This window comes from Plasmodium vinckei (assembly GCF_900681995.1).
Source record: "Plasmodium vinckei vinckei genome assembly, chromosome: PVVCY_07".
Lineage (NCBI taxonomy): Eukaryota > Apicomplexa > Aconoidasida > Haemosporida > Plasmodiidae > Plasmodium > Plasmodium vinckei.
Genome location: NC_051299.1, coordinates 307,022 through 451,200, shown reverse-complemented (window position 1 = coordinate 451,200; position 144,179 = coordinate 307,022). Strand labels below are relative to the sequence as shown.

At 22.8% G+C, this 144,179-nt stretch overlaps 40 protein-coding genes across 40 annotated transcripts in view; 22 read left to right on the top strand and 18 right to left on the bottom strand.

The window, feature by feature from the left end:
- Nucleotides 1-1,097, top strand: part of PVVCY_0701310 (protein kinase c inhibitor-like protein, putative) — a gene marked incomplete at both ends in the record, with an annotated part of 1,302 nt that extends 205 nt beyond the window's left edge. The window contains 5 exons of the mRNA XM_008627917.2: nt 1-94; nt 336-430; nt 528-580; nt 670-804; nt 960-1,097. The exon at nt 1-94 is cut by the window's left edge and continues 45 nt beyond it. Of these exons, the coding sequence (XP_008626139.2) occupies nt 1-94; nt 336-430; nt 528-580; nt 670-804; nt 960-1,097 (515 nt within the window). The remainder of the gene's footprint in view (nt 95-335; nt 431-527; nt 581-669; nt 805-959) is intronic.
- Nucleotides 1,098-1,433: 336 nt separating this feature from the next.
- On the bottom strand, nt 1,434-4,477 carry PVVCY_0701300 (conserved Plasmodium protein, unknown function; the record flags this gene model as incomplete). Its single annotated transcript, XM_037634177.1, has 2 exons — nt 1,434-4,153; nt 4,369-4,477. The coding sequence occupies 2 exons, from the start codon at nt 4,475-4,477 to the stop codon at nt 1,434-1,436; spliced, it is 2,829 nt and encodes a 942-aa protein (XP_037490319.1).
- Nucleotides 4,478-5,893: 1,416 nt separating this feature from the next.
- PVVCY_0701290 (rhoptry neck protein 5, putative) lies at nt 5,894-12,967 on the bottom strand (the record flags this gene model as incomplete). The annotated part of the gene is made up of 31 exons (XM_037634176.1): nt 5,894-6,006; nt 6,164-6,265; nt 6,358-6,420; nt 6,597-6,668; nt 6,757-6,831; nt 6,981-7,046; nt 7,178-7,222; nt 7,320-7,376; nt 7,488-7,520; nt 7,664-7,693; nt 7,805-7,837; nt 7,967-8,005; nt 8,093-8,167; nt 8,253-8,471; nt 8,591-8,959; nt 9,075-9,449; nt 9,573-9,942; nt 10,036-10,226; nt 10,317-10,439; nt 10,580-10,660; nt 10,756-10,878; nt 10,975-11,055; nt 11,149-11,214; nt 11,315-11,386; nt 11,482-11,541; nt 11,668-11,856; nt 11,970-11,996; nt 12,161-12,193; nt 12,286-12,399; nt 12,483-12,575; nt 12,907-12,967. The coding sequence occupies 31 exons, from the start codon at nt 12,965-12,967 to the stop codon at nt 5,894-5,896; spliced, it is 3,450 nt and encodes a 1,149-aa protein (XP_037490318.1).
- A 1,585-nt stretch (nt 12,968-14,552) lies between these two features.
- Nucleotides 14,553-14,834, top strand: PVVCY_0701280 (conserved Plasmodium protein, unknown function; the record flags this gene model as incomplete). Its single annotated transcript, XM_037634175.1, has 2 exons — nt 14,553-14,696; nt 14,814-14,834. The coding sequence occupies 2 exons, from the start codon at nt 14,553-14,555 to the stop codon at nt 14,832-14,834; spliced, it is 165 nt and encodes a 54-aa protein (XP_037490317.1).
- Nucleotides 14,835-15,787: 953 nt separating this feature from the next.
- PVVCY_0701270 (high mobility group protein B2, putative) lies at nt 15,788-16,084 on the bottom strand (the record flags this gene model as incomplete). Its single annotated transcript, XM_008627920.1, has 1 exon — nt 15,788-16,084. One exon carries the CDS (start codon nt 16,082-16,084, stop codon nt 15,788-15,790), a length of 297 nt encoding a protein of 98 aa, XP_008626142.1.
- Nucleotides 16,085-19,983: 3,899 nt separating this feature from the next.
- On the top strand, nt 19,984-20,991 carry PVVCY_0701260 (conserved protein, unknown function; the record flags this gene model as incomplete). The annotated part of the gene is made up of 1 exon (XM_008627921.1): nt 19,984-20,991. One exon carries the CDS (start codon nt 19,984-19,986, stop codon nt 20,989-20,991), a length of 1,008 nt encoding a protein of 335 aa, XP_008626143.1.
- A 1,682-nt stretch (nt 20,992-22,673) lies between these two features.
- PVVCY_0701250 (zinc finger protein, putative) lies at nt 22,674-24,578 on the top strand (the record flags this gene model as incomplete). The annotated part of the gene is made up of 2 exons (XM_008627922.2): nt 22,674-24,305; nt 24,501-24,578. The coding sequence occupies 2 exons, from the start codon at nt 22,674-22,676 to the stop codon at nt 24,576-24,578; spliced, it is 1,710 nt and encodes a 569-aa protein (XP_008626144.2).
- A 2,646-nt stretch (nt 24,579-27,224) lies between these two features.
- Nucleotides 27,225-28,587, top strand: PVVCY_0701240 (14-3-3 protein, putative; the record flags this gene model as incomplete). Its single annotated transcript, XM_008627923.1, has 4 exons — nt 27,225-27,309; nt 27,640-27,725; nt 27,876-28,464; nt 28,559-28,587. The coding sequence occupies 4 exons, from the start codon at nt 27,225-27,227 to the stop codon at nt 28,585-28,587; spliced, it is 789 nt and encodes a 262-aa protein (XP_008626145.1).
- A 1,239-nt stretch (nt 28,588-29,826) lies between these two features.
- PVVCY_0701230 (dynactin subunit 6, putative) lies at nt 29,827-32,008 on the top strand (the record flags this gene model as incomplete). The annotated part of the gene is made up of 4 exons (XM_008627924.2): nt 29,827-30,508; nt 30,769-31,473; nt 31,736-31,872; nt 31,955-32,008. The coding sequence occupies 4 exons, from the start codon at nt 29,827-29,829 to the stop codon at nt 32,006-32,008; spliced, it is 1,578 nt and encodes a 525-aa protein (XP_008626146.2).
- A 346-nt stretch (nt 32,009-32,354) lies between these two features.
- PVVCY_0701220 (rRNA-processing protein FCF1, putative) lies at nt 32,355-33,120 on the bottom strand (the record flags this gene model as incomplete). The annotated part of the gene is made up of 2 exons (XM_037634174.1): nt 32,355-32,933; nt 33,118-33,120. 2 exons carry the CDS (start codon nt 33,118-33,120, stop codon nt 32,355-32,357), a joined length of 582 nt encoding a protein of 193 aa, XP_037490316.1.
- Nucleotides 33,121-37,007: 3,887 nt separating this feature from the next.
- Nucleotides 37,008-37,862, top strand: PVVCY_0701210 (zinc finger protein, putative; the record flags this gene model as incomplete). The annotated part of the gene is made up of 2 exons (XM_008627926.1): nt 37,008-37,034; nt 37,206-37,862. The coding sequence occupies 2 exons, from the start codon at nt 37,008-37,010 to the stop codon at nt 37,860-37,862; spliced, it is 684 nt and encodes a 227-aa protein (XP_008626148.1).
- A 1,736-nt stretch (nt 37,863-39,598) lies between these two features.
- On the bottom strand, nt 39,599-41,610 carry PVVCY_0701200 (BEM46-like protein, putative; the record flags this gene model as incomplete). Its single annotated transcript, XM_037634173.1, has 11 exons — nt 39,599-39,736; nt 39,823-39,864; nt 39,981-40,157; nt 40,246-40,297; nt 40,400-40,510; nt 40,620-40,698; nt 40,845-40,912; nt 41,005-41,059; nt 41,156-41,185; nt 41,373-41,417; nt 41,544-41,610. 11 exons carry the CDS (start codon nt 41,608-41,610, stop codon nt 39,599-39,601), a joined length of 864 nt encoding a protein of 287 aa, XP_037490315.1.
- A 530-nt stretch (nt 41,611-42,140) lies between these two features.
- Nucleotides 42,141-45,832, bottom strand: PVVCY_0701190 (DNA helicase, putative; the record flags this gene model as incomplete). The annotated part of the gene is made up of 5 exons (XM_008627928.1): nt 42,141-42,170; nt 42,547-42,621; nt 42,709-42,776; nt 42,895-42,946; nt 43,073-45,832. 5 exons carry the CDS (start codon nt 45,830-45,832, stop codon nt 42,141-42,143), a joined length of 2,985 nt encoding a protein of 994 aa, XP_008626150.1.
- Nucleotides 45,833-47,782: 1,950 nt separating this feature from the next.
- PVVCY_0701180 (U3 small nucleolar ribonucleoprotein protein IMP4, putative) lies at nt 47,783-48,820 on the bottom strand (the record flags this gene model as incomplete). The annotated part of the gene is made up of 1 exon (XM_008627929.1): nt 47,783-48,820. The coding sequence occupies one exon, from the start codon at nt 48,818-48,820 to the stop codon at nt 47,783-47,785; it is 1,038 nt and encodes a 345-aa protein (XP_008626151.1).
- Nucleotides 48,821-51,736: 2,916 nt separating this feature from the next.
- PVVCY_0701170 (heat shock protein 70, putative) lies at nt 51,737-53,482 on the top strand (the record flags this gene model as incomplete). Its single annotated transcript, XM_008627930.2, has 1 exon — nt 51,737-53,482. One exon carries the CDS (start codon nt 51,737-51,739, stop codon nt 53,480-53,482), a length of 1,746 nt encoding a protein of 581 aa, XP_008626152.2.
- A 698-nt stretch (nt 53,483-54,180) lies between these two features.
- Nucleotides 54,181-58,186, bottom strand: PVVCY_0701160 (conserved Plasmodium protein, unknown function; the record flags this gene model as incomplete). The annotated part of the gene is made up of 5 exons (XM_037634172.1): nt 54,181-54,805; nt 54,957-56,810; nt 56,907-56,994; nt 57,097-57,719; nt 57,834-58,186. The coding sequence occupies 5 exons, from the start codon at nt 58,184-58,186 to the stop codon at nt 54,181-54,183; spliced, it is 3,543 nt and encodes a 1,180-aa protein (XP_037490314.1).
- Nucleotides 58,187-59,286: 1,100 nt separating this feature from the next.
- Nucleotides 59,287-60,318, top strand: PVVCY_0701150 (BRIX domain, putative; the record flags this gene model as incomplete). The annotated part of the gene is made up of 2 exons (XM_037634171.1): nt 59,287-60,136; nt 60,290-60,318. 2 exons carry the CDS (start codon nt 59,287-59,289, stop codon nt 60,316-60,318), a joined length of 879 nt encoding a protein of 292 aa, XP_037490313.1.
- Nucleotides 60,319-61,305: 987 nt separating this feature from the next.
- On the top strand, nt 61,306-63,351 carry PVVCY_0701140 (perforin-like protein 5, putative; the record flags this gene model as incomplete). The annotated part of the gene is made up of 1 exon (XM_008627934.1): nt 61,306-63,351. The coding sequence occupies one exon, from the start codon at nt 61,306-61,308 to the stop codon at nt 63,349-63,351; it is 2,046 nt and encodes a 681-aa protein (XP_008626156.1).
- Nucleotides 63,352-64,267: 916 nt separating this feature from the next.
- Nucleotides 64,268-67,126, top strand: PVVCY_0701130 (conserved Plasmodium protein, unknown function; the record flags this gene model as incomplete). The annotated part of the gene is made up of 1 exon (XM_008627935.1): nt 64,268-67,126. The coding sequence occupies one exon, from the start codon at nt 64,268-64,270 to the stop codon at nt 67,124-67,126; it is 2,859 nt and encodes a 952-aa protein (XP_008626157.1).
- A 784-nt stretch (nt 67,127-67,910) lies between these two features.
- Nucleotides 67,911-69,938, top strand: PVVCY_0701120 (perforin-like protein 4; the record flags this gene model as incomplete). Its single annotated transcript, XM_008627936.1, has 1 exon — nt 67,911-69,938. The coding sequence occupies one exon, from the start codon at nt 67,911-67,913 to the stop codon at nt 69,936-69,938; it is 2,028 nt and encodes a 675-aa protein (XP_008626158.1).
- Nucleotides 69,939-70,994: 1,056 nt separating this feature from the next.
- On the top strand, nt 70,995-73,587 carry PVVCY_0701110 (conserved protein, unknown function; the record flags this gene model as incomplete). Its single annotated transcript, XM_037634170.1, has 13 exons — nt 70,995-71,093; nt 71,193-71,255; nt 71,401-71,433; nt 71,551-71,604; nt 71,692-71,745; nt 71,839-71,897; nt 72,024-72,141; nt 72,295-72,516; nt 72,630-72,696; nt 72,826-72,945; nt 73,028-73,121; nt 73,333-73,387; nt 73,483-73,587. 13 exons carry the CDS (start codon nt 70,995-70,997, stop codon nt 73,585-73,587), a joined length of 1,143 nt encoding a protein of 380 aa, XP_037490312.1.
- Nucleotides 73,588-74,292: 705 nt separating this feature from the next.
- Nucleotides 74,293-75,472, bottom strand: PVVCY_0701100 (conserved Plasmodium protein, unknown function; the record flags this gene model as incomplete). Its single annotated transcript, XM_008627938.1, has 2 exons — nt 74,293-74,896; nt 75,033-75,472. The coding sequence occupies 2 exons, from the start codon at nt 75,470-75,472 to the stop codon at nt 74,293-74,295; spliced, it is 1,044 nt and encodes a 347-aa protein (XP_008626160.1).
- A 1,985-nt stretch (nt 75,473-77,457) lies between these two features.
- On the bottom strand, nt 77,458-79,095 carry PVVCY_0701090 (conserved Plasmodium protein, unknown function; the record flags this gene model as incomplete). The annotated part of the gene is made up of 1 exon (XM_008627939.1): nt 77,458-79,095. The coding sequence occupies one exon, from the start codon at nt 79,093-79,095 to the stop codon at nt 77,458-77,460; it is 1,638 nt and encodes a 545-aa protein (XP_008626161.1).
- A 978-nt stretch (nt 79,096-80,073) lies between these two features.
- PVVCY_0701080 (conserved Plasmodium protein, unknown function) lies at nt 80,074-85,900 on the bottom strand (the record flags this gene model as incomplete). The annotated part of the gene is made up of 17 exons (XM_037634169.1): nt 80,074-80,238; nt 80,377-80,792; nt 80,957-81,854; nt 81,993-83,150; nt 83,246-83,411; nt 83,543-83,666; nt 83,757-83,915; nt 84,014-84,082; nt 84,224-84,314; nt 84,425-84,492; nt 84,572-84,617; nt 84,704-84,775; nt 84,859-84,938; nt 85,064-85,396; nt 85,487-85,579; nt 85,678-85,732; nt 85,853-85,900. The coding sequence occupies 17 exons, from the start codon at nt 85,898-85,900 to the stop codon at nt 80,074-80,076; spliced, it is 4,041 nt and encodes a 1,346-aa protein (XP_037490311.1).
- A 516-nt stretch (nt 85,901-86,416) lies between these two features.
- Nucleotides 86,417-87,192, bottom strand: PVVCY_0701070 (U6 snRNA-associated Sm-like protein LSm3, putative; the record flags this gene model as incomplete). Its single annotated transcript, XM_008627941.1, has 4 exons — nt 86,417-86,491; nt 86,665-86,754; nt 86,902-86,987; nt 87,168-87,192. 4 exons carry the CDS (start codon nt 87,190-87,192, stop codon nt 86,417-86,419), a joined length of 276 nt encoding a protein of 91 aa, XP_008626163.1.
- Nucleotides 87,193-88,176: 984 nt separating this feature from the next.
- Nucleotides 88,177-93,913, bottom strand: PVVCY_0701060 (Snf2-related CBP activator, putative; the record flags this gene model as incomplete). Its single annotated transcript, XM_008627942.1, has 5 exons — nt 88,177-88,410; nt 88,532-93,304; nt 93,394-93,469; nt 93,575-93,607; nt 93,765-93,913. 5 exons carry the CDS (start codon nt 93,911-93,913, stop codon nt 88,177-88,179), a joined length of 5,265 nt encoding a protein of 1,754 aa, XP_008626164.1.
- Nucleotides 93,914-95,200: 1,287 nt separating this feature from the next.
- Nucleotides 95,201-96,750, bottom strand: PVVCY_0701050 (conserved Plasmodium protein, unknown function; the record flags this gene model as incomplete). Its single annotated transcript, XM_008627943.2, has 4 exons — nt 95,201-95,327; nt 95,497-95,578; nt 95,738-95,902; nt 96,057-96,750. 4 exons carry the CDS (start codon nt 96,748-96,750, stop codon nt 95,201-95,203), a joined length of 1,068 nt encoding a protein of 355 aa, XP_008626165.2.
- Nucleotides 96,751-97,693: 943 nt separating this feature from the next.
- On the bottom strand, nt 97,694-99,559 carry PVVCY_0701040 (phosphatidylglycerophosphate synthase, putative; the record flags this gene model as incomplete). The annotated part of the gene is made up of 1 exon (XM_008627944.1): nt 97,694-99,559. The coding sequence occupies one exon, from the start codon at nt 99,557-99,559 to the stop codon at nt 97,694-97,696; it is 1,866 nt and encodes a 621-aa protein (XP_008626166.1).
- A 3,061-nt stretch (nt 99,560-102,620) lies between these two features.
- PVVCY_0701030 (conserved Plasmodium protein, unknown function) lies at nt 102,621-104,402 on the top strand (the record flags this gene model as incomplete). The annotated part of the gene is made up of 1 exon (XM_008627945.1): nt 102,621-104,402. One exon carries the CDS (start codon nt 102,621-102,623, stop codon nt 104,400-104,402), a length of 1,782 nt encoding a protein of 593 aa, XP_008626167.1.
- A 1,853-nt stretch (nt 104,403-106,255) lies between these two features.
- On the top strand, nt 106,256-107,813 carry PVVCY_0701020 (conserved Plasmodium protein, unknown function; the record flags this gene model as incomplete). Its single annotated transcript, XM_008627946.1, has 2 exons — nt 106,256-107,511; nt 107,633-107,813. 2 exons carry the CDS (start codon nt 106,256-106,258, stop codon nt 107,811-107,813), a joined length of 1,437 nt encoding a protein of 478 aa, XP_008626168.1.
- A 1,345-nt stretch (nt 107,814-109,158) lies between these two features.
- Nucleotides 109,159-111,291, top strand: PVVCY_0701010 (conserved Plasmodium protein, unknown function; the record flags this gene model as incomplete). Its single annotated transcript, XM_008627947.1, has 1 exon — nt 109,159-111,291. One exon carries the CDS (start codon nt 109,159-109,161, stop codon nt 111,289-111,291), a length of 2,133 nt encoding a protein of 710 aa, XP_008626169.1.
- A 923-nt stretch (nt 111,292-112,214) lies between these two features.
- Nucleotides 112,215-113,827, top strand: PVVCY_0701000 (conserved Plasmodium protein, unknown function; the record flags this gene model as incomplete). Its single annotated transcript, XM_008627948.2, has 3 exons — nt 112,215-112,704; nt 112,791-113,205; nt 113,347-113,827. The coding sequence occupies 3 exons, from the start codon at nt 112,215-112,217 to the stop codon at nt 113,825-113,827; spliced, it is 1,386 nt and encodes a 461-aa protein (XP_008626170.2).
- A 1,134-nt stretch (nt 113,828-114,961) lies between these two features.
- On the top strand, nt 114,962-118,204 carry PVVCY_0700990 (2-oxoglutarate dehydrogenase E1 component, putative; the record flags this gene model as incomplete). The annotated part of the gene is made up of 2 exons (XM_008627949.1): nt 114,962-115,125; nt 115,252-118,204. 2 exons carry the CDS (start codon nt 114,962-114,964, stop codon nt 118,202-118,204), a joined length of 3,117 nt encoding a protein of 1,038 aa, XP_008626171.1.
- A 554-nt stretch (nt 118,205-118,758) lies between these two features.
- On the bottom strand, nt 118,759-120,903 carry PVVCY_0700980 (conserved Plasmodium protein, unknown function; the record flags this gene model as incomplete). Its single annotated transcript, XM_008627950.1, has 1 exon — nt 118,759-120,903. One exon carries the CDS (start codon nt 120,901-120,903, stop codon nt 118,759-118,761), a length of 2,145 nt encoding a protein of 714 aa, XP_008626172.1.
- Nucleotides 120,904-121,253: 350 nt separating this feature from the next.
- On the bottom strand, nt 121,254-125,045 carry PVVCY_0700970 (conserved Plasmodium protein, unknown function; the record flags this gene model as incomplete). Its single annotated transcript, XM_037634168.1, has 3 exons — nt 121,254-122,347; nt 122,442-124,409; nt 124,493-125,045. 3 exons carry the CDS (start codon nt 125,043-125,045, stop codon nt 121,254-121,256), a joined length of 3,615 nt encoding a protein of 1,204 aa, XP_037490310.1.
- Nucleotides 125,046-128,020: 2,975 nt separating this feature from the next.
- On the top strand, nt 128,021-130,059 carry PVVCY_0700960 (conserved Plasmodium protein, unknown function; the record flags this gene model as incomplete). The annotated part of the gene is made up of 5 exons (XM_008627952.2): nt 128,021-129,176; nt 129,301-129,403; nt 129,522-129,592; nt 129,730-129,854; nt 129,979-130,059. 5 exons carry the CDS (start codon nt 128,021-128,023, stop codon nt 130,057-130,059), a joined length of 1,536 nt encoding a protein of 511 aa, XP_008626174.2.
- Nucleotides 130,060-132,947: 2,888 nt separating this feature from the next.
- Nucleotides 132,948-135,455, top strand: PVVCY_0700950 (protein kinase 1, putative; the record flags this gene model as incomplete). The annotated part of the gene is made up of 2 exons (XM_008627953.1): nt 132,948-134,802; nt 134,914-135,455. 2 exons carry the CDS (start codon nt 132,948-132,950, stop codon nt 135,453-135,455), a joined length of 2,397 nt encoding a protein of 798 aa, XP_008626175.1.
- Nucleotides 135,456-137,210: 1,755 nt separating this feature from the next.
- PVVCY_0700940 (conserved Plasmodium protein, unknown function) lies at nt 137,211-137,837 on the top strand (the record flags this gene model as incomplete). Its single annotated transcript, XM_008627954.1, has 1 exon — nt 137,211-137,837. One exon carries the CDS (start codon nt 137,211-137,213, stop codon nt 137,835-137,837), a length of 627 nt encoding a protein of 208 aa, XP_008626176.1.
- A 184-nt stretch (nt 137,838-138,021) lies between these two features.
- PVVCY_0700930 (ATP-dependent RNA helicase DHX36, putative) lies at nt 138,022-140,711 on the bottom strand (the record flags this gene model as incomplete). The annotated part of the gene is made up of 3 exons (XM_008627955.1): nt 138,022-138,942; nt 139,045-139,338; nt 139,524-140,711. 3 exons carry the CDS (start codon nt 140,709-140,711, stop codon nt 138,022-138,024), a joined length of 2,403 nt encoding a protein of 800 aa, XP_008626177.1.
- A 3,231-nt stretch (nt 140,712-143,942) lies between these two features.
- PVVCY_0700920 (conserved Plasmodium protein, unknown function) overlaps nt 143,943-144,179 on the top strand; it is a gene marked incomplete at both ends in the record, with an annotated part of 752 nt that continues 515 nt past the window's right edge. Inside the window, one exon of the mRNA XM_037634167.1 lies at nt 143,943-143,951. Coding sequence (XP_037490309.1) covers nt 143,943-143,951 — 9 coding nt within the window. The remainder of the gene's footprint in view (nt 143,952-144,179) is intronic.

The following is a 144,179-nucleotide window of genomic DNA, read 5'->3' as shown; positions in this document are numbered from 1 at the left end:
TAATGAAACCTGGTTTTGGATTCATTGGGGATAATATAAAAAACGCTGTATTTAATTGTGCAACTAAGATTGTTTATAAAAACAAATTTCTTACGTAATACTTAAAATAAAAAAATACTTATAGTGTTATACTTTCAGAATATCATGATTTGTTTGCATATATTTTTGGTTTATTTCTATCCATTTTAAATACAACTTTTTTCGAAAAATCAACACAATTTCTTTTACACACATTTTAAGTTATAAAAAAAAATGAGTCTATACTATTTAGGAAATTCATATTTATACTGTGCATATATACACTTAATGTAAAAATTATTTTTTTGGATTTATAGAAGCGTGGCTAACAAAAGGCTTATGAGAATGGCTGATGAAGAAGAAAGAGCAATTGAAGCTGCAGGGAAAGATGAAAATGGAGACTCAATTTTTGGTACGGTTTACATTACACATAATATATACACAATATATATATATATGTCTTTACAGGGTCTTTATTATACATATATCCTCCATTTCTTTCTTTTCAGGAAAAATTGTAAGAAAGGAGATAAAAGCAGATATCGTATACGAAGATGATAAGGTAAGTCAACAAACTTCATATATATATTATACAAAAAATGAAAATATTTATTTCACAATTAAAACATTGGTGTACATTCATTTTTATAGGTTCTCGCTTTTAACGATATCAACCCTCAAGCACCTGTACACATATTAGTCATTCCAAAAGTGAGAGACGGGTTAACAAGACTTAGTAAAGCCGAAGAAAAACACAAAGAAATACTTGGTCACCTAATGTGGGCAGTATGTTTTTTTTTTTTTTTTTAACCCCATTTATTTGGCTAGTTTTGTTTACATATTATGAACAGTTCATATTATTTTCCCGATATACAAATGTGCACACAATTTTTTCAATAAAAAAAATATATTCATTCCTTTTTTTATATTATTTTTCAAAGGTTTCAGAAATAGTAAGAAGAAATAATTTAGGAGATTTCCGTCTGGTTGTAAACAATGGACCTGAAGCTTGCCAATCTGTTTATTATCTCCATTTACATATTTTAGCAAAACGACAAATGAAATGGCCTCCTGGATAAAATATAAAAAAAAAAATGCAATAAAATGCCATTGAAATTATGAAATCATTTTACCAATATTAAATGGGGACTAAAAATCTAGACCAAAAATGTAGACCCACAAGATATATAGTTTTATCTATTTTATTAATCTTATTTTTTCATTTTTATTACTTTTTTATTTTTTATTTATTTACAAAGTAAAATAGTTAATGCTCATGCCAATTGATTTATGATAGTTAAAATTAAAAAAGTGAACTAATAAAATACAAATTAACAATTATGTAACTATTAAAAAGAAAAAAATAAAGTGCATAAAAAACTTTGTGTGTTTACGATTCCGTATTTATATGGGGTTTAACCCCCCTTTAATAATAATGGGACCTTCGCCTTTACTCGAGCCTTTACATATTTTGGCACATACTTATTTGTCGAGTTATATGTTTCTGTAGGCGTAGAATTTGTAGTTTCTCCTTTCTTATTCATAATGTCAGGACTCTTTTGAAATGTTTTCCCCGTTTGAGGTACTTTCTCGGTATTATCAAAAAAATGACTTAAATTTTTTGGAACCAAAGAAACTTGACCCTTTATAAATAAAGGAACATTATTTAAAACCAAACCATTATTTTTTTTTCCATCATAATCATTCAAAGAATTGTAATTACGATTTTCATCATTTTCATTTAGTATATGCTCTTGCAATATTTCAAAATTATGTATATTATCCCAATTTGGTGGTAACCTTAATGAATTATTTACTTCAGCTAAATCGTTGTCTAACATATCAAGAATACAATGTTGTTCTTCAATTACTTTTTCTAAATCTCGACATAAAAAAAGCATATTAATTATATCATCCTTATCACTATCATCAACTTTAGAAAAATTTAAAGATAAATCAAATAAATTTTCATGTTTTTTTGGAGGAGGTAAAAATAAATGAGTTATATCATCTAGCCGTTTCTCATTCTCTTTCTTACCCTTTACAATATTTTTCAAATTCGATTTTTTTAAACTTCTATTTCCTATATTTGAATGTTTACCATCTTTTACAACCACATCATTATCACTATCACTTTTTTCACATTCCTTTTTTTTTTTAAGATACTCATTTGCCCATTTTAATTTATCATTTAAATATTCGATTTTATAATTTTTATATAAATCATCAAAATTAAAATCATATTCATCTTCTAAAAACTTATTCGAACTTTTTTTTTTACTACTACTTCTCCTTTTTGAACGTTTATAACATTTTTTATCTTCATCACTACTTGATTTGGTACATGTATCATTTTTTGTCTCACCTTCTAAATATGTTTTTTCATAACTTGATGAAAATCCATCTTCACCATTACTATATTTCGTATCACTTTCACTACTTATATTTACAGTTGTATCACTATTTTTTTTTTTTTTTTTTTTTTTGGAACTTTTATTATTATCATTTTCTATTACACCTCTACAATTATTTAATTTATGTTCTATATCATACCATTTGGAATCACCAATATATCGTTCTTTTGTTTTTTCTTTTTCTTTTTTTTTACTTTTTCTTTCTATTCCTTCATAAATAGCTATATCACTATTTAACAATTTCTCATCTTCACTACTCCATTCCGCTCCATTTCGAAATTGCAAAGGTTTTAAATGTCCCCCTGCTATCATTGCTTTATCTTTATTTTTATTAGAATTATTTTTTCTTTCTTTATCTTCATTTTGATGATCTAATATATCTTCCTTTTTATTATTACTTAAATTGTTATGCCCCTCATCCGTCATAGGAATGTATGAACAAATGCCATCACCAAATACAGGTGAATAACAACCAAGTCCTGGATAAAAAATAAATGGAACATTCATCGGATTTGTATTATTCCAATTTATGTTATTTGGATCGAGAAAAATGGGAAAGTTTGAGGCATATAATTGGTTGTTTATAAAACGATTATTATTGTTAGAAGCTTCATAAATATTATTTGCTTGATTATATTCACATTTTAAATCATTTTCATTTTGTGGAATTTTATCAGACATAGACAAAGGGGTAACAGGTGGACCAGTGACCTTACCAACATAATTTCCATCAATTCTAGAAAATGCATTCATATAATTATTATTTTTAAGTAATTCACTTTCTGTGTATGTTGTTAAAGGCCCAACTTGTTTTGATTTATTTTTTACACTACCCAATGCATTATTATTATTACTATTACTACCATTGTTGTTAATATGTACTTTGCCAGATTCAGCGTGATCTGTGCCAATAGATTCATTTTTTTTTTGATCATCCATTTCTTTACTCAAATTATTATTAAAACTAGCCTTCTTTCCTTTAAACATCATTTTAATTCCCTTTTTTAATATAAAATTTTTTCCTACTTTTTCTGTAGCATAACTTTTCTTACTATCTTCAATAGGATTTTCTGTTTTATCCTTTGAAAAGGAACGTGAATATTTTTTTAAAACTGAATTATTTGTTTCTTCATTATTTTCATCAGTTACTAATTGCTTATTACTTTCAATGCTTTTCGTTTTTGATAAACCCAAATTTTTATTTTTTATTGAATTTAATAAATTCACATTATTGTAATATTTATTTTGTCTAAAATTTTCTCTATCATTCAGAGTTTTATTTTCTTCTTCCCTTGGTGGATGACTTTGCCCCACATTTTTTTTGATTAAACCTTTTAACATTGGTTTTAAAGATTTTTCAAATTTAGGGAATTTAGTAACTTTCACAAAATTTGAGGATTTGGGTTCTTCTGCTTCCTTTGGTGTATCATCATCATTTTCTTTCATTTCAATAGATTTAATTAATGGTACAGATTTTTTTAATTTAGTTTCTGTTTCTTTTGGGTCCATTAATTTAGGTTTTGTTTTCAATCTTTTTATCATAGGGGACAGATTTTTAGATTTAGAATTTATTGGTTTAAATTTTAAATCGGGAATCTTTAACTTTGGTTTCATGGCTTTAGACTTCAATTCATCTGAATCTGTTTTTAGGGACTCTTCAATGTTGTCATTACTGTTTTTACTATTAACATTTTCCATAGTTTTACTTTTTCGTGCATCATCTAAGCAAAGGTAGAAAAAAAAATGAATAATGTATAGATGAATTTATTCGCTATATATATATACAATTAGGGTGATATGATTAGCAAATTTGATAGCTATTTTACCTATCACTTTACACACAAAAATATAAATCCAAAAAAATAAGTGCAATAGACATATATATACATCAAATTGGTGAAACTAAAAAATGTACATATTTTTTGCGATACATTACCTGAAAATTTTCCTTTAATTTTAAATAACATAGATTTTTTAAAAGGCTTCACTAGCTTTGGGAATCCACCATTTTTTTTTCCCAATGGTACAGGCGGTTTTGAACTCATTTTTTTTCCGTCATAAACATTTCAAAATAAAATAAAAAAAAAAGACAAAAAAAATAAGTAAAACCACAACTAAATGAAATAATTTAAAAGCGTTAGTTGTGTCTATAAAAGTTATTTTTAAAACATTTAAAAAAAACAAAAAATTAATTCTATTTCTATATATTGCCAAAAATTAACGTTAATCTATATAATTAATAAAACATGATATATATATAATATTGTATATTTGGATAACACAAATAAATTGCAACCTTTTTTACACCTAGACGTTTTTTTATGTGTATAAAAAATTTATTAACCTCTCTTTTGCGTTTTCCCCTTTAAATATTCTTCATGCTTTTATGTGCACTTAAAAAAAAAATAAAAATAAATAATAATAATAAATATTATATAATATTGTATGTACATATGTAATATTATGTACATAAAATTCTGAATTGTTCATATAAAAAGTAAAAAAAAATAGCTGTATGCGAAAAAATTATTCGCATTTTATTTTTTATATAAATTTAATATAGGAAAAAGTTGTTTTAGCTAACTATTTTTTTTTTTTCCCCTTCATAATAATTTGTGTAAATTTTTCTCCATCCATATAGTTCTACATTTTCAAATTTGTAAGTTAAATTTAAATAAGAAATTAGACATATTTCAACATATACATATATTGTATATATTTCTCTTTTTATAGTCAAATGAGATAATGTTGTCTTATTCTATATACATACATATATATGTTTTTTTATTTGTTCAAACAAATATATACAAAAAAAAAACAGACTATGAAACTTCCATTTTTATAATTTTTGGTCAGTAAAAAAATACTTAAAAACATTGAAATAAAAACACGAAAAGAAAATAATAATGAAAAATACTTAAAAAGATTAAAAAAAAAAAAAAGAATAAAATTTATATACATAATATATATTGTAAAACTTAGGGTAGCACATATGATAAAAAAAAAAACTATTTTAAAATGCTAAAGGGGGAAATATTCCCTTAAATTTTAAAAACTAAAAATTAAAAATCACAAAAAGAAAATAAATATAAATAAGTATATATCGATATGAGTGTGCAAAGAAAATTAAAAAAAGAAAAAAAATAATACAACTGTTATACACACACAACCACATACGCATATGTTTGCTTATTTTTATATCTTGAGATAAATTAATTATTAAAAAAAATGATCAAAATATAACGAATATCATTTTAATATAAATACTAGTTCATTCATTCTATATATATACAAGATCTTCTATACATATAATACATTTGTATAAAAGTTATTTTTTTGTTTTCAATTATATTTGTTATTATTTTGGGAAACGTAAGGATAACCATAAAAATTAATTATCGTATTTGTCTTTTAATGTCAAATAAAATTTTATCAATTAAAAAAGTAAATCTCTTTCAATTTTATGGTATTCTTGTATGAACAATAATTTCGTTGCCATTTCCCTTTTCAGCCTTTATAACAAAATTTAATATTCCACCAAGTGTAAAGGTTGCGTTTTTCAAATTTACAATGGCTGCAAAAAAATAAAAATAAAATTAATGATATACATAGAAATATTAACAACTTTTATGCCAACCCACGGGTTGATGAAATGCCGACAATGTATTGTATCAACCAAATAAATAAAAATAACACTTCATGAATAAACATAATCATTTATTTATTCTTACGCATTGTATTCTTTAATATTGCTCTTCCATCTTTATTCAATATAGTAAAGCTGATATCCTTTGCTAATAAATTTCCGTTTACATTTTTTGGCAAGAAGTCCCCTATAAATAAAAAATATTAGTAAATACGGACAATATATATACATTATTTATATTATTTATCCATGAATATTCTTATTGTTTTAATTTATAACCTAATATATTTTTGATAGACAACTTATCAAGAAGTATCCATGCTGATCCATCAAATATTGGAACTGTAAAAAAGAAGAAACAAAATAATATTTGTTTTCCATTATGTTTACTTTTTTAATAGTTATATTACTAATATGATATTATATTATTTTATGATTTCTTTATATTTTTTTAAATTAAAATTGAAATTTCTTTAATTTGAATATGTCTGCTTAATCTTTCATAAATGTATATTTACTTGGACGATCAGAAATATTTCCTAGAGCGAATTCTGCAGTCCAACCTACATTATTTCCGGCCCATACAATTCCTAAAAACAAACAAATAAATAGTATTGAATTATATATTATAATCAATATATAGCATAGTTAAAGGCTGTGACTGATTTAGTAACATACTTTCGGCTTCAAGTCCAATTTCACGAAGAGCATAAGAAGAAATATAGTTATTTCCGTCGAAAATTATGATATTAGCTGATAAATAAAAGAATAAAATATATATATCAAATTATATTCCCAATATCCATATGTGCGTAGCATATACAAAGATATATAACTTTATATCCACCCAAAACCGTAGACATAAAAATCTACATATTTATATAATTGACATATAAATTTACCATTTGGATTTTCTTTGGCATATTCAAATTCAGATATTTTTTCTCCGTTTGCAAGAACATATAATCCTATAATAATGAAACAATATAAATTATTTGAAAAAATTATCGAAAAAAATAAATAAAATACCAATATTAATAAAATAGACTTAAAAATAATTTTCCTTATGAATTATATTCAAACATATAATTGCTATTACTTTCGTTATCCTCGTCTAGTCCCTTCATTATAATATCTTTGATTCCTAAAAAAGAGAATTAGTAATAACAGCAAATAAGTAATAACTCTCCAAATGCTAATTTTTTAAATAAATGGTTTTTAAGCATATACATTTTTATTACCATCTTCTTTTAATAATTCTAATTCATCCATAAACTGAGATCCATTATATACTTTTCCTATAGGTAAAAAAATGACATACACATTTTGTTAATAAAAAAAAAAAACTAGCCATATGAAAAAAAAAAATGTAAAATAGCTAGCTAAGCAGGTTGTGAAAAAAAAATTACTTGATTTGGATAATCCAATATGTAAGGCATTTTCTGCAAAAAAATAAAATAAAGATAAATAGATATATAAGAAATGTCCATTTATAAATATATTAATTTTTTTTCATATATATGCAAAATGGTGTGTTTCCTTTTCTCTTTTTAAAAGACGAAAAAATATTTTATGTTGTCCATACGTTCAATATCATTAACGTTCAAGTGATATCCTATAAATGGAAAAAATAAATTGGAGAAATAAATTGGAGAAATAAATGAAAAGGTGGTATAAGCAAAAAAATAATGTTACAATATCAACAAACAAATGTGAATATATTTACCTCCAACAAATAGACTTCCATTAAATTTACGGCCTAAACAAAAAGAAAAAAAACAATAAATAATGTGTGAAAATGTGTGAAAGAATAATTTAAAAATATATATATGTTGTTATTCTTTTAATTTATAATAATTTATATAATTCAATTTTGTTCTATTATTACCTCCAACTTTTACAGTAACAACACTGTCTGATTTCAATCCTGTATATAAAAAAAAATGTAAATAAAAAAAGTTGTAAAATTATTTAACTAATATGTTTTCTTATTGTATAAGAATATTAAAATTACCTTCTTTAATGTTAATATTTTTGCTGAATACGTTATGTATTTTTCCCTTAATTATATTGGAAATTCCCACATTTTCTGTTAAAAAAAATATTGCAATATTAATGAATTTGTTTTTGTATATTTTTTTTTATGAACGTTAAGAAATATATTTTTTTATTACTCAAAACAAAGGAAATAATTTGTGTGCGTTCTAAATCTCTGATATTCTTGTCAGTTCCTTGCATAAAAGGACAAAGGACAGTAAAAGTGCTATCTGGGTCTCTATGATTTCTCATTTTTAAATATTGCACACTGTCTAATGTTTGTTCTATAATATGTGGAGCTTCACTAAAGTCTTTAAGTCTGGATACTCGTCTTATTGATTTTTGTACTAATTTTTCTGCGAAAAAAATAAAATAAAAAACATATTTATTACAATAAAAATAGATATACATTATTTAATACAATGATAAATATTTCCTAAAAATACGTAAAAAAGTTTTATAAAAAAAAACATACTTGTAACAACAGCACATGTGTGTCGAAGAGATAATTCTGATTTTACAAATAGATCATAATTTTCTTTATGTTTCTTTTTCGAATTTGGAGAAGCAGCATTATAATATTTACATCTTGTAGCTAAATCAACAGCTATCTTTAAAATATCAAGTGGATCAGATAATGTAGTCATAAGAACCTTCAAAGTTTTACGTATACTTCTTTTATTAATAGGTACAACAGTTGGTTTACATTTTCTGGTAAAAAGTCCTAATATTTTTGTTTTCTCCTTTCCTCCATAATCATGTATACATCCTAAAACTATTTTTTTTGTTTTTTTCTGACAATTTTCACATATTATTTCAGTTGCCTTTTCAACAATTCCAGATTCTAATAAGAATTAAAACAAATTAAAAATAAAATTGTATAATAAATTGGAAAGAATAATGCCATATCGCCAAGCAAAGTAATAGTCAAACATGTACGGATTGATAAAAAAACTTACTGTGAACTAAAAATGATAGGAAAAATAATTTTTTAAATCTCGAAATATTTGGATTGCTCATTGAAATATCTTTTTCTCCTTCAAATACCCATAAAGATAAAAATAGTGAAACATATTGGGCAAATAATTTAGGAGTAAATTCAGCAGAATAAAACTTTTTCTTTAAAACTTTAACTGTCTGATTTATTATTCTTTGAACACCATCAAATTTTTGGGTTCGTAATAAATAATCTGTCTCTGAAAAATTAATTAAATCACTATAATTTTTAGGATTAGATCCACTTTTACCCAATGTAAATATTTTTCTTAGAGCAGACGAAAAATTTCCTAAAAAGCTGGACTCATATTGCTCTATCATTGTATTTATAAAAAATGCTAAAAAGGGTGAAAAAAAAAAGTGAAAAAAAAATGGAAAAAAATGATCAAAATACATAATTGCATATCCACAAATTTTCACATTGCTTATGCATAATTTATATGCCCTTTTTCGTGACTCACTTAATTGCAAACTGAGGGATACTAAGGGAGAGTAGTTTTTAACTAAAAAGTTTGAATTAGTCGATGATACGTCATTACTGTTAAGCCATTTAAAAAGAAATCCGACATTTCTAATTTTTGATGAAATAAAAGTTTGTGCTTTAATCTTTTTAGAAGGAACAAATCCATAAGATGCAGAATAAAGACTTTGAATTTCATCCCATAATCCTTTTGTTTTTTCATATAAAGAATTATAATTTTTAAACTTTTTAGATAAAGAACATATTTTCATAACATCACCAATTGCAAATATTGGTGCTGTATATGATTTGTCTTGTGGATCTCGGAAAAATTTGTAAGGTGCAATTTTAAATAAATCATGTTTAGATTTCTAAATATAAAAAAAAAGAGAAAGTAAAAAAATGTCAAAAATGAATGAATAAAAGGGAAATACAAATTACATTATCCTATAAGTACTAATTACCTTATCGTCTTCACCAGCTAAAATCATCAGATTTTTTTTATTTGTTGTTTGAGCTATATCTAAATCTATATGTCCAGCCTCAATTGTTTTTGCAGAGGAACTTAAATGGAGAAGCATAATTAAAGTAATATCCGCAGTGGCTTCGATATTGTTTATTGTGTCTTTGTAATAGTAAAGTATCATTCTTGTTACTAAAAAAGAAGGAAAGAAAATTAAATTATAAATTAGTTGATCTAAAATAAGTAGATAAAAATTAAAGTATAAACATGTTTATATATTACAATCTCCTCTTCTTTGTTTAGTATTTTGAGGATTAAGTACAAGGTCATAATTATTTATTTTGTATTTTTCTTCTATGGTTTCATCAAAACATTTTTTCGAACACATGTCTGTAAATCCAACTTCTGAAAAAATAAAAAGCAAATATTAAGCATGCATATAATGTTTTAATGCTATATATTTAATTATGGTTGAAAAGGAATTGAAATTTTTTATAATCCTTGTTTATTTGTTAATATAAACTAAATATTTTATGTTTTTTTACTTTTATTCATAAGATTTGAAACTTTATTTTTAAATTTATCCAAAGAATGTTCAAACATTCGGTCTAGTAATATTATATCCCCTAAAAAAGTAACAAAAATAAAAATATAACCAATTGCATGAATGATAATGTAAGTATAAATGAGTTTGAAAAAATAAAAAAAAATAAATAAGTACCATCTTCAACCATCTTAGTTATTTTTGTTGTTAATTTTGGAACATATTTTTTGAAAAACTCTAAACTGTTGTTTACAGTATGTTTATAGGTGCCTTCAAATACGTAACTTAAAAGTGGGTGACCTAAAAAGGTTTTAAAACAAATTGATATATAAGTTTACTTTTATATATAAATAAAAATTAATTATTAAACAGTAAATTGTTTGCATATTTACTAACCTAATTGACCACACACATCAGTATACCAAGGTGCCATATATTTATTGCTATTATCTTCATATTTTTTTAACAACATTGATGCTAAAAAAAAAATTATTAGCCATATTAATAAATATCATCAAAATATATGTAATTTATTTTGACTTGTTTTTTGAAAAATTAATCTAATAATACCATTGGCATTGTCCATAATAAAACGTTGGAGTAATAAATCGGTTTCAAGCTGTTTAATATTTTCATCTATTCAAAAAAAAAAATATAAAAATAATATGTATAAATGTAAAAGACAATATATTTTTAAAATTATCTGAACAAGCACGGTAAAAAATTTTCAACTTACTTATTTTTTTTTCATTAACGTTTTTTTTTTTATCTGAAGTTTTAAACAATCTATCAATGACACTTTGTAAATCTAAGGTAGAAAAAAATAATTATTAAATTGGATATATAATCCATCCTATTTCGAGTATATATAATTATGTTATATTTTTTTTGTATTTCTCTCACGTTTGGCAGCTTCATATTTTTCTTTCATCGTGGCAGTAGCATACCAGTCAGAGTTATATTCTGTAATAATTGTAAAGGAAGAACATATCATTATGGTTGTAATATATACTATGGCATGTTACGACGTGTACATTCCAAAAGGATGAAGCAATATGAAAACATTGTGTATGCACATTTTATAATTACTTGAAAAGTTTATAATATTAGCATTTTTTAGAGAATCAAGAGAATACATAGTTGCAAGAGACTCTTTCATTATAGAGGTCAATCTGTTATGTCCTTCCAATGCAGTATATTTTTCATTTTGTAATGCAGAATTCATTTCCTTTGCCAATACTAACATTTGATTATTCATATTTTCAACAAATCTTAGTGCTATAAATAAATAAAAAAGAAAAAAATTGAGGCATTCGAAAATAGCAAAAATTGTATAAAACAATAATGATAGTAAGATTAATAATAGTAATGACCCCTTCGCCTTTTTTTACCTGTCTCATATTTTCCCATTTCAACATCTGCTCATAGTGATAAATACAAATTTTGGATAGTTGCACAAAAAAAATAAATAAAAAAATAATAGTAAATTAGTAAAATACACACATAATACTATTTTTAAAACATTTTATGAGCATATTTTTTAAGTCTTTTTTTTCCTATTTAAATTGGACTTAGATTATACCTGATTGATCGACAGTATTTTGAGCAAACCCTCCTGTAAATAAAAGAAAAAAATAACAATAATTCAGTTGCATCTATACTATAACAACTTTATTGACATGCTTTATCTTGCCTCTTTAAACTAACCTACAATATGTTGTTTGCGCATCCTTGAAGGCACAACCTTTTTCATCCTTGGGTCAAACATTACATTAATAGAACTTGAGTCACTAAGCATTTTTTTTTCATAATTATCAAAGCCTACCCAAAAAAAATAAATAAATAAATCAAACACTCTGAAATGGTAAAAGTGTACGATAAAATAATGTCCATATTTTTATTACTGTTTTTATTATTATTCTTCAATTTGCCATTATTTTTGCGAAAATTCTTAATGAATGGAAGGGTTTTTGAAATCAAAAGATCGTGCAATTTTCCTAAAATAAAACAAAGTAAAATGAAATGATTATGCTCATGTCTGCCGATTTTGTAAGGGAAAAATTTCAAGAGGAGAGTCTAAATATGTTTGTTCTATATCACAAAACTTATATCTATTTATTTTGTTTTTCACTTTTATTCCCATTTTATCCACCCCCCATTAATATAATTCTACGAATCCCCACACTTTATCAAATAACCAATCACATAAAAATAGTATCGTCAAAATTTTTATAGGGGCACACAAAGCATCATTGAAGGGGGGTGCACTTTGGGTATGCATTAGTTTGTACTTTTTTCTCCTCTTTTTATTTTATTCATTTTGTTTACCATCTATTCCCGAGACATAACACGATACCACCAGTAAAAATAGTGTGCTTAACTTTATCATTTTGGAATACAAAAAAATATATTAAAAAAATAAAGTCAAGCTAAAACATCAAATAAAATCGTATAAATCTAAAATATTGTTAAATCATAAATATTAAAAAATAAAAACAAAAATAAAAAACAAAATAAAAAACAAAAATACACACATAAATAAATGATAATGCCTTTCTATAAATCGTCTAAAAAAAAAAAAGACAACTTTTTTATTTTTAGTAATAATAAATTATTTTTGGTATATCACCATTTTATGAAGGCTAAAAATGGTTGTCACTTTTTTTTTTAATTACATAATTTTATAAAATAAATATTTCCTGTTCTATGTATTTACTACTATATTAATAATTTATGTTAATTTTTCTTTCAAATTATTGACAGACCAAATATATATATAAAACCTTTAGGAATATATGCATATAATGTTGTAAAAAAATAAATAAATGTTAATTTAGTTTGACTAAAAAAAAAAAGGAAAAATATTGTATGCACATATAACTTTCTGCATACCAAATAATAGTGTTTTATTTTACTAACCCAATTATAAAAATGTGTAACATTAAATAATGTAAATATTGTTATGGTATTTTTTTTCATTTTTTTTGTTTATTATTTATTTTTTTTTAAATAGAACATACACAATAGTTATATATGCACTTTTAGGCAGAAATTATAATTCTTTCACTTTTTATTTTTTTTAAATTTCATACACATAATTTGACAACTATAAAATTTACAAACAAATTATACAACACATTTTCAAAGTTAATTATATTTTATATATATATACGAATATAAAAAAAACTATACAGTTATTTTTCCTAATGTATTAGTTATATATGTCTACCCAAAAATATGTCAACAACTATTTTTATTAAAACCATATTCTAAATTTAAATCTTCCCTTTTTAATGACTATTAACCTATTATGTCCTCTGCTAGCCAATTTTACCAGCATTTACAAAAAAAAAAAAAAAAAAAAAAAAAAATAATTGTTGGCTATTTCAAAGGAATTCACAATTTTAATGAGATTTTTAATTATTACTACCTTGTAATTAGAAATACTAATTATGTGATATTATTATTTCCCTATTGTTAAGACTTTACATTTCTTATATCTTTATTATAAGTTAAAAAAAAAAAGTAAAAAAAGTTAAGGGGAAATAAAAAGTATGTACATGTGCATGTAGTATTGATGAATTTTCCTGAAAAAAAAAAATAACACATCATATCTCATTTAGCATAAACATACATAATTAAATAAATACAAAATAATTATGTAAAATTACAAAATATCAGAAACGAAAATGCTTCGAAAAATTAATATTTTCAAATTATTTAATTAGTATAATTTGGTTTAAATTAAATGGCATTTTTTTCACTGTAATAATCATATATTATTTTTTTTTCTCGATAAAGGCTATTTTTTTATTTTGCAGTATATACATTTAATAAATATTTCCCGTTTAATGTAATAAAATATATATATTCCTTTATTATATATTTTAAATAATACCTAAATTTCTCTCTCTCTATCTATCTATATATATAATTATTATAGTCATTTTTTTAAAAACACATCATATTTCAAAATGTCATATGGGTGTGGGACTGTTTGCATGCCAGTTATTCGAAGGGCTCTCCTTTTTTTTATGGGAGTAGAAGCCACATATTGTACTTATGAATTATTTTTAAAACCTGGAACCATTTATGCTTATTATCGTCTCAATGATATTGTAAGTTTTAATTCCGAAATATATGCTATATCAAACCTGTTCACCCGTGTGTATATGTAACTAGCCATATTGGGACATGTACATATTTTATATCCTACTTTTTTTTCTCTTTTTTAGCTTTCTATTGAAAAGAAATAAATGCAAAGGATGGACATCCATGCTGAGCACAGTTATTTTAAATCTTTAGGCACATTTCCAAAGGAGCCAACCAAATAAATAAGGGAAAAAATAAGTCAATAAATAGTCTATATTCTTGGGTGGCCCGATAAAACATCCCATCCTTTCCCCCTAACAAATACCTATCCAGTAATTCATCACAATGCTTTTGAAAGAGAAATAGAAAAAAGCATACCCACACAATAGTCCACTTTTTTGTTTTTTAAACCATATACAAGTGAATGTAAAACATGCAATAGTCAGTCCCCTTTCTCTTCTTTTCACTATGCTTTGTCACAAACCAAGCAAAGAGAAGTTATGACAATTGCAAATATATACATCACACTAATTTATAGTAAACTTTTTAGACATTCCAAAATGTATACTTAAAAAATCTGTTTTTTAAATAACTTAATTCTTTCTTTTTTTCGTTTTTTGGTTGTTTTTTAATGTTTATGCAAATTAAAAAAACAAAAACTGAAATGAAAAAAACTTTGAGAGCGTATGCACAATTTAGTAATAATAAAAGAAAACAATAACAATAATATATAAAACAATAGTTAAATAATATCTAAATATAATGAAAGCAATATAAGTATGTGTTGCGTGCATATATATATACTCATCCAAATAAGTACATTGTCCATATTTGTATGAATATATATATTTGTTGTGCATATGGAGACATAAACTTTTAATTTATATAACATATTTTTTATTCTTGAATTATAATAATAAAAAAACAAAATTCACATACAAAAGACTTTGTATATATTCTTATGCATTTTAAATCTATATATAATTTTTTGTATAAAAATGAAAAAACATAATAATCTCTAAATTATATTTAAACACATATTTTTTTTTATGTAAATGAATAAACATATATATATATATATATAGGCAAATAATGATATAATAAAAGTGATACAAATTTATTCCTTAGTTTTTTTATATTCTTCTATTTCTTTTGAATAACGAATTTTATCTAATTCTGCTTTTTTTTCATATGGAGCTTTTTGAGCTGGAGTTAATTGTCCCCATGCTTCTCCAATTAATTTTCCTACTTGTGCAACTTCTTTAGCTAGCTCTGGTTTTTCTTGAATGATTTCTAATCTTTTATCCTTGACATAAAACATATAAGCAGACAAAGCTCTCTTTGGAGCTAATGGGTCTTTTTTCTTCTTTTTGTTTTGCTTCTTCATAACTTTCTTTTGTGTTTTAGTTGCCATTTTGCCTACCCTACAAATTGAAAAATTATACAATATGTAGTATATATATACCCACTACCAATGCAACAAACTCATAAAATATGTAGAAGACATATACAACCACGCTGCCAATAATATAATATACATATACTGGGACAATGAGTAAGATTGTATAGAAAAATATGCACTACATATGGAATATGGCTATAACCCTATTCATATGCAGAACATATATACTAAATAAGCATATGCTCTCGCATTATATAGTCAAACAATCTTCTACATTATACCAAGAAATAACAAAACATTGTACATATATATTAATACATATTTATAGCTATATTAAAGCAGTATATATATTTTCAAGCATGCTGTGGTTTTATAAGTACATAGTGTTGTATGTATGTTGCTACATGCATAAATATTTATAATAACAAAAATATAAAATAAATATAGTCATATATTAATATAGAAGATAATATAATGTAATATAAAATATTCCTTTTTGATATTTACCTTTTTGTTTTTTTTTTATTTTAAATAATAAAGTATCCAAATTAAAGATTGAAAAGATTAAGTTGTATATATTATATAATAATATTAATTATAGAGTAATATTATAATATATTTTTTTTAGTTATTTCAAAAATAATTATATATAAGAAACAAAAATTTTAACATATAATTTAATTATATTACATATTATGATTATTATATATTTATTTTGTATATAACATTATTTTTATATATTATTTTTGCTCATATTTTATATAATAATAATTATACTATATAAATATAAAAAATTAACTGCATATTTTTTATATAAATACGTAATAATATAATTAATATATATTATAATTATATATATAATATATATATATATATTATTATTATATATATTTTTTATATGCTATATTATTGTATATACAATAGTTATATACTATATATATATTTTTTATGCATACAAATATAATATAGTATGGCTATTAAAAAAAAAAATATTATGCATATTTTTTTTATTAAAAGGCTATATATACCTAAATTGTATATACACTTAAAATATAATACCTTTTTATACCCATTAATTATGCCTTAAATTTTTATTATACTATAATTAACTCATAATATTATGTACATACAATATGCATTATATATTATATATGTATTGTACATATTTTTACGCGTTTTTATATGCACGAGCAATATTTTTTTATAGGCCGTATAAATACTGTATATAATTTTTTATGCTTTAAAAAATGCAGGCAAATACATATTATTAATACCGTTATATACTATAGCAAATGCATTTAATAATATATTAAAGCAATTTTTAACTGGCAAATTATTATATATATTTTTTTTCGCGTTTTTTTTATGCATGTATTTTTTAGCAATTTTAAATCCGCAAAAATTAATCCTCTTTTATATATTTTGTCATATATATTATTATGCGTATTAAAATAGTACAGCATATATAATAATATTCATATTGCATAATTATATATATCAAACATTTTCAATAATATTATTATGAATAAACTTGGTCCCCATAAAATTTATTTATAAAAATAACGGTTTCTTTTTCTATAAACTTGATATCTTTTATTTGATTATTTTTTTTTTTCAAGGCTTGGATAAAGCAATTTATATCTTTAAGTATATATTTGCCTTTTTTTGTAGCTATATATATGCATATTTTTTTTACGTATAATAATATAGCTTGATTACTAAATCTTATTTTTCCAAACCAATAATCTTCATCCAGCTATTGGCATAGCTCCAAAAAGATAAAATATATCTTGACTATAGGCTCTATGCATACATATATATATATATACTCTTCGCGCAGGACCACTGTATATGAAAATTATATTGATAACATCATATACCTCATTTTATAATATACAGCTAGCATACATCAGTTTAAATGTCCCTGACCACGATTTGTAACAATATATATATCACGCATAAGCGCTGCATATTTATTTGTTGCCTTTTTTTTTTCTCTTGTTCATAATGATTAAAAATAAAAACAATGTTCTTATGATAGACCTATTTATTATTAGTTACAAAAATTGATAATCTCATTTTAATATATAGTAAAACTATATGCCATTTTATTTATCTACAATTTTTTTTTTTACGCTTTCCCCCTCCTCTTCCAACTATTACATATAAAATAAATTTCCCATTTTCAAATGTAAAAAATGTATTATTAAAATAGGTTAAGGCACATTAATTAATTAAATAAACAAAAAAATACACATAAATATGTTTTATATATTTTTCATATACTTGTGCAAATAAAATAATTTACATATTTGTAACTATCTGAACATATCTATATAAATAAGAAGATTAAAATTGTTTGTATAAATTTAAAAAAAATATATATTGTAAAATATGGATAATATTAATTTGTTTCTAATATAAGAAAGAAATACATTTTTAAAACAAACATATAATTTTTTTTTGAAATTTATTTAATGAAATGTTTAAAATAATTCAAGTTTTAAAAAATGTCAACAATACAATCAAGTCATTATAATGCACTTTTAAAATATAGGTGCTTAAAAAAGATTAAAATATTTCTTTATATTTTATTATTTTTATTTGAAAGAAAAAAATAAAAAGAAAAAAATACGACAATTATATAATAATACTATCGTCCTATACTTATTTTCTTCTGTGCATTCGACATAAACCAACATGTGCATAATGCACAATAATGATGTGGTATTTATAATACTACCATATTTTTTTAACCGTCTTTTTTTTCCTTTTCTTTTTTATTACCCAATTGACAGCTATATATATATTTTGGGGGGGGGCAAGGAACTTACATTATTTCTTCACAGTTAAATTTAAAAAAAAGTGTATATGGTTCATACTTAACTATAACATTATAATTTTTTTTTTGACCTATGTGTACATAAATATATTCAAAAAAAATGAAAATAAAATAAAATAAAATAAAGACATAAATTTATTTATAATATGCTAAAAAATTGTATGTATTGTGTGTTTATATATAATACCCGATTTTTATTTTTTTTTTTTTGAAAAAAATATACAACATTAGTATAATAAAATAACTAATAGCTATTGGTACTGGGTTAAAAAAAAATATATGTAAGAATAACTTTGATACTAAAAACCATTTAGAAAAGGAAATATATAAAGAACAATTTAGAATATAAATTATTTTTATCTGATCCTATACATATTTGCTGATGTTATTCTCTCTAAATAATTTTGAAAAAAAAATATACTATTTGCATAGATTTTTGCACTACTTTAAAAAATTTAAAACATTTTTCTATTCATTTTTTTTCTCATAATATGGCTGCAATGTATTTTTTTCCTAGTCTAACAACATTGATATTTTAAAATTATATATAATTATTTTTACATATACAAGTATTATCACTATGTTTGTATAAAAATATGCATTAATATAAAATATAATTTTTATAATTTTTTTTTTTCATCATATAAATAAAATATTGTAAAGATTATAAAAGGGGAATTTCAGTACATCCATATAATTATGATACATTTTTTTTGTTAATAATCATTCGAATTTTTTGGCTGATTTTTCATTTTTATAAATAATAATAAAATTGTTATGACTAAAATATTTTATGTACAATTCAGAATTTTTTTAATTTATATTCAGGACATTTATAAGTCTGCTATTAAGCTGTACATATAAACATACAATCGTTATATTTAGATAATAAATAAGTATATGTATATATCGATCTTTGTTATATAAAGAGGTTGTCATCGTAAAACATCTGATATATTTACAAACAATATTTGCAAAAAATAGCTTAAAGTTGAAGAAAAAAAAAAAGAATAAAATAAAAGCAATTAAATTATGAACAGGCAAGGTAAAATGTCCAATAAATTTAATAATGTTTAATGCATTGTTTTCAAGTAAAAAAAAAACATCTGAACAAGATCAATCAATTGAAAAAAATGAAGAAATAATAAAAGATGAAAAATCTAAAACATTAAAAAGAGATTTAGATGAATCAAAAAGTAACACTGATTATAATGAAGATGAAAATGATTTAAAAGATAAAAGAAAAAATGAACAGACAAATAAACATGCAAGCATCTCGGGAAGCAGAAGTATAAGCAGAAGTCGAAGCCGAAGTAGAGACAAATATGACCATAGAAATAAAGATAGGCACAAACATAGAAAACGATCAAGAAGTAGAGACCGAAGGAAGGACAAACACAAGCATAGACACAGATACCGGGATGATACCATAAGTCGGAGTAGAAGTAGAAGTAGAGATCGAAAAAAAAGGCACAGGAGTAGAGACCGAAGTAGAGATAGAAGCAGAGAAAGAAGAAGGGACAGAAGTAGAGAAAGAAGAAGGGACAGAAGTAGAGAAAGAAGAAGAGACAGAAGTAGAGAAAGAAGAAGAGACAGAAGCAGAGAAAGAAGAAGAGATCGAAGTAGAGACAGAAGTAGAGAAAGAAAAAGAGACCGAAGCCGAGAAAAGAGAAGAAGAATGGATTCAAACGATTCATATGATGAATATAGAAATATAAAAAGAGATAGCATAACTAGCTATAACAGTAATGATAATAATACAGAAAATAAAATGAATAGTATTTCAAGAAGCCATAGTGAAAATTATGATGACATTAATAAAAATGAAAATTCGCAAAAAAGTCAAAGTCAAAATAGTTATAAAAAAACTGAAAATAATAATTCATCAGATAATGAAGAATTATCAGAAAGTGAAATGCTTAAAAAATTAATGGGAATTACTGAATTTGCAACAACCGATAATAAATGTCACAATGAAACAGATATATCAGGTGTTAATAAAAGAACAAAAAGAAAATATAGACAATATATGAATAGGCGAGGAGGGTTTAATCGTCCTCTATCCCCTGCCTTTTAGCCATCTATACACCTCCCACACATTTTTTTACTTTGTTTTGATAACCCATATAGCTTAATAATATTATTATTATTATGCAATATTAATATTTATTTGATTACTTTCTTTTTTTTTCACCCCTTTTTTTGTTTGTTTATATTCAAATTTAATATGACCCATACGCATTATATGCGAATGTGTGTTAAAATTTTTATGGCATTTTTCAATAACAACTAAAAATAAATTTATATTATTTTTAAATAAAATTAAAATTGTGTAGAAATAAAATAAATTCATTAAAACCAAATAAACAATTAATTTTTTCGAAATAATTTACTCATTTTTTATACTATGAAAAAAAAATATAATTTAACATTCATTAGAATATTTTATTTCCCTTTTCTACAAATAATTCCCATTTTTACAATATACTTTGTTGGTGTTATAAAAATATATTTTTTTATTTTTTGTCATAGCATGTTAAGAATTTATTCTATTGTAATGTGCCCCATAAAAATAGGATGACAAATTTGATAAAGTTGGTAAATTTTTAAATAAACGTATATTTAATTTTCCATGCCCTATTTGATTGACGTAAATAATTTTAATTTTTTCAAACAAAAAAAAGTGGTGGAAATTTTTTGTAAAATCCAACAGATTTAATCTTATGCAAGTTGAAAAAAAAATAAATTTACATTTTTTGAAAATGGTGTAAATAACTATATCTTTATTTTTTCACACATTTATTTATGACATTTTTTTTACATGTTTTGCAATTTTCAAACTTATTAAAGTCCTAGAACTTGGGTTGCAGGTGTGTAACTTTTTTTTTTTTTTTGAAAGACTTGCAAAATTACAATACATTAAATAAATGGATAATTATTTAAAAAATGTAAATATTTTATGTGCTTAAAAATAATAAAAAAATTATTAAAATGTTTAAGCTTATAAAAAAAAATTACTTTCATATTATGTAGAGAATTTATATATATCTCTCTCTCTATAAACTTTTTAAATTGAAAAAAATAAAACATATTACATAATTTTGTTTTATATATTAACACAATTTTCCAAGTACCACTTAAAAATTTTATATATTAATTTGTTTGCTAATTTGTGTGTTAATTTTGTTTGCTAATTTGTGTACTAATTTGCGTGTTAATTTGTGTGTTAATTTTTTTGAACTGCTTTCCTTTTTAATTACTCCTCATGTTTATCATTACTATTATTCATTTATTGTAGTATTACTTTGTTCATTTTAAATGTTTTTTCGATTTTTTTTACACACCCATATTTTTATTTTTCACTCTTTATGTCAAAGTAAAATATGGAAAAGGTGTTATAATGGATTAGGCTACAGCCAAATTGGCGTTGCATAAATGTTGTAAAATTGTTTTAATTTTATTTTTTTCTATACTAAAAAATTTTCAACTTTTTTTTTATTTGTTCCTTATAATTTGATTTAATTAAATTTTTTATATTAATATATATAACAAAATTAAAGTAGTAACTTGTTAATTTTTTTTTTTATCACAGCACATAATTGAAATGCTTATTATGTACAAATTAATTGATGGTTGTGCAAAAGTCGTGTCTCTTTTTATGCCAAATATTTATGTGTAATAATTAAGTAATTTTTTATTTTACATTTTTTTTTTTTTACATTTTTGGAAATTTCAAATTAAATTTCTTCTCATATCAAAATGGCGTGCACACCATTACTTAGTGAAAACGATTTATATTTATTCAGAACAAAACAATGCTTAAGATTAGCTAAGGGAGGTTGTGAATTTGGACTTGATCGATGCCAATATAGTCATAACACACAATGGATAAGACGATGCCCATATTATATTTCCCTTCCTTCTTACCTTCGATATATTCCAGTTGCTTGTCCATATTTCATCAAGAACAAAGACATAAATGAAAATAAAAATGAAGAAGAAAATAATAAAGATATAGAACGTGAAAAAGAAATATTACAAAACTGTTTATCTCTAACTAATCCAGATGGTAGTGTTAATAATGAATTTTATAAATATATCGAAGAAAATAATATCAATAAATGCCCAGCAGGTGTTGAATGTCCATTGGCTCATAGTATTGAAGAAATATATTATCATCCTCTTGTTTATAAAACTAAAAAATGTGAAAATTATAAACATGGTAATTGTAATAAATATTATTGTCCAGATTTTCATAAATTAGCTGAACAAAGAAAAGTAAAAGAATATTTTATTCCATTTTCTTACAAAATTGATATACCACCATACCCTAATGTTACTATTATTGATAAAATTAAATATGGGTCATTCAAAGGACAATCACAAATTAATAGTAGTAAAAAAAAAACATTACATCAAAATGTTAATAACACAATTTATAGTTATCAAAATAAAAACAACAAATACATTTCTTCAGTACCAAAATGTGTAAACAATATTAATTATAATAAGAAAGAGAAATTCACTAAAATAAATTATGACACTAATAAAATTCACAACAATCAAATAGACAAAAATACCTACTTAAAATATAATTCAGCTAATTTACCATATATTAATGAAAATGTGCCATATTTGAACAATACAAAATATAATACTATAAGCTATCCTAATAATTCAATCACATTTGAAAATTCTTTAAAAAATAAAAAACAAAATTCCATTTTTAGCTACCTAAACAATTGTGATGATAAAGTTACCTTATATGTACATATTTTACAAAAATTCCCACATTTATTTGATTTAAATATATCAAATGTTAATTCGAATACCCCAATTGCATTAATTAATGCATTAAATATTTCAGATAAAAATATACAAAATGTTAATAAAATCGAAATAGAGAACTCAGAAAATCAAAACACTACAAGTTGCTATGCTCATACTGATGTGGACAAAAAAAATTATGACTATGCTAATCCGAATACTGCAAATGTGAATATTGCAAATGCTAATATTAACAACATGGATAACCAATTTGAATCAAACACAGAAAACAATTCAAAAAGTAACACATATTATAATATACTAAATCAAATATTTAAAAAAAATTTGCAAATTACAAAAAATAAAATAGAATATTTAAATGACCAACCTAGCCCAATAACAAATACGTATGAACGCATTTTTAAATATGATCCAAAATATGATGGAAATATAGATTCTTTTACTAATTTTACACATAAAAATGTGATAGTTAATGGAAACTGTGGGGATAGTTATGAAGATTTTATAAATATGCTAAGTCACATTCTATGTTTACTTTATTTCACTACTAATTCAAAAACACACCCATCTTTTGATGAGTATGCCCATCAGCTAGCCAAAAATGTAAAAAAAAAAAAAAAATCATAAAATTGCATGTACATACATATGAACTTATTTTTATACACACATATTTGTCATTACACATGTGCAACATATAAAATAAGGGAAACATCTCGACACTTTTCCTATTGCCTAAAATATGCTCTTAATTTATTTTATCTCTTATATATATTTTTTTTTTTTTCTTCTTCGCTTTAGATACACAATGAAAGCATAAAAATGAGGGATGCGTCCATGGAAAAAATCGTAAGCAAGCCCATAGAAGGATCTATTTAAGTAAATTCAAAAATAAAAGCACTGTTGAAATTAAAAAAAAAATAGCTAGCCAAATCTATAATTAAATAATTTCCCATATATACGCATATTGCAAATGTTTTATTATGTATATATAATAATTAGTGAGCTATAGAAATGCAGCGACACAGCATTCTATAAGCAAAGTATAATATATTCTTTTTATTTTCATTATATATTTATACCAATAATTAAATAATGTGCATTTATTTATACGTATGTGAATTAATTTTATCCGTTTTCTTTTTTATTTTTATCACAAACCTAATTAAAATAGTTTCCTTTTTTAAAATGCATTTACACATAAAATACAAAATTTGTGTATATATGCGTATATTTTATAAATTCAATTTTTTTTATTATGATTAAATCTATATCATTTCATATTAATTAACTTCTAATATGTTTTAGTAATTACATGAACTTAATAAAGAACTTTAATAATTAAAAGCTTAATTATATAATAATATTATTTAAAATTTAAGGCCAATAATTTGTGCACACAAAAATTAGTCTACATTTATTCGCATTACTTGTTCATATTATATTTTTCAAATAAAAAAATTATGAATAATATAGCCATTTGTATGACACATTTTTTTTTTAACATTAAATAGGAGTAGTCTTTTTATTAAGGTATAAATGTGCACACACTTATGAACACAATTTTAACCCTTATATGTTAAGATATTCCAAAATTTGAAAAACGTTACCTCATTTTTTTCATGCTAAAATGGAAATATAACATTATGAAAAAAAAAATATGTACAGCTAATTTGTTGTTCATAAAAAATACCAAACTAAGAACTGCTCATATATAAACCTAAAACTTTATTATACGAGCATACACATGTGTGTATCTAAACAAATACAAAGAAAAACCCTAAAATATATAAAGAACTATTAATACACTTGTGTACATAATTCTTATTTAATCTATAAAATATTTTGTATCTTATTAATTAAAAAAAATACTAGCTAAAATACACTACATATTTTAGCTAGATTTTATGATGGTTATATAACTTAAATTAGCTACCAATCAGCTAAAAAATAAATATTCAAGGGTTGCTCTTATAGAGTTGCCAAAGATTTATACATTGCTAATTTAGGATATTGGTATTATTTTTTTAAGCGGTTTAAATATATTTAAGTTGATATATTTTGTTTAGTATTCACCATAGTACCATTAAATAAATTTATAAGCACCTTTTTCTTTTATACTAAGTAAAATATTATATACATTGTTATACACCTATCTATATATATAGTAATTTAAGAAATACCTACTAATTTATATATTATAGAAATAAAACCTAAATATATCCAAAACCCTCACCAATGTGTTAAGCATATTATTTATATATGCACTTGTGTAGTGTTCTCTTTTTTTTGTGCCTTCCTTTCAAATTTTCATTTATGTATGAACAAAATAAAATAAGAATATATACATAAATAATATGTATGAGCATGGTAAATTTATTTTTCAAAGTACTAACACATTTTATGCACAAATCATATTACATATAATACCCAAAAAAATGGAAATAGAAATTATATTAATAATTTAAAAACCTTATACATATGAATATAATAAAATTATAAAAGCATAATTATAATATATTATCTCATTAAAAAAAGTGTACATGTAAAACTTTAGGAGTGTTATGTGCACATACATAATATATATATTGGATAATTTTATATGAACAAAAAAAAAAGCTAGATAGAAAGAGCACAAAAAAATAGGAAGATACTTCCAATATTGAAAAAATATAAAAAAAAGAAAAAACACGACTATATATATATATAAGTAAAAAAAATTCATATGAAAAAATAAGTGTATATTTTAGGAAAAAAAGTAAAAATGATTTTAAGATCGATTGCTTAAATTTAAAAAAAAAAAAAACATTAAACTTATTTATTTCTACCTATTATTTTATTGTTTTTAATAAATAAGGCCTTTTTTTTGGGGGGGGGTTATAAAAATAATTAATACATAAAATAGTAATTTATATACGTAAATTATATCCGTACGCGTAGTACCAATAAAACTTGCACATGAATTTTAAATCGGAAGAACTTATTCTGGAGAGAACGTTTTATTTTTTATATTAAAAAAAAATAAACGGTAATACATAATTAAATTATTATACTATATATACATATAATCAATATATGCAAAATAAATATATATAAAGTTTTTTTTACACTGGAATATAATAAAAAAAATAAAATAGTGCATGGACTTATTTATCATGTATCTTTTTTTATATACTTACTTATATATATTATTATATTAATATATATTAAAATAACGCTTTTTTTTTCTTCTTATTTTATTACTATATATATATTTATTAAATTTATGTTTTATTATATTTTACATAGACTACATATAATAATATCGTAAAAAAATTCATATATTGATATAATTTTTTATTTTTCCAAAAAAAAAAGTAATTAATATATCCATAAATATAATATATATATGTATATATATCTATATTATTGGTATATATATATTATTATATTTATATTAAAAGGATCGTAATTATATATAAAGTAAAATATAAAAATATAAAACTGTATATCATATATACACACATATAATAATTTACATATACAATGGCAACACCTGAAGAATTAAAACAATTAAGATCTGATTGTACCTACCGTTCAAAATTGGCTGAACAAGCCGAAAGATATGATGGTAAGAATTCCATATAATAACTTCAAAAAAAAAAAAAAAAAAAATGAGGAACTTAGTAAAAATATGTACTATTTTGCCTATTATTTGTTATATATTCATTAAAAATAAAAATGGATATAATAACATATATATATATACACACACATGCAGTGTTTGTATTTTATACATACTTATTATTTATTCTTTGTACTCACAAAAATATACATATGATATTTCATTATTACTATATATATATATACTTTTTGGAATCATTTCTTTTGCATTAAAACCAATGCAATACCTATATATCGGGTTGTTATTATTTATTTCCATTTCTTCTTATATTTTTAGAAATGGCTGATGCTATGAGAACATTGGTTGAACAATGTGTTAATAATGATAAAGACGAATTAACCGTTGAAGAAAGAAATTTATTGGTATAGCTTAAATTAGAAAAATACATTGCACACTCATTTATTATTATTATTTATTACAATTTTGGGGTGGGCTTGTGAATATCTCTCTTTCTTTATACATGCTCTAATTCATATATTCCCCTTTTTTCCTTTTTATCTTCCCTATTACAGTCTGTGGCTTATAAAAATGCCGTAGGTGCCCGAAGAGCCTCATGGAGAATCATATCAAGTGTTGAGCAAAAAGAAATGAGCAAGGCTAATGTTCATAACAAGAATGTAGCTGCTACTTATAGGAAGAAAGTTGAAGAAGAATTAAACAGTATATGCCAAGATATTTTAAATCTTCTTACGAAAAAGTTAATACCAAATACTTCAGAAAGTGAGAGTAAAGTATTTTATTATAAGATGAAAGGTGACTACTATCGTTATATTAGTGAATTTTCATGTGATGAAGGAAAAAAAGAAGCATCAAATTTTGCTCAAGAAGCATACCAAAAAGCTACTGATATTGCAGAAAATGAACTTCCTTCAACTCACCCAATACGTTTAGGATTAGCATTAAACTATTCAGTTTTCTTTTATGAAATATTAAATCAACCACACCAAGCTTGTGAAATGGCAAAAAGAGCTTTTGATGATGCCATTACTGAATTTGATAATGTTAGTGAAGATTCATACAAAGATTCTACTTTGATTATGCAATTATTAAGAGATAACTTGACCTTATGGACATCCGATTTACAAGGAGATCAAACAGAAGGTAATTAAAAAATCCAATTATAATCGTTGCTTTTACGACATACTTTGCATTATACATATATATTTTTTTTATTGTTTTTATTTCACCCTTGCAGAAAAATCAAAGGATGAAGGATTAGAATAAAAGCAGTTCATTACATTTGAAACTCATGTACTAAATATATTTAATATATATTTATATGTGCATAATTATGTAATATGCGTATTTATGTATTAAAATTTATTGTAAAATCTATCATTTTTTGAGAACAGGAAAGCTATCAACTGTTTGATTTTTCATAGATTAAAAAAATTAAAACAAGCAAATGTGTATAAATATATTTATCCATAAGAAAAATAAACAAATAAAAAGTAAAAAAAATAAATAACACGTGTATATATGTACACATACATACGTATATATAATAATATCCATGTTTCATTTTTTTTTTTTTTCATTATTTTTATTTATTGAATCGTGTAATAAAATAACTTATGTGAGCTAATAGTGAAATTACATATATTAAGTTAAAAAGGCAAATGAAACAAAAAAAACGATATTTTAAATATTGATTAAAAAATTTCGCATTTTAAGTTTCAATTATACCCTTATAATTATTTTATTTTATTTAACCATATATCTACTAAATTAGTTCATACAATCAATAAGTAGCTAAAAAAAAATAAAACTGTCCAAAATATTATGAACAGCAATAATTATTTAAACAAAATATAGCTACATGATAAAAAAAATACCCTTGTAATAGCTGTTTATAGATATTTCTATTTTTTATTGTATGACTATTACAGCCATTTTACCTTAAGGGTAATAAAAAAAAAATTAATAAGACATGTATGTTAAGAATATTTTCCTATACATTGTCACACACACTAATTTTTATATTGTCTTGGGTATTGGTAAAAATTAAGTCTAATTCTGTTAAAATATGATAGGAATATAATAAAATTACAAAATGAGGAAATAATCCTCATTATATGCATGTGTGTGTGGTTGTCAAATTTATTCGAACCTTTTAATTATAAGTAAAATAAAATAAAACAGCATTTTCCATTTCACCTGATATAATAATTCTTCTTCTTTTTCTTCTTCATTATTTAACTTGTTGGCACATACATATATTATGATTTATTTTGGTATGTGAATTTTTTATTTTTTATGTTTCTACTATCATAAAACCAATTGAATGAAAATGTTAATAAATAATTATTTCAAATCAGTAGCGAATATACTAATGAAATTGTAGAAAAATAATATATGCTATCTATATACATATTTTTTTATAAGCTAAAATTTATTATTTTGGAATACTTTGCTGTTTTATTCCTAGTTTTCTTGTCCTTATAATTACTTTTAATTGAAAAAATGAATAATACCAAATTTATAAAACTGCTATCATTAAACCTAGACAAAAATATAGATAACAATTTCGAACGAAAAAATGACTTTTTTTATGGATCCGATTTATCACATATATCAAGTCATGATGAAATAAAATCAAGCAGTTTGTTAGGTTTAATTTCTATTAATAGTTTTACTAATGATTCAAAAAATTCAATTAAAAGTGAAAATTTAAATCCTTTTAAACGTGTGCATTCTTTAAATGAACACACATTGAACTATAAAACATTATGGTCAGAAAAAAGTAATGCACTATTATTTAATAATATGTTTACAAAATTTAATACAAACCATAATCAAATATATACTTTCAATTCTTGTGAAAATTCAAATACAATTTTATCTTATAAATCCAAATCAAGTGAAATAACTTTTGATAGTGAGCCCAATGATATATATAAAAAACATTCTTCTAATTTTAAGTCTAACTCTTCTAATAATGATATAGACAATTTTATTTATATCGACACATTTAATTCAGACGTAAATAAACAAATCAAAAATCGTATTACAAATAATGAATCTCCATTATCTTTCTATTTAAATCAAATTCAAAATTATGATATAAACAAATTTAATCAAGACAAAAATAATTCGATAAAATCCTCACAATTTATCAAAATTAATAAGGAAATAAATCAAACAGGTATAAAATAAAGACAAAATTGAAACTTCAAAATGAGAGTGTAAACAAATTATTAGCTTATAAAATTTATAAGATAAAACAACACACTTTTTTTATTATGCTTGATATCTCTTAATTATTTCCATTACTATATTAATTACCACATAAATATGAAGTTCATTCATATTGAAAACCATCTATGATCACCGACCTATACATTAGCATAACATAGTATATGCATATTTTTTTTTCTTTTTTTTTTTTATTATCCATTCCATAAGACTTTTTTAAAGATATCAAAGAAGTTCCTACAGCCAAAAAAATGACACCGAATTACCCTTTCAAAAAAAATGCAACTAATTATGTTTTAAAGTACATTAGAAGATATAACAAAAATATAAATGGAATTAAACTCCAAAATTATAGAGTAATAAAAAAAATGCTTCGAAAAAGCAGAAAAGCTTGCCGAAGTATTATGCTAAGAAATTTCCATAATAAAAAAAATATAATAAACCTTCTAATGTATATGGAAAAAGACAAAAATAAAAAATATTTTTTACAGCTGTTTTATTATTATGTTATTTCATTTTATTTAAAAAAAATTCCAAAAAAAAAAAAAAAATTATGCTACATAGACAAATATATAGCAAAAATTTTATTTCAAAATGCGTATAAGTATAAAGAAATAAATACAAAAACGTTGCCAAATAATAAAACAAATTCTAATGATTATAAGTTTTATGTTCTTGGTAAACTAAATCAAAATGTAATATTAGGGAAAGGGAATTCTATATTTCCTGGCTCAACTATTTTAGCAACAACAGCAAAAATATATATAGGAGATCATAATTTATTTGAAGACAATGTTACTATAATAAATACCACAAATAAAAATATGTACATTGGCAATTATAATATTTTTCGATCCGGTACACACATAATTAATTCTCTCAAAATTGGAAGTAATAATTATTTTGATTATAAAAGTAAGTATTATAGAATATTTTTTTTTTTACCAAACCAAGGTGTACATACACACAATATTATACATATACGTATTAAATAATAATTTATGTGTGCAATATTTATCCTCTACTTTTTTGCAATACCATTTCTATGTATGATAAAAATAATACAATGTCATTTATATTAATCTAAGTATCCCTTTTTTTATATTGAGATCGTATTTAGTGTGCATATTTATTATTAGGGCTATATATATATTTTTTTTTTTTCCCTCATATTTAGGCACATTATATAATTGCACTATAAATGTGTGTGCATTTGTAAAGGCAAATATACTTATGAGTATGAAAGAAACCGAAAAAACAAATCCCTACTTTGCCAATAACACTATAACAAATATTCATCCGATATTTATTAAAGTATAAAAAATAATGACAGTAAAAATCAAAATAAAAAAAAACAAAAAAATTAAAATATATAATTAAAATTACCATTTTTTAGGAACATGTCAATGAAATAAAACTTAGATATAATCACATGAACAGTTCAGAATAAAATGTATACATATTATTTTGGCTATTTTATGTCTTACTTTTTTATAACAAAAAAGCAACAATTTTAAGGACATAAATTAATATTACCAAAAAAAAAAAAATCGTACAAAATTAAGCCAATTTTACTTTAATTAAATGCTTATAATATAAAAATAGTTTCATTTTATTTACAAACAGAATAGTATGGAAATATAATAAAGGAATATTAAAAAGTAAAAAATAAAAAAAAATATTAAAATTAACGAAAAAAAATGAAACAAAAAAAATATAGCACACATGTGAGAATACAAGACGTACTACATTTTATGGATCGATTGCGATCTTTATAATTTTTTTTGGCAATTTTTTTATATCATAATATTGTCTGGAAGTCTTTCAATTTTATATTTGAAATTTTTTGCATATAAGATTGGAACTCCTGGGATTTTTCTTAATCGTATTTTTAAATCTCTATCATTAGTTGCAATTATATAACATCGACTTTCAGTAACCCGATTGACTATACAATCATCAGCATATGTCCCTTTGTGTGTGCATGTTAGTCTATTATATCTCGGATCTTTGAGTAGTTTTAAAGCAAGGGAATAACGTTGTCCTAACTTTTCCATTTCTGCAACAACACAATCTGTTACATAAATATTACATTTTGCTAATAATAATTCTGAACATCCTTTAATTATATCAATTTTATATTGTATACTTGAATTTATAAAATTTGTATCTAATATTATATTATATGGTGGACATAAATTCTCGTTATAATTAAAAAATAAATTACTATCAATCGGAACTATTTGTTTAACTTTTCCTTCATTTTTTTTATCATTTTTTTTTATTACTTTATCATTTGTTTTTTTTAATCTATTATCATTTGGGTTTATCACCCTTTTTAATTTTAAAATTTTTTGTGTTTTTTTAAACTTCCCCTGAAATGGACAAAAACAAAAATAAAAATAAAATACGTGAATATATGCATATAATATGGGGATGCTTCAAAAAGTTGTAGCATAATGGGTAGAACAGACTTTGCTATAAATAATAGCATAGTTCTAAGTAAAAATATGTACAAGCAAAATATGCATACTGGGCAAAGTTTACAAATTTTCCTACCATTTATAAAATTCTATTTCCTTCATATCAAAAGAGTCTTAAAAAGTATGCCAACTATTACTACTATTTTTTTTTTTTACTTCCCTTTTTTTTTGTATTTGTTTCTATGATATTTCCTTGTATAATCAATATGCCATTAATTTGTGTTTTTTTTAAATTAAATTAATATAAGTAAATATAATTCATAAAATATAAAATAAATATTTAAACATAATAAATCAAAATAATTAAAATTAAAAAAGTTACGAAAAAAAATATACTATTATGTAAAACATAGTAAATATATAGAGGCGTTGAGAAAAAATTAAAAGATATAATAAAATACCAGAATATATGTAATAGTTACATTTTTCACCACTGTAAAAAAAATTAGAGGTCGTAATATTTTTTTTTACATTTTTAAGTTCCTTTTCTTTTTATAAAAACTTTTCATATATACATGATAATTTTATTTTTTGTATATTTATTGTATAACATGTAATAGATCAAGAGAAAATGTCTACTCAAAATGTTCATATCAATTAATAGGCTGAGAAAATGCCCTCATAATTTTATATACATAATATATTTTTTATCACGACCATTTTTAAGTATTATCCCATTATGCAAACAATTTTGAAAAGGTTTGAAAATGTTGAAAAATGCAAAGATAACTTTTTGTAAAAAATCAAATTCTCGTTAAAAAAAAAATAAATTCATTTCCTTATAGAATAATTCATACATACGTATTGTGTTGATATAAAGAACAATATGTATTAAATATATTTGAGAATAAAATAATGGACATAATTAAACAATTAAGTGATAGATTTATAGACAATCATAGACTATTTTTTTACTTTTTCTTTAAATTTTTATTATTACAATAAATACATTTAATTCCGTACATTAAGACATTGTAACTAATAAATATTTTCAATTCATTTTATATGAAAAAAATAATGAAATAGTTAGCAAATGACTATATACTTATTTGCCCTAAGAATAAACTTAAATATGATTCCTCACCTGCTTGAGAAAATGTTAATCATAACTCTCTATATATGTATAGTGATAATTTTTTTCATTTTTAAAATACTGATTGTGATAATAAACCATTATAAGCATATGATAAATACATTTAAAATTTTCACCTTAATTTTAATATTTATTATAGATTAGTGGCAATTAAAATGGCTAAGCTAATGCCAAATGCTATAAATTACAAATATAATTGCACATTTTTATTAGTCTTAAAAATATTATATAAATTTGCATCCTTTTACATTATAAACATTTGTAATAATATACACACAAAAAATATATCACCCTATATATATAAGCATATTTAATCATATTCCATAAAGAGTTTATTTCATATTTTTGAAAAAGGTTTGAAATAGTTATTTCATAAATTATCCATTACTCTCTATGAGTTTAAAATACATTGTCGCTCTCAGGTATTCCCCTAAACATTTGGAATAACTTAAGCGGTTGGTTTATTTGTTAATTTATCTAATTATGTAAAGTAAAATCATATCAAGCATTTATATTATCACTTTTCTTGTCAATGCAATGCTCATTTTTTTTTCTTTGCTTTCACAACCTTCTATTAGTATAACATAATAATTTTAAATATATATATACTTATAAGCCGTAAGCTTTGGGTTGTTTTTAAAAAAAAAATTAAATAATGCAAAAATGGTGTGAGCCAACCGAGGGGTTAAAAGTTATAGGATAAGCACCTCCCCAAAAAAAAAACTAGTAAGAATGTGATGATAATGTGTAATCATTAAAAAATGGAAACATCATTTATAGCATTTAAAATTTTTTGAAAACTGCTTAAAAAAATGACATAAAAAAAGTTAGCAGTAATAAATTATATAAAACAATTTTACATATAAATGTAAAATCCTCTAAGCCTCTTTTATTTATACATTCATTATATTTTATATAATTTTGTTTTATGTATATAATTAATATATTATTGTACATACTATATATTAATTTAAAAGCAAAAAAAAAATGAAATGGAAAGACAAAATATAAATATTATTATAATATTATAATAATATTATTTATAATGCCATTTTTTCTCTTTTTTCTTGGTCGATTATTTTTATAAAAATGATGTTTAAAAGGAAATTATATATATAATATATTTGTTTATGAAAATTAAAAAAAAAATAATAAAATTTATAAAATTATAGCGCATATAGTAAATGACACCATTTTTTATGGGGAGTTTTATTTTATGATAAAAAAAAGTTACTGTTATTTTATTTATTATTTTATATAAAAACTATATAAAATATATCATATAATATAATTTATACATCACTAATTATTATATATATTTTATACCTCCTGTTTTATTTAATTTTTTTTAAATATAATATTGAATAAATTCAGTTTTAATAAAATGTTGAATTGCGAGTAATATTATAAATAACAATAATTATATATATATACATTTTATGCATGGATTTACACTAACTTTTATATTTTACCTTTATTATTTAATTAATTAATAATCATATTTTGAATTATTTATTTAATGGTATTTTAATTTTTAGGCCAATTTTTCATTGCCTTCATTTACATATTATTTTATATTCTTCATTCCTTCATATAGCCATGTTTTTTTTTATTTATGCATTTTATTATTAACATCAAAAAAAAAAAAACAGCTAAAAAGTTTTCGAAATTAACAATACATATTTTTTAATATTCATATTTTTGTTTGTTTGATTTTTTTTTTAATACAATCACGATTATAATTACATAAGTTCATTATTGCATTGTTATATTCGTATATATGTGGTTGTATGCATATAGTATATTCATATTTATCTACTATGTGGATACCTGTGTGTAGCAATATTTAATACATGATATCACGACTGTGTTCTTTGCCCATTTTAACACTTGGAAAATTGTATATTACAAAAAATAACATACACTATTATCGCATATATATGTAAAAACGGGAAATCCGCGTTATTAAAAAAAAAACAGCGACAAATTGATTTATACTATATATTGAACTATTTCCGTGTATAATATATATATTATTTATGAACGTTCATACAAATAGCGAAAATTACGGAAAAAAAAATATAATAGTCATAAAAAAAAACTCACGCACATTTTTTTTTATTAACAAATCATATAATTAAATATATGCATAAACTATATATATACATACTTTATATATATATATAGTGAGTGTGCATATTTATTAATAAAATATGCATACTTATGTATGTGTATGTTTGAATTTCGTTCTACAGTAAAAGTACACATTATTTATGTGTGTTTTTTTATTTATACTAATTTACAAATAAATTAATAAACAATTGAGTGATAATAAATAAGACAAATTTTTATTAATACGACAGAATTAAAAAAACAAGCCAAAAAATATAAAAAAATAAAAGAGTGCATATTATATATACATACTACAAAAATTTGCATAACCGAATTTTTAAAGTGCAAGTTGAAAAATTTTATCATTTTTGAAGTGTATACAAATATATTAATAAATTTTAACTAATCAAGAAAAGGGAAACCGAAAAAAATATTTAGTTGAAGTGCGAATTTGATGAAGTAAACACAGTTGAAAAAATATATATTAATATATTTACACATACATATATATATATGTGTGTGAATATATATGATATTGATAAATTATTCTATCACGGGGAAATAATAATTATTTACAATTTCTATAATTTATGCGCATTATAATTTATATTTATTTTTTACTATTTTTCAAATAAAACATCAGTGTTTTTTATTTTTTAATCTTTAAATGAGCATGTAAAAAAAAAAATTATTATTCCAATTTTATACTTTTTTTTATTATCATTATAATTTATCCTATTTTTAAAAATATATTTGAAACAATGAGTTCAGAAAAAAACGCAACAACGGTAAGAGAAAAATATATTATGCATGACTGTGTTTTTCTACATTTTATATATGTGCATGTATATTTTCTATTTACTTTCTACTCGAGAAATAGACAATAGTTCCAATCTACATCACTACTATTATTATATTGTGCCATTTTTTCATTTTTTTCATTTTTTTACCTTATTCAGCCACCGCCTATTTTGTGTGAAAACAACTGTGGATTTTATGGAAACCGAGCAAATAACAATTTATGCTCAAAATGTTATAGAGAATTTTTAGAGAAACAAAAAAAAGAAATGTCTAACATTGAAAAAATAAAAGATAAAAGTATGTCCGATACAATGCATAATTACAATAAAATAAATGATATAATTGATCCATCTTTTGTAAAAGGAAAAGATAACGATGAAAAAAGTGAAGTGAATGACCAAAAAAATAGTGAAATAAATATAGAAGAAAAAAAATATACCAATAATAATAATACTAGTACAAATACTGTCGATATAAAAACCGACAATAAAAATATTAACAATGATAATATAAAAAATGATAATAATAATAATGAACAAAATAATAAAATACCTGTTAGTAGTGATAATAATGATGAAAAAAAGGTCTATGAAAAAACAGAAAGTTCAATAGATGGTCAAGATAAAAGCAAATGTTATTCATGTTCAAAAAATATTGGATTATTAGGTATAAAATGTCGATGCAATCATTATTTTTGCTCACTTCATAGATATGCTGATGCACACAATTGTACCTTTGATTATAAAAGTTATCATAAACAACAGCTAATCAAAAATAATGTTAAAGTTGTAGCAGATAAAATTAACAAAATTTAACTCTTCAAATTATACCTATTTTATTATATACTTATAAGAAAAAAAAAAATGCAGATTTACCACACATTGTAATAAAAAAAAAATTATAAATTATTTTAAATTTAAATATTTTATACATATGCGTATGTATGTGTATATATATTTACTTATTTGTATACATTTTTTATATACGTATAATAACTATACGTATTTTCTTATCCTTTTCTTTTTCCCAATTTTTACAATATTTTTATATTAAGAATGTGCATGCTTGGTATGGTGTTACATATATGAAAATATATGTATTATTTATATTATGATTTGTTTTTTATAGTTTTATTTTTCTATATATATATTGCATGTACAATTATAACCTTTAGAGGCGGTTTAATTCATTACATGCTTATTATTATTGCTTCTAATTATTTTATTAAATTTACATGCTCTCAGATATATATATATATATATATATATCCTCATATTTTCCTTCTCGATTTTCTGTTTATATAATTATTATTTTTATTTTTTGCCTTTTACCATTTCACTCAATACACAAAATATATACATCCTATGCACATATTAATTATATAAGCATAAGTCAGTACATATATTTACATCTTTATGTGCTTCTATAAATCTTATCATTTATGCAAGCATGTATGTACATACCTGCCAATGTATATTCATAAGTATACTCATATTATGTATATGCGTAAATGTGAATACACAACTTAAAATTTTTGATAAAATAATTCATTTTTGAAGTTGAACACGAATAAACAAAAAACAAAAAATAAAAAATATAAAATTTTCTAGCTTTAGCAATGGAAAGGACAACCTACATATTCAACCTCGAATATAATACGGGTTGTCTTTTTTAGTAACATTTTTACATATGACCATGCAGGTAAAATAATGAAATTGGGATGGTATAGATAAGCGGCATAGCTCAAACCAAACCATATGTATATTTACAAACTTTTCGATAAACAATTTATAAATTAATTATAATTACCGTTATACTACCCAAATAGGTCATTTAATTTATTCCTCTTTTTGAAGAAGAGTAATATCCAATATAATTATAAAAGGGATTAATTTATTTTTTTCCGTTTATATTCTTAACTTTATATTTAATTCAATGTTATTAAATTCACGTATATATATGTTTAGCTTATATATTATTTTTGATGAATAAAATATTTAGCCAAAAACATAATACAAAATAGTATTAAAAAAACAAAATCGAATTAGCATTAACTGTTAATATAAATAAAAATCGATACAATTATATAACACAAAATTAATTATGAAAAATAAATGATTATTATTAATAGAAAACAATTTACAACTTGAATTTCGAAAATAATTATGAATGAAAATTAATTTTTTGTTTATATTATTGTATAAGTATATAATATTTTTGTATGTCCAACTTAGATAGACAAATAAAACTTATAGAACTTGAATTATAAAAAGTAATAATGTTTTAAAATGTCTTTCTTCAATATTTATGTCATTATTGGATTTCTGTATTCTTTAGGAAAATAACACATACATTGAATTAAGGGAACAATCTTTAATAAATAATACAAAATAAATAAAAAATGTCTTTGCAAAATTGTTATATTAAAATATATACTTTCAATGTTGGTTAATTGGCTAGTTGGTTAATTGGCTAGTTGGTTAATTGGCTAACTGGTTAATTGCACACGCATACACAGATTGACCTAATTCTTCGCCATTTGTGTTAGCGATTATTTCTTGGCTTGTTGGGAAATAACTGTTTCAATAAATATTTTTATTGATCGATGGTAAGACCCGTCATCATTTACGAAGATGTCAGCGTGCTCTCCATCTTTTGCGGTGTAAATAAATTTCTGGCTTGGGCATAGCTAGGAAAGTGAAAAAGTGAAAAAATGAAAAAGTGAGCGACAAAAATGGGACGAACTAGGAATAAACACATCATATGTAAACCTACCTCGTATAGTCTCATTCCATGACTTGGAGGAACAATTTTATCCTAAAAAATATTTAACAAAATGAGGAAACGAGTGTGTATATATGTCAAATTGCTTTACGAATAAACATGTGCACGCTTATGTTTTCTCTCCATTTGTACATGTTATTTTTTCCTACCTTTTCAGAAATATTAAACAAAGCTGGAACACGGTTTTCCTTTATTTTTTCTTCATTGTTCATTTTTGTTCTTATCATTAAATCATAAGAAAAAAGGAAAAAAAATAAAAAGGGTTGGGCCAGCTTTGCCATTTTTTTCATACTTAAAAATGAGTTTTGGACAATTAAACCCGATACCTGCAAAAAAAAAAATAAAGTATAAAACTCTATAATTTTATCTACTATTTAAACTATTTATATTTATTATTAAATCAAATGGACTTACATGCTCATAATTATTCTTAACGGTTTCAATAGCAACGGCACCTCCCATAGAGCTAAATTAAAAAAAAAATTGAAAAAAATTATATATTTGCAAACAGTGTGTAATCATCATGTTGCATATACGCTAAGCAGTGAGAAAGATTTATTTTTATTACGTTCCAAACACAAATATATATTTCATATTTCTGCTCCTAAGATAATCTAAGTATGTTTGAGCGTCTTGGTAATATAGAGCTTCGGATGCGTAGAGATCATTATCTCCGGTACTGTAAGCAAAAAAAAAAAATATATAAATGCGGGCAAAATATATAAGTGTGAGCAAATATAAGCGATGTATATTTCTTAATTTATTGTTTTAAAAATTTATGTACATACCCTCTATTTGAACATGAGAAAACACTCACGTCTACTCTCTCAACCATCATATCGTATACTTTAGCACTTTTTTCAAGATCTATAAATGGATTGATATTAAAAAAAAAATTAATTGGCAACGTCGTCAATTTTTATGTATACACATTATAAATAAACTCAGTTTGTGTGTTTTTTTATCCATGCATATAAGCATTTTTTGTATAATTAAAAATTTATAATCCTTACAACCACCATTTCCAAGGAAATGTAGAATAACTGGCTTGTTTTGGTAATTGTCCGTCTTTACAAACCAACTATAGGGAAACAAAATAAAAGGGAGTAACAGGATAGAAGATAAAGTGATAGATTGACTATATAATGTAGTCCGCATTTTTTAATTATTTACCATCTTAGTTTTTGATTATCTTTGGTTGGCATCATAATTTCCTCATAATTGGGTGCTAAATTTTGAATAAAATAAAATAATATATATTATGGCTTGATAAATGAAAAATATAAGGTTTACAAATTTTATTAAAATTTTTTTTTTGTACTACCTAATGGTTTTATATCTTGGGGATCGGCCTCTAAAGGGGTAACAAACAGGTTGAATTAAATTAAAAAGAAAAATGAAAATGTATATATAACTATTGTATGAAGACAAAAGATGGATGGTTATATTTAGTGGAATGTCATATGATCAATAAACTGTTTAATACATAAAACATTTTCGATTTATTTAGTTTGTCTTTATAATTTGTTATTGATTATTACTTCCTCTCGCGTAAATAAAGCTATCCTGGGTAAAGTATATGGTCACTTAAAAGGGAAGAAATAAAAAAATACATGTCGCATATAATTATCGGTATAGGTCTATATTCTTAATGTTTATTAAAAATTATATATTTGAATTTAATTTTCTTAAAATGGTATATTTATTCTTACTGTTTAATATAACTAAGAATGCTATGATAGCAACTACGACGGATATTATCACCTTCTTAAGTACCATTTTTTATAACTTAATAATTTGTAAAAATGTGATAAGGTATAATGCCAAGTTATTTTTTATAATTTATATTTTTTTTTAACAATTTATGCATAAACAAGTATACTTTTTTTTTTAGATAATTATCATGTTATGAAGAAATACAAAGTAAATAAAAAAAAGTATATATTTATATTTGTCATAAAATATGCGTAATTTTACTATGTATATGTCATTACATTTTTTGCTTAAATTATTTTATTTTACAAGTTTACAAATCGGGGGTCCCCTTATTATTTATGGGTTATTGAAAATATTTTAATAGTTTTTATAAAAATAACAAAAAAATGAGAGTAAAAAAATAATACATAAATTATATAAAATAATATATTTTTCAAAAAAATGGTAAAATATATAGATGGACTGTATAATTGTATCATATATAAAACCCGTACATACATATGCGCTATTTTTTTTTTTTTATTTTAAGCCACATTTTATTTATATATATATTATAAAACAATATAGAGTGAATATAAATAAAAAAAATGTTTTTACTTCATTTCCACTACATTTAAGGCATCCTAAAAAGTGAACAAAATGAAAAATATGAAAAATGCGAAAAAAAAAAAATTATATTTAATTATAATACTCAAGCGAATATGTACAGCCATATCTAGCCATGCATGTATACATGCACAACATTCACACACGCATATACAAAAAATAACTGGCAATAAAAGGGGCTTAACATGTATATATATGCATATACATACATATATAATATATATACTATATACATATCTTAATGTGAACATAAAAAAGGGCAAAATATTTGCTACATAATAGTACACTAAGCAATGTTTCCATATAGCCAAACTTGCGTGTGCATATATTTATATAATTAAATATGATAACTCAAAAAAAAAAAAAAAAAAAAAAAAAAAAAAAATAGCTTACTTTTATAAAAGCTGTTTGTAATAAATCGCTATTTCCTCCAAAAGCTTGATCAAGGTGTAATTTAGCTTTGCAACACTACAATGAAAAAATATAAGACATATAAGGTTAATATTTATATGAAAAATATGAGAAAAAAACATTTTTTTTTATTCCTATTCCCACCTTAAGAACTGTCTCCTCTATTGTATTTTTACAACATAGTCGATAAATGTATACCTCTTTTTTTTGTCCTAAAAAAAATAACATAATTATTAGTAAAAACGGAAGTCCTAAAATCGGCGGTTAATTTTGTGTATGCTAAGTAGTCTCTTTTTTGTCGTTTTTTTATTTTTTCGTTAACTGGCTTACCCAATCTATGTACTCGGTCTTCGGCTTGTCTATCGTTGTGGGGGTTCCAGTCCTGCGCAAAAAGGGAAAGGGAAATGGGTAGGGAAATGCTCGAATGCATGTAAGGTTGAAGAGGAGGATATGTCTATTTTTCTGGAAAAATTCCTGACAATTTTTCTGACAATTTTTGTGTCTTTACCTGATCCATGAGAATGACATGGTTAGCTGCGATTAAGTTCAAGCCAACGCCGCCAGCTTTTGTTGAAAGTAAAAAAATAAAAACATTATCATTTTCTGAAAACTCTTTTATAATTTGTTGCCTTTCAATGGTATTTGTCGATCCATCTAATCGAACATAGATATTATTTTGTGTTTTTTTTTCGGATAATTGTGAAGAAGTAGACATTGCTGAGGGGGATCGCATATAAGTATCATCATCTTTGTTAAAGCTAGTACGTTTTGGACTTTTTCCATTTTGCTTATCATTATTCTGTTCATTTTCAATTGAATTATTTAGTTTACTAACACTTTGAGTTTTATCAACAAAACTAGAATGCTCAGCATAATCATGTTCATCATAAATAAATTCATATAATAGTGATTCTTCAATAATATCTAAAAATGTAGTATATTGAGAAAAAATTAAAACTTTTTCTTTTTTTTCTTTTATATTTTTAATAAGATTTAGCATATGATGTATTTTTGTACTATTTAATATATGTTTTTTATCGATCAAATATTTATTTAAATTATTATCTCCTTGAGATATTAAATGTTTAATTGATAAATGTATATCAAAATCTGAGATTTTCATAAATTCATTTTCAACTGTTTTTAAATCTAAATCTAAATATTGATCAGTGTTATTATAAAAATATTTTGATATCTTTTTTATATCATCAACAGAATAATAATATTTATGTAACAATGGATGATTACATATTCTCCTTAAAATAAAGATAGAAGCATTAATCATTTTACCTCTTTCTTCTTTTGTAGTACCATTACTATTTTGTGATGAGGTAGAAGTAACTTGGCTAATTTTTACTACTTCTTCATCCTCTCTTTTGTTTATTATAATTTTTGCTTTATTTTCTTCTTCATTCTCTTCTTCTTTTTCTATATTTATTGTCTCTTCATCTATCTTATCATCATCTTCATCATAATTATCACTACTGCCTTTCATCTCTTCAAAGTTTTTAGTATCCGTTGTACTGTTTGATTCATTAGTTTGTAAATTTTTTGATTCTTTTTCTGTTTTTCCTTCTAGTATTGATTTTAGTTTTTCCATTTCTTCTTTACTTGAATTAGTTTGTAAAAATTCTAAATGTTTATGTGTGTGTTGTAATTTTGATAATATCTCGTCTTTATATAAATCAAGCTGTGTATTGTTTAGAGGCAGTTTAATTATTATACTATGTTTTTTAGGCATATCTATAAAAACATGCTTTTTAGATCGTCGAAGAATATATGGTTCAATAATTAATTGTAATAAAATAATTTCTTTATTTTTAATCTCAATATTTTTTTCATGATGTTTGATTGTTTCATCAAGATAATTTTTTATAATAGTTCGAGTATTTTCACACATATCTCCTTCATTTTTTTCGTCGTCTGAATTATTTTCATTTTCATCATCTTCATAACTATTACTTACACAATATACATCATCGTCTTTGTTTGTTTTTATTTTATTTTTTTTATCTTCATCTGATTCAGATTCTATTTCATAAATGTCCATAATGTTGTAGTTACGCGATTGATTATTTATTTCTAACTGGGTGTCATCTATTTGTTCTTTTTTCTCGACTACTTCTTGGTACAACTTTAAAAAGGCATCCATAGCAGCATTTATATTTTGCTCTGTAAATATATGTGGCATTAAAAATAAAAGGAGATTAGTTAGTTCTTGTGTTTTGTTTTGAATAGGAGAACCAGTAAGTAATATCTTATTACTAAATACTATTTTTTTTTGTAACTTTTTATAGATTAATGAATTTTTATTTTTTAAAAAATGAGCCTCATCAAAAATTAGATAATCATATTTACGAATTTGTCTAAAATATGCAGCATCATTTTTTCCTGTTAACATATTAATACTAGTAATAATTAAATGTATCGTATTATTATTATTGTTATTTTTTTTATTTGTAAATATATCATATGCTAAATATTTTCTTTCATTTTGATTTCCATAATAAATAATTTTATGATTTTTGAGATATGGACACCACATATCAATTTCGTTATCCCAATTTTTTAATAAACTTGTTGGTGCTACTATAATAGTTTTATTTTGTAATTTATTTGTTTTATACATATAATCTAAAAATACACAAGTTTGAGCAGTTTTTCCTAATCCCATCTCATCTGCTAAAATTCCATTTTTTTTTTCTTTATATAAAATATATAACCAATAAACCCCACATTTTTGATATTTTTTTAATTTATGAAATGTATCTACATTTTTTTCAAAATCTTCAAAATCTGCATCATAGTTATTAATTCGGAATGACCCTTTTACAAATTCTTTTATTATATCTTGTCTTTTTTCTTTTACATTTTGTGTAAAATATTTTATAATTTTATTTTTAACTTTTATTGAACCTAGTAAGCAATTATATAATTTTTTTAAATTTCTTTCATATTCTTTTCTTTCTTCAATTTCATTATCATTTGTCATACTATCTTCATAACTTTTACACAATAACTCATCATCATTTTTTTTTTTTTCATCACATTCGTTGTTGTATTCTTTTTTAATATTTTCTTTATCACTACTATCACTATCCAATACTCTTCTTAACTTTTTTTTTTTTTTTTTTTTTATAACATATTCATTACTTTGTTGTTCTTCACATTTATCACTTTTTTCTTTATATATATATTTGTCGAAATCAATTAAATTATTTGTTATTTTTCTTTTCCTTATTGGATCAACAAATTCGCATACATCCATTTTGTTTAAAAGCAACACCGAATAATTTTGAGAACTATTTTGAAAAACAAACTCTCACACTTCTTCTTGTCTTGGCTTCTCAACTATTCAACGAGTTTATCGTAAAGTGTTTACAAAACAGTGGATCACGAATTGGAGTGGCGAAAAAAAAATTATTATCATCCATAAAACTTGATAATGTGTGAAAAAAAAAATTAAAAATAGCGGAGTATGTTAAGGGTTTGAAAATTTTATTTGTAACTATTGTAAGTGACTATAACGAAGTAAAATTATTTAAAAAGCTAAGAAAAGGGAAATATGCACATAGTAAAGACGAGAAAAAAAAAAAAGGAGTATTAAAAAGTGGCTTTCACAAGCAATATTTAATAAAAACAAAATTGTATTTTCATTTAAAAGGGAATATTTTAAAGTACATAAATTAATAATAATAAAAAAAAAAAGTTAAAAAAAATTAAATAAGTGGTACGAAAAATAGTTTGAAAGATTTATTATATTCTAAGAAATATATAACTTGTATTATTTTTAATAAATTCACAAGATCGTATAATCCTTCCTTATACTATAAATAATGTATACGTAAAAATATTATACATATGCTAAGGTGAAATGGTAGTATTGAAAAATGGCATATAATTGAAAAATAGTATATATTGAAATATGGTATATATGTGCAAAAAAAAGTTAAAAATAATTAAACATATTTATCGAAATAAAAAAAGAAAAATATTAAAAAGGATGAATATAATATATTGGTCTTTTTTTTTAAGAATATATGGAAATATAATAATTTTATAAATTGTAAATATCGAGAGTAAAATATGTATTACATAAAATATATTAAAGAATGTATAATAATATTATATTTTCCATTTTATATATTTAAGAAAATTATACATTTTTATTCTTTAATTTATTTTAAAATATTATTATAAATGTAATTTTTATATCTTCCACTAGTACACTAATTATTTTTATTATTATGTTGTATACTTAGTTTGTTCTCTATTTATTTAAAAATAAGAAAGTCTACATAATTTTATATTTAATAATATATTGCAAAATAATTGTGTAATTTATATAATCCAATATTTATAATAATACTTTTTTTTTACTAATTTTTAAGACGTATTTTAGCAAATAAATTGGAGTTACATAATTTAAACATAAAAAAGGTATATGGCTAAATAGACTTTATTTTTAAATTGACTATAATTAAAAAGTAGGTATATATTTATTAATAATGTAAAAGGGAGAAATATGGGATTAAATAAAATAATTGGGGCTACTGGTCTGGCTTTATTTAAAAAAAACAATTTTAGGGAATTATCACTGCATATGTGTATGTTTACCATTGCGTAATTCTTTCTGCTTTAAAATATGGCAGTAAAAATATCGGTAATAAATTGCGGTAAAAAATAATAGTAAAATATGTCGGCAAAAGACATGCACACACAATTGTAGAGAAGAAAAGCAGCCTGACTTGGTCATAATATAGAATGTTGACACTTTGCGTAATTATTATATTTATTTAAAAATAAAATTTAAGGATATATTACTCTTTTAAATACATTTTAATAAAAGACAGTGCCTTAAATTAACAAGGCTTACCTATTTATTTGGTAAAATTTCGTTAATAATGCATATGTAGTACTAATTTTTATTAATTAATTTATTGCTTATTTATTAGTCTTATTTAAATGATAAAACAAATGAGGGTAAAAATATGAACAAAAAAAAAAAATAAATAAAACATATATGGAAATGCACACAGCTATTCGTAAAATGGCTAGCTACCCATTAGTATTATATGTGTGTGCATTTAATATATGTAAAAGGAAAATATAAAAAATAAACTTAAAATGGTAATTAAAAACAAATTTATATATTTTTGAAAATTATTGTAGCATTGCTTTTTTTAAAATTATTATAGGATTGCTTTTTTAAAAATTATTATAGCATTGCTTTTTTTGAATTTATAAATGGATGGTATACATATTCATAATCTTCATTAAGGGAATCGAGAGCTTCTTTATTTATTCTATAAACAAGGAAGCTAAATCTTGGTCCTACCTCATTTAATATAATTTCATTTTTTTCATTTGTTTCCCAATTATAATGACGAAAATAAATTATATCATTTTTATTATAAAATGTAAGTACTCTATTATTTTCAAATTTTTCGAGATTATAATATTCCGAATTTTTAATAGATATTTGAATTGAGTTGTCATTTGCTTCTTCATCTTCTTCTCCTTCTTCATTATGATTAATAGCGTTAGCTAAATTTTGATTACCCATATTATTTGAAATAAGAATTTTATTTTTATTTTTTGAAAATCGTCTTTTATTTATTCTCATTTTAACTGGAGGAAATAAATATTTAAAAATGTTCATAATTCTTTTACCTAAATCGGAATTAAAATTATGAAATATTAAGTGGGGGTTACAAGTAGATATATTATTTATTTGATCTAAAAATTCATGTCTCATTTTACAATCCTTAATTGTACAAAATAAAGTTGGCCCAAATGGTAAATGACATATTATTAAATTTCTTGGTACTCCTTTATATTCATGTATTATAATAACATCAGTGATATTATTTTTTCTTGCAAAACTTATTATGTCTTTAATAAAATAACTTCCTCTATTTATTTTTTCACTATTTGGAATTAAAAGTTTAAGTTCTTTTGCAAAATTTTCCAATTGAGCTGATGGATTTCTTGATGTTGTTATTAAAACTTGTGGATTTTCAATTCCCGAAAAAAAATATTCATCATCAAAATTTTTATTCAAAGACTTTTCATCATATAAGTTCATTTTTTTTCTTAGCTCATTTTCTTCATCTTTTAAATCACCTTTGATTTTTTTATTTTCATCATAGCTTTTTTTTATACTTTTTATTTTTTCGGCATATTTCTTTTTTTCTTCTTCAACCTTTTTTAAGTATAAATACTCTTTTCTTAATCTTATGTTTCTCCTCAGCATTTTTAGAAATTTATTTTATTCAAACCAATTCCGTTTTATTATGCTTTCTTATCCTTTATTATGGTTTATTATGTTTTATTGCTATAACTCTATTCATCAAATACTATTTATAGTATACATTTTTAAAATATATACTTTATTTAAAAAAAAATAGCTTTAATAATATTTTTTTTTACATGACTTGTTAATAATATTTTAAAACATGTTCATATTTTTTTTAAAGAAAAAAAAAGTATAAAAAAAATTATTTACCAAAATATTTTGCTATTTTATTTAATAGAAATATATAACGTGCAAACTAGGTATGCATAAAATGTTGTATGCTTTTTCGTTTCCTAGCAATACTATTTTGTTGTAAGTTTAAATATGTACAAAATAAATAAATATTTATTATTATAACGATTGCAAATTTATATGTGAGTATGCAATTTTTTATTTGCAACACTGAAAAAATATAGGCAAAACTTGATGTTATAAATTTTAAAAAAATGTGGAAAAAATAGAATAAATTATTTGTTAAAACCTATAATGACTGGATATAAGTTCCATCCGTTTTTTGAGTTTTACATGTTTTCGTTGTTAATCATGTTAATATGTACATTTTCATATGAATATGTACGTTTTCATATGAGTATTTATTTTATCAGTCATTTTTTTAATCCAAAATTGGAATAGTATGAAATATATTACTTAAATATTGTTATAACCCAACAACATAGTTATTATTTTCTATAAAAGTATTATTCAAAAGTTGTTCCTTTTTCTCCCTTTGTATATATACATATGTATATTATTCCCTACCTTTCAAATACCAATTTGCTACCAAAGACCAAATTATTATAAAAGAAAAAAAAAGATTGACGAAAAGACTGATGAAATATATATAAAATGGGGTAAAGTTCAAAAATATCATAATAAACAAATTAGTTGAATTTAAATTGTGGGAAAAATGGTCTATCATAATCTTAGTATTTTTTCAAAAAATGTATACATGATTTTTTTTTAATTTAGTGTAATGCTCTTTAAATTTTCCAAACAAATTTTAATATAATTATCATATTAAAAAAATTGTCATAATATTTAACCATATAATGCTAATGTTATTTTTGCTTTTTTTTCATTTATAATTAAAAAGGTGTATTTTAATGTATATAAAAAAGTGGAAATTTTTATATATAGGAATAATGCCTTTATTTAAATCTTTGTTTTTTTATTTTCCTTTTTTTAATTTGCCTTTTGAGGGCCAAATAAAATATATGCTTGACCCAGAATATTATGCATGGTCATGTAGAATAATATGTATATAATATATAGTACTATTTTAAGGGAAGATATTATATATTTTATTGGCATACTTATACAAAATTTTTACTAAGAAAATATAGTATATTATATATGGAACCATAGAAAAGTTCATTGAATTGGGTATTTTATATATTATTTTTTTTGTACAAAAAATTACGGAATTGTGCATAATATACCTTTCAAATATAATATGAAAAAATTATATGGCTTTAATTGCGATCAGCAAAAAGGGTGCTGTACCCTAGTAATAATATGCATAATACTATTTTTACATACTTATATATTATTACTACATAATATTTAGCTATTACTAGTGTACTTACCCCACTTTTGCGTGGGCAATGGTTTGCGTACTTTTTTTATTCCTATCTTGCAAATAATTGCACTTTCAGAAATTGGAAAAAATATAAGCCCATAAATAAAGGGTGAAATAATAAAGCATTTCTTGCATTTTCGAGGCATATAAAAAATGTTATATATTTTATGCATACTATTATATTTTTTATGTCCGTCCCCTTAACAATAAAAAAAAAAATATATTTATATAAATGGGAAAACCCAATAGGTATAGGTACATATATAGCTACTTTAATCAAGGGGCCAATAAATGGCCCCGTATTTTGCTTTTTTTATAGCCGATAATAAAAATAAAAAAATAAAAAGTTACGAACTTTAGTCCCATAAATTAAAAAGTATATATACTTATAAAAAGGATATCAAATAAATTAATATTAATTCATATAAATTAATTCTCATGCAAAAAAAAAATATTAAAAAAGAATATATATATATTAAGAATAATTATAAATATTAATACCCCCTTTTGATATTATATATATTTTTTTATAGAGAAAAAATAGTGTATTTCCTATATATCGTAATTAAAATTAATTTTAATTATACACTACACTTTTATGTAATAAAAAATTTATATAAAACATATTTATAATTAATTTTTTTTATATGCCATATATGTATATATATTTTAATTATATATTTATTTTCCCTTTTTAATAAAAATAATTTATCCAATTGTTATAGAACATATTTTTTTTTATATAATATAACATTAAAAAAAATTAACATATTTTTTATGCAATTTTTATTTTTTTAAATTTTTAATACTCAAATTAAAGAAATATATAGATATATATTTATTGCTTAAATTATAAGTATATATTTTTTTAAAAAAATTAAAACCAAGTATATTTTATTGTATACATTTTTGCCATAAGTGTATTAAATATATATATTTACTTATAGCAAGTTAATTAAAATAATTACTTAAAATTATTTCACTAAATTAATAATATTTAAAAGATGGCAAACGCAAAAGCATCAAAGCCAAACTTACCAGAGTCAAACATAGCTATAGGTATCGATTTAGGTACCACTTACTCCTGTGTTGGTGTATGGAGAAATGAAAATGTTGATATAATTGCCAACGACCAAGGTAACAGAACAACCCCATCCTATGTTGCTTTCACTGATACAGAAAGATTAATTGGTGATGCAGCTAAAAACCAAGTTGCAAGAAACCCAGAAAATACAGTCTTCGATGCAAAAAGATTAATTGGTAGGAAATTTACAGAATCTTCTGTACAAAGTGATATGAAGCATTGGCCATTTACAGTTAAATCAGGTATTGAAGAAAAGCCTATGATTGAAGTTGTTTATCAAGGTGAAAAAAAATTATTTCACCCTGAAGAAATTTCTTCTATGGTTTTACAAAAAATGAAAGAAAATGCAGAAGCCTTTTTAGGAAAATCTATAAAAAATGCAGTTATTACAGTACCTGCATATTTTAATGACTCTCAAAGACAAGCAACAAAAGATGCTGGTACAATTGCAGGATTAAATGTTATGAGAATTATAAACGAACCAACTGCAGCAGCTATTGCATATGGTTTACATAAAAAAGGAAAGGGAGAAAAAAATATATTAATCTTCGATTTAGGAGGTGGTACTTTTGATGTTTCATTACTTACTATTGAAGATGGTATATTTGAAGTTAAGGCAACAGCAGGAGATACCCATTTAGGTGGTGAAGATTTTGATAACCGTTTAGTTAACTTTTGTGTTGAAGATTTTAAAAGAAAAAATAGAGGAAAAGATTTATCAAAAAATAGTAGAGCTTTAAGAAGATTAAGAACACAATGTGAAAGAGCAAAACGTACATTATCTTCTTCAACTCAAGCCACAATTGAAATTGATTCTCTTTTTGAAGGTATTGATTATAGTGTAACAGTTAGTAGAGCTAGATTCGAAGAATTATGTATCGACTATTTTAGAGATACATTAATACCAGTTGAAAAAGTTTTAAAAGATGCCATGATGGATAAAAAGAGTGTCCATGAAGTTGTCTTAGTTGGTGGATCTACAAGAATTCCAAAAATTCAAACATTAATAAAAGAATTTTTTAATGGAAAAGAAGCATGCAGATCAATAAATCCTGATGAAGCTGTTGCTTATGGTGCTGCTGTTCAAGCTGCCATTTTATCAGGTGATCAATCCAATGCAGTACAAGATTTATTATTATTAGATGTCTGTTCCTTATCTTTAGGATTAGAAACTGCAGGAGGTGTTATGACAAAATTAATTGAAAGAAATACAACAATTCCAGCAAAAAAAAGTCAAATCTTTACTACCTATGCTGATAATCAACCAGGTGTATTAATACAAGTATATGAAGGAGAAAGAGCTCTAACTAAAGACAACAACTTATTAGGTAAATTTCATTTAGATGGTATTCCACCTGCTCCTAGAAAAGTACCACAAATTGAAGTTACATTCGATATTGATGCAAATGGTATTTTAAATGTCACAGCTGTTGAAAAAAGTACTGGTAAACAAAATCATATCACAATTACTAATGACAAAGGTAGATTATCTCCTGAAGAAATTGATAGAATGGTTAATGATGCTGAAAAATATAAAGCAGAAGATGAAGAAAATAAAAAAAGAATTGAAGCAAGAAACAGTCTTGAAAACTATTGCTATGGTGTTAAAAGTTCATTAGAAGATCAAAAAATTAAAGAAAAATTACAACCAGCTGAAATTGAAACTTGCATGAAATCTGTTACTTCTATTCTTGAATGGTTAGAGAAAAACCAATTAGCTGGAAAAGATGAATATGAAGCTAAACAAAAAGAAGCTGAATCTGTATGCGCACCAATAATGTCTAAAATATATCAAGATGCTGGAGCAGCTGCTGGCGGAATGCCAGGTGGAATGCCAGGTGGAATGCCAGGAGGTATGCCAGGAGGTATGAACTTCCCAGGTGGAATGCCCGGAGGTATGGGAGCACCAGGAGGAGCACCAGCTGGAAGCGGACCAACTGTTGAAGAAGTTGATTAAACAAATTAAGTTTTTCTTATATATATATATTGTTGTAATACATATACACCGATTGTGTTCTGTCCCTTCTTTTGTGAATAGTATATTTTTACATTTGCGCTGTTAATTTATAAATTTAAAAAAAAATGTGGAACCCCACGAACATATTTTTTTCGAACAAAAAATATATATCTTTGTGTTGACATAAATTTTTGTACCTCCTTTTTGTTGTATGCATGAAAAAGGAAAAAAAAATAATGGGGTCGAGGTACTCAGATCCTACAAACTTTATATATCCCACTTTCTAATACTGAATGTTATTGTTATTATAGAGCATAGAAAAATAATAGCACCTTTGTCTGTGCACGTTTGGTTTTGTTTCACATCTTATGCATAATACAATACTTTATGAATGTTCATTTTTTATTGTATAAACGGTTTAAAATAGAATAATATAATTAGTATTATCAAAAAATTAGATGGCTTTTTCATCTTTATCTTAGGTTAAAAATGGTCAGGAAGTTTTATCAAGCTTCTATACATTTTGCTACATTAGCTCTAAATGTATAAAAGTTGGCATTTGTTAGGTTACGAAAAAAAGGAGGCTTGTTAGGGCAAGCACATTATTGTAAAGGTGAAAATATAAAGTAAAAGATATAAAATATAAGATAAAAAATATAAAGTAAAAAATATAAGATAAAAAACAAGGTTGTAGTTAGCTATATGGACATGTTGTTATGAAGGTCCTTCAAAACATTCCTCAGAAAGTAGAAGGAAGGGTCTAACGAGCTTTCAATTTTCCAAGTTACATTATTGCGATTGTTTGATTGTTGGTTTATATTTATAAGTGATTCCTTTTTTATACTTGCTTTTCCATCAAGTATGATTTGATTTTCATTAACAAAATTAAGACAAACATTAGGAAAATTATTTATACTCGTTAATAAATTTTTAATACTAACATCACCAATATATAATTCTCCTTTTAATTTTTGTTCTTGATTTATTTCATTTTGTAAATATGAATCTTCATCTTGTGATGATAAACTCGATATGTCCTCACTATTTTCATCACTTTGATTTTCAGTTTGATCATCATCAATATAATAATTTAAAAATGTTGTATCTTCTTTATCTTTTTTCTTTTTTTCATCATTTTCATCTACATTATCATTATTTTTTTCTTCGTCGACTTTATTTTCATCGGCTTTATTTTGAATAACCTTTGAAGATATACCAACTTCCTCTATCTCTCCCTTTTCTTGAGGTAGAGAAAGTGTATATTCAGATCCCTTGTACTCATTCCAAAAGGTGCTATGCTCATTTATAAATTGTTTTCGTCGCCTGAAATAAAAGGAAAAGGAAAATGAAAAAAAAAAATAAGATGGAATAATATGCATATGGCACGTGCCATATTTTACGTCCGCCATTCAGTATTATTTTACAACCTTTTTTACAATTTTTTTAACAATTTTTTCAACTTTTTTTGTCTTACTGGTTGGATGGTAGGTTGGGGTCCCTCTCCTTGGTATCGCCAAAACTAACCTTGGCTTTAAAAATATGGAAGTTCGTAATATCTGGAGTCATAGAATTAATAAGAGTATAAATATTTTTTATATAAACATTTTCATATTGTACATTTAGAGGTATCATGACTGAATCTATAGATAAAGCGTTTCTAAAAAAAAAACGGTCGTATAATATATCCTTCATATTTTCTTTTATAGTATTAAAATAATTTGGAGAATAAAATGTATGTACTTTTGTACAATTTTTTATCGAAGAATAAAATAACATTTCAAAATTTAGTGAACTATATGAATCACATGATGGTAATAAAACAAAATGTTTTGGATTAAGTTGAAATAAAATAGTTTTTAATGTATTTTGATTAATAATATATTCTATATCAAATATTTTTATTTTACAATTTATTTGAATAGAAACTTTTTCTTCCTTTGAAATTGTAGGAATTATTTTAAAATATTTTAATAATTTATTTTTCCATGAATTTTTCTTATATCCCATTGAAGAATTATTTATGTCATCATATTGATTGTCTTCATTTTTATCTGATAAATTTGTATATATCAAATTTTTTGTTTTTTCTGTTTCTTCCTTTTTTATTAACATTTTATTTTGTATTTCCTTTTCATTATTATATTTTATAAATCTATTTTTCCATTTTGTTTCATCTTCTTGAAAGTTACTACTCACATCAGAGTCACTTTTTTCAATTTTTATTTTTACTCCGTTTCTTGTTTTTTTTTTATTTAACGAAAATTTATCTTGATTGTTCAGATTTTCATCGTAGTTATTTAATTCTCTTTTTATACGAATCTCACTTTTATTTTGTTTATAGGAATAAAAGTTTTCTCCAAATTTTACATTTTTATTTGTTCCTTTCATTTCTTCATATTTTAGGTCGCTGCCCAAAAGGTTTTCATCTTCGTCTTCTTCTTCCTCATCCTCATCCTCTTCCTCTTCCTCTTCCTCTTCTTCTTCTTCATCTTCTTCATCTTCCTCTTCTTCCTCCTCATCTTCTTCATCTTCATTTTCTTCCTCTTCATGACCCTCGTCTTCCGGTTCGCTGTTTGAGCTACTCTCAGTAGGGTCACTATTCACATTTTCTTGTTTGTCTTTTTTTTTTTTTTTTTTAAAAAAATCGAAAAAACTTTCTTCCTTAACATTTTCATCTTTAAGGAATATGTCCTTTGATTGATCGGGTTGAACATTATCATCATTATTTTCTAATTGGTGTGTATATTTTTGTTGTGGTTGTTTATTTTTTGTTTTTTTTATATAAATCATTTCTTCATTAGATTCGAATATAAAATTTTTATTTTTTTGTTTTTTTTCTTCATTATTATCTTGTATTTCTTTTTTTTTTTTTTTTTTTTTATTTTCATTTATAGTTTTCAAAATATAATTTTCAATGTTATCTTTTTCTTTTAAATAAATTTCATATAAAGCATCATCATCTATTTTTACATTTTTTGTATATGAAAAATTAAAGTTTTCTTTATTTTCTTTTTTTTTATTTTTATAATAATTATTACATATATCAGAACAAATATTATCTGTTTTATTTTTTTTTGTTAATATTAAGACATTCTTTTTATTTTTAAGGAAAGATGATAGAATCCTTTTTGATGTGTCATTATTTATATTGGAAGGGAAAGAAAATAAAATATAATAACCATCTTCGTATTTTTTAAAATCATTGTAATCCTTCAAACATATTAAATTCTTTATCTTGAATAAGTTTACTCGATTTTTATGAAAATTATTTTTTATGTAGCTATTCATATAGGACATCGATGCGCATAGAAGTCGGACCAAGTTTTCTCTACACAATATAAAATGAAGCATAAATAATATATGCGATGAAATAATAAGTGTAAGCATATGAAGTTTATTTTTTTTATCGTATTTTCAAAATTACGCGTAAGGGCACAGGAACAGGATGGCATATCGTTGCGAGTTTAACTCCATCAACGCATTTATGTGAAAAAGGAGGTCTAAAAATATGCCTAAAACAGGGGAATTAAAAAAAGATATGTATATATATTTATGAAATAAATTGTTTAAACCTTTTTTAGCTTGATTATTTTATTTTCCTTTTTTTATATTACTGTCAATGTCCACAGGGAAAAAGACACAACCCAAATTATTTATAGTTCGATTAACTATATTTATTATGTTTCTTATTTCAACCATCTTGTTATAATTTTTATTTGTATACATAAAATTTCCAATAAAAGTAAAGATATTTGACTGATTTATAATGTTCGACTTTTCAATAAAAGAATAATCAATTATGTTAGTATTTATAGAATATAAAATTTTATAATTAAAAAGTTTTATAATAATTCCTGACGAGCCTATATTATCACCATTATTCACAAAATATATTGGCAATATAAAAATACAGTTTTTTTTTTTATATTCTTTTTCATATACTATATTTTTTTTATAAGTATAATATTCTTTATATTCTAATTCCAACATATTTTGATATAAATCATTAATTAAATTTATATATTTATTTTCATTATATGTTTTAAAAAATTCACAATTATTTATACATTTTATATAACTTAATAAAATGTATTTACTATATGACTTTGTATATTCATGACATATTATAGGAACTTTTCTGTTTAACTTTAAAAACTCTTGATATATAATTGGCAAACATCCAATATAATTCAATCCATGATTTGTTATAAGTACAATATCTACATATTCACAAACTCTGCAAAAAGAAATAACAATAAAACGTATGAACAGACATGTAAAAATGTGCAAACTTCCAATTTTACCTGACCATGCAATATTTTTAACTATATAAAAAGTAAAATATACTTACTTTATAACATTTTTAATATCATCAAGGCAAAAGTTATCATCCCATCCACAATTTATTAAAATATAAATATTTTCATTTTTTTTATCAACATAAAAATTGTTTTTGTTATTTATATAATTGTAATTATAAGATTTGGTGTAATTATTTCCTCTTTCATTATTATTATATTCGGTATTTAAAAAGTTTTCATCTTTTATTTTGTCCGCTTCAACTATATTTCCTTCCTCATCCCCAATTGGGGTTTTGCTAACATTGTCAACTTCATGTTTCTCATCCAAATCAAAAATATTTTTTATTATTAACAAGGTACTATAAAAATTGTAACTATACAAAGGTACGATTTCTAATATCATTTTATTAAGAGGTTTATTAGGAAGTTAATTATTTTTTTAATCTTGATTTTATTAAATTTAGCAAGTGTAAATATGTGAATACTATTTTTTCTCCTTCCTTTTAACCCTTATTTTTTTTTTTATACTTATTTTTGTACCTACTATCTTCCCTTTTTTATATTGAATTAACAAAAAGGAAAGAAAAAATTAAATAGTGTCAAAATTGTATCATCGATATGTGGTAGATATGCCTTCATTAGTTAGTCAGATTGTCTATCAGTTCCCCTTAATTAATTATATATAATAATCTGTATACTAACCCATAAACATTTTTGTGTATATATTATATGTATAAATGCATTTTTTTCTTCTTAAGTTTGTTTTTTGGCATTTAGGGATTATTCATTTTTTCCTTTCTTAATATTTTTCAATTTGTAAAAAAAAAATTAAAAAAAAAAATTTTATTTTATATATACCATTTTAACCATCATAAGGTTTATTGTAAATATTTTTTTTCTTCGGGATATTTGCAATTAATATATTATTGTGGTGCCTTTAAAATACTGGGAATTTGTAGATTGCTCTATATTTTGCATATATTATTATTATATTTTTGTTTTTTATTAAACATATTTAAAATTAAATGAAAAATTGTAAAATATAAAAAATAATGTTTTATCAATTCCCCATCATTTTATTATATTTTCATTATTTATCATTTTTTTTTTGTGGGTTTGGCTTGAAAATTAATTTATATATTTTTTTTATGAACAAAAAATAGTGAGTTGTTTCATTTTAATTACATGAACATATAAAGGAATATTATTATTGTCAAGAAAGTATAGCAACATAAAAATTGGCTGTGATATTTATTTAGGAATATGCTAAGTAATTCTCTGTAATATATTTATATATATTATGGCCATATGTCTAGAGTTGGATATGAGAAAACGGTTATAGCTAATGTTATGAAAAATAAATATACAGAGATAATTGTCATATTTATTCACATAATATATGCATACATATAACATATATATACAGATAATTTATAATTATATATCTCTAATTATTTAACTATAAGAGGGTATGATATTATTTTGTAAAATTTTGATGATAAAATGGCAACTAAGAAAAAAAGCAGGATAAATGGAAAATTAAAAAAAATTGATAATAAAAATAAAAAAATAGATAAATATAAAAATGTAGACGAAATTGCAAAGGAAGCCATAAAAAAAACAAATGTAATATTAATTAAAAAAAAAGGAATGAGTCCAGAAATCAAAACTCTTTGTCGAGACATAACAGATATGTTTAATCCATATTGTATAGTATTTTATATTAACAAATTAAAAAATGCAAATGAAATAAATAATAAATTAAAAGAATTAAGTTATCAATTTTCAATTTCTATTTATTTGCAAAATCTTAAATTATTTTATAAAATTACAAGTAATTATACAAAATTAGCAATAACATTAATGATTCGAAGTTATACAGGATCATCTATAGTTAAATCTGTTTATTCAAAACATTTAGCTATTGATTATAAAAAATTAAAACCTTTACTTATTTTAAAAAATTTTAATAACACCAAAAATCCAGAATTGGAAAATTATTTAATTATTGTACAAAATGTTTTAAAAAATTTATATCCAAGTGTAAGTTTGGCCAATGATTTTACACACAAGCCACGAAGAATTTTATTATATTGTTATAACGCTAGTGATAATACTATATATTTTAGACAATATGCAACAAATTTTAAAAAAAATGCCCTTGATAAAATTATAGGGAAAGCTTATCAAATTGAAGGCTCGAATGAAAATATCGATATATATAAATATATTTCGAACAAACTTATTAATAATAATAATGATGATAATGAAGACAAAGACAATGAACATAATTTACTAGAAATTGGCCCACGTATTAATTTTGCTATATATAAAATCATGGATCAGGATAATGGTATGCTTTTTTGTTTATTTCTAATCTATTATTTATTGCTTTTGTTTATACAAATTTTTTTTCATGGAGTTAATTATTATTTAAATTTATGTATATATATTTAAACCTTGATGATGTAGCTATAGTCATACATATACCTTTTTATTTTTTTAGTGATATATTCAATGCCGACGATGAATTGACAATTCTTTGGATTAGGAAGATCCAAAATATAATGGATATGAAATTTATTTTTCAGAAGACATAGTTTCAATTAAAATGGAATATCATCTTTTATATATCCAAATTTAGAATAATTAAAAAAAAATATTCAAAAGCAACTTTATAATATTTGACAAAAATAAATTAGCGACATGAGTGTCTTACAAATTATATATTAACAAGGAATATATTTAATTCGTTTTTTTCTCTAATTTTCCTGAATTGTTAATAATTTTTATGAACAAGAAATAAATATGTGATAAAAATGTCGATATTTTAGCTATATTTTTTTTTTTCTCTATTAAGATTTAGGAATATTTTAAACATTGGCTAGCTTAAAAAAAATAAAGTTGTTAATTTTGTTTTAAATTGTTTTTCACAAATAAACAAATATATAAGTACCTATATTTTTTTTGATAAATGTGTATTATAAATATAAGATGGATATACATAGACAACATCAATTATATAAGTATCTTTAAGTGTTCTTTTAATTAAATATAATATTTTTACACATTTTTTAATTACATATTTACCCTTGGTTATGCACAAATATATATATGAATATATATTTGTGTGTATGTTTTTTATTTTGATATATTTATGTTTATCTTTTTGTTTAATTTTTGTAGTATATTTCATAATTTTACTTATGTATAAAAAATTTCATTGTTTTTATTCTATAGCATTTGCAATTTTATCTTTTTGATAAATAAACAAATTTACTTACAATAAATATTTAATTTGACTAAATAAAAAGCATTTATTCCTGTATGGTCAGGATATTTACGCTAATATATTTTATTTATTTTAAACACGTTCGAAATTGGTCATTTTTTTCAAACCGTATTAATGCCATCACGATTTACATTTTGTGTGACAAGAAAGAGTAGCCTATATTTACGGTTGTCTCTGTATGCGCCTTTCTATATATATACACATGTTTATTTACGAATGGTTGTATAAAAATGGGAATAAGTAAGTGCATTTGGTGGGCCTTTGCAGTGGCAACAACCCATGTAGCAGTGTACTGCATTTTGAAGACACATAGTATATATGACGCACATTCATATAATGATAATGTTGATGTATCAGATATTAAATACTTGGTAAATTATTTAGGGATGTCTTATGATATTATCAAAGGGAACCCAATGGGCGATCCACTATTTACTGTCGATCTAGGATACAAAAGGTATATTTTGAAGGAAAAACTTTGGTCGGAAGAAAATGAAAAGGATAGACAAAAAAAAGATAACAAAAATAGACAAGAACAAAGTAAATATCAAAATAAGATGGAAGAGAGTACAGAAAAATATGGAACTAGTACCGAAAATGATAATAGCATATTTTTTATAGCTAAAAAAAAAGAAGATATAAAATGTGTTTATAATAAAAAAGGAAAAATAATTAAAAATTTAGAAGATATAGATGATGAATATAAGAGTTATAAATTTCCAGTATTATATAAAATTCATCCTTTTAATTCTTCAAATTATTATAGGATGTTAGTTGAAAGAATTGAAAAGGGGTATTCAATAATTATTGATAAAAAGATATGTTCTAGATATTTTGTTGCTTTAAAAAATGTTGACAGTAGTAAATTAGATCCATTTTTTATAAATATGTTAAATGATTTGGAAAAGAATTATAAAAATATAAATATAAATAAATATAAATGTAGTGTACATTCATATAAAAAAAATAAATATGATAAAAATTGCTTAAAAACAATAACCCCATGGATTACTTTTTTTAATTTATATGGAACTCATTTAGTGTCTGAAGTATATTATGGAGGTAAAATTATAAATATTTTATATTCGGAATATTATAATAATATATATAATTCTGATCAAGTTCAAATATATAAAAAACGGTTGAACCCGTTTACAAGTGGAAATAAACTTGGGAGTTTTTATTTTGGATCGATTATATCAAAGAGACAGAATTACACAAACCAAAAGGACAATGATAATATATTAACTTATATAAAAGAAAAAAATACGATATATGATGGTGGAGAAGATATTAAAGAATATAAAGATGGTGAAGGAAAAGTTCTTATGATAAATGGTATTGAAGATGAATGGGAAAAAACAATAAATGGTAAATATGCAAAACCAATTAAGTTGACTTTAAGACCTTTTTCTGATTTTATAAAAACAAATGATGGAAAAGTTGCTTATTATAAAGCTTTAGAATATTATTCTAATATTAGTTACTCGGAATATAATAGATATCCTTTTGAAATAAATAAAACTGAATCGGATTTATACAAAATGGATATTAAAAAATGGCATCAATATATAGATAAAAATATTAATTTAAATATATCACTTAAATGTGAAAATGATGAAAAAATTATTAGTGGATTTATAATAACAAATAAACAAAAACAATATGATGACAGTATAGTAATGCATGTATGTTCATCAACTGATGAATGTTCTAGTGGAATAAATATAGCATCAGATAAAAGTTTTGAATTTGGTTGGATATTATGTAGTAAACATAATTTAAATGAAATATATCAGATTTATAAAAAGGCAACACATGAGAATGAACAAATTACTTGTCCGTCAAATATGAAAATAGGTTTTGGATTTATATTAACAATACAAAAAAGTTTAAGTGCAAATATTGTAATCGAACCATGTATAAGTGGTACAAATAGTTGTCAATCACAAGAAAAAAATAAAAATGAAAATTTTCAAAATTTTTTTTGGGTTAATTGTCTTCCTAATAATAAACAATTATTCATAAATACATTAGAGTCTAAAACTTTGAGCCAAAAAATGCATATAGATAAAAATACATTAATTAGTTTAAAATGTACACCTGGGAAATTTATAATATCTGGATTTGCAATTGACTATATTTCATCTAGTATAACAGATTATGCATTATGTGAAGTAGGAAGCTCATCATGTGATTTAAATATTCGGGTTCAACAACCAAGCACTCAAGAAGTTCATATGCCTATTATATATATCGTATGCTCGTCCATTTAGTTTGCATTAAAGAAGATGTAATCGGCTTTTGTCAATGATGTACATGTTTTATATTAAACTGTTTTATCTTTATATTTCCACTTTATTAAAGATGAGTTGTTTTAATTTTAATACATACTATTTTGCTTGTTTATCTTGTTGTGTTTATATATAAATGCCAACAAAATGCCGTATTTTATAAACTATAACCCCTTTTTAATAAAATTGAATCGATCTATAAATACTTTGCCTTAGCTTGTGACAATAAAGTAGTGAAAAAAAATTTAAGATTATTGACAAATTTTTCGAATAAAAAAATTCTCGAAAATTTATATTTTCATATAACGTTTCGAAAATAGCATTTCACTAGTTTGTGACTATAGATTTTTTTTTTTATAAATATTTTCTATATTTGATGTGGGTCTCTAATTTTGTATTTCAAACGGTGAAAAAAATTATGCATTAAATATATGGGTATAATTATGTATTGTGAATATGGGGTGATAAAATATTTCGATTTAGTTCGGCAAAAATAAAATGCAAAATATAAGTTTTAAGTTTTTGTGCAAATAAGTGAATGTACTAACATGATAATATAATAATAGCAATTATTTGCATTTCTAGCATTATTATTGTTAGCAAATTGCATTTTACTCATCCAGTTTATTTAGAAGGGATGGAAAAGTGTAAATTCGGTAGAGAGTTCTACAAATTTTTATGTTGGAATAATGGGTATACCTTTAGGTGAAGAATATATGCTAATATAAAGATATATAAATGTGAATACACGTATGTATGGTCATAATATTTTTGTATATGGATTGCGCTTAAAATTATGATTAAGAGGTAGGACTATCCAAAATGAATGTAAACAAAATTGAAGGAATAAAATAAGAGAAATAATTTCTATACAATATTTTCCCTTACTACATGAATAATGATAAACCTTGTAAAGAGAACTAAGCCAACAAGAGTTTTCAACTATTTTGTCAATTTGAACACACAATTTTATATACATGGAAAAGAATACAAGAGTTACTTTTCAACCTATGAAAAAGGTTTAGAGCAAGAGCAAAAAGAAAATAACAACAATGAGAGAGAAAAAATGAACTGCATTAATATTGTCGAAAAGGAGAGTAATAATTTAGAACGAGGTTGTTATAAAAAGAAGTATATATCGTCTAAAGAAAAGAAATTGATTTATTTAGAAAATACAAAAAAAAATAGTATGCATAAATTAAATATAGAAATAGATGAAGCTAATTATGAGGAGTTGTTAAAATATAAAAATATAAAAAATGTAATTTTAATGAAAAATAAAAAAGATATATTAAAATATTTAAACAGTTATGTATTAAATAATAATAAAGCTAAGTATTATATTTTAAGATTGATAATGTTTACAATAGCTAGTCAAATAAATCAATACAAAATTAATGAACTAATATATATATTACACACATTTAAAGAGAAAAATTTTTTAAATCCATTTATAATATTACATATATCAAATAGAATATCAACAAATGACGAACTTATTAAACAAATAAATATTAATGAATTTGTTTTTTTATTAGACATTTTAAATATTCCATTATTAATATCAAATAAATTTATACAATTTGTTCAAAATTTTATAAATAAAAATATAGACAATTTTTCATTTACTGATTTTTTTATTATAGCATATTTTTTAGCTAAAAATAATTTATATAATGAATATATTTTTAATACTATAGAATTTTTTTATAAAAAATTTGGAAACCATTTATTTTCAAAAGTTTTACAAGAGGAGAGTTGCTCGGTTAAGTCTGGTTATATTTGTGACAACGATCAGAATTTAATTGGTGAGCTAGCTTGTGAAGAGAAAGGGATATTAAAAAAGATATCAGCTAACCTTTTTAAACAAGCTCCTAAACATTTATTTATTTTGTCAAAATATGGATATAGAAATGTGTGTATATATAAGAATATTTATAAAATAATTACTTTGAAATGCTATTTTTATAAACCTACTGAAATAAGTTCTATATTAAAATCAGCAAAAAATATAAATTTATTTAACATTTTTTTATTTAAAAAATTAACTGAATGTATAACAAAAAATTTAAGTCAATATAAAATATGTATATTATTAGATTGTTTGAATTGTTTGTCTTTTTTTAATTATAAAGATAATAAATTAATAACAAAAATATTAGTAACATTACCAAGAACTATACAAAATTATACTTCAAATGATTTTGTTAAATTAGTATATTTTTTAGATAATTTTATTACTTTTTCAAAATATTTTATACTATTTTTTAATCAACAGATTCTATATTTTTCATCATCTCTTGGTATAAACCATTTAATCACATTATTAAAAATTTCAACTCATCAAAATTTTATATCACCACCTATTTTTTATTTATTAAATATTAAATTGACAAGTTTTATTTTACACACAAAAGTTATGACCTCAAATCATGAGCATAATATAAAACAACTCTCTTTTATTCATGATAATAAATGTCATACAATATATAAGGACAATACAAAAAAATATATTAATGAAATAAATTTAAAAAATGTTTTAGATATTTTTAATTTAGCATATTTCATATCTGCTTTCCCCTCAGATTTATTTCAAAAAAGTTTAGAGTTTGTATTTATGATATATAACAAGTTTGAACAATTAAGCTTAGAAGAGTTAAAAGACATAACAAATATTTCCAACTATTTTATTTTAATTCATAAGGATTATAACCATTTTTGTAAACATGACTTATATTTAAATTTAAGAAAATTTTTTGATTTTATATATTCTGAATTGTTCAGAAAAATTGAAGACACACAAAATACGAGTGATCAGTTACTATATCATGACAAGCCGTCAATCACTGAAAATTGGGAAGATAATTATTCATGTAATAAGGACGAACTTATAGTTTCTCTAAGACTGATAAATAATATTGATGAAATAAAAGTTATGCACAACAATAAACCTTTGGTATGTAAAAATAAATTAAATGAAACAGCAGAGTATATAAACATTTTAGAAACAATTATAATAACATTTCTTTTTGAATTAATGTATCAACATTTAAAGAAAAAAAATATAAATAAATATATATATATATATTTTTACAATCTCTACATTAAATATATAAAATGTTTATTTTTCAACAAAAATAGTTTCATACCTAGTTATACTAAAACAAGCAACCATTGTTTATTTTTAATTAAAAAACTTCTTCCTATAATATATTCTCTAGATTTTAAAAAATATATTAAGCCAAATCCATATCATATGTCTACATATACATTGAGGCCATTCCAAAATGAAGATAAGGATTTACTTAAAAGTTGTCATAAAAAAAGAGAAACACTATACCATCACCAAATAATTAGAGAAATCTATGATCTGTTGAAAAGTTTAAAGCACAATAATTATAAATTTAAATTTATTAATAAGAAACATGGTGAAAGAAATTCAATTTTCATATATACCGATTATATATATGTAAAAAATATTAAAACACAAAAGAAAATAGCTATTTTATTCGCGACACAAAATTATTATTACACACCAGTTGATGAACTAAAAATCAGTTTTAATTCAGTTGACGATTCAAAATCTTTTGAAAAAAAATCTTTAACTAAGTTGGCACAAATACAGTTGGAATATTTTAATCTGTTTTTTTCTACCGTCCATTTAGTCCCATTTTATTTATGGAGAAAAATGACTTTGAATGAGCAAAAAAAATATTTCCTAACTTTCTTAGAATATAATGAAAAGCCAATCTCTTAATGCGTTCACTGTTTTATATCGGATAGTTGTAATCGCCGTGCTGTTTTGTGTTTGTAATTTTTTTTATTTTTTTTTAATTTTTTTGTGGTTAATTTGTTCATGCAATTTGCAATCTACAATTTGAAAAACCAATTAACAGGGGGTAATATTCCCCAAAAATGTCTTATCAAGACAATTTAATTATTTTATATTTAATTTTTTTAGTTTATTATATCGCAAAGTAACGATATATTTATACATTGCTTACTTTAGGAGGCACACACATGTGTTTGCTTATAAATTCCAAAAAATGGAGACTAAACTATGAAAACGAAAAAATTACTTAAATATGGAAAAGAATAAACAATGATTGGTTAATGCTTTCATATTAAAGGTTTAATTTAATATTTAGCAAAATATTGTCTCTTTATTTGGCTAGTTGTATAAAAATATGCCGATTTTTTATTAACAAGACATAATAATTTTTGCCTAGTTGCATGAAATTCTCCTATTTTTTATTAACAGGACATAATATTTTTCACAACTGGCTATATTTTAGTAAATGTTTACCTGAATGTATGACTTTTCTGTAATTTATGTGTGCAAAACTAGCCCTTTTTTTTTGTTTAAAAAAAATATAAATAATATACATGACTAATTATAAGTGTATAATTTAATATTTTTTTAATAATACAAAATATTTCAATAAAAAATATCACAACTTTATATAATTTATAGGAATAATTTAATTATGTATTTTTAGTGATATTTTTCGAATACAAATTGTATCAGTAACGTTTTTAAAATGGTTATTAATTTAAAAATTAAATTCCCCAAAATAAGACATGTACTTATTTTGGGCTTCTTTATGGTTGGTTTTGGTATGTGCTATGATCACAATGACGAAACCAAAGAAGAAATCCTATTCAACAATGAAATATATAATAAATACATAGGAAAGGGATATGATATAATGTTTGGGTGGCCATTACCAAATAATGAACTTAATGAAGATATAGGTTTTAAAGAAGAAATATTTAACACAAAAAATAATATAGACTATATCAATGAAAATGTTTGTCATAAAGAAGAATATTTTAAATTTATCGAAGATATAAATGATGTTGCATATATAGCATTGAATAATATAAACATAGATGATTTGAATAGAAATATTAATCCTTTTTCAGCCTCTATACCATATAAAGGGTATTTTACTGATTTAGAAATAAAAAAGAGAAAATATATTGTTGCAGAAAATACATGTTTACATAGTTATGCAACTTATAATTTAAAAGAATCTATTAAAAATATAAATCCCGATTTTTTATTAGACACTGAAAAATTACCTATTTTATCTAAAAGTGTTGCTGAAAAAACTTGTTCTAAGTTGGTATATATGTATAATTCCAAGAATGAGCAATGCATAAAATTTATTAAGCCATGGATGGCTTTTTTCAGAAAATATGGAACACATGTTATTGTGTCAGCTCACTTTGGTGGGAAAACTATTAACACGTTAGAAGTACCAATACAAAAATTTGAAGAATTAAAAATATATAATTATAAATATTCCATTGAAAATAATAGATATTTGAATGTATTTAAAGATCGATTGATTTTGAAAAATATACTAAAAACGGAAAATGGTAGCCAACATAATTATATGCAAGGTAAGGAAGCAGAAAAAAATGATGACTATTTAGACAAAAAAGCAAATGATGTATTGAACAAATATGAGAATTCAAATTCAAACAAAATAAATTTAGATATAAAAGGAGGAAACAATTTAAACGATGAATGGAAAGAATTAACTTATGAGCAATGGAAAAATTCTATATATACAAATATAGTACCTATATATCTTGATTTATTTTCATTGAGTTCATTTATGCATATAGAAAAAAAAGAATCATATAATAATGCATTGTTATATTATAACAATTTATTTGGTATGAATCAAGAAAATTATTATTATTCTCAAAATATAGGTGATATATTACTTGATGGAAAACAAATAACAGGATCTGGGAAAGGAACTTTAATTTTAACTTGCCCTGATGGATATACTAAAAGTACTGGATTTATATTTGCATTTGATAAATCTCTGGAATTAACAAATAAACAAAAAAAAGAAAATAAAATTTTAGAAAATAGGATAAGAATACATCCATGTCATAATAAAGGGGAATATGATACATCCTGTTCTTATGTAAATAAAAATTCAGATATTATAACTTTTGGATGGATATATTGTGTCAAATATAATTTTATAAAATTTGAAACGATTTATAAAAAAAATGATAATGGATCTTCTGATGGTAAATCATTAGATATAACATGTCCAGATGGAAATAAATTAGGACTAGCATTTAAAATAAAATTAGATCAAGATAAAAATTTAGACAAAATAAAAATAAAACCATGTTCTATAGGTGATAATAATAAATGTACTATTGAGAAAATGAAAAATAATACTGATTATTTAATTTGGGGATTTTGTATTCCATCATTTTATCAAAGTATAAATTCATTGCAACTCATATACATCGATAAAGATGATGTAGTTTCAAATGTTCAAGGGGCTTGTTCAGATATATACAAAAATGAATATGATGATATTTTTCTTGGTTTTACTTTTGCATTTAGAAAAGATTTAATAGATGGATTTAATATGTCTGCATGTGATGGGGGAGTTAAACACTGTATTAGTAAAATACATGAAAACAAAAATAATGTAAGTATATCTAAAAATACAGAACAAAATTATGTTGGGATGTTTCTTGTATGCCGAAACCATGGAGAAAATGAGCATAAATTTGGAGCACTATAAGGTAGTTGGATTTTTTTTCTATAAAATGTTAACATGTTTTTTATTCACTATTATGATGAAATGCATACAACAAAACGATATTGGATCCTTTTCGAACTCCTCATTTATTTTATCTATACTTTTTTTTTTCTTTATTTGTTTCATGGAGTGATATAAATAAATTAGTATACCATATCCTTATTATTATGTATTGATAATATTTTTTTTCGTATCCTTCGTTTATGTATGTACTGTTTATCTAGACAATGTATATTCGAGTTTAATTCAGTATGCATAAAATGTGAATATAGCTAATAACACTTGAATGTATTACAAAGTGAGATGGACAGCAAGCCGATTCAGCGTTCCGATGGATGTTGTCTTATACATAGTGTGCGATAAAAATGGATGTAAATAAAATGAGTGTAATAAATAAAGGGAGTAGTGAAAACCTACAAAGGATGTTGTATTTGAGAAGTTATATGGAAAATTGTTTTGAAAAATTACAAAGATGGAAAAAAGTAAAATTGACGAAAGGTACAATTTTGGATTGGTTAAGAAGGTATACTATTCTTTAATCGGAGCTATCTTTTTCTTTATTTTTTTTTTTTCATTTTTTTCCCTATTTTTTTAGCACTTTTTAAAGAAAAGATTGATCACATTCTACAAAATAAATTGTTGAAAAATGTGTTTTTACATATATATGGAAGTTATAAAAAATTTTCAAATTTCATTGTTTTTTTAATGCATATTTAAATAAACAAAATTTAAAAAATAATATAAAATAAATAAAAATATAATAACATGTAATTATATATTTCATAAAATTATATATGCTTTGCTTTATATAATATCTATTTTAATTTAGCGGAATAAATATAATATATGCGTCCACATTAATATGTTTGTATGTTGAATATATGAAAAAATAATTACAATATGTATTTATTATTATTCAAGCTATATACCATATTTTAAGTAGTACCTCTTTCTTTATTTCTACACAAGTATATTTACATACTTACCATATAGCAGTATTTTGTTTATCAACTTTAATGTATATTATGCTGTGTTAATATGTATATGCTTTTTAAAGATCAATTAAAAAAAGACGATGAAGAAAATGAGAATCAGAAATTAGTTACAAATAAAAAAATATATCCATCTTCCAAAAATGTAATTAGATTATACATGCATATGGGCACACACAGTTGTGTTGTTTTCTTATTAATTTAAATTTTTAACTTTGATAAAAACATGGATATTTTTTTTTAGGAAAATACGCTATCTTCAAAATATTTCCAAAAAGAAAATCGAAGATTCAAACATAACTTAGTAGTAATAACAAAAATTTATAAAATAAGACACTTGTAAATGTGTCATTGTTTATGTCTATTCAATTCAGAACATGAGTTTTATCAAAACATTTTTTATTTCCTATATTATTTATATATATTTTTTTGTATTATCTTGATGTTTATAGAATATTTTAGATAAGAACAATTTAATAGATATTGTAAGGAAAATATTTCAAATATGGGAAAATAAAAATGCATAGAATAAACTTGACATGTACATAATTTGGAGCTAGCCAAATAATTAATTGTCCTCATTTTTTTTTTTTTTTTGGTAGAAGCTGGAATTAACTAGTGAAATAGAAAACGAATTTGATGTAACAAAAAATAAGGTAAACATTTGTATCCCGAATAAAGTACACACAAAAATATATTTTTTGTACATACTTATTAATATGGCTATTTTGTTTCCCTTTTAGAAGGATGGAGAACCAACAGGAGTTGTAATAGCATGTTGTCTAGGAACCGATTTTGTAATATATATATGACAGATAGAAATATTTGCAAATTAATTTATTTCGGTTTTATATAGTAAAAATATTTTTAATTCAATTTTTATTGCATAGCACTTTTCCCGATTTATAAAGGATCTTAAAGCACATAATATAAGCAACGATTTTATCAAGTAAATGAAAAATACTACACAAAAATATGTTCATATATTTATGTGGAAATATTCTATCTTAAAAATATAAGATTACATATATATATATATATATGTACACATTAAAAAATTATATCAACTTTTCAGAATAAAAAAAGTATATAGTGAAGTAATATTCTGTTCAGCCTTCGAACAAAAAAAAACATTTTTTTTATTCCGTTTTGGTTGTATCGTTCTTTGGGATTTCACCATAAAAGAGAAGGAGGTAAAAAAAAATGTATGCTCATGTTTATTTTTATTTGAACTATATTGATGGGGATTAGCTAATTGGCTATATATATATATATATATATATATAATATATGTTTAGTACACCTTTTTAATCATTTATATTTTATGTTTCCCTTTCGGTTTGAAGATCTTAATTACGAGTTTGAGGAAATATTTAAGTGAGGCCTATGCAGAAGATAACATTGAAATGGATAGCATGTTTTACATTATGAATGTGCCCAATAATGGGGATAACTATAAACATGAAAAAAATATAGATAGGAATTCCTTTAAAATAAAGAATGATATTATATATATTTATACAAAAAATATATTTGAAAAGCTAAGTTATTCATACGCATTAGCACAGGTAAAAAAATAAATGCAACACAATCATTAAGCATTGACAAGTTATCGGTACAAGCAGTAATATGTTTGAACTAAATAAATATGTTTCCCCTCTACTTTTTTTAACTTTTCCAGAGTGTCAAGTTATCGTATTTTGAAAATGTGGTTGATGATACAATAGATAAGACAAAAAATATTCCAGGTAATATTTTTAATAAAGATGTTTATGAATACACACACAAATATTATATATATATAAGTGTGGGAGTTACAAAAGGTATGAGCAAATGCTTTTATTTATGTCTGTGTTGCATGCATTCATTTTTTTTAGAGTGTATCGCTAGAACAGGGAAAATTCAGTTAAAGAAAAATGACATAAGTAAAAAAATTGGAGAATTATTCGTAAACAGATTTTATGTGAATATGAATAGTGATATGTTAGATACACCAGGTAATAAAAAATAGCATTTTCAAATATTTACATGACATACTATATTGTGAAAAAAAATATTCATATTTTATGTACTGTTCAGAAATATTTTGGGACCATGAAGATTTTACTGAAACATATGAACATTTTAGAAAATATTTAGATATATCCAAAAGAGTAGAAATATTAAATCATAGGTAAGAATTATCATTCTTTAAATATGTATGATAAAAGTGGTTATAATATGAAGATTTATGATTCGAATATTTTATAGCTTGCTGAAAAAAAAATGAAATAATGCAAGTATTATTTTTAAATAAGTTTAAGGAATTTGTTTATAATAATTCCATTCATTGTTTTATTCTATATTTAGACTGTTGATATGTGCAAATTCGTTGTTTTTTACAGACTCGATATAATTAAGGATTTGTATGATATGCTACAAAACGAATTAACAATTCAGGTTAGTGAGCATAAATATATGACAATTTTTCGCTAGTTTTTTTTTTTCTGCACGCGTTAATATTTTTTTTTATTTTTCCCTTTTTATTATTATAGCATGGATATAAGTTAGAATGGATAGTTATATATTTAATATGTGTGGAAGTTATTATAGATATTGTTTGGACAATTATAATTAAAGGTGTTCTTAAATGGAGATAAATTATATTAAATATTTTTTTAAGTTTGCTAACAATATATAGACATTTATGAATTTTTCCAGGTTTTATAATTTTTATATCTTTATTGCTTGTTCATAATTTTTAACAACTTTTTTTTAAACAATCATAATAATATGTATACATAATTTTGTGTGTGCATAGAATAAGCACAAGAACAAAATAAATAAAATAGGCATAAATAATATGGAATGAATATATTAAGCCATTTTGTTCTTAAAAATGGATAAAATATAGGATATTAAAAAAATAATCACAAAAAACAAAAAAACAAAAAGATAAAAAAACAATATCCTTAACAATTGTAATATCACAAACAATAAATATATGCACAATATGTAACCTGTATTTTCGTAATAAACATATAATATGTAAAATAATTAATTTGATAAAAATTCAATAGGCAATGCCTAATATGGGAAAACATTTATATACAACTGAAAATATAGAAATTTTCCTTTTTTCTTACATTCTTAAGAAAAATAATCATTGGTGTATATCTGTTTATATAAGTATTAATTCATCAAACTTATGCATCCAATAATATATATCAAATGGTAAGTATATTTACCTCAGTCTAAATGCGCATAAGTATTATCCATATATATTTTTTTAATTTCTATAGTTGTTTCTAATTCATGGTATCGCATTGCTTTATCGATTTTTGCTATTAATATATTTATTAAGATTATCTTCTTCCTCCTCCTCCTCTTCTACTTTTATTTCCCCTGCCTACATTCATATTATTGCTTGAGCCTCTACTTGGTCCTTCAGCTGCTGGTGTTCTTCTTGGTTCAGAAGTTGGTGTGTTTCTTACTTCAGCTGATGGTCCTCTTCTTACTTCATTAGTTGGCGTGTTTCTTACTTCAGCTGCTGGCGTTCTTCTTGCTTCAGGAGTTGGTGTGTTTCTTACTTCAGCTGATGGGCCTCTTCTTACTTCATTACTTGGCATGTTTCTTACTTCAGGTGCTGGGGCTTTTTTAACTTCTTCAGCTTCTGGTGTTTTTTTTACTTCAACAGTTGGTGCTTTTTTAATTTCTTCAGCTTGTGTGTCCTTATCTTCTACTTTGGTGCTTTCAATTTTCTTCATTGATTTTTTGTCTTTGTAAATTCCAAGTTCTTTTTCATCATCATTATCTTCTTTGGCTTGATCTTTTTTTTCCTTATAAATATAGCAAATGGGAACAAAATAATCTACATAGCAATTGTTTACAAGTTCCGACTCTTTAAGGGTCAAGAAGTTATTTAGAGGGGCTCCTTTGTAAAGTAAAACAATATTATCGACAGGTATCCTAAAAATAAAGAAAAAAATAAACGAGAAAAAATGAAAAATATTTTGAACAATCATATTCAAGCAGGAATATGAGATTGTATCTACATAAGCACAAATATATTATTTCATTTCAGTTTTTAATTTTTTGAACTTACGAAATATCCTCGTCAGTGGCACTGTAAATTCGTTGCTTTAATACTCGAACTTCTGAAGTGTCAAGAATTCTGATTTTGATAGTTTGTCTGCAGCAAAAAGACCATAAAGGTATACATCGGCTTGTTCCAGACCCACATGATTGTAATGTCCTAACATTTATAGTTATTAGTGATGATACATATAATTCTAATTTAATTGTTCTTCTGTTTGATTTATTATATGTTGACAACTTTTCATCCGGCTTGCATTCCACTTTTGCAAAATATAACACTAAGGATGAATTATCATAATTATAATTTTTTAATTTTTTAATTTTATTAATAATTTCATTTATTTTTATATTGTTATTTATATCTGGAAGCTGATATGATGTTGACTCTTTGTTGATATAATCATTAATAGTCACTGTTATGTCGTTTCCCCCTGAACTTACGTGCATTGTTACAACAAATGAAATAAAATGCGATAAAAAAAAGGAAAATTAAAAAATAATTTTAAATAATTAATTAAATTCCAAAACGGAAATATAAAAACTCAATGTAGATTGAATTATTATTTGTAGGCATGTCAGTATATGTTTGTGCTTGGGTATGTCACTTCATATATATATGCAAAGCATATTATTTGTACGCTCTTTAAAAAAGGATAAATATATAAATGCGCCAAAAAAAAATAAGTAAATGAAATTATATAGAAACTTAATAAACACTGGTTGAATAATTACATCATGTTGTATATAGGCCAAGTCAAATAAAACGAATTTAGGGGACGTATAGGGTCACCCTTTAGTTTTATAAAATATATATTTTATTATAAATAGGGTATGTTACATTGGTGGTTTACCCAAGAGCAGATATATCTATATATATGTATAAATAATACAAAGTCATATAAATACAAAAAGTATTTGACTAATTTATATAAGCTTGGGAATATAAATCAACGTACAATAAATGATCGTATATTATATATATGCAATTTATTTTTCTACGGAAAAAATATAAAAAAATAAAATAAGAAAAATAATGAAAATGAAGGTTTTTAAATTATATTTTATTTTCAATCACGAAATTTGGTGTTCTATTAATTTTTTAATTTTTTTTTATATAAAATCGTATATTTCATTATAAATTTATTAGTATTGACAATAATATTATTGGGTACTACAATAATTATAAATTTTAATAAATAAGTATAAAAATAATTCTTAATGTAACAAAAGATATAAAGAAAATTATTTTATATATAAATCGTATTTACTTATTAAAAAGAATATTTATATAATATATAAAAACACTATATGCTGCATGTATATATATGTGGTATAGATATTATATTATTAAAAAATACAATTTTTTTTATAAAATTACTGTGCGCTCATATTCCTATGCTTGAATTTTTTTTAAAACTACAAAATTACTATTTTATTATTTAATTAAAAAAACGATAAAACTAAGAGGAAAAAACTAAGCAAAAAACTAAGCAAATAACTAAGCAAATAACTAAGCAAAAAACTAAACAAAAAACTAAACAAAAAACTAAACAAAAAATGAAAATACAAAGTATAATTTTTTAATTTATATTTAATAAAGTTGGATTATTTCTAAATAACATATATATTAAAAATTTATTAAGATAATATATTTATAATATTTACATAAGGGTTATAAAAATAAATCAGGTTATACAATTATATATTTATTATTTTATTCTCTTGGTTTTGCTTGTTTTATTCTTTTTTTTATGTTTAATATTTTTTATCGCATTAAATATAATATTATGAAAAAAAAAATACTAAAATAAAGTAAACCTTATTAAATACTAATATATTCTATTTCCATTTATTTTAATATTATTTGTATAATATATAAAAAGGGGGCAGTAAATTACGGGTCTAAATAAATATTAACAACATGCATATATACGCATAATAACTTATATAAAGACATAAACAAATAGGAAGTTTTTGATAACTATAGAAAATTCATATTTAAATAAATAATTATTAGCTGTCCTAAAAAATCAAAATAGTACGAAAAAATACATAAGGGTAGTAACAAAAGAAATATTTAATTATTCATAATACAAGAATATAACAACGGGTTATATAAAATATAGGTTTGATAAATTGGCACTTGTATTGCAATTAATGATTAAATCATTTTCACCTGTACTGCAATACAAATAACCAAAAATGTTATTTCAAAAAAAAAAAAAAATCAAAATTTACATGAACGTACATAAAAAAAATGCGAAAACTAGCCATTTACGCATACATTATGTTCATATAAAAATGTTACATGCTTTTTATTGTAAAAAATGCATTTGTATATACAAAAAAAATAATTAAATCTAATGAAGAATATATATGCGTGTTGGTGTTTCACGCAAGTATAGAATTTCCCTTTAATTCATCCTAAAACATTAATAACCATATCTTTGGTTTGAATTGCTATAATATAATAATGCCTTGTGCATTGAATTTACATCATAGCCAAAAAATTCATAAAGTTCTGAAAATGATAAAACCCATGGTTGTATTCCATTTTTCTGAAAAGGATGAATTATATTGTATATAAAAAAAAAAGAGCTAATATATTCCAAAACAAAATTAAGAATATTTTTTTTATTAATTTTTTTGGTTGCTTTATAATGTTTAAATGTTGAAATGAAATAATCAATTAGCCCTATTCTCAAAGAAATAACGACATCAACGGATACGTCATTATATAATTCGTTGCATCCATCTTGAAAAATATCTTCATGGGAAGGTTTTACATATAAAGGTATGTTGTTCTTAATTAATATTTGAACTGACTCAACTATATGTTTATTGTCTAATATTGAGTTTTCAAAAAGTTTTAAAATAAAATTAGTTTCTTCATTTTTTTCTGTTTTGAAATTCAATTTATCAAATGCATTTATCTCACTGTTTATTTTTTTAATCACTCTTGTATCACCCTTTAATAATTTTAATAAAGAACAAAATAAAATAACAATAGTTTTATAAATTTTAACAAAAAAATGTGTTAAGTGTTTATTTAGTTTAACAAATTTGAATTTATTTTTTAAAAGGTTCACTATAATATCTTTTGATACTATAAATAGATTGAATAAATAATGAACATAGCCATTAAACCATGTTTTATTTATGGTGTAATGCACATTCTTGTGATCTAAATAAAATATATTTTTTATAATATGTTCTATATTTTTATTGAATGGATTAGAATTATCTGATACTAATGTCCCTTTTGATATTATTGTATTTTTTTCTGTTATATCTATTAATTTTTCATGGGAATGTGTTTTATTTATAAATTTTAGATAAAGAGAAAACTCTTCATATTTAAAATTTTTTTTTAAAGATTCCTGTTTTTCTTTTTTGTTAAAGGGAATTTTCTTACCAATAGGAGTAAATTTAGTTATAACAAATTGTTCAATAAGTTTTTCTGAACATTTTTTTGGACTATCATTTTGTTTTGAGTCTAATGATTTACTACTATTGTGTTCAGATTTGTCATTAAATATATTTGAATAATTAGTTACTTTTGTAAAATAATTATATTCATACAAACATCTTGTCAGTGTTTTATAAAATGGGGAATCAAAAATTTGATCTGGTATGTATATAGTTAAATGCTGAACTTGAAGTTCATACAAATATGTGATTATATCAATTATATATTTTATAAATTTTGTTTCATTCAAAATAATAATGTCATTTGTTTTGAAAACAATATATATATGCTTAGGTATTTTATTAATTTGTGTCTTTAATAATTTTTTTCTATCTTTCCTATTTTTAAAAAATTCTACAATATTTAAGATAAAGTTATTTTTTTTTTTAAAAAGGTTATCCAAAGTAAAATTATAAATAAGCCATTTTGTCTTTTTAAATAATTCAAATTTATTAAAAAGTTGGAATATGATAAAATTTTTTATATTTCTTACAAGGTAATAAAAATATAAATATATCCATAAAATGATATATAAACAAATTAATACGATATAATCAATAATATCCTTTGAATTTTTCATAACTTGCTTTATTTTATTCATTTTTTGAAGTCTCACACCATATTATTATTACTGATGTTGTGTATTATTTATATCCTTATCCTTTTGTATTTTTTACACGTAGGTGCTTGTTAATTTCCATTGAAATTATATTTGGTGGTATATCTTCGCATAACTTATGATACAATCTTTGTTATATGCATATTCATAATGATATAAAAATGCTTTAGTATGTATACCTTTTTATTTTGTATCATGTTACAAAAATTATAAGGTAAAAAAAAAATATTCCATGTTAATGTTTTTTTAGTTTTTTATTCTAGCTATTTTTAATTTTTTTCAAATAGCTAAACACATTGTTAAGAATTTTACAAAAAATAAAATCAATTAACAAAGAGAGTAAAAGGACACATATATATGCTAATCTGATTTATGATACTACGTATGCCCATGTATTATTACGATAATTAAGGAAATATTTATACTTATCACTATTGTATATGTTAAAAAAAAGTGACAATTATATTTTTTTTTATCTTCCCTATATATTTTATTATTTTTTCTTCCCTGTATATTTTATTATTTTTTTTTCTTTTTTAGCTGTATTTTTTTTATTACCTGTTTTGTTAATAATAAAAATATGCTAATACAATATTGTACACTAAGTTAATTATAAATGGCTCCGAGCATATTATATACTAATCAATTATTTATCGTATTTTTCTAATGTGTTAAATCCTTTTTTAATTTTCCAATTATTAAAAAATATATATATTTATAATAAGAGCAATCGAAATGAGGAGAATATAAATATATGCATACAACCTTATTGTTATTTGTTAATATAACTTTTAATATATTTCTTAGAGTAATATTTGTCGATTTTATAAAATTGCTAATTTTTAAGTTCGCAAATATATATCCTTAATTATGTTAAGAATAGTAGTAGCAAAAAAAAAATAACATAGTCATACACTAAAATAATGTAACACATTAAAACGGAGAAACACACATTATGGGCTATTCTCCACAATTTTCATTTATTTGTTGAGACAAAAAATTTAACAATTGTTTTTCACTTGCTTCATAACCAAGTTCTTTGTATGCTTCAATTATTTCCATAACTGTTTCTTTTTTATACTTTTTCATTTTAATGAAATTATTTAAGCATTTATCTGCTTCATTCTGTAAAATTGGAAAAAAAAAATATTGCATATTAAGGAAGTATTTACACATGTCTTATAACTACAACATAGGTGTATACATATTCGGTATTCTCAATAGTTTGATGTAACTCTTTTTTTTTTCAAATATAATAGGTACCTTCATATTTAAATGTAGTAATATAATAGATAGGGATGCCCATATTTTATGATTAAAAATATTGATTTCATTGGATTTATATAACAACTTGTATGCATATATATATTTTTTTTTTTTGAAATAATAATAAGAAAAATATAAATATGCATAACTTGTTTTATTTATTTCCAAAGAGTTTTTAATCATGGTTTTAGAGTCTTCATATTGATTTAAACAAATATATGCTTTGCTTAACTGTATATATATTCTTGCTCTTATATTGTCATGAACACATAAATCTAAATATTCTTTAAAATATGTAATCGACTTTTTATAGTCTTTTAATTTATATAATGATTCTGCATAAATATACAAAATGTCTAAATTGTTATTATATTCTTTTGTTTCATCAATAATTTTAATACATTTTGTAAAATCTGTAAATAAAGCCATATATTATATAAAGGTGTAATGGTATTCATTTTTTCTTTTTCATATGTATAATAGTAAGAAAAATGCAATCCATAAATATGCTTATGCAAAGAGGAAGAAATAATAAATAGTAATCATACTAAATGGGGTATATAAATTGTATTCTTACCTTTTAGAGAAAAAAATAATCTAATAATTAATTGTCTATACAATGACGTTTTCAATGCTACGTCAGATAAAAACATTTTATTATTTTCATAGATATACATAACAATATTTAAAATATTAAAATTTAGACAATATATAAGAAATAATATCATAAACTTATCTTTCAATGGTATATCATTTATATTAACTTCAGAACAATTTATTGTAATTTTTTTAACAACAGATAAATTTTCTTCCTTTTTTTTTGATGTTTTTTTTTCTTTTTCTTTTTCAATATTATTCAATATGGTTGGATTATTTTTTGAATCATACTCATTTCTATTGTCTACATTTTCATTGTCTTGGTCTAACCTTTTGGATGTATCATCTTTTTGCTCTTTAGTATTTTCGTTTGGATTTTTCTTTTCAGTACTACAATCTTCTTTGTCTTTATTTTTTTTCTTCTTAAGATTTTTTTTATCATTTTTTTCGACTTTTTGTAAATTTATTTCATTCAGTTCATTTTGTTCGCTGGTATTAGCATACACATATGGATAAGTTGTTTTTTGAAATTTTTCATTCTTAAAAAAGTTGGAATTTTTTTCAATTTCTTTTTGAATTACATTTTCATTTGTATTTAAAATTATATTCATGTTAATGTAATAATATATATAATTACGCTTGAAAAAATAGCAAATTGCTTTTATATATATACATATTTCTTTACTCACAAATATATTGTTATAGTTAAATGAACTATGCAAATATAGACTTTTCATATCCATTTCTTCTTTGTTTTTATCTTCTGATTTATTTGTTTGAAGAATTTCTATAAGATAATTTGCAATCTCTATTGCTTCATCATATTTCTGTGTATTTAAATATAGTAGACTTAGCATCAAAATGCTTTCTATATTTTCCTATAGAAAAAAAAAATAAATTATATGCTTATTGAATAGTGGTAATGCATATGGAAGGAATAGATATATGTGTGTATGACAAATGCAGGTTTTTAATTTTCAGCTAGCTTTTTTTTTTTTTTTTTTTTTTTTTTTTACAAAATTGGTGAGCTGTATATAGGTGGAGAGTGATAAAATGGCTGACTGAACTTTATGAGGTTGAATATACTTTTGGTATGAATCATAATTGGCATGATATTCAAAACAATCATTATATTCCAAATTATTTAAAGTATAATTAGGTGTACTTATTGAGTTTTTTTTATTTTGTGTAGAATATTCTGTATACTTGGCTTGTTGTTCTTGTTCATTATTTTGCTTAACGGATTGATTTATATTATTTGTTATTAATAAAATTTTTGAGTATTTATATATTATATATGTGAATATATTTTTTATTTCTTTATTTTGTTCCAAATTAAATATTGATATTATATCTTCAACTTTGTCATTGTCTTTGTATATTTCACTTTCTCCTTTTGTGTGCATGTCTTGGTCATAATTTTCAACATAATCAATTAAATACGGATTACAATTATTTTTATTTTGGTTTTTGGTGTATATTGATGATATTAATCCTTTTATATAATTAGTATTGTTAGCGAAATATTTTTTTGTTTCTTTTTCTTCCATTTTATTATAGATGTATGACTGGTCTATATTTTGGGTAGACTTATTTATTCCCTCTAATTCCTCTTCTGAAATATTTTCAATAATATTAATAATATGATTATATTTATGGTTTTCCAAAATTTCCATATCCTTTTTTTTATAATCATAAAATGAGTAGATTTTTTTAAAAAGTATAATTAATATAGCTTCAGCAAAATTTTCATTTTTTTTATTTTTTAATAAAAATTCATTTTCACAAAATATTGTAAATAAATATTTTTCTATATCTTTTATATTATTTTTATTTTTTATTTCTTTTATCGAAATGTTGTTAATATCTTCTTTTTTTTCAAAATAGCTATTTATAATAACATTACATGATTCAGTCATTATATTAAATAGTTGGGTATATATATAATTTATATTTTCATCAGACATATAGCTTTTACAGTCAATACTGTTATTTTTGTTATCACAACCTTGAACTTTTTCTTGTGTCATATTTTTTTTTTCTTTATTGTCTTGATTTGAATTGTCGTTATTTGTCATACTCTCTTCTTGGAATCCTTCTTTAAAGCTTGCATAATCGTTTAAATTAAAATTTTTGTAAATATTTTTATTTATTAATTCATACATTATTTGTATCTGAGAAGGTGGTGAATGTATTTATGTATGTCTGTATGTATGATGGCAAATTATGATATGGAGTATATAATAAGACATAGTATAAAATAAATTACCATGACATTTTTAATGTTGTTGTATAGGTTAATATATTTTTCATTTTCTTTCAAATTATTTAAAAAGTTAAAATATTCTTGTGACATTTTATAAATTTTTATATGTTCATCTTTTCCGAGCTTGTCTATTTCGGCATTTATTAATTCGATGCCATTCAAAATGTAACTGTCAAACCGGGAAAAAAAAAAGACCATATTAATAATATGAAAAATTTTTCACTTTTTCATTAAATATAATAAATAATACTAAGTTGGTAATAATTTACATAAACAGAAAAATGAATTACGTAGTTTTACTTGTTAAACAATCCACTGATGTTTTCATTTTTTTTATCAACCACATCCTTTGCATTTTGAATTGCTAAATTTTTAAAGCAGTCTAAATTTAGGGGACTTTCAATCGATTGCCGTTTCAGAAAAGCTACAACAATTGTGAAAAATAAATTCCATATACATAATGCTGAAGTTAAAAAATTTCAAAATTTTTCAAAAATGTTTAAAATGTGATTACGCTTATAAAATTGGATTGTTAATAATATGTAAGAGTTGGAAAAAATATAAGTTTTTTCATTTTTCTTTTCATCTTTCTTTTCATCTTTATCTTCCTTGGTATCTCTTTCGGGTTTTTTACTATTCCCCAAGAGTTGTAATTTATATTTTGTGTTTATCACTTAAAAAAGGATGTAATATGAATAAGTTAAGCTTGTTTAATATATAGGGAAATAAATAAGTTTATTCATTCAATATATTTTTTCATTTTTTCTATACCTCTGTTTGATACTAAATCTGTGGCATTAACTTCAAATTTTCCACTTAAATCCTCAACTACGCCGTTTGCTAAAATGGAATGAAATAATTTAGGGAAAAATGGATATGCCTATGCACAAGGACTGGGAAGGTTTACGTTTATTTCATTAGCTTTCCCCATCTCAATCTTTATCTTTTAAATTTTCATTTTTAATTGTCAAATTGTCTTACCGTTTTGGCGTTTTCCATCGTTAGAGCAGAGTAAGTATGCATTAATATTAAACGTCTCGCATAACAAAAAGTTGTATATATATTCTGTTTCCTAAAAAGTGAAATACATTATATTCAGCATGTACAGGAAGAAGTGTTACTTTGGCAATATCACAATACATAGTAGGATTTTGAAAATCTTTTTTTTTTTTTTGCTTTTACCTTTACATTTCTATATTTGTATACGCTATTTTGATTCCAAACGATTTTCCATTTATCAGATTCTTCATCTAAATTTTTATAAAATAAATAGAATGTATCAGATTAAATTAATTTAAAAATAAATAAGACAAAAAAAGTTAAGCATACCTTTTACAAGTTTCCCATCATTTAAACACAAATCCAAAAATGATACCTAAAATTGAAAAATGAAATTATTAAAAAAATATGTATCTTTCAAATATAAAATAAAATGAGAGTATTACTTTTTTGTTTTCCTACTTGAAAAGATAAAGAGTTTTTTTTCAAAAGTTTGTCTTCTAAATTATTTTGAACATTGAATACGCCATCGACCTAAACAAAAAGAAAGTTCGTATCGATACATATGTATGCTCATATTTTTTTAAACAGGACTTCATTTAGTAATATAAAAGTACCTTCATGTTCATGATGTTGTAGTTCAATCTTCCTGCGTACTCTCCGATCAAGGTATTTATATTTAAGGTTATACAAAACCCTGCAATGAAAATTGAAAAAAAAAGGAAGAAGAAAAATGTATAGAAATAAATATAAAGATGAGAAATGTATAGAAATAAATATAAAGAAGAAAAATGTAATATTTGTGAAATTGAAAAAACTAACTGGCATCAATATTTTGTGTTAATAATTGTTCTTGTTTTGGTGTCTTATTTTTTGAACTATTTTTTTTTTTTTTTTTTTTTTTCTTTTTTTCCCCATCTTGTGTATCATCTTCTTTTTCACTATTTTTATTTTCCTCATTATATTGAGAAGCTTGATCCGAAGATTTTTCTTGGCATTTATATGATATGATTACATCCTTTGTTATTGTTAATTGGTCATGTAAAAAAGGGAAAAGTTTTATATCCTCTTTCCCAATACATATAATATTATCATTACTGTTTACAAAAATATCAAGACTTATAGACTTTTCAATAACGTCATTTAGTGCACTATCTGTTGTAAGGGAGTAAAACATAGAGAACATGTCGATGTTAAAAATTTAAAATAAAGATCAGCATTTTTTGAAATCAGTGCTTTACTTACTTTCATCTATTTCGATATAGTTACTGGAAAAGTTTATCTTCCTTGAATTATTTTTATCTATTATATTTGACTCATAATTGTTGTTATAAAAATCTGAAAATAATAACACATTGGTAATACGTGAATATAATAAAATTAATTTTTTGAAATAACTCCATATTTTTATTAAAAATAAATGTTGTAATACACACCTGTTAATTTAATTGTGTATGCAAATGATTCATCCGATGAAGTAAAATTTGTAACCTATTTTTTTTATTGTTTGAAGGGAAAGACAAAAAAAAAATAAAAAATAAATGAATGTGTAGCAAATACTTTATGGAATATGCTTTGGTTTTCACATTTTATTTTATTTTATTTTTTTACGTAAAAGGAGACTATAAATGGCCCCTCCGGCTTTTCTTTATATTCCATTTTAATTATGACAACAAGAATGAAATAAAAGTGATAAAAAAAAATTATAAAATATGAAATAATGAAGTGAAAAGAAATGGAATAGATGGGGGAGGCATATTCTAATTTTTATGGCATTGTTATTTCCCTTTTGTCTTATATTTTATAGCCTATATTATTATATACATTTAAAATGCATATGTGAAAATTTTTTTTCCCTTCTCTATATTATCTCTTAGTATGTGCTTGCTAGACATGTTTATAATTTTTTGTTTCACAATATTATTTTTTTTATAGCCATTTTTTTATATTTATTTTGTTTAATTTTTAAAAGAGAAAAAAATTAAAGATACAAAAAAGATGAGGTTCGGAAAACATGAAAAAAATAAGAAACAGCAGATAAAAAAAATACAAAGAAAATTAAAAATAAGTACATGTGTGCGAAGAAATCCAAATGTGCAATGGCGGTTAAGTATTGCCCTTATATTTTAAGGGGAGAAAAAATATATTAGAAGCCATCTTGCATATTTTAAATAATCATTTTGCAGCAGATGATACTAAAATGATGGAATCTCCTCGAACAAAAACCATATCTAAATTTCTTTCTATTTGCTAAAAAAGAAAAAGGAAAAAGAAATCATAATGAAAAACTAGAAAAACAATGTTAATGGGCCAATCTATAAAATGGAGCATTTCTAAGGGGTCTCTACATTAGTAATAATTCTTTCAAAAATGCAAACACAGAAATATAGGATAAACTTTTCTGTAAATCAAAAACTGCTTACCTTTACACATTCTTCATTATTTTCAATCGTAACTTGTTTATATTTCTCTTTAGCATTTGATAAGACCATATTTAAGTGATTATCGTAGGCCTATAAATGGGAAAACAATTATAAATAAACAATCAGGGGAGTTACGACAAAACAATTATAAATAAACAATCAGGGGAGTTACGACAAAATAAGGGTTCTATATCATTTTACTCGATAAACTATAATAATACATTTTCATTTGCTTACATCCAATGTTCCTGTTAATTCTCTATCTCCTTTGCATTTAAGAAATATTTCTTCTTCCATATTTAGTCGAATATAATCTAGGGGGCCTAAAAAAAGTTAAATTTAAAATATGTATATATGTGGACATACAAGGGTGATTCCATTTTAATATTATAGGTTAAAACTTAACATATATAAATATGGAGTATGCTAAACAAAATATTTACATAATTATAGTTCTGCATTATTCATTTTTTCAAATTTTTTTTATATATTTTATGGATTACTTTGTATTAAGGCTATTTTCTCCATTTTTGATAAATTTAAGTGAATAACACACGGATTATATTAATATCTTAATAATTTATCTATATTTAAATATGTTGGCCCATTTATTTTTATTTATATATTTATGTATATATATATTATACTAAATAAAATAAATAACTTATGTTGTTCATATTTTTTTATTGCTTGTTCATATATTTTTATTACTTGTTCATAATTTTTTTATATGATAATATTTAAAAAAAAAAATTATAGAGCACATATTTTTTGTTCAAAAATTATACAAAATAAAATATTGGAAAGGCGAATTAATTACTACCTACTTCCAAGGTTATATATATATATATTTTTTTTTTTTAAACATTTTTATCATTTAAAAATAAAATAGATTAGTATCCCCTAACTATACAACAACTATTTATTTCTCCATAATAATATTTAAAAATACAGAATTGGATATACATAAAAAGGTTGTCGCTATACTATGTTATTTTTTTCATTAAAAAAATTAGATTATAATTTTTTGTGGAAAAAGTGTCACTTTTTTATAATTATAAAGTATATATGTTGGTTTATGTCGGATTAATATTAAAAATAAATCATAAACAAAATAATAATTATAAACATTAATATGGTGAAATTAAAAATAGTTGTTTGTATGTCACACACAAAAATATACATATATGTATGTGAAAGAAGGCATATGTTTTTAGGTTATGTGTACATAAATGTTGAGAGACAAAGTTTATGTAAAAAAACAAAGAAAAAAAAAATGTATTATATGATTACACATAGGGTATTTAAAAATAATGCCTTATAAATACAAAATGAAAATATATATTATACGTTTGTAGGTATATTTCACTTGATTAACCTATTAACGTTATGATATAATATTAAAAAAATTGGAATATTAATTTTTATTGCAAAGCAATATTTTTTTTTTTCCCCTTTTTAATTATTTCAAATTTTGGAATAATACCTGACTTTTATAGCTAATTTGGCTAGCTATGTTGCTGCATTTCTGACTTGTTCATAATTTTCTACTTCATCACTTTGGTTAGACAAACTATCAAACGAATTGTTCTCGTCTTCCTTAGCATTTATCATTTCAATTTCAATTCTCATTTTCATTTCATCAATTTGTTGTTTCAAACTATCTGTTAAGTTTTCATTTAAAAAGTTAAAACAATAGGAAGTTAAACTATAGGCTTCTTGAAAATCGTTTTTGTTTGTAAATTCCTGAAAAGTGAAAAAAAAAATAAAATGTGTGTAAAAAAATGGGCGTAATAAATGGGGCTACAACAGAATGTCGCATATATGAGTAAGCAAAAAAAAAAAAATTGGGGGGATAGATGTATACCTGCATGTCTTGAGACAATTCGTGTTGCCTTTCCCTTCTTGTAACGTGCAAAGCATTTATGTCATCTTTATCTTCAACATGCTCTAATGTTTTTTCAAAACGAACATTTGTTTTTTCTGGATTCTCTAAATGTTCATGTAATAATCTATCCTGATAAATATCATCATCTTCGTCATTATTTTGTTTGTTAATAAATATTTCTTTGATAGTATCAACATTTGAGAACCAGTCTTTGTTCATTTCATTATGGTCTTGAAGACTTGTATTATTATTTCGATTATTTTGGCTATTAAAATTTCCCATGTTTATACAAATATTATCTAGCTTTCTTTTTTGTAATTGTTTTTTCCATATATTTTCTTCTACAGTATATTCACAAACAAATCGAAATACATGAACATCTTTAGTTTGCCCTATTCTATGACATCTATCCATCGCTTGTTTATCAATTGATGGGTTCCAATCTGTGTCATAAAAAATGACAACATTAGCTGCTGTCAGATTAATACCAATACTACCACTACGTGTTGAGGATATAAATATAAAATAAGATTTATCATTATTGAATTTAGTTACAATTTTTTGACGCTGTTCTACTTTCGTTGAACCATCAAGCCGAATAAATGAATAATTTAAATGATTTAAAAATATCTCTAAAATATCTAACATTTTTATAAATTGTGTAAATAGTAAACATTTATTTCCTTCTCTTTTACATTTACTTAATAATTTTTCTAAAGCAAATAATTTACCACTTCCTAATGATATATCTTTATTTAAAGGAAAAATAATAGACTGTTTTAGAAATGCATTATGATATACTCTTGTGGCTTTTTTTATTTTTTTTATAATATCTTCTTCTCTACTAATATTACTATAATTTTGGGTTCTACATATTTCTTTATCATTGTCATATTTCGAATTTCTATTTATCAATATATTTGGGGGACTACAAATAACAAATGGACAATTTATTACTATAAAATTTTGTATAACTTTTTCATATAGTTTAAGAAAATATTCCATAGTTGGGAAGAGTCGTTCTAACACTATAGAAGCAGAATCATTTGGTTTGCATCTGTTTATATTATTATTATCATTTATTAGACTTTCACCAAAATCATTATTTTCCTTTTTTATATTTTGATCCATATAATTATAGTAATAATCAGTCGAAGGTATATCCTCTACATGTACTTCTTTCATAGATGTATTATTTATAATTATATTGTTTGTATGGTTATATACAATATTTTTATCTTTTGAAAATTCTGTTTTTAATAGATGTAATAAATTTGATCCAAATATTGGTATTCTACTATTTTTAATAAAATGATAATCTGATACTAATTGCTTGTTTTTTTTTTCATCAATTTTCATTTTCTTCATTTCTTCTTCCTTTTGTTTTTTTATCCATAAATTATGTTCTAACGAATTTAAATAAGCTTGATTTGTTTCATCAGTAAAAAAGTTTTTATATTGCACTTCTCTATTTATTACTTTCATATTATATCTATATAAATATTTTTTTTTCCAAAAATGCACACTCTCTACAGACCGAACAATTGTTTCATTCCCTTCGTTCAGTTTATTACTATTTACATTATTATTGGGTTGTTCAGTTTTTTCATTAATATTAGTGCGTATGTTTTGACTTCCAGTATCTCCCCGAGGTGGGCGACCAACATGGCCACCTCGAGGTGGACGTCCTGCATGACTGCCCCGAGATGGACGACCAGGATGACTGCCCCGAGATGGACGGCCAGGATGAGTACCCCTAGGAGGACGACCTCTATTACCAGAACCTCTTGAATGAGGAATCATTTGCTTATTCCCTCGTAAACTATCACTTTGAAGTGGTGTATTAAAAAAAGTTTTATCATATTCCATAACATATAAATGTTCATCATAACTTTTATACTTATTTTGTGGGTCTATAAATTTAGATAAAATATCATAATTATTATTTAATTCGTTAATAAATTCATTTGAATATGTTAGAAAATTTTTAGGAATATTTTCTTTGTATATTTCATTATTTACGTAGGTACATAAGTCTTGCACACTTTCATTATTAACTATTTGGCTACCCATTTTTAGTTCCTTATTTTGATTTAAATTAATTAAAATATTTTTGTAATAATTTAAATAATCAAAATTTGGATTATCTTTCATTTTGTTTATTTCGTTAAACCATTCAGGTGTATTCAAATTATTTTGTTCCTCCATCTTTGCATTTTCAAAAAAAGGTATATTATTTTGGCTATGAGTTGAAAAAAATGAGCCTCCATGATTTACCTCTTCAATTAGAGACTTACTAGCCAATTCATTTGTTTGACCTATTCCATTTAAATTTGTACATTCACTATTTTTCGAAAAATTACTAAAGGGAAAACCGAATGGCATTTCCATGTTGAGAATATTATTTTGTAATTGCTCAGAATTGGAAAATGGTGAGTCATTATTTTTTGAAGCTATCTGAATGTTAGAATCTGAGTATTGGTGATTTTGTTTTTGATTGGGGTGGGCATCTTTGGCAATACCCCCTAAAGAAACAAACTCATTATGTAAAAATAAAATAAGATAGAAATCTTTATAATAATTATTTTCAAACAATAAACAAAATTTAGGTATATTATATTGAATAGGTAAAATATAATAATATGGAGTTTGAATATATTTATTAGTAAATAAATCACAATGATTACAAACTTTTCTTAGTTGAATTAAAATATTCATTAAACCCATATAATTACCACTACTTAATGTATTTTGAACTTTTTTATTATTTATAAATTCATCATATAATATTTTTTGTCTTCTAGTTAATTTACATTTAATTATATGCTCATATTTATTTGGCATTTCTTTTTCAACATTTTTTTTTAATCGTCTTAAAATATATGGTCTAATAACAGTATGTAATCTATCTATTAATTCTTTTGAATCACTAATTTTGCTTTTTTGAATTGCTAAATTTAAAGGATCTGAAAACCATTCTTTAAAATCTAAATGTGATGTAAATATATTTGGCATTAAAAAATGTAATAATGACCAAAGTTCTTCTAAACTATTTTGTAATGGTGTTCCAGTAATTAATAAACAATTATCTCTTTTTAAACTTAATATTATATTCCATCTTTTTGTATTAAAATTTTTTATATTATGAGCTTCATCTAATATAATATATTTCCAATTCTTTCGTTTAAAAATTATATGATCTTTTACAATTGTTGAATAACTAGATATACAAATATGAAATGAATCATTATTAAACCATCCGATTCTTTTTTTATATCTTTCATTTTGATTACCATAATATGATAATATTTTAAAGCATGGACAAAATCGCTTTAATTCGATTTCCCAATTTATTAATATAGATGTAGGAACTATTATTAGATGTGGTCCCCATATATTCAAATAATATGCAAGATACCCTAATAATGAAATACATTGAAGAGTTTTACCTAAACCCATTTCATCTGCTAATATTCCATTTATATTATTTTTATATAAATATAATAGCCAATGTAATCCAGCATGTTGATAATCACGTAATGTTGCTTTTATGAATGGCGGAATTTTTGTTAAATGCTTTTCATCCATATTGCATTCTAGTATTTCATCCATTTTTATTGGGCTCTCCCTAACCCCGTTTCCTTCTTTGTTGATGGGTTCGGTGTTGTTCTGTGCATCTACATCGTTGGCAGTTTCGTCAGCGGCTTCGTCAGCGGCTTCGTTAGCGGCGTCGTTAGCGACTTCGTTACTTGTTGGTGCATCGCTAGCAGCCTCCGTTTCGTCCATCTTCACAGTTTTCGGTTCTCTATCGCTTCCATCCCCATCCGGGAGTTTCCTTTTTTTTGAGTTTTGACTTGGTTTAGTCGAATCATTTTGTGTAGATACTTGATCATCGATGTCAGTATCACCATCTTCATCGTCTTCTTCATTTTGCATCAAATGTATATATTCTTCTCCACTTTTAAAACCATATATTCTTTTGAGTAATTCCTCAACAGGCATATTAGCTTCATCATCTAATAAGTTTACATCTTGTTCTTCTGATTCATCCATAGATTCCATTTCTTCATCTAATAAAATATCTTCATCTTCCTGATCGGTTAAATCTTCTTCATCAAGTTCTTTATCTTCATTACTATGGTTAGCTTTGGATGAGGATATTTTAGTTTCCTTTTTCGGAGCACTATCAATGGGTCGTTGTGGAGGTGCATTAGTATTATTTTTTGTGTCGTTATCAGTGTTATTGCTTGCACATTCGGCTTCCTCATCAATAGCAGAATTTTCCTCATTTTCATTCTCCTCATTTTCATTTTCTTCATTTTCATTTTCCTCGTTTTCATTTTCCTCATTTTCGTTATTACTATTTGCATTGTTTTCACTATTATTGTTTGAGCAAGGAAGATCATTCATGTTATTTTCAAACAACTCATGTGCATTATGTCTAGCATTTTTAATTTTTTTAATGGCACCTTTGACAAACTTTTTAAATCGCATTTCTTTATTTTTATTTAAAGTCTTTTGTAATTCTCTTTTTTTCTCTTCCCAAACTAATTTTTCAATTTTTTTCCAAAAAACATCCATATATGATGATATATTTTTTGAATGAATTTTTAATTTTTTTTCTTCTTCCTCTTGTTTTTTTAATTTTATTTTTTCCTTGTTACATAAATATTTCATACAACTGTTACTTAAGGTTTTAAAATGCTTTTTCTTTTTTTTTATTTCGTACATAACCAGGTCCTGAAATTCTTTCTGTATTGAAAAAGGTAAGGTCGTAAAATTGAGCAGCCAAAACAACATGCACATGTAAGGTTATATTTTTTTCTCTTTCAAGGTATTACCATTTCCTTTAGTTCATAATACCAAAAGGTTATTTTGGGGGCTCCAACAGGTTCAAGAACCTTATGTATTGCACCGCTGTAATGGTAAAAAGTGTTATAGTGTGAAAAATGTTTATCATAAAATTGAGAGGCAACTCTCATTTGAAAACTCTGGTGTATGTATATGCACTTTTTGAATTACCTTTTCCCCATCTTTTCGTTTAGGTCGCTAAGCCTATGAAGAAGTGAAAAAAAAATGGGCCATCATAAGGAGTGAATGTATAAGGAGTGAACGTATAAGGAGTGAACGTATAAGGAGTGAAAAACGTGTAGGAAGTGAACAAATGATAGTGCACACTTTTTAACATTTTTGCGACTTTTGTAATTATTACTGTTGTTTAAGCAAATTAATTTCTTCATTGTATCGATCTATTTTTTTATTATTTTCTCCATAATATGAAGACCCAATATTTTGAATATCCTCAATTCCTAACTTAAATGTTTTGGTTTGTAATATATTATCGAAAGACGGGTGATTCATTTTGTTCAAGAAATTTCAAACTTGGATATTTCATTTTGGCTTTCTCAAAATAATTCTACTACTATAAAGAGAAAAAAAAAAAATTTTAAATAGCTAAAAGTTGTTACTTCATTTTTTAGATAATACAAAGAAATGTACATAATGGATGAATGAACAGAAGAAAAACAGTTTAACTAATTTTATATTGTCAAACATAAGGAGTGTATATTTTTGTTTGCACAACTAATTTTATTAATCATACAATATATAGATATGTATGTAGATATCTACTTACTTATATCCAACAAATATAACTATATTTTTATAAGACTTCACAAAGCTAGTAGAAATCTAAGCATTTGAATCAGTATATTTTTTTTTGATATCTTCTCATATTTTTAAATTGTAAACTTTTTTTTATTACAAGCTCAGTATTCATTATAACAAAAACACAGTGAAAAAAAAAAAGGCAACATATATTTTTTTTAATATGAAATATTAAAATTATGGAACTTTTTTAATATTCAAAATGGAAAAACTGTAAAAAGAAAATTAAATCATAGAATACTTTTATTCACAAAAAAACAATAAAAAAGGAAGGATAAAAATATATATAATATCACAAATTGATGTAATATAAAATAAAATAATGTGTATATAAAATATTTTTTCTAAAATTTACATAAGTAGGAAAAGATGAAATGGTAAAATATATATATGCATATGTTATTCCATATATATAGGTAGAGGATGCACATATTTATTTGCTATACATATAAATTATTAAAAAAAAATGAAAAAAAAATATATGAACAAGTTAATTTTATCAAAAAAATATATTACATAAACAAATTTTTATGTATGATTGTCAATTGAAATGGAAAACCGAACAAGAAACTGTATATTTCTCATGCTTATGTAGTAAACAAAATATATTAAGGTCAAATGTTAGTTTAGAGGCAGATAAATGTACACCTAACTATTTTTATATTCATGCTATTGTTTTAATTATTTTTGTTATTTTTATTTTTATTATTATTATTTTATGTTTTTTAAAATCTAAAAAAATACTACCATTTAACAAATAAAAAGTTTATTTTTATTTTTTTAGAACATTTTAGAGAGTTATAAAAAAATATTATTTCATGTTCATAAAAAAAACGAAAAACATATGCACATTTTTTTAAATGTCACTACAAATGTATGAACAGTACATAAAAACCTGTTCTATGTTTGAAAAAAATAATGGAATAGCTAGCTATAATATGTGGAGTAATAATTATACCAGACTTTCTCTATATATATGTACTATTTTTTGATGTTGAAAAATTGTTCCACCCCCTTAACTTCTTTCCTTATATCTGCCATTTTTTCATTTTTTTTTTGTTCTAAAATTTGTTTCTGACTTTTTGTAAATCTTTTTCTGACAACATAGCTGTAAAAAAGGTAAAATGATACATTATGTGTTTTGCAACATGCATACATATGTAATATCGTTACAGACATTGGTTATGCAACTATATGAATAGATATAATGTAACTATTTACAAATTATAATATAAGCTCATATGCATTATTTTCCATATTTTTTTATCTCTCATTACTGATCCTCATGGATATTAACAACTTGATCAAAAACTTTTACTTCGTCCTCCATAACATTTAGTATATAATTTTCATCATCAACTGAATAAAAAATATATAATATTATTTTACATATTTTTATAAAATAACCATTTAAATTATGATATATGCATATAAATTATGTACAGTACAGGCGAATGTATAAATAAAGAGAATATTAAACAATTATTTTCACGTATGCAAATCTGCTTTTTCCAGTACTTGTATTTCCGTTTATTTTTATAGCTTTGAGGCCAAATAAAATTTTAATATCTTCCCTTGTTCCAATTTTGTTAAATATCAAATAATCGGTTACATTTTTTGGAATTTTACTTATGTCTATATTTTTTATGTTTTGCACTGCTTCCTTAGGATTTTCAGATTTCACTTAAAAAATAAAGTAAATAAAAAATTCATGTATAATCTAAAATTTTATATATGTATAAAGCATTTAAATACAATCGAAAAATGGGTTCAATTTATTTATGAACAAGTCATATATTTTAGACGTATAAGTGTGTGTGTTTTTTTTTTTCCTTACAGATTTCCGCAAATTCCTGATTTGTACATAATTCTTTTTTTTTTTTTTTTTTTTTTGAATAAAAAAAAGGTGATAAATCATCTATATTTTTCATTAAATTTCTTTTATAAGAAAAGTATTTTTTTCTATATCTATTAATTAAAACGATTTCATTTTTTATATGTTTTTTTTTGCTTAATTTAACTTGCTGAGTTTCCGTTAATATATTAGGATTTGCATAAAAAATAGCTTCTAATTTTTTTATTTCTCGTAATTTTTTATTTAATCGGCCTAGCTTATTAGTTAAATAGTTACAAAACTTTTTGGTTTTCGCTAACGTGGATTTTATAGAACTTTTCTCCTCATTATAATTACTATTATTTTTGCTATCACTGTTTATTTTTTTTTTTTTGCGCTTTTTTTCATTAGTGTTAGTTTCCTTCATACTATTATTTGAAAAATCAAGCATTTCATTTTGGCCTTTGTCTAATAAATTAACTAATAATACTTTATTGTGTGGTATACCATTTTTAAAATATTGATTTCTTTTTAAAAATATATCATGAGCAATCTTTATTTTACTATAACTGTTTTTATTAATATTACTATATATATAAAATGTATTCCTTTTATTTATGTTATTATAATTGTAAACTTTAGAAGCATTTATGACCATAAGTGATTTGAGTAATAACACAAAATAAAAAAATATCATAGTTCGATTAGATTTGAACTCGTGGAGTCTTAAAAAATATTTTTATTTCTTCATAGTATCTTTCCCATTTTTTGTGCAAATCTTAGCATTTCTTGTATAACCTCAATTACAGATCCATTACATGCTTTAATGTTAGTCTGATTCTAAAGCATGCCCAAATAATTGAAATGTAGGTTTGTTTTTTTTCAAATATCTTTATTTCACCGAATTTATATAGCATGTATTAATTCATAATAATATAAACCATTTTTATATTTAATGTAAAACTACAAAGAATATACAAGAATAAAACACAGTGAAAAAACAAAAAAAAAATACTAAAAAAATCAAATATTGATTGTAGGATGTTTAACCTTTTCCAAATATTTTACAGAATATAATTTTATATATTAAATTTTCAATATGTTCTACACTCCTAACACAAAAAGTATAGTTACAATGATGTTATTTATTATTTTCTCAACAATTAAAATGATAAAACAAAATTTTTAAAGAGATTCCCATGGTAGTATTACCTGTATGTTCATACAGTATTATGTATTTTTTTAGTGCAATTTAAATTTATAAAAACATATTTAATTATATATAAATAAAAAAAAATTAAACAATGACATTGTAATTGTTGCTTAATTAATTTATGGGGATTTATAATAAAAATTGGAATAATATCAAAAGATATAATAATAAAAATATAATGAACACTTAAAAAAATAAAATCAAGGATAAAATAAATACAAATATGTGAAATGCATATATATGTATATTTTCTGTTCCTGTAAAAGGTAACACATAAATAAATACCATATACATTGGTTTTTATCCAAAAATGTTTTATGAGGGTATAGCGCAAAAATATGCATATATACAATAAGAAAAAATGTATATATACCTATCTACATAAATATGAAAAAAACTCGGAATGATATATACAAATATGTGTTTTTTACAACCCCCATTTAAAAAGAGTGAGTATATATTTTTGCCAATGTGAATATCTTAATTTAAGATCAACCATATTTACATATTTTGATGACTTGTAAATATGATTTAGTTCTTCTTGAAATTCTTTTCTTAGATTTGGATCGTTTGTTTTAATGATAAATTCCATTTCTAAATCTCTGTATGAAGCTCTATATCCATAATTTGAACTTCCTATGACTGTTCCCCATGGCATAGATTCAGGGGTTTCTAATAATTGATTTATATTATTACTTTCATCACTTAAAATTTGTTTATACACACTTTTTTTATAGTCACAAAATTCTGACATGTTCAGGCAATTTTCCAAATTATAACAATTATTTTCCAATTTTTGGATATTTTGTTCACATTTTTCTGAACATACATGTATTTTATCATTTTTGTTATTTCCCAAATTATCAATTATCCACATTCCCTTTGAATGAAATGTCCATTCAGGTTTATGGTATTCCAAATATATATTTGTTGCGTTATATAATTTTTGTTCTATGTTAGGTGTTTTTTTTATATTTTTAAATAAATTAAGAAAATTTGATGTAACAAATTCAATGCATGTATCAGCAATAATACTATAAGCAAGAGGTATATAATAGGTTAGACCTTGTGATTTGTAAAAACTATTAGCTGATGGTGCAGCTGTAATAAAATGTATTTTTCCATTTTTTGGAAATAAATTATCATAAATACGTCTAAACAAATTTAAAACAGGTTTAGTAAAATTTAAATATGCTGATGCAACAATTATACTTTGATTATATTTTTCAATATTCTTTAACATATCTTCAATCATATCTGTATCATCATAAATTGGTGGAATTGAAAATGGGCATTGCATACCTAGCTCGATGGTTACTATTTTTTTTTTTTTTTCATATAAAGGGTAAAAAAAGTTATCCATTTTTTGGGTAATATGAGTATTACTTTTGCTATCATTTTCACCAGTATTATTGTTTACATTGTGTAAATGGGTATTCGATTTTTTTTCACTTATATTAAAACAAGTTGACATATTATTTGTATCACATGCTTGTGTATATTCATTTTGTTTGTCATTATTTTTTTCGATTTCTTTATCTCTATGTAATAATGGGTTATCATTATTGTGAGTGGCAAAGTCTGTACCAAAGGTATTAATATTATACTCTGAAATATCTTTTTGTAATTCTCTAAAAATAAATATTATTCTTCTATAAAATTGTTCTCTATATAAATATGACTCAATCAAAGGATTTATTAGATCACTTCTCCATTCAATAGTTAAATCGGGATTTAAAGAAAATGACATTTGTTGCACACAATTAACAATTTTATAAATCGAATTTGCTAAAAATTTATTTTCAATTAAAAAATGTCTATCTTTTCGATTTGTTAAATAGCTATTATTAAGATTTGCTCCAGATATTATAAGGGTATCATCACCCATATATACTTTCATATGCATAACTCCTATTGCTTCATTGGCTCTATAAGGTAATATATTATATAGCATAGCACCAAGTAATGGATTATGAAATAAACTTATATTTATATTATTGCCATATTTAAATAATTTTGATAATATACTTATTGATGTTTCTTTATGTTTCCCTTCAGGTCTTGTACCTCTTTGCTTATCTAATAATATATCAATCTGTAAATTTTTTATATTTTTATTATTTATTATATCATCTATCAATTCTTTTTCGAGCTCCCCTGTTCCTATATATAAAGAACTAATCACTATTCTTTCCCTTGAATTTTTAATCAGCTTTTTTAATGTTTTAAAAAATTCATCAGGAGTATGGAGCACTGATATTTTTGGATCATGTATAATAAATTTTAATGGCATTTTAAGTTCATCAACTTTTTCAAATTTTTTTTTTTATTCTATTTTATGTATTCTCAAGTAATATACTTCCAAATTATGACTTTTCAAACATTTCAATATTATGTATGTGCAGGTACATTTTCGAAAAAGGGAATAAAAAAAAAAAAAACGTATGCCAAAACTAGGGAAAATACATATATACTATATTTGTAATCCTATTGAAATATAATATAAATTTGGCATTATATCCATAATAGTGTATTTATAAATTATGCTATATTATTATATATGCCCAAAAATATGCAAACAAAATGATAAACAATATAGAGAGGTAAAAAATAGCTGGGGATATTCGATTGACGTATCAAGCCAAAAAAGTAAGGAATAAAAAAAAAAAAAAAAAAAAAAAAAAAATTACGAGACTTATACTAATTATGCACAAATATGTGTTTAATTAATTATAAACATTTTCATTCTTCATAAAAATTCATAAATGTGGAAATTTTGATCATAAAATTGGTTCTTTATTATATCACGACTATTATAGTTGCGTGATGAAAAAAAAAAAAAAATTATTCTACAAGCACAATGGCTAGCTATAATATAATGGAAATAGTGAAATAATTAAAAAGTTGTTTGTATAAATGAATAAAACAAATTATTGTTTAAAAAGCTAGTTGATTTATATCATTAAGTAGGTATACATATATATACGGAAAATTGCATAGACGCTTAATGGGCATGTTAAATACTAATGTAATACCAACAAATCAAATTATATATAGTTGGTATTGTTCTTTATTCATTTTTATTTTTATAAAAAATGTTGTAATAAATGATGTAACTTATATGTATGTCAAAAATCTCTTTACATTTTTAAGCTAGCTAAGTTGCTATAAATATTATGACATGCAAGGTTATTTTGTGTTTTTTTTTTAGAATGGTCATAAAATAATAAAACTGAAAAGGCTTTTTATTTTCTTTTTACTTTTATATATTTTTTTATTTTTGTGAATATTTGGGAAAATAAAACGTAACCATTTTGTAACGTATTTAGTCATTATTCGTTCTAAACATCCACATTAGTGAGGAATATTAATGAAACAATTTTTATTTTTTTTTAAAGTATTTACACTTTGCCGTTTTATTTTTTTACTCTTATAATGAAAATGCCACCTAATTACCCTTTGCAAAACTTAACATTTCAGAGGACCAATTATAATGCATAGATTTAAGTTGAAAATACAGGAAATATTTTATTTTTTTTACGTTTAAAATGTTTTACATATATTGTGTCATATTTTTATATTCTAAAAGTACCAACTCTACAACTGCATTTAAACTTTGTCCTTATCATCCTATAGCAATAATAATACAATTTTAGTTTAAAACAAAAACAACATTGCTTTTTTTTGCATAATATATATTTTTTTTTAAATAAATAGAAATAAAAACTAAAGCAGTAATAAAATCAAAGTCAACTTAATTTTTTTTTAAAAAAAAAAATACCCATAATATTTACTTAATAATAATATAAAGGGAGAATAGTTATTATATATTTGATATGCCCCAAACAACAGTTAATTTGATTTTACTACAATTATATATATTTTTCGAATAAAATATATGTATGCAAATATATTATGCGCACAATGTAGCATCATCTTTTTTATATATAAAACTGGATTTTAAAAAAAAATTGTATTAATTATATAGCATTCGATTGTTATATAAAAAATGCATAATTATTTGTTTGCATATATTTATTAAAAAATAATATTTTCCTTAAAGTATTGAATAATTTTTATTAGTATATAGGTAAAATATTTCCACGGTGATATATATATATATATATACGAAATATTATTTTTATAAAAATTAATTCCACTAATATATTATATTGCATTTAATGGGATATGCAAAATAATTATAAATGAATGCGCATATAATAAATATATTATATATATATAATTATGCATATAAATAAGTATTATATTATATATATAATTATTATACATAATGGAATATGCGTACCAAATTTTTGCGGGTTTAATGTAAAGTCATTCGGGCGAATATATATATATAGTATTATGTATATAATAATATATATGCATTAATAAATGTAAAGATATTGTTTTATTTACTTTGTATTTTTATTTATAATCCCGCATAATATATTTTTTCCTCGGTTTATTTTTATTTAAAAAATATTATTATATATTAATATATATTTTGAGCCTCATTTTATTTTCATTTATTATATAATAATATTATTTTGCTTTTTTTTTTTTTTAACTTTTATTTTTTTACATAATTTTATGATATGATGGGCGTCATATATTTCTTTCAAATTTTCTCCATTTTAAGTTATGCCCTTATATGAAAAATAAATATATATGAGGAAAAAAAAAAAAATGGAGTAGCAAATATGTTATATATAATATTATTAAATTAAACCTTTTGAATTTATTTATATGTTATTACATAAATAAGTTTGTATTTATGTATATTTGCATAATCTTAAAAAATACTACTTAAAAAATATTACATAAAAAATATTACATAAAAATATTACTTAAAAAAAAAAAAATATTTTAGCTAGCGATATTTTTTTTTTTTTTTTTTTAAGTATGCTATTTTGATTGACTAAGAGAAATAAGCCAATAGTAAATAACTGCATATAAATATATTTCTTATATTGTATGCGGTTTCTCATATTATATGTGGCTTCTCTTATTATATGTACCTTCTCTATACCTGTGCGAATGTATAGGCCCTTGGCATTATTATAGCTATAGGGACAAGATCATATTTTACATGTACAGGTATAAATATTAATTTGTTTGATTTGGGGCATGCGTATAGCAGCATATATATGACAATCAAGATTATACAAGTTTGGGAAATATAAAACAATTTTAGTAGTCATATTATATATTAAATCGAGAAATGCTATGAAATGCCGAGCGTGTTTAGTACTTACAGTGTCATAAAAGGAAAGTATTACCATATAATATATATGTGTAATAAAAAGGAAAAATAAAAATAAAAAAATAAAATAAAAAAAAAAACATGATACAAAATGGAGGACAAAATAATACAGACACATATTACTATATTACTATATTTGATGCTGATAGTTTATTTGAAAAGTTTTACAATAAACTTAGGGGATATGCCTAAAAAGTTATTTACATATATAAAAGTATATTATGCATTTTTGATTGTAATTACAGTTGTCGCATTTTTCCGAAGACTATTTTTGCTAACAAGTTTATATATTACAGATACTGTCAATAAATTACTTAATTATGTATTACTAAAAGATAATAAAAATGAAGTAAATTATGTTAAAAGTTATACTAGCAAAAGTAGCAGTGTTCATGATTTATTTTTTCAAAATAATTTAGAATCCGAAATTCTTAATAAGTATTTAAATGAAAGTAAAATTGATTTTTATAAATATTTTTTATTATATGACGATTTAATAGGTAATGACAAAAATGCCAACTTTTGTTTAACTAACAAAAATGAAGTTGAACAAAATGAAATAAATTATAATCAAACTCAAAACAATAATTTTACCCCTATGGAATATAAAGACCCAAATCAAAAAATTGATAATAATTTTATAAATAATGATACATATCTATATACTGACGAAATAAATGAAACATCTTTTTCAAATTCAGACGCATTTTATGATGTAACAAGTAGTCAAACAGATCGATATACATACTCATTCAATCCTATTAATACAAAATATACTCGAAAAATATATAGCTTTTTTTTTCGAAAAAATAATACTTTAACAAAAAAAACATCTAATAAGGGAAAGGAAAGGGAAGCACAAGAACCGGATGACGGCACCACAAGTTTAGAAGAAAATGAGCGCGACAATAAGAATGAAGAGGATAGTGAAAAGAATAGAGAATGTAGTGAAAAAAATAATGAGAAAAATTTCCAGAAAAAAATTGGCAAAGGGAAATCCATTCATAATCGTATAAAATCCCTCAAACTTAATGAAGACGCATATTTTCAAAAACATTTAACAAAACTTAAGCATTTAAAATTTGTTACTTTTATGTTAGACCTGTTAAGTAATTATAAAAAATATATTATGATTGATAAAATAATTAAGCATTTAAGTAGGTGTGCAAGTAATACTAATCACAAGACTTTAAGTTCATCAATTAAGTTAAATCAAAACAGTACAAATTATTTACATAACCCTGCTCATAATAATTTTAATAATATAAACAATGAAAAAGAAAATGATGAGTTAGCTATCAAAAATATAAATAATTTGGAAAAAACACCTGAACAAGTTAATAACAATTGCATGCGCAAAAATAATAAGTTAGAAAACTCTAATTTATTTCCTTCAAATATTTTTGGTAATATGTTTAATTTAGATAGTGAAAAAAAATCACAAAAACCGTTTTTTCAAAATGTAAATTTACAAAATGATAATAATAATAATAGTAGTAGTAGTAAAGATAATACAAATGTAAGCACAGGAGATGAAACAAAAAAAACTCCAGTAATATTAAAATCTATATTAAAAAAAAGAAATCCATCTGATTTAAAAAATGAAAATAATTCAAAAAATAAAAATCAAAGACATATACGATTTAATCCAAAAGTTCAAACATTATTATTTGAAAAATATTCAGATGATGATGAATATATATATAATATGAATAATGGAAAAAAAGGATTATATAAAATTTTTGATGATTATAATATTAAAAATTCAGATATATTTAGTTATTATAATATGCGTAATAATTTAAATTCAATATTTACTGATATAATTAATTCAGTATGTGTTTATAAGGATAACATGTCAAGAAAATTTTAACCGCTTCCCATTGCGCACACACATATATACAAATATTTTTGTTTCGTGAATTTGCGCATAAATTTTTATATCCTTTAAATTATTAGAAATTATTTGAATACTCTTAATATTAAATATTCCCATATTTTTAGGGGAAAAAAAAAAATGCTTATAATTATTTGTGTGCATTATATGCACATATATATTATTGGCATGTATATGCATATATATTACAAAATATATGTATATAAACAAAAAAAAAATACAAGTCAGAAATTGGATATTAAGAGTTTTTTGTGTTTCGTTTTTTTTGCTACTTAAAATAAGCACATACAAATTTGGTATATTTTTATTCTCTATATATTGGGGAAGAAATTGTGTGTGCACATACAAGTGTATAGATCTCTTGAAAAAAAAAAAAAAAATAACTTTCATATATATAACATTTTGATATAGCTAATATATATATATATTTTTTTTATCTTTATGGAAATATATTTTGAAGAAATTAAATGAGAATTGCGTGTTTCATAGTATTTAAATATTCATATACAAATGAAGAGTTAGTAACATCATATTATTATTAGACCGTCACAAGAAAAGAATTTTATTAATTTTTGTATGTTTTTAATATTTTTATGATTTTGCTTATTCATATTTCATTTTGCTTTCCTTTTTTTTTGTATTATTTCCTTATTCATTATTGCGTTGGCATATATATATAATATATATATGTGTATATTTTTATTTTGACAATAATTTGCATATATAATTTGCGTGTAATTTTTATTCTATATTTTCTTCATCATATTAATAAATTTATTTATAATATTTTTATAATTTATTGTATATAAAATTGAAACAGCCATATATTAATACCTTAATAAATTTAATCAATACCTTAATTTTAAACTGTTATTATATAATAATCCATTCATACTATATGCATTTATATAGTGTTGATATTTATTATTAAAATTGTATTTTAAAAAATATATCAACTATATAATGCGTTAATTAAAATGAAATAATGTAAATATAAATATAAGCACGTATACAAGCACATACCTATGTATGTGCATATTTCTTCCTACTTTTACATGAACAATGTAATATGATACTGTTTTTTGCAAAAACGGGTGAACGGAAATTGGTTTTTCGCAAATTGACATAAAAAATACGGAACTGCAAAAATAACGGCTTCCATATATTCTATATACTTTATGTATGTTTTCTTCAATTTTTTTTTCTATTTTTTTTTTTATTAATTTTTCCACCCATTTTAATCGTTCACCATTTGAACTTTGGCAAAGCGGTCAGGAAGCTAATTTAATTTTATTTTTATATCTACATATTTATTAAGAACTTGGAAATATTGTAGAAATGTGTATATAGGGATAAAATTATTTCATATATGGGGAATAACAATGTTTTAAAGTCTTTGGAAATATATATGTATATTTATTTAGTTCGTATGCTTTTTGCGGCCATTCAGTTTGCTTAAAAAAATATAATAGTAATAATAATAAAGCACATATTTCGAGCTAATTTACAAAAAAAAAAAAATAAAATGAAATTATTTAGGCCTAAGTATTATGAACTCCCCCTTTTAAGAAATACAAGCTTACGCATATTGTACATATGTTGTATGTATGTAGTATTTTATAATTGTTCCAATGCTCACAACCATCCAAAAAATTTAATGTGAATTTTATTATATAGGAAACACAAACAATAGATAGTAGCATAAAGAGCTAAAAATTAAGCAGTTTGATATTTCACACATTTTTCCATATAACCAATGTTTACCTATTTTTTTATGATCAAGTCAGAATTTTTTTAATTTTTTTTTTTTTTTATTTCTCTTTATCTCTATGAACGCTAGTCGAGCTAAACATAGTTCTTTAATTTTTATAAAAAGTGTATGCAAGCTTCCTAATTTTAATTCGAATAAATACAGATCAATATGGAATAAAAGACATTTCAGCTCATTGAACAGTTCATATCAAGTAGAAAAGGATATAATAAATTATTATTTATCGAATGACAATTTCGCTAGAAATCGAAAAAAACATGAACAAAAAATAAAAAAATTAATGGATAATTATATAAATGGCGGTACAAATAAAAGAGAAATCGATAATATATTACTCGTCGAAAATGAAGAAAATTTATTAAATTTTGATAATCCTAGTAGTATAGAAGAATATGTAAATAAAAAATGTGAAAGTGAAAATATAGACAATGATTTTAAATATATAAAAAAAATTAACGAAAAAACAGAGGTAATGAAAATTTTAACAATTTGTGGAATTGATATAAAACCTGAAGTGGTATATTATTACACATTATATTTAATATCAATTTTAAAAAAATATATAGATAAATATAAAGATTATATTATAAAATATGAAGATATTATGGATATAAAAGATTATTATAAAATTAGTAATTATTATTATAACAAAGAAAAGGTAATAAATACAAGTTTATTTTTTTTAATTTATAAATCGTTGTCAAATACTGTGTATAGTATATGTGAAAACCCTATGGAAAAAGATAATAATTTTAATATATGTATAAAAAATGAAATACTAAATAATTATAATAATATAAATGATATTATTCTAAAATCACCATCTTTTTTGAATATAAGTATTTTACTTTATTTTATAAACACATGGATGTTTATAGATCAAAGTAGAAATATGAAAAATATTTGTTTAGACAATTTTAATAAATATATAAATTCCATATCAAATGATGAAATAAATATTTCATCTGATGACATGTTTTACCTCACATTAGCTACTCGTTTATATTTCCAAACATTTACATATACTGATATATTAAATATATTGAATAATGATAGTAAACATTTTTTATCAGTTATAGTTTTGGTTCCAAATAGTTCGGAACTACAAACAAATAATCAAACAGATAAATATAAATATTTATCCGACTATTTAAATACTCAAGATAAATTTGTTGAGCCTACCAAAAAAATACATATTTTCCCCTTTACTTTTTCATTGGGCTCATTAAAGGATAAAGCGATATATATTTTGGAGAGTCATGAGGATTATTACATGAGGAACATTAACGCACTTCGGTCTTATGTCTGTTGGAGGTACAGTTATTTTGTGTAATGTTATGACCATGTTAATGTTTTTTTTTCATAATTCCATGCAATAATGTATGAACGTTAATATTTTTTTTCAAATTTTTTATTATGTGTGTGCATTTTTTAGGCATTTTCTCGCCATGAGAGATGGTTTTAAACTACTAGAATTATGCAACAAAAACGAATATGATGATTTGTTTGTAGAAGAGAAGAGAGACAGTATTTTATCAACGTATGCTAATAAAAATTGCATATATAATTTTGCTGAAAAAAGCAAAATAAACATGGAAAAAATTATAGTTGGCTAGCTTTTTTTAATATATAATATTTTTTGTTCATAAAAAAAAAATTGAATATCATAAAAAATGCATGCACAATGGATAAGCAAACACTTCCTATTATATTGCAATCCATAAATAATTTTTTCTACATTTGCACATATGCTTATTGTATGTTATTGTTTAAATGATATTTTATATGTTATTTTGTTTTTTACTTATAATTGTCTTAATATTGGACTATATTTTGAAATATAAGTTAATTTAGTGTGACTTTATTTTTTTTTTTTTTTAATGCCGTTTTAAATTCCATATTATTATAATGTGAAACATTTTAATTTTTTTAAAATATATTGTTATATATGAAAAATAAAAGTAAAAGAACAAAAGGTATTACAAATACAAAGCAAAGTTCAATATTTATTTTTTTGTGCTTATTGAGAATTGCTAATCATATATGAATATGGCATGCATATACATATGTATATACGTGAATATATCAAAACAAAATTAGACAACAGTTTCCCCATTTGGTTTGATATATTGCTTGTTAAACATATTTATATGGAGTATTGTGATTATATATATTACTATATATATATTGCACGCATAATTGAATTATATACATATTTAAAATTTTTATAAATATATTTATATATTATATATATTATCATTCTTTCCCTTTATATAGGGGATAAAAAAAAATAACAGATTTATAAAATATCCAATTTACAATTTTTTATATTGTAGCCATTTTTCCATGTCATAGTATTTATATTTTTATTTCAATGGCAGTTTAATAGTATTTTCATTTTTTTTATTCATTAATTCTTTTGCTTTATTTTATTAATTTTGTTTAATATTTTTCACTCTATTTGCATAATTTTTTTCAACTATTTTAAATATTCAGATATGCATATAATATTATTAATTAATATACCGTATGTATGTATGTATATATATATATATTATGTATATAATATTTTTTATATGCATGACCACGCATATAATTCGTAAGCGTTTGTTACTTCATTTCATTATTTTTTAAAAGTGTTATAAAATATTATTTTATATATTAATGATAATATATATTCCGCCAGCATTGATATTTTACTTTATTAATTTTTCATATTAGAATTTCAAAGATTGGCAAATACTTAAATACATTATACAATATAAATAAATAAAGAATGCATATACTATACAATGCATAGATAATGCATAGATATATGGTACTGCATTTTCATGTATACAAAAATTTCTATCATGTTATGGATATTTACTATACAATTGTTGCCATACAGATATAGAAAGAAAATTCCATCGTTAATTTATTATTTATATAATTTTATTTTTTTTCATATGTTTGTTAATAATGAATCAAAATCCAACTTACGGGGATTTTAATATCCATGACCGAAGGAAGGGAAACAATGTCAGCCATTTAAGAGAACAAAACCAAATGACCAATACAGACTATAATAAAAATAATCAAATATATCAAAGAAATAAATTAAATACCGGTAATATACCTCATATAAATTATATGAATAATGTTGGAAATAATAATAATCATCATGTTCAAGATAATGCTAATAGCTTTACAAATAATTATAATATAAATCCGAATGATAATTATAATATAAATCCAAATGATAATTTTAGTAATAATAATATGAACAGTCAGGCAGTTTCTTCAAACTATGTCAACACTCACCCTATTTTAGGAAAAAAACAAAATTACATGTTTAGCAATGATACAAATTCTAGTGGTATAAATATTTTAAATAACAAAGATAGTAACATAATAAATCGATCTTCTATTTTTAATGATAAAAAATTTGAAAATAAAAATAATACAACGGAAGTTGATAACTATCCAATATTTAGTCATAATAAAAATGTCAATATGGCTACCCATGCTAACGATGTTAGAACTATGCATGGGTTTTCCAATAATAGAAATATGGGATATGTTCAGAATTTTTCAAATATGTCAAACGTCCCAAATGTGCCAAATGTGCCAAATGGCCCCAATATAATGAACATGGGTAGTAACAAGTTTGGTAGTCCCGAAATGGGTGTTAAAGAAAATAGTAGCTTTATGAATGACCAGCTAAAATTTGTTAATAATAATATGCATCAATCTAGTGATGTAATAAATGGAAATATATTAAATAATAATACAACAAATAATTTTCAAACAGGTAATAGTAGTAGTATAGGTAGTAGTTTTTTGAAAAAAGCAAATTTATTTTTAAATAAAGGTATGGAAATAATGAGTCAAGAAAATAATAATACAAATAATAATAGTAATGATAAAGGGATTGTCCATAATATTTTTGAAACATTAACAAAAAATACAGATACAAATAGTGAGTTAAATAATTTAGTAAAAAGAGGAGTTACAAATATGGTTATGAATGAATTAGAAAAAAAAATAGAAATAAATAATTCAAGTTTTATTAGAAATAAATTATCAATATTACGAGATTATTTTAATGTTACACATTCATATGTACTTAGTAAAATATTATTTATAATAGTTCCTTATATATATATACGTAAAGCATTATTTGAATCTAGAACTTACTATGTATATACACATTTAAAAAAGAAAATGGAAACGAATATGCAAAATAAGAATTATAACTCATCTTTTATTTTTAATGGAAATTATAATGCATATAATAATAGCACAGATAATGTAAGCATGAACAGTAATATAAATAATACTCGATTTGAAAATAATAAAAATAATGGAAACCTTTTTTATAATGATAAAAAAGAGAATACAGAAACAGATAACAAAATGAATAATTTAAATTATATTGATTATAATAATAATATAGGTATATTTCAAGCAGATCTATACATCCCTTTAATGTCAGTTATTACTTATATTTTATTATATACAATAACAGTGACAGCTCAAAAAAATAATTTTATATTTAATCCAGATAATTTATTTAACACATCATCTTATATATTTATTTTATTATTTTTTGAAACAGCTATAGTCAAAATATTATTTTTATTAATGTGTAGAGATATTAATTTACCGTTTTTACACATTTTATCATTTATATCTTATAAGTTTGTTATAATGTGTGCATTAATAATTACAAAATTTTCTTATTACTTTTTATATTTTATGTATACATCAGCTTTTGGAGGTATTGATGATAGTATGAAGAATCTCGAGTTTGATAAAAAAAATAATTCACAAGTTTTCAAAAATTTGAATAATAATATGTCTTATCAATTAAGTCCATATAATTTAATTTTATTCTTAAATAGTAATGCTATGTATAGATTAACACAACTCTATTATTACATTACAGTGTCTGTACAAATGATTCAATTATTTAAATCTATACATTTATATATTCATGATAATTCAAACTTATCGAATGAATATAATATTAAAAGAATAAATATGATGATCCTTGTTTTTTCATTTTCCCAATTTTTTATGTGTTGGATGCTTACCCCATATTTTACTTAACTATATGAAGCAGACAATAAAAATAAAAAATAAAAAACCGAATATACTAAATATGGACATACTAAAAGTATTCCTATAATGATACTTTCCTTTTTTTTATGTATACTTAAATTTATAATTATATTTAATTTTTTTTATTTTTTAAATCTTTTTATTTGTTATATTTTTTTTTTCTTTATATTATTAAAAAAACTTTTATGTATATTTGAAATTAACTAGTTAAGACATTTTTTAGCTAAGCTAACAAAGGACTCGTAATATTATTATTATTATTGTTTGAAAATGGTGGCAATTTTAAGTGTTAATTTTTTTCCAGCAATTTGAAAAATTAACAATTTTATTTATGCTATTGCATACACACGTTATAAAACGGACGAGGAAATAAAAAATGTTTGCATTTATAAAAAGGGGTATATTTTTATTTACATATTTTTGTAAACTTTACAAACTTTATAAATTTTATAAAATTAAAAAATGTGTTTACCTATTCGTTGAAATGAACCCCATTTTGTCTAACACACATTATGTATTTTTCTCCCTTTTTATAAAACTTATAGTTTGGTATTAATTTTTTAATTACATTATAATTTTAAAATTTTACACACTTTATATGCTTCATAATTAAGGGTTATTTTTTTTTCTCCGTCATATTCGAAATATGAGTTTAATAATATTTTAAAATGTTTTGATATTTAATTAATTTTCTATATTTTATGCACTCCCAAAATAGACATACCATAAAGAGAAAAGAGAGTAATGACAAGTCATAGCAATTTATTATTTATTTATTATTTATTTATATCTATTTATTATTTTTTTTTTTTTTTTCAAAATAGGAGTTGAAATAATTAAGGAAAATATAGAGAGGGTAGAATAATTAAATACAAAAAAAAAAAATACACACATGGATAATAAAATATAGTATGTCATTTTGTTTTGTTAAAATGAAAATTGTAAGTTCGATAATATTTTTTCTTTTATTATTTTTTGTAAATTTATTTTTTGTAAAATCGAGATTTAAAAATAGTGAGCATTATAACGTCCCATTAAATGTCTTATTTAATAATGGAAAGAATATAAGAAAAAGATTATGCCATGATTGTTTTTATACAAATGAAGTGAATTTAATATATAAAAGTTGTAAAGCATTTGAAAATGTTAATTATTCAAAGATCAATAAATCGAAAATTTTACATTTTATTCACCAGTCTCCAAAAATAATTAAGAAATATGTTACAGTAAAAGCCAAATATAAACTTGATATCTTATCACCTAAATATATTAAAAGTTTTGTTGAAGATAAGCTTGATATTTTTTTTAATGGAATGATATTAATGAATAAGACATATAACCGGCATGGAATTATTTTAAATTTTTTTAACTTTTTCAGGACTCTCCTTTTTCGGTTTATAAGTAAGTTGTAACCTACATAATCGTTGTTCATTTAGTTTTTCACTTTTTTTTATTATGTATTTATTGTTTCACCTTTTTATTTGTAGCGATGTACATTATGCAGATATGCACCTCCTTTTTCCTGTTTCACTATTTGAATATTGTCTCTCAAAAAACTCAATCAAGCATTTTACACATTAGTGGGACAAAGTATGTTTCAAGAATTATTGGATTCATTCAGTTAAATTTAGTTAATTACTACATTAATGTGTTGAGTGAAGTTATACAATTAGTATTATTAAGAATATTATTTAACAAATATGAAGTTCAACTTATTAAAACTATATTATATAATAGTGCAGACTATTTTATAAATAAATCTTTGAAAAATAGTTACGAGATTATGTATCAATGTGCAAAGAAACTTGTCATAACAAAATTTAATAAACTAAGTTTGTTTACTTTTAACTATTTACGCTACTTTGTTTTAACAAATCTTTTTTTCAAACTGTTTAACGGAAGGTGAGTCTTTGGATAAGTTATTCATCCATATGTGCATGTTTGCTCGTTTGGCTATTCTTTATTTTGCTATCTTTTATTTTGCTATCTTTTATTTTGCTATTTTTTATTTTGCTATCTTATATTTTGCTATCTTTTTCTTAGCTATAACAAGTTTTCACCTAGTGATGTGAAAATGCCAGGAGTTTACTCAAACCCAAGGAAGAGTCTTGAAAAAGATATGACATATGCTACAAAAAGAGAAATAGACATATTACGAAATTATTGTAAAGAGACAGGATGTCATACATGCGGAGCAGTTTGTTATGACAAATTTATTGGGGATCATCAACCACCTATACAAGTTGTTAAAGACACAATCGAATATTATAAAAAAAAAAAATTTATTTTATATTTTTTAAAATTATTTAAATTATATGATACAAAACAAAGATTATATCCTCAATGTCTTCGATGCTCACAATTACAATCTGCTTCCGTCCGTTGCAAAAAATTAAAATTAATTCCGCATTATAACACAGTACGGATATTTCATTTTTCTACTGTTTTTCATTTATTTTTAAAAATGCTATTGCTAACAAAATGGAAAAAAATAATTTTTTGGGATGGAGATAATGTAGATTGATCGAGCGAAAAAAATAAACAAAAAACATAACTTATTACAACTTAATCAGAATATATTCCCTACATTTGAATTTTTTTAAGTGAAATATTTTTAAATTATTAAGTTATGAAGACGAAGTAGAAGGATAGTACTATGACAACATTATGAAATAACTAATTTGCTGTCAGTAATCATTTTTTGTAAATAAACAACAAACCTATATATATTTATTTTTTTATGTATGTATATATTTGTTCTCCATATAATTATTTATAAATAGCACGAAGCTGATAGGTGTATATATTTTATACATTTGTTTTATAATTTGGAAAAATATTTAATATTTGAAAAAAACAAAAAGACAAGTATAATCACTTGTCGAGCTGTCACTTTTATTTGTGGGTATATACATACATATATTTATTTTTTTTGTTATTTAATATGCTATATTTTTTTTATATCTTTACCTTTTGAGTAATCTGTTACAAAATATAAAATTGAAAAAAAAGATGATGCATATATTTATAAATAGCACGTCATATAATTACAAAAAAAAAAAACATGCATATGTTTTCATTATTTGTTCATTTGTTTAGCTATTTTTATTTTCATTTTTTATATCAATTTGGTTTCATAATTATTATGTGAAAAACACAAAATTATAATTTTTTTTTTTTTTTTATGTAATATACCCCGTTTAGTTACAATATTATGTTATATATACATACGCTATTGTTTTTCCATTTGGTTAGTAATTTATACAAATAATAAACATATTAAATAATTTTTTCCCATAAAATAGTGGGGAAAAAGTAATATACAATTGTATAAATACTTACATAATTATTAACATTCGTTTTATTTAATATTATATTTATATATAATATTTATATATAATATATTTTTTCCCTTTTTTTTTTCACATTTGCCAACACACAAAAAACAGTATATAATGAAAATGAAAATATAATATGTTTTGTACTATTTAACTATAAAATAACTTTTAATCCAATTATGTATATTATATTTTAGCCTTATTAAAATATTTATTTGAGAGTGTATGCGTGTGCGTATGCTCATACATAATATATTTATTTTTGGGCATACATTTGGTGAACTAGCGTTATAGATTGCGCGTTTTCAAAAAGGCTAAAGATGAAAAAGATATTATGCCAAAACAACTTAATGCAAAAAAGTAGAAAAAATGGAAATACTATAAAGAGATGTATACATACAAGTAGTGTATTATACAACGAAGGATTTAACCCAAGTATGGCTTCATACTTAGAAAGTGCTTATCGTCTATGGAAAAATGATCGGTAAATTTGAAAAAAATTTATGTACATGTTAATAAAGAAGTATTTTTTTTTGTGCTATTAACCTGAATTGTTCATATTTTTTAACATTTTTTAATTCTTTTATAATTTTTTACCTGATTTGTTCAGAAATACATTAGACAAATCATGGGACCAATATTTCACGAATATATGTAATGGAATGCCCAATCAAGGTTTACTAGATGAAACAAGTAGAATAATATACCAAAATAGTGATAGAGAATATGGTGAACGACATAATAATCTTCGAATTACATATGTAAATGAAGAAATGATAGAAAAAGGAAAAACAGGAAATATATATGACATAGCTAGAGTTGCACAGCTAATTAGATGGTATCAAAAAAATGGTCATTTATATGCACAAACAAATCCATTACCTTTACCAAATATAGTACCATATACAAGTATTCATAATGGAAATAATAATGAAAAAAAAATGACTTATAAAAATTTTGGATTTACTGAAGAAGATTTAAAAAAAGAATTTTCATTTGATTTGCCATCAATTACAGGATTTTCTAGTTATGGAAATAAAACATGCACACTTGAATGTTTAATAAATAAATTAGAAGAAACATATTGTCAAACAATAGGATTTGAATATATGCATATATCAGATGAAAATATTGTAAATTATATAAGAAAAAGAATAGAAAATGATAGAACATACCATTTTAGTAATAATGAAAAAAAAGAAATATTAGAATTTACTGCACGAGCATTTATATTTGAAAATTATATGGCTGCAAAATTTGCTACAACAAAAAGATTTGGTGTGGATGGATGTGAAACATTAATAACAGGTATGAAGAAGTTAGTCAAAAGAGCATGTAAATTAAATATTGATAGTGTATTGATGGGTATGTCTCATAGGGGTAGACTAAATGTATTATTTAATGTATTACATAAACCTTTAGAACAAATGATGTCTGAATTTCGAGGAAAAACTGGATTTAGTGATAATATATGGGGTAATACTGGTGATGTAAAATATCATTTAGGTGTTGAAATTGATCATTATGATGAAGAGAGTAATAGATATATACATCTAGGTATTGTTGAGAATTCTTCACATTTAGAATCTGTTAATCCCATTTTAATGGGGCAAACTAGAGCCCAACAATATTATTGTAATGATAAAGAAAAAAAAAAGGTGTTACCTATAATTATACATGGTGATGCATCTATAGCTGGACAAGGAATTGCATATGAAACATTTCAAATGTCTAAATTACCAAGTTATAGTGTTGGTGGTACTATACATATAGTCGTAAATAATCAAATTGGGTTCACAACATATCCAGTAGATGCAAGATCAGGAAAATATTGTACTGATATAGGAAAATGTATAGATATCCCAATTATACATGTAAATGCAGATGACCCAGAAGCAGTAACATATGTATTCGATCTAGCATTAGATATAAGAAATAAATTTAATATTGATACAATTATTGATTTAGTAGGATATCGAAAATATGGTCATAATGAATTAGATATGCCTAAATTTACAAACCCATTATTATATGATGTAATAGCTAGACATAAATCTGTTCTTGATATTTATAGTAAAAAATTAATAGATGAAAATGTAATAACATTAAAAGAATTTGAAGAAAATAAAAAAAAAATATATGACTATTATGAACAAGTATATGAACAATCAAAAAATTTCGAACCCAAACCTATGAGTAAAAAATATCTTCCACAATGGGAGCATATGGTTAATCCTCAAAATTTTTCTCCATCTAGAAAAACTGGAGTTGAAAAAGATATTTTAATAAATTTAGGGAAACAAATATTTACTATAAAAAAAAATTTTAATCCTCATCCAATTATTGCAAAATTATTTAAAAGTCGTATAACAAGTTTAGAAACAGGAGATAATATTGATTTTGGAACTGCAGAATTATTAGCATATGCAACATTACTTTCTGATGGTTTTCATGCTCGTATATCTGGTCAAGATTCACAAAGGGGAACCTTTTCCCATAGGCATGCAATATTACATGACCAAACTACTTATGAAGAATATAACATATTTGATTCTTTAAAAACTCCCCATACAATAGAAGTTAATAATTCATTATTGTCAGAATATGCTTGTTTGGGATATGAAATTGGTTATAGTTATGAACACCCAGATGCACTAGTTGTTTGGGAAGCACAATTTGGTGACTTTGCAAATGGTGCACAAGTTATGATAGATAATTATATTGCATCTGGTGAAACAAAATGGAATAAACAATCAGGAATTGTTATGTTGTTACCCCATGGATATGATGGACAAGGACCTGAGCATTCATCCGCTCGTATTGAAAGATTTTTACAATTATGTGACGATAGGGAAGATATTGCTAACTATTCAGTAGATAAAGATAAAAAAATAATACAGCAACATAATATGCAAGTTATAAATTGTACTAAACCTTCAAATTTATTTCATGCATTAAGGAGACAAATGCATAGAGCATTTCGTAAACCACTTGTTGTTATAACTCCCAAAAAAATGTTAAAAATGAGAATGGCATTTGATAATATAAATAATTTTTTAACTTCAACTGAATTTTTACCATATTTGGCAGAAGAATTTGAACATAAATTAAAACCAAAAGAAGAAATAAAAAGAATTATTTTATGTTCAGGACAAGTTTATTATGATTTGTTAAATTATAGAGATACAAATAATATACAAAATATTGCTATAGCTAGAATTGAACAATTATCACCATTTCCATTTAAAAGTTTTATGAACGACCTAAAAAATTATCCTAATTTAAGAGATGTTATATGGGTACAAGAAGAACATATGAATATGGGCCCATGGTTTTATGTTTCAAGGCGTATTGAAGCAGCTATTAAACAATTAAAAAATGATATTCCATCATGGAATATAGAAATACCTGAGGTTAATTATTCAGGTCGAGATGTTTATGCTGCTCAATCAGCTGGAGATTTAAATTTGCATTTGTATCAATTAGATGAATTTTTAGTCGATGCCTTTGATTTAAATAAGAAATATCACATGCACGCTCAGAAATATATCAACTCACCATAAAAATTTGTTCAGAAAAAAAAATCCAGCTAGCCAAAAATGTAAATTTATTTTGTTATTTTTGTAAATTATCGCTATTTGCTATTATTTTTTATGTACATTTTTTATTTATGTCATTTTTTTTATTTCTGTGCATATATTTTTGCACATTTTTTAATTACACACATTTATTTCTGTACATTTATCTTTGGCAGTCATTTAAACATCATACGCCATAAAATATGTTTGTAATTTTCTTTTAACCCTATTAGGGTTTCTTTTTATAATGAACAAAAAATTGAAATGTTTTATAGTTATCATAATAATAGTGCACACATTTGTTTTTTTTACAAAATTGGTATTCAATCAAATGTTGTAAACATAATGTACGAAGTTATGTTAGTTGTGGTTTTGGGTGTATGTATACTTTTGCATGGCTTCACATTTTAAGCACTTGTCGAATTTTTTATTATGAGTGTGGTGGTGAAATGGTATAAAAATGACGTAAACAAATGAAAAGGAAAAAAATATAACTAAAAAAGAAAAAAAGTGTGTATGTATAAAGGGTTGGGGACCCTCTACAAATCATCAATAGGCTGCTCTGTTACTAAATTATTTTTTAAACAATATTTATGCATAAATTTTGAGTAAAAATCAAGGGGTATTCCCTTTCCATGTGTGTGTTTCCGTCTTGGTGAATTTTGATATGTACAACATAAAAAAATGAGTTTAAAAGTTTCAGAAAAGGTTTTTATTTTATCATTAAGAATAGACTTTAATTTATCGTTATAAGTATTATATCCCCATTCACAAAAATATAATTTAACTTTATTATTAAATCTTATATCATTATTTAAAGCATTTAAATCTTCATATTTATCATCAATGATGTGTATCATATTATTAGTATGATATGTATTGATTATGTTATAAACCAAGTTACATTTATTTTTAAGGATCATATTATAATCTGAATTTTTATTTAAATAATAATTTTTTTTTCCAGTTTTTTTAAAGTATTTATAATAGTTTATATCCATATTATATGGATCATAAATATAATCAATCTGTTCTTGACTATTTTTATTATTTACATTTTGTGTATTGGTTGATTTTATAAGTTTTCCCAACTTTCTCAATATAACTAAACCACTATCCTCTTTATTTTCATTTAAACTATTTTTTCCATACACACGTAACAGATGATTATTTTTTTCATCTTTTATGTGAACTCCAAACTGATTTAATGTATATTTTATAAAATCAGAATCTTCAACAGTTGAAATAATATAAATAGGTTTACCATATTTATTAATATTATTATTTATTATATCTATAGCTGTAACATTCCAAGTTTCATGATATTTTTTATCTTGTTCATTTAGATTATTAATTGGATATCTATATTTTAATAAATTTGTATATGCTTTATTTTCATTATTGATTAGTAAGTTTCGTATTTTATTAAATTCAGTTGAAATTTGTTCATATTTTATATTATATTTTTTATACAACTCTAAATATTTATTATTTATATAAAAATTTTCGAATTCAACTCTAAAGCTTGGAAAAATATTACTAAGATTTTCTATTCTTTTATATTTTACAATATTATTTGGGTTGAATGTATTGTTTGTGAGGTCTTTAGCAAGTTGGTATGCCAGGTCCTCACTTTCTTCCATTTCGCTAGCTGGTTCATGTTCATTAGTTTCTGTATTTATATTGTTTGATTTGTTTTTCATGAATTTTTCAAGTTTACTACCAATCGCATTTGATGACTTGCTCATGGATATAAGTTGATTAATGTCATAGTTATATTTTGTACATATATCATTTATATTGTCATATATATATTTAATAGCAATTACTAAATCTTGATTTCGTTTTATATATTTAAAAATATATAATAAACGTGTGTAAAAAAATTTAGGAATAATTTTTAATAATATAAATAAGTCATCATTTTCATTATTAATTGTCTGATTTGGTTTAGCATAATCATTAAAGAGATATGTTTTATCATGTGTTATAAATTTATATAAAGGAAGGTTTGAAATTTGTTTCTTATTAAATAAGAATTGACATTTAAAAAGTTTTATAAATGTTATAAATGCTACAACAATTTTTTCTTGCTTGTTCATATTTATAACACCATCAAAATTAAATATAAACATATCATCAGGGTAATAATTTAATACATTGGGTATGTCATAATTTTTGTCACTATATATTAATGAGTTTTCTAAATATTTTTCATTTTGGGAGTTATCACTAACTAGTTTTGTTTCACCATTTTCAGACTGTTCAACTTTTACATTTGTTAATTCAGGATCATAAGATGGAACCTTTTTAACATCCTTTATTTCAATATCCTTCAGTATATTATATATACACATTCCTTCATTATATATATTTGAGTCATCTTCTTGATTTTTAAAAATATTTATATTTAAATTTTTATTTACCTGAATATTTTCTGGTTCGAACTTTTTTATTTCATATGTTTCATTATTATCTCCATTTTCTGGATTCGAATTTAAGTAAATATTTTGCTTATGTTTATAATTTTTTAATTTTATTTTTTTTCTTTTTTCATGTTTTATATTGTATATAGAATTTATGTATGTATACACATTATCTTTGTTTTTACATTTTACATTAGATTCCAAACAAATAAATAAAAATACAAACCAAACAGTCAGCCACACCATGTTGCTTATCATACTATATACCCATGGGATGGTATATAAAAAATAACTTATTCTTTTTCAATCTTTTTCTCATCGTTAATTTGTTTGCTTAATTTATTTCTTCATTTTGCATATTCTTACTTCGTTTGTTTATTTATTATTATTATTTTTTTTTTTTTTTTAAATTTTTTTTTAAAATTATTTAGGGCATGGCTTCTCGGAAGCAGTGGAGAGTGCCAATAAAAGTCGATAAAGTTGAAAAGGTTGATAAAAAAATATGACAAAATTAAGTTAATGCAAAGTTATTTATACAAAGTTATTTATACATAGTTAGTTATACAAAGGTATTTATACATAGTTAGTTATACAAAATAGTGATATTTTTAAAACTCCTGAGTAATGTTATATACAGCATATAGGAGCCAGTAAGAACGTACGTAAAGTTCTTTTTCACATTTAAATTTAATTAAAAAAAATATATAATGTATTTTAAAAAAAAAGAAAAAAGATAAGAGATATTGATTGTATATATTTAAAAAAGATAAATTTTTTTTTTCGATTTTTTCAGGATTTGTATTATTATAAGGAGAAAAAAAAACGGTGTGCATATAGTTAAAGAATTTATTTTTATTTTTTGAAATATCTGTATTTTCTTTCATTTTGTCTAAAATATTAAAAACAAATCTAGCATTATATTTAATATTATTCATAAATAAACATCCAATATTCATTAATAAGTTTATAATGTTATTCTCGTCGATATATATTCTTTTATTTATTTTACTTTTACACTTTTTTAAAAAAAGTAAACTCTTGTCACTATAATTACTTGATAAGGTATTACAATTGTCAGAAGATAATTCCTGTTCACTATCTTTCCATTCTTTTTCTTTAAACTGTTTAGTAGTTTTATCTTTATCCACATTAGTACGATTTTTCTCTTTGACGGTACAACCGTTTAATTTGTTCATGTCATTTTGAACGTCCTTATTATTAATAAATTTATTTTTAAATAATTTATTTTTTTTTAACTCGGAAAAGTATATAAGATATGCATTTATGGAATTGTTATAATTTTGTAGATCATGGTTGTATAATTCTAGTGTATCATAGTTCTTGTTAATAATTTGATTGTAATAATATATATGATTTAAAATGTATTTTTTATTTAAAATATTATGTTTAGTATTTATACATTTGAAATCTATACTACATATGGATATACATAAATCTAAAAATGTATTTACAATTATTTCAAAACTATTTGATAACGATTTTTTACTTAAAATATAATCACCATTTTTATTATATCCAAATTTATGCCATTTTTTTTTTTTTTTTTTTTTATTTTCATATTTTTGTAAATAGTTATTCATTACAATTTTAACGACAGGAATTGTTTTCGATTCTACTTTGTCTCTCTTCACTTTTCTGTAAAATCCCTTTTTGTTTAGTGGGTCTTTCCTGGGTCGGTTGCCTACAAGAGTAAGATATAAATCGGTGATGTGTTAGTGTGTAAAATTATGCACAGACTTATGTAGTGATGAGTCAGGTATAATGGATGAACATACCGAGGAGGATTCCGATGGGATGAATTGGGGAGGTGGTGATTTCACGGTATAGGGAATTAGAGGGGGATGTGTAAGTTGTGTGGTGTAATCCATGTGTATATTTATAAGCCAATTTGATTGAAAATATAAGAAATATATTAAAAAAGGTAGATGAAAAATATAGATTATGAAAATGTATAAATATATAAAATGAATTAATAATAAAATAAGTAAAATAATCTATATTAAATTTATTTTGAGAAAAATATTTTTTTGAATTGTCATAAAAAATTAAATTATCACTTGAATCACTATCTTTATATGAATCTAAATCTGATTCAAAAATATCTGTATTATTTTTTTTTTTAAAATATTTATATATATCATTATATATATTATTTTGATTATTTATTATGTTGTAGTCATTATTATTTTCTGTTCTTATATAAAAAAAGTCTAATTTATTTTTTATATCTTGCTCATATTTATTTCTTTTTTTTTTATTTTGTTTTTGTTTTTTAATATTTTCCATAAACTCTTTAGTAGTTAATAATGATTCGATTTTATTATTTAACATTTTATATGTATATATTTCATTTTTTTTTATTTTCTTTTTTATATATTCATTATGTATTAAGGTATTATCTTTTTTTAGTCTAGGTACAACAATATAGTTGTTGTTTTCAAAAGTTTCACCCACCATTTTAGCAACATAACAATTATTTTCTAACCGGGTTTTATTATTACAATTTTGGTTTTCACCATAATTAATAGGATTGTCTATTATCAAATTGTTTTTACCATCACTGTTTGATAGTTCAATATTTTTAATAAAAAAGGAATATATATTATATTGTATAATTGTGCTTACACTTTTAATAATATTTTCAAACCCTTCACAATTACTTATATACTTTTTTCTTTTTACATATTTATATATATATTTTATTTTCATGTTTTCTTTTAATAATATTTCTAACACCTTTATAGATTTCTCTTTTTCTCTATCCATATTATTTTCTATTATTTTTTTTTTTTTCTTAACTTTTTTTTGTTTATCCGGTTGTGTTTGCTCTCTTTTGCTTATTGGGATATTTACTTTATTTTGTTTACTTTCCTTTTTTTCCTTTTCCTCATTTTGTAGTGTCATAATGTCTGCCTGAAGGTCAAGAGTGTGTAGCATTTGCATTTTCTTTTTCATCGCATAAGCATAGTTTTCAGACTCATCACTTCCTTTGAGTTTGGTGACTTTTTCAACTTGAGCATTGACGTTGATATTATTTATGGAATTCCATAAGACATCATTAGATTTGTTTACTTCTCCTATTAAGGAATCTGAATAATTTTCAAAATCCTTTTTAATGTTTGATTTAAATTTGTGTGTAGTATCAATAGGGGATATAATAAAATCAGAAATGATATTTGTATGTTCATTTTCTCTTTTTAATGTATATAATAAATTATTATTTGAATTTGTAAATTTATTTAAATAATTTTTTTTTGTTTTTAATTTTATTTGTCTTAATATATATATCAAACATGAATTAATATTAGCATGTTTATTATTTTTTCCAAATCTTTTTGTCAAATATGTATGAAATAAAGTAGGCAAAATAGATAGAGAAAAATATAACAATATATATATATGCTCACTAGTTAGTTTTTCAAACATTAACATTATTTTTTTTAGTTTCAAATAGTTTTTTATATTAAAATGTTTTTTATTTATCTTTTTTATGTCATCCTTATTTATGTCATGCTTATTTATGTGGTTGTCATGTATCGTATTCCCAACCTTTTTAATTTCATTTTTTAAACTTTTTTTTACATTTGAAAGACTGCCTTCTAAGTTCGTGTATAAATTGGCTATATCATTGAATTTTTTTTGTTTTTCTTTTTTTTCTTTATAATTTGTATTTTCATCAGGTTTGTTTGGGCAGTCATCCAACAAACTTCCGTCTGAGGCAGATCCAGTTACATTGGGCATCCCTACATGAAAGATCATTATTTTATACTAAATTTACATTATTTATTAAGCGGAATATACACTATTTTTTATTTTATTTTTTTACCATTGTCCGTCGTGAGACCAGAGCGAGGGGCATCGTATATGTCCTTAAGTTTGTTGTACAAATAATTGTAATAATTATAAGAATTAGAGTAGTAGTAATATTTTATTAATATTGTAAAATGGTTTTTGATTAGCAAAATAAACGGATCATACTTATCCCCACTTATAAATGTACATATGTAAAGGAAATAATTAAAAATATCACTATTTATTATAAGTATATATAAAAATTCTATATATATATCAATATTATTATTACATAGATTTAATAGATGTTTAACTAATTCATCATATTGTCTAATCAAATTATAAAAACTTAAGTTTGAAATGTTTTTTATATTTTTATTATTGCCAAATATTTTTAGGGATTTGTCTTTATTTATATTTACTATATCTTTTTCTGCTTGTTCTAATTCTACATGTTTAGCATATTTCATATACTTTTTTCGATATTTATATAATTTCTTTGACAATGTAACTACCTTCTCACAAATATCTTTCACCTTGTCATTATAAATAAAACTACCTTTAACTCCATACCCAACATTTGTCATTTTGTCATTGCATATATTTTACATTATTGTATCATATTTATGGGTATACCCATTTTTCAGTTCCATCTATTTAGTATAACATACTATAGCATATTCTTTAAACTATTTCTGTTGCACTTTATTAAGTTTATAATTAGAGTAAAAAAATAACAAAGATAATATATATTTATAAAAATACGGGAGAAAACGGTTTAGCAAAAATGTTTTTTTTTTTTTTTTTTCAGAACATAAGTTATAGTACCTTTTCCATTACTCTCTCACATATTTTAGTATATTATGATTTTACTAAAATATGTTTTTTTCAAAAATTTTATTTTACTAAACCCCCAAAAAAATAACATGATAAAATATTAGCACTTTAAATAGGTAGTGAAAAAATGTATACCTCATAATTAATTTTATTATATTTGGGTTGGGTAAACGTATGTTTATAAAAAAAAAAAAAAAAAAAAAAAAAAAACACGGAAATATTACTACAAACGTGTTCCTACTTTTAAAATTTGATAAAGATTGAAAATGTTTAACTAGTATGTAAGTGACAAATTTAGAAAGATTAGTAAAATTACATGATTGGTGAGACTACTCTCTACATTATGGATCGAGTGATTAGTTAACTTGTCATTCATTCTTTTGTTTTTCATTAAATTGTGATAAAAAAATAACAAGTTTTTAAAATATTCAATTAAAAAATGGAAAAAAATTACAACAATTTTTATGCTTAACAATTATCTTTCCCCTTGTTTGTATCAACAGTGTGCGTGTGCAACATTTTATATGTATACTTAATTTTGAAAAATAAAAAATGAATAAAAAGTTGGCAAATATAAACGATATTAATTTGGCATATTCAACTGTTGTTAGGGCTGTAAGTGGGTATAAAATCATATGTTTATTTTTTTTATTTTTTTTTTTATAAATTATATATTTTTGTTTTCTCTTAATATATAAACACCAATTAAGTATGGCCATTTATCGGATGTAAAAATTGTTAATGTTTAAACAGGACTTGAATGAGACTATCAAATATGTTTACAATTTATTTGTTTTCCAAAAGCCTTAAGATATTTATTTACTTGTTATGGTTGCATTTTATAACTTAAAAAATATTTTATTTTTAGCTTAACGAGAAATGCTATAAATATTATATACACATTGTATCGTAGTTAATTTTTGCATTTACATTTTTACAGTTTTACATTTTTACATGTTTACATTTTTACGTTATATATTTGCATTGCTGAAATAAATGGGTAAATTGCTAACCCAATCAGTACATATTTTACTTGTAATTATTTTTTAATATTTTATAAAAAGTGTAACAAAATTAAGAGAAATATATATGTGTTGTATAACTTGAGAAATAGTGTTACTACAATTATAAACATTACACTCTTTTTTTAAACAACCTTTTTAATATTATGGGTATTGAAAGAAATGTATAAAAAATAAAACTTATATATTAAGAGGACGTGAAAAGGAATTGACATTCTTTTTTCATTAATAGGTATGCATAACCATTTGGTTGTTTTTCATTTTGTATGTTTTTCATTTTGTATGCTTTCCATTTTGTATGTTTTCCATTTTGTATGTTTTTCATTTTGTATGCTTTCCATTTTGTATGTTTTTCATTTTGTATGCTTTCCATTTTGTATGTTTTTCATTTTGTATGCTTTCCATTTTGTATGTTTTTCATTTTGTATGTTTTTCATTTTTATTTTATTTTTTTTTATAACTTGCATATAAGTAAAATAACAAGTTTGTACACACATAAATAAAATCTTAATTTTTAAACTTGAGTTATTTGAGGAACGAAGGAAAATTGTAAATATTTTTTTTACACACATATATAAAAAAAATAAAAATATAAACATAATAAATTATTTTTATTATTTGTGTCTTAGACAATAAATTATATATTACATGATAAAATATGGTGGTACTTATATAAAACAATAATATTATTATATATTGCATATATATCCATAATTATTTACATTTTTACAAAATAATAAGGTTGCAATATGTATCCTTTGTATATTATTAATATTTATTAATTTGTTCTCTCTCTATATATTATTTATTGTATAAAAAATTGAAATTATTTTTAAGAGAAATATGTGTAAATATTCAATAGTTGTGTATACACAATTGTCTCATTACCATTCTTTTTAATTTCATTTTATTTCCCCACTATTTCCCCCTATTTTTAATACCACTAATTTTTTTATTTCATTATATCCCATTTTTCTTATATCCCTCTTTTTAATTTTTTCCATTTCTTTCCATTTCTTTACGTATTTATGTTATATCCTACTTCGCTTCCTTGTTTGCGTGATTAAATAATATTTTATTTCCCCAATTTGTTTCATTAATTATAATTTTTTTTAGCCATATGCATTTCATTAGTTTTATTATAGCTTCCTTTGTGAATGACAAAAAAAAAGGAAAAAAATAAAAATAGTTAATCATGACATTTATAAAAAAATATATAATGTATTACACAATTTTTGTTTCATTATATATTTCATTTTAATTATTTTATTACAATTTTTATATTATATTACACATATATTTCATGAGACAATTTACAAATGTGTGGCTGTACAAAGATGAATATGTTTTAAATATATTTTGCTGTTTAATTGGTATAAGCTTTTATCAATTATTTTAAGGTAAATCAATATATGTGTAATTATTTTTGTATTTACAGAATATCATGTCACACAGTTAGACATTTCCATTAAAACAAAGTCTATTTGTGTTGTTTGTATATATATTGTTTTTATATGCATAGCATATATAAGATTACTAACAGTTTAGTATTTGCACACACAAATGTATGCATACATTATATAGACAATATATAAACATGTTAAATAGCTTTATATGAGCTTTTTTAAAATAGCTATTTCGCTTGAATTTCAGATATTATTAAATTTTATTTATATTTATACAATCTTTTTGTGAGTGTCAAAATGCAGAGCATGCCGAGTGAAACAACAATAAACTCAGAGCATTACAAGAGTAAGGAACCAATATGCCGAAATGAGAAATTAACAGAATATTCTGACCATTCAGAAATGGGTAATACTAAGGATGCCTTTAATGACCCAAAGGATAATTTTGATAGAAAAATATGTGATAATATGAATGAGAGACTAAATATTTATGATGATATTATAAGTGAAATAAAAGAATTATATAATGGAAATATTGTTATGAATAATAAAGGTCTTGATAAATTAAATATAAGAAATGTAGCTAAAGGATTATTTTTAAATGTTAATAAAACTATATCAAAAAAGGTACGAGTTTTAATTATAGGTAATTCCTCATCAGGAAAAAGTACATTTATTAATTGGTTTTTGCAAGAAAATATTCAAAAAACTGGGTATGAATTTGAAACAAACCATTTTACACTTATAACTAGTGGAAATTATATATCTGAATTTAATGGTGATATTACAATAAAAACATTTGATTTTTTAAAACAAATATCAAGTAGAAATCGAAATTTTAAAAATAATTTATGTACAAAAATGTATGTGTGCAAAAATCCAGAAATAAAAAATATCGATTTTATTGACACACCAGGTTTAAAAGATATAATGAACAAAGTTGACTATGATATTAATAGTATTATATATGATCTATCTGATTATGTTGATATTATTTTAGTATTTTTTGATTCATCAGGAAAATCACTAAGTAATCGCTTACTTTTGATTATTAAAGAAATATATGAAAAACATATGGAAAAAATGCTTTTTATTTTTTCAAAAATTGATGAAATAAAATATGAACAAGACAGAATAAAATTATTATGTCAAACTACTCAATGTTTGGCTAGTAAAATTAATATTCGTTCTAATATTGATCTATTACCTATTTATATATATGGTGCAAAGAATGGAAGATATTTATTTGAAAATGCACAGAGCAATGATAATTTATGTATTGTAAACAGAATTAATGACATTATTTATGAAATAAAAAAATTGTTTTTTAAAAAATTGGAAAAAGATTTATATTGCTTAATTAGCGATTGTGATTGTATTATTAACAAAATTTTGGATATTCTTAAGACAGACGGAGAAAGAAGTGCTCACAAATCAACCTTAAAAAGAGAAAGTAATTTCACCAAATTTTGCACACACATTTAAATCAGTTTTTTTAAAATTGCCTTACTTGTTCATAATTTTTAACACATTTGGCTAGCTAATTCATTATTTATTTGTTTATTTTTTTTTTTTAGGAATAAAACACACAATAATACAAGTTATTGTATTCACCCTGTTTCTTTTCTTCCTCTTTACTCAACTTTCGGTTCACAATTATTACAAGAATATTATTGTCAGGTATAACAAAAAATTATTAAATGGGGTTCGATAATGTTTATTATACACTTTTTACATTATGAAAGTGTTTTATTTTTATATTTTTTTTTGTTATATATATTATTCTTTTTATTTATAGCTATTTGGATATATCTAATAATAATTTCTACAAAGATTATGTCATAAACACCGGATCAGTTCTCAACAACTGTAAGAATAATATAGTCAATTCATATTAAAAAATTATATAATGTTCATTATTTTGACATTTTTGACAATTTTCATATTTATTCACATTTTATTTATCATTACTCTACTATTATTATTTAATTTTTTTTTATTCGTAGGGGAAAACTCATATATTTTGATAAACGTCACATTGGTAGGATTCTTTTTATTAAGTGGAATTATGAAAAAGAAGTTTACCAAAAATATAAAAACATTACATGTTTCAAGCAAAGAAATACTAAGGGTTAGAAATAAAATTAAGGAAGAATAATATATCTATTTCGTTTGCATATTTTGAATATATACATGCACGCGCACACACTAATTTGATTAATTTTCATTGTTTTACATTCCATTTAACTTCGTAGGAGCAACTCACATTTGCAATGTTCGCTAAAGACAGAGGAAAGTATTTAGCAAAAACATTTTATGAATTAAAACAAAATTGATAATAACAATTGTATGGGCAGGAGTGTAAAAGATATCATTATTTTTCATATTTTAAAATTTCGACAACGTTAAATTGCTAAAAAATAAAATAATAATAGCAATAATATAGCGTTACACATCATTTTATAGTATGCAACTTTTTTCTAAAATTGCTTTCTTTTTTGAGTGGGATTATTATTTGGAAGTATTGAACAAATATCAAGACGCGAAAATTCTACTAATAGTTTTCTTTCATTAAAAAAAAAATAAAAAAAAATGAAATACCATTTGGAGATTTTTAGTTATTTAAGTGTAAAAGAACGTTCTTTTACATGATTAAGTTTTTATATTTTAATTTTAGCTATAATGTCCAATTTGTTTTCATTTTTTTTTTTGCATAAGACCTATTATTTAATTTTTTAAAAAAAAAATTGTCTATGTCATAGTCTTAATAATTTTTTTCTCATGAGTATAAAAATTTCAATTTATTCCTTTACTTTCCTTTTTTGTTTCTTAATTTTTAATTATATTTTTTATTTATATATTAAGTTTGTTCAAGGGAACAAATATATTATAGTTTATTTTTCACATTTTTTTAATTTAAAAAAATAGTTAAAAGAATTTTTATCGTTTTCTAAAGTATTTCTACACTAATATAAGTCATTAATTTTGAAAATATGGATAATATATATGGCATTGAAAAATCAAGAACATATACTTTTGTTTTTTTATTATTTCCATATGATAGCAACCATAACTATATATATGTATGCTTCTTTTTCAAACCATTTAAAATTTGTTTGATTTTATATCCATGGAAGGAAAGACAACTTGTTTTTATATAAGAAGAATATTAAAGTATACACCGCATTAATTTTTCATTGGGTATAAATATGAATAAAATCATATGTATGATAAAAATTTTCTGAACGTTCATGCGATAATTTATCATAAAGGCCATTTTTGAACAAAATATATGACCAAAAAGCTAGCTAAATAAAAAAAAATATATATTTCCTTTTTTTATTGTTTTTTTTTTTCATTATAATAATTTAATAACTAGTTTATATTTCCATAAAGTTTAAATAAGACCTATCATTTTTTTTTATTAAAAATTTAGACTGACTCATATATTATATGCATGCAATATAACATATGTCTATATCTTATATATAGAGAAAAATGTGTAAATATTTGCTACATATAATGATATTAATATAGTTATTTTATATAAGTTACATATACTAAAAATAACTTAATGTTTAACCTTATGAAGTTTTAATTATGCAATATATATAGAATTATTATTTTAGTTAGCAAAAAAAACAATACATAATATATGCATGCGTATTTATATATACATGTGTAAGCAAACTTTTATATTAATTTTCTCGATTTCGTGTTTTATAATGGCTTGGAAAATTATATTAAACATTTAAAATATATTATGGAGAAAAAATAAAGATATATATTTTTCTTTTTGCTTTCTTAATTTTAGTAATATGCCTTTTTCACAAGATATATCGGTATATATTGTTTAGTTGTATATACAAAATTATTTGTGCTACATTAATTTTGGCCATACTTTTCTAATATTAGTTAAGTAAATATATTTGCTTTTTTTTTCATGAAATTTTAGTTAAGTGATTTAATTTATATTTGTTAAAATAAGCAGTTTTTCTTTATTTTTCCATTCATTTTTTTTTTCTCTTTTATTACAACTTTTTAAAAATTTTATCACCTCCAAAAATAAAAAGTTATTTTATAAATATACGAATAAATTTTTCTACAAATAATGATTAAAAATTTTTTTTTTTTTATGAAATTTATATATTTTTGTAAAGATTAAAGAATAATTTGTGATTACATCTTGTATGCATAAATTGTTATAATGCATACACATATACACATAAATATGTATATCCAAATATCATGAGTATTAAATAATCGGAGTATTGCTTCATGTATTATGATTTTTTTTGTATTTTTATTTATGCATTTTTTTGTAATTTTTTTCTTTTAGAATAATAATTGCATTTGCAAATAAAAAAATAATGATAATAAAAGAAAAAAAAAACATATTATTTGAAAAAGATGAAAAGGGGAAAGATTAAATTATAATAATGTAAAAACTATTATGGAATAGTGTATACACTCATTACATATATAATACATAGTTTGTAATATTTTTATAAATGAAAATTACAAACGAACCTAGGCCCAAATCGTGTATTTTAAATATTTAACGATGCCGACTTTTTTAATTTATGTTTGAAAAAAAAGTAAAAAATATAGCAAACAAAGTTAAAATAAAAGGGGACAAAAAAACATACACAAGGTTTTAGATAGTATAGAATACTACAGTTGAATGCTTGTTATTCTATTTTTAAAATGATCTTGTAATTTTTTTTTTAGCTATTCCCCTTTAAAGCTATATTTTTTTCATATAATTGTTATTACTAAACTTTGTAATAAGTATATACATTAAACTCCTGAAATTATAATAAGTGTTTTTATTTATTATGAATTAATATGCATTACAAAATGTTATATACAATGTTGTGACATTCTTACACTTATTTGTTAGTTAATTATAATGAGCATTTATTAGACTTTTCCATTTGTTTAAAATGTAGTAAAAGCATAATAGTTATATAGATTGTTTAATCTTTCTCCCCATCCTCTTTTTTTATTTTTTTTATATATGTATGTTCATATTTTTACTGTCCAAAAGTTGTTATTTTTTTATTGTATTTAATTTTTTTTTCATAATATAACTGCTTTATTATTACACTCTTTGTTTTATTTTGTTTTGTTTTTTTTTTTTTTATTATTATCATCATTTATTTTTAAACTCACAAATATATCACACACACACACAAAAAAAAAAAACGTATATGTATAAAAAATGGATTTAATAAAAATATACAAGGAAAATGACATACTAAATGACTATACAAATATATATTTTGACGATGAAAATTTAAAGAATGATAACAAAAATTTAACATATAAAATTTCTCATATAATTGGAAATGGAGTATATGGTGTAGTGTATAAAGCGGACTGCCTTGAAAATTCCAGTGTAGTAGCGTTAAAACAAACATATCAGAAAAGTACAAAACATTTTAAAGAAATAGAAATTATGAAAAAATTAAAACATCCAAATATTGTAAAATTAAAACATGCTTTTTATACATTATGCCCCAATGGTGGAGTATATGTACATATGGTTATGGAATATGGAAATACTGATTTAGCTACTTCACTTTATTACATAACTATAAAAAATTCTGAACATGTTAATAAAACTTTTAAAAATGCAAATAATTTTAAACATATTAAAAATGACAAAGATAATGATGTAAAATTAAAGAATGATTGTACAAATTTTAATGCTTCAGGGGAAGATATTAAATGCGTTAATAACGATAATATAAACTCAGTTAGCGAATCGGAAAATAAGGGAAACCCTGATAAATCACAAATGAACAAGTGTGATGAAAATTGCACAAATACACCTGACCCAAATTATAATGATACTACAAAAAATATGAACAAATCAGAAAATAACTGTAACGAAAAAAATATTGATACAAATAGCTATAATAATAGCGAAAAAGAAATAAATACCTCAAACAATAATAATATTAAAAGTGAAAACGATTGCTTAAATAATTATGGGAATATAATAAACAATTTTAACATAAATATGTTACAAGAAAATATTGATAATATATGTTCTTGTCATAATTTAAGCGATTATATAAAAAAAAGTTTTTTTAATGAAAATCAAGTTAAAATATATTTATATCAGCTAATTCGAGCAACATTATATTTACACAGTCTTTGTATTACACACAGGGACATAAAACCGCAAAATATTTTAATTTTTTTAAACAAACCAAATAATAATAACTATGGAAATGAAAGTCAAGAAAATAAAAAATGTGTGGTGTGCATTCACAATTCTGTTAAGTTCAAATGTATTATGAATAAAAGAAATATGCAAAAAAATTTGGATGAAAATAATAATGTGAATATACAAAATTCAATAGTAAATAACAATTGTATTAATAATGAACATGTAATAAATAACACTAATACGTCACCAAATGAAGGTAGTGAAAAATTCCATAAAAATAATACTCCAAAGCTTAATAATACAGATGAAAATAATGATATAAATAAAGAACGTGACAATTATAATTGTTCTAGTACTCCTATATCTATGTTAAGTGAAAAAAAAAATAATTCCAATACAAAACATGTTAGAGAAAAACGATCAATGAGTTTTAGCAACACATATAAAGAGAAAAATAATGATAACGAGAGTTGTGATTATTTAGATAATGCAAATAAAGATAATTATAAAAAAGCTTTAAAGAGAAGTAAAACTGATTTAGTAGTTTCTCTTCAAATGAGTCAAACAAATACAATCGATGACGAAAAAAAAGAAATATTGCCTTTATCAGATGACAATAAAAATAGTATAGATAATTGTGAAGATAAAAAAGAAAAAAATGAAATTACCAATTCCAATAATGAAGAATTGGATAATATTTATGATGAAAAAGATTTGGATAAAATATATATGAACAATATTGTATATAAATATATAAAATTATGTGATTTTAATACATCTACTAAATTAAAAGAAAATTATAAATATTTAAGTTATGTGTGTTCAAGATATTATAGAGCACCTGAATTATTATTCGGATCAAACTATTATAGTCATGCCATTGATACATGGTCAATAGGTATGTCAATTATTCAATTTGAAAAAAAATCGAACATATTTTTACATACGAGTTAGGTGCATTGCTTATATTTTTACACCATTTGTTATTTTTTTTTTGTCAATTTTGTAGGGTGTGTAATGGGAGAGTTGATATTGGGAAAACCCTTATTTCTGGGAGATTGTGCATCCGATCAGTTAGTGGAAATTATTAAAATATTAGGGACACCAAATGATGAAGATTTTCTTTCTTTTCGAAGTGTATATAAAAATGTAAAGTTTCCAAATATAAAACCAATTACATTAAAAAAATTAATAAGTAATAATTCTTCAAAAGAAAGTATAGATTTATTAGATAAGTTATTACAATTTAATCCAAAGAAAAGAATAAAATTATGTAATGCATTATTACATAATTATTTTGATGATATTCGAAACTTTAAAGTTTTTAATACTAATATTGGTTCGGATCAAACAAACTATACTTTACCATATATTACAAATTGCTTTAATTTTACAAAAGAAGAATTATTACATTATACTGTTGAAGAAAGAAAAATATTAATACCCTCTGAAATACGGAAACATAAATTAGGTGAAGTAACACAATATATAGATATGACATTAGATCATTTTAATCAATTATATCCAAACAAAGTTAATTTGACCGGGTAAAGTATGTGTACATACATGCATGTATAATGCATACTACACACACTTTAATGCCAATGATGGCCCCGTATAGAAGATAAACTGATTAAGTGTTTTTTTAACACTTTGATGGATAATGCAATAATTTTTATTTATTATTTTTTGAAACCGATTTCATAAAGAAGGTAATATAAAAGGAAATGATTGGAGGGCATATCGAGTAATTTTTACAAAATTTAAAGCTCTTTATTTTGCTCATAATATTTGCACACCTTTATTTTATGTAAATTCATATACCCAGATATGCTAATCATTTTCCCTCACACACACACAATAGTATCACTATCTTTATTATTTTTTTGTATGCTCATAAAAATTTATATTATGAACAATTTGTAATTTTTTTTTTTTATCATTCCTATTATTTATATATTGAATAGGAAGCCTTTTATTATAAGCTAGTGAAGCTCATTTCAAATGTGTAGATAATAATTATACGATATGAGATGAGAATATACAAATCTATGAATATATAAATGAGGAAATTTGCATTACTTCGTATATACACAAATCAGTAATATATTTTTTATTCCGTTTCAATTGTCTTGATTTTATTGTTCATGTATTTATAATTTTTAAATTGGACATTTTTTTGGTTATGCCATTTGCTTTTTATTTTTCCGTCATACTATTGATATACTAACTAAAATATTTTATTATTTATATGGAAAAAGTGCATATATATTGTGTGTGCATTTTTTTTATTTTACTTTTGCGGATATATATATATATAATGGCTACACATGACTTGTGCATGTTTTTTACAGCTATTTCGAATGTATTATTATTATATTTTAAATTAAATTTGTTTATTATATGAACAATTCAGAATTTAATTGTTTGGATTTATGTATATATAGCCAATGTACATATAATGCATATGCACATGCATAAATATGTACAAATAAGTATTTATATGTTTGTGTGTTCATGTGGAAGGTTTAAACCTCATATTAAAGACTACAATTTAAAATACTTTTAATTAACGATAAAAATATAAATGTCTAAATAAAAAAATATGAAATTACAAACTACCCATATTCAGATCTACATAAATACACTTATTTCAGGAATACGACTTACTATATGGTTGATCTCAATAATTTATGTGTAAATAATTATATACCTATTTAATTGTCCAATTTTTTATATTCCTTTAAAAAAAAAAAGCTAGCTCAACTGGATGTTATTTTAAGTCTCTCTTCCAATTTTTAATTTGGCTGTTTAATTTTGTCCATTACAAAAACAGTATACTTTCTTAGGATTTTCATTTTAACAGTTTATAATTTTTGATAAAAAATGTGCATAAAACTGCTTATAAAAGAAACATGAAAAGAATTTCCATTTATACAATGTTACATATGTTGGTCCTTAAATTGAACAAACAAATTTTAAAAGGTTAATAAAATTGATAGCTAAATTAATATATGTAGTATGAACAAAGTTTAACAATTATTTTATACTACATAATTTTCAAAAAAAATATATATGCGCAAAAATACTGCAGTAGGGGTGGAAAAAAATATATTCCCCCCCCCCTCTTATTTATTCTTCACATATATATATAATTATTTCGTATTTCATCATTTTTTTAATACCATTTTATATTTGGAAAAAAATATATATTTACTTGGCCTAATTAAATGTTTTAAAAAATTAATGGTACAATGATTTAAAAAAAATATATAAATATGAATAGAAAAAAAAAAATAAGAAGAAATGGATCAACGTAGTAGTAATTTTGTTGGGGGAAAATTAAAATTGAAAAAAAAAATAAAAAAAAGTAAAAGCAAAAAAAGTAGTGATAATGCAGACAAAAAATATAAGGACGAAATAAATAAAGGATTAGAACATGAGGAGAAAAAGAAAAAAACAAATGACAAAGATGAGGATATAATAAATGGTACAGGAAGAATAGTAACAATTAAAAATACGATACAAGGATTTGATACAAAGTTTATAGAAGAATTAAAAGTTGGATATCAAATAATTTTAAAAAATCCAAATAGTCTACAAATTGAAAAAAGAAATGTAACATCCATATTAAGTAATAGAACTGTACTTGTTGATGAAGAATTTTCAAGTGATATAAGTACAGCATGTAAATATTATATAAATAAAAAAAAAGTTGAAGATATAAGTAATAGTGAAAGTTGTAGTGATAATGAAACATTGAAATATGCAAAAGTTTTAAAAGATAAACCTAAACATGATGTTATAAAAATACGACAAAAAGTTGGATTATGGTCTTATAAAGTTGTTGATAAAAAAATTAAGGGAAATTTAACAAACGAGCAAAAGTTAGATGAACGGGTAAAAAGTGGGCGTGATAAATTTTGTTGGTAATTTAATTAAAAAAAAAGTTGTATTTACTTTAAAAAAGTTGAAAATATTATTAATCGGGGTCTACATTTGTAGTGCTGAGTTCTAATGCTCACCGAATAAAACATTTTCATAGTAAAAAAATGAAAATAAAAAAAATGTTTGTGCACACACACATGGTGCCGTTCCGATTGAAACATACTCTAATTTAGTCTTTGGCTATTTGAAAACTTTTTGGGACAAACTTGATTAGCCATTCAGGGTCTACTTTTGTGACAACACGCGCATATAATCTTTTTGTTTGTACAACATCCGAATAAAAAATAAACGAGGGTTTAGTAAAAGAATTAAAGAGAGTAGAAGAAGGATGTATACGTAATTTCGTTTTTGTTACTAAATTCATAAAGACAGAAGAATTTGATATATTTTTTGCAACATTAAAATAACATGATTTACATAAAGACATCATAATATTATCCCATTGATGCATATGTAATTTTTTATTTATTTTTATTTTTAATTTATTTGATAATATTTCTAATAATTGTTTTTTAATTTTTTGTACATTTATTAAAACTTCATTATTTAATCCATACATATTACAAAATTGTTTTTTACCACTATTTGTTAACTCTTCTTCCCATAAATAAAAAACATGTAATATTGTTAAATGGTCACCATCTGGATGTATTAATTTTTTCCTGGCAATGTTAATAATTTTATTTTTATCATTTATTTTGAGGTCATCATAATTTTCATCTTCTTTCATATTCTTATCTTTATTTTGATTTTCATTTTTTTCCTTCCCTTTATTAACCATTGTTGCTAAACTGGTATCTGTATCATCAATTTCATCGTCAAAATTAAAATTTAAAAAAATACTATCACAATTTAAAAGGGCTATTAATGTAGCCATCTCATCAACACAATTAAAAGAAACAGCTGATAATAGCATATTCCCATAAATAGGACTAAGAGGAAGTAAAGATATTTGCCTTCCTAATTCTGTTAAATTATTATTTATATCGATTGCTTTTATTTTAAATAACATTTTTGCTGAATGTATAAAAAGTTCTTTTTTTGGATTCTCCGGAAAGTTAAAGTCTAGTGGATTTTTTATGTTCATTGCCTGATAGGGAAGTGAAGAAGTTACAAGTTTTGAATTAGGTTATCACTTCAAGCAAACATAACAATGGGCATGCATAAATTAGTTATATATAATATGGCATACCTTTAGCTCCAAATATATTTGTGTAAGATCAGATCTAAATATTTCGGGTATTAAAAAAGGTTTCATATTGTCATATTCCTCTTTAGTGTATATTCTATAAACTTTTCCTGGTCCTTCTCTTCCTGCTCTCCCACTTCGTTGAATTGCAGAATCTTTTGTTATTTTTGTAATTTTTAAAACACTGCATCCTTTTTTTTCATCGAAAAATTTTACCTTTGCTTTACCGCTATCTATTACGTACTTAATGTTAGGGATCGTCACGGATGTTTCAGCGATGTTTGTACTGAGGATCACCTGAAAGGGGGGGGGAAGTTATTTGTCAAAATGTGAAGTGACATAATCGTTGGAAATATTATTCAGCAAAATTATTTGGCAAAATTATTCAGCAAAATTATTCGGCAAAATTATTCGGCAAAATTATTTGGCAAAATTATTCGGCAAAATTATTTGGCAAAATTAAGCGACCTACACATGCTTACCTTTCTCGTGTTAGGGGGAACGGGATCAAAAATCATTTTTTGTTTTTTATTAGGGAGGGAAGAATATAGCTGTAATATTTTCATGCTATAAATTTTATCTGGAATTATTTCTGTATCACCAAAATGGAAAGATATATCATTAACAGGATTTTCATGAAGTGATCCCATTGCATAATTAAATTTAGTTACAATATCTTCATCATCATTTATATTTGTATTTTTTTTATCATTCATTAATTTTTTTAATAATATTCCCTTGTAAATAATTTTTAATTTTTCCTTAAGCATGATATTAACCATTTCAATTTCTTCTTGTCCAGGTAAAAAAACTAAAATATCTCCGATTATATCATTATAATTTTCATCATTTTCGTTTACTAAATCTGAATTTGTTTGTGTGTTAATGGGATTTTTATTTTTTGAAATATCTGTATTGTTACATAATTCCTGGTCTGCATTTTTTAGGTCGTTATGTTCATAATATTCTGAACTGTTCATATTTTTTTTGGTATAAGAATTTTCAAAATGTATTTGTAAAATTGTACATACAATAGACAGTAGATAATCCTCTATTAAATTTTTTGGATAAAAAATTGAAATTTTATGAATTTTATGAGGAATTGATATAATTGGAGGATTTCCCAAAAAGCTGTTAAAAATATTTATATCAAAAGTAGCTGACATAAGAATAATTTTTAAATTTTTTCTTTTTTCTAATAATATTTTAGTATATCCTAATAATACATCAGTTCTTATAGATCTTTCATGTATTTCATCTAAAATAATAAATTTATAATTTTTTAATAATGGATCCCCCATTATTTCTCTTATTAATATTCCGTCTGTTACAAATTTTATTTTAGTTTTCTTTGAACAGACATTTTTAAATCTTATACTATATCCTACATACTCACCAACATTCCCTCTATTCATTTCCTTCGATACACGTTCTGCTACAGTTATTGTAGCAACTCTTCTTGGCAAAGACACGAGGATTCTTTGGGCCTCATCTTTGTCAATACTTTCTTTATCATCATTTTCTTCTTCATCAAAATATAATTCATTTATTATTTGTGGCACCTGAGTTGTTTTACCACATCCTGTTTCCCCTTTTATAACGATAAGTTTATTATCTTTTAATTTTTCTTTTATTTCATTTTTATATCTTAATATTGGTAAATCCTTCATCGTGAAAAAAAATTCAAATCAACGACATGTATATCATCATTAGTTTTTTTTTTTAAAGCCATATTACAAAGAGTGATATGATTTATCGTTTCACAAAATTGGATTTTTACATTTTTTATTCTATTTTTTTTTTATGAACAAGCAATATTATATATTAACTAAAAATTTTATTGTTTAACATTTTTCTACATATATTTGTTTATTTTCCTTTCTTGTTATTTTTTTTTTTATTGGGTAAAAAATTATTATGCTCATCAATAAAAAATATATATTTGTATAGGCCCCGATTTTAGATAGTTTAAATATTTCCATAAATAAAATATTATAACATATGAATATATATACAATAAAAAAATTGTTATAAGAAATATATACATTTTTTAACAGATAAAAATTGAAAAAAAATACAACAATATGATATTATATATACAAAAGAGGGATTTGTTTTATCTGGTCAGATCATTGCTTAATGCTACATTTTTCAGTTACCTTATGTTTATAATTAAAATAAGTTTTAAATAATAAAAGGAAATATATTGATATATTTTCTTTTCTTACTAATTCATATTGTTACAATATCATTTTTTTAGTAAACAAAGTAAAACATTGTAGTTATTACAAATGAATGAACAAAACACGAGTCGTATAAATAAATGACACTAACAAATAATACAATTTAATTTTGAAAAATGAGTTAAAAGGTTTAACCATTTTTAATTCACCATTTTCACCTTATTAATATTCATCATATAATGATTATATAAACAATTTTTATATTACCCCCAAATTTGACATAAGATTTTTTTAATAATTTTATACTTTTTTATATATTCTTTCATTACATAACAACTTATAAGTGAAACAGCATGTCTACAGCATACTGCTGTTTGCGACGGTTCATTATTTTAGTCTTTAAACCATTGAAATTAGCAATAAAGTCATTTTAAAGGATAAAACAACAATAGTCGTAAGTACTAGCGATAATATATAGTTAGAAAAGACAGAGAAAATCGTATTGAAAAAAATGTAAAAATGTGTGCGCCCTTAATATGGCAGTGTTATTTATAATTTTATTGGCAAATCAAAGGAACATTATTATACACGTAAATTTTTATTAAAAGGACTAGTTACTTTTATTGCATTGAAAAATGGGAATCCGATTTTTTATTTAAATAATAAAATATATACATATGTATATTATTTATATTTAACATAAACATAATTTTAATTAGTGTGTGCGATTTTTTTTTTTATGAACACGTAATAAAAAAAGAATTAAAAAATAATTTTTGCGTAAAAAATTATGAACGGCAATAATTTTTAAAAAAATTTATATATAAAAAAAAAACAAGAAAATTTGTTAAGTACGATTTAATTATTATTTTGTAAATATAATATTTACACCTTAAAATGGTTATATAGAAGATTATGATTAAATGTTGTTTACGCAACAATTCATTTGCCTATAATTTGTTAAACAACACCATACAAAGTTTTCAACAGTTTAGCAATATATATATATATATATATATATATTAAAAAAACGGACCGAAATAAATCACGTACATATAATATATTCATAGCTAAATGGTTTTATTATTAATATGTAAATAGTATAATATTTATTAGTTTTTAAATATTATATTGGTTACAAACAATTTCCTTGCATTTTTATTATAAGAATCCGAAAAAAAACGGATAGGCCTTCAACTTATCAAAACAGGGTTCTTCACAATATTATATATAGTCGTATAAATTATGACTTGTACATAATATAAATATGCAGTAAAGAATAATGTACCAATTGGTTATGGTTATAGTAAAATGAGTTAAATTTGGGTGGCCGTAAAGAAATGACAATATATATAATTAAAAATTTTATAGTGTTATAAAATTGTAAGTAAAAAAACTTTAATAAACAAATAGAAGATTTGTAAAAAGTACAAAGGTATTTTGTTATATAATTTATATACGAAACAAATAAATAAAATTTTTTAAAATTTTATTTAATATATTATAAATGTACGATTAAAAAATTAATGGGAGTTGAATTAAAATGCATTGAATTTAGATTAATGAAAAAAATTTTGAATTAAAAATTATAATTAATTGATTTTATAATTAATCTAACCATTATAATTAAAATTGATTTTAGTGCTAATCTTATTATAATTGCATTTAATAAATATGCAACAATAATTTTTAGTTTAGTTTTTTTTTTCGTCAAAATCAAGCACTTGATATATAATGCATAATAAATAAAATCGTAAAAAAGTTAATATATATAAGAATACTATATATATATATATACGTACGTTTAAAATGGCCTTCTTCCATATAAAAAGTACATATTGCATATATTTTTTACGTAATAACATAATTTCTCATATACAATATAAATAAAATTTAATAATAAATGAATGGCACTATTTTATATATATATATATAATAAAACGCGCTAAAAAAATTATGTATTAATAAAAATCGTATATAATTTTATTGCTATATATTATACGTATATATTTTATTACGTACATTTATATTAATAATAATAGAATTCCATTATATATATAGCGTTTTTTTTTATTTGTATAATTTTTTTTTTACGAAATAAATAATATATAGCGAGAAACATTAATAATATATAAATAATATAAAAAGCGAAATTAATAAATAAGTATATATTGATTTTATATATATACGTATATAATATTTATGCGCGTAATATATTATAGATAACGAAATACGAAATTATTTAAAACTAGGTAGTTATATATTAATATTAATACTTATTAATTTTTTGTTTTTTCTAAAAAATTATATGTGAATTTTGTTAAAATATATTTTAATATTATTATTATTATTATATATGGTGAACAATATACATATATTTTCAGACTCTTTTATATATATTTAATATTTATATTATTTTTTTTTTTTTTATCATTCTTTTATATACATAATTAGAAAAAAAAGTAATATAATAAAATATACCTTTTGATATTATATATATTTTTTTTGTCTTTGAAATTATTTTATTTCTTTGTATTTTTTAAAAATAATCATTTGGTCATATATATATATTATATATATATGTGACATAATCCAAAAACTTCTAATAATAATAATAAATATAAAATATATCTATTTTTTTGAATACATGAAATCAATAAAACGTATATAAACAAAAAATATATTGTTCTAAACAGAAAACACAATCAGTGAGAAAAAATGACGAAAGTAAATAAACCGCCTACAACCACCAATCCAAACATAAAACTGAAGAAACCAAATTCTAAAGAAGAAGTAATATATACATACATGCATAATATATGCATAATATATATATATATTGTGTGTTCGAGTGTTTTATATCATATCGATGTTTGATTACTTAGGACTTATACTTTTATGCACATAACTCATTTGTTTATATATATATAATAAAACATGAATAATACAGATTCA